A 144,179-nucleotide genomic window follows, 5' to 3' on the forward strand; every position below is an offset into this window, starting at 1 on the left:
ACTTTCTTATAGCCATTAAGCCAAAATTATTTTTTCAGCTCTACATATATACATCAAAACAAGGAATGGGTACTTCACCAGCTTATCTATTTATAGGCCAACAAATTTACTGGTGTTAGTATATATTAGAAGATTTTATATAGAAGGGAAATGCAAGGACAATATTGTTGTCCTCATGAAATAATACAAAAAAGAAGCACCACCCTGATCCACCCAGTTCTTTAAAATCCTGTAAACTCTGTGAAACCATATAGGAATGAACCTTTTCTCTCCCATACTTAAGCCTTATTCCAATCCAATGGACAACACAGAAAACAAAAACAGTTAACTGCTCATTGCAGCAGTCTAATGTGGGCAGAAGTAAGAAAACACCCATCATGAAATACTATTTCATTAGTCTTCTCCAACTGGGGATTTTCTAGAACGTGTTGGACTACATTTGCCACCAATAATATTAATTCTGTAGAACATAATGAAATAGCATGGAATTAGAGATCAAACCAAATTGTTAAAGTCAGTGACATTTTATTGCTTTTTGTCAACTTTCTGAAACATTACAAAAAATAGTTTTTGCAACAATCATTAAACAAATTATAAAGGCTGGATTTTTCACATCAATTATTAAATTATAAAGGCTGGATTTTTCACATTACATATTGGAGAAAATTTTGTAGGTATTATATAAAATAATAAAATATTGATTCTACATTTGGAACAGTGTTAACCTGCTTTGGATTTTATTATAAAAGGAAATGTTCTATTAGAAAACTGTCATAAAAATTGGAATAAAGTGTGGAATTACACCTCAAATCAAAGTACATATTTTTGTTCAGTTAGATGCTCTGAACAATGGAAGACACACTTACAAAAGAAAACATCGATAACAAAAGGGAAGATATTGAAGGATGCATTTCCTAATAAACTGCATTATAAAAACTTGGCTATTTAACCTGGCTATTAAATAAGTTAATCCAAGACTGGCAAATAGAGACAATATGTACTAAATATGAACACTTTTATTTTCACACCAATTGTAACCATTTTCCTATCATTGACAAATTTACTAAAAGTTACAAAGTTACAAAGTTAAAAAAAGACAAAAGAGTAAAATCACAAGACAATATTTTGTATAAAGAATACACGTGTATATTGACACACAACTATGTGCCTCTGTACATTCACTAAATTAAATGGCTATTCACAACATCTGTACTGTATTAGGTAGATGGCACCTAACATCAATCATTCTAAAAGCATTCAATTACTGACCAAAATTATCAAAAGCAAACAGACAGTATGTTGTGCTAATGATCAACAAACTCTGAACTGGTGACTTCAGACGCAATAAATTTACAAAACATATGAATAATACATATTTTTAACAATGCAGACCAGTGCATTTTTGTAATGTGTTACACCTATCCATATTACTTTATACTTCAAACTTAACTTTACAAAGGGCACATATTATAAGACTACTGTACATAGAGATAAATGTATTTGAAATAAAAGAGGAAAAAGAAAATTCTAGCACTCTATTGGATGCTAAGCGAACTGACACACTTTGCATACTAGCTTGCACATCTTTGTTGATTATTTTGATAATCGGGAACACCTCGCCATAAAAAGCAGTTTGCAGTCTGGAAAACTGCAAACAAAAGATAATGAAAACAGAGTTCTATGAGTTCCTACATAAATCAGAAGAACTCTGTTGAATTGTTTGTACACTAAAGGTAATACTAAAAATTGACAGAAGATGTCTTCATAATATTAAAGTTTAGACATCCTTCCTGTAAAACAATTTTAATATATATTTAAAAGTTCAGAAAAAGTAAATTTCCTGGGGTGGCTTAGCAGCTACTTATGCAGCCAGCTAGTTTACTCCCCAGGAGGCAACCAAGGCATCTAAAAAAAGTGCTCCGTTATTTATTCTATTAGTTTGTTGGAAATATACTGGCTTTAAATTAGGTTTCACCCCAAGGTGAGTCAGTGCACAGTAAGTTTAGTCATTTACACCTCTTAAGGCAATATTTATATCTATGTACAGTAAAAGTTATGTCCTTCACTGTTTTACTTTAACACTATCCTTTTTTCATTACAGAAAAGGAAATAATGTTTATAACAAAGTAAGTATATTACTTATACAGAAGTTAACAACTACAGTTTTCAGCATGTCATCAGGTCTTATCCATTATCATCAAAAAGGTTAAAATTTATAAGAATACATTAGAAACCAACAGTGGAACAATCATGTAAACTACATTGTGAGTCATGGTATTCCTGGCACTGGAAAGTTATTTATACATAATTAAAAAAATAAATATTGTGATTCTTAATAGCTTTTAGATCTTCATTTAAGTTACCAAAATTATTAACCCCTTGGCACTGAATAGTTGATATGAACTGTTCAGTATTGTGGAATTCCAGGCTTTGAAAACAAAGGGCTAAATTTCAAGAAAATCTGTTTGGGTTTTTGCAAATTACTATCCATGGCTCTGGAGATGGAAATGTGCAATAAAGGAAGACAAGCATGGACAACTCTATGAATGCTACAAACACAGACATGATTCTTTTTTGTCTTTACCAAAGAGAAACTTTGAAACAATGTTAAAATCATTAAACATATGTACAATAGTGATAGATAATCATGATTTTCCAAGAAAGCAAGCATGCATATTTCTTGAAGCTATGAAAATGTCTAGGAATGAAATTATAGCTACCCTGTTCCCATTATTTTATTGCAAAAGCTAAACAATACTGAAAAGCTAATTTGATAGTGCTTAGGCATAAGCGCTTCATCTTCATGGCATTGCCAATCCCCCTGCATGTTGAGTTTAAACCTTTCTTGAGTTCAGATTACACTTAGCAGCATTTTTAACACTGAAGGTCACTACGGAATAAATCTTTGTCTGTTACAAAGTTTGTTATCTGCATTGCTTGCCCTCAGTCATTTTGGGTCAAATGCACAGCTATTTTGGATATACCCAAAAATGTGCTTTTATGCTATGTGACTTTTTTTTGTTTTAGTCTTGTTCAGCGCCACCCAATAAACTAGATTTGAAGTACATACAATTTTAAAAGGCTTATGCTGTATACAGGGATTTGCTGTTCCGAATATTAAAATATCACACTAAGTCAGGTCAGGATCTGACAAACAGCAGAGACACGTTAGTCACATTTTTCATATTCCCAGTGAAATTGTGTGTGAGTGAGATATATAAATTCCTCTTCTAAAATCAAGCAAGGAGAGTCAAGTATTTATTAAACATAAAATTAAGTTACACGGTTTTCCTCACTTTTTTCAAATAGTGTCAGAAACTACACTTATGTACAAAGTCTTTGGAAGATGGCCTTGGATGTTCAAATCAACAACCTTCTTCTTCAGCAGCAACTGGTGAGGCAGTGTCCTACTAGGAATTTTTATCTGCTGCCAGTTAATTGAAGTGGGATGTGGCAGGGGAGAAAACACATTCTTAAGGGATACTGTTAGGGAAATAACTGTGTACTCAGCAGTTCACTAGGAATTCCTGTTAATAACATAGGCTCGTGCATACTGGTGATTTTTAGCCAGTTAGTAACTACCTGCTTCTATGGTGTTGATTGACTGAGTAACTACTGCATCCATCACCATTACATAATGGTCATAATTAAGGGCATATTTCTGCATACTGCATCACCTCATGATGGTGGTAGGTAATTCCTCTTAGCAAACTATTCCACCAGCTGCCTCTCTAAAGTCAAATGAGCTACTATGCAAAGTAGGCAAAGTAACTCAAAGTCCATGCCAGGAAAGAGATGCTGCCCAACCACACTTTAATCTTGAATTCTTGTTCACTTTAATGGAGAAGATATAAGAGATGTTTAATTCTGTCACTGAAATCAGTGGGGATTGTGAGTGAAATTACAGGGTTTAACATTGACTGGATCATGCTTTGGTACATCCAGCAATGTATACAACTGATTTCAGTAAAGTAAGGTAATATGGCAACTGGCTTATGAAATAATGGAATTCCCACTTTTACTTTGTCATTCAAATGTGAAAGCTTTTAAAACTATTGTACATTCTCTTTGTGATTACAAATGATCACAAACATAGTAATTTATAACTTAGTTACACCAATGGGAACCCACTTTATATTCTCATGCAGAAAATATTCATTGACATTCTGCCAATCTGATCACAATAAACTGAATTCAGACTTGCCCTTCCACAAATAGAAGGGCTCCTTTTGTTCATAAATTGAATTAGGATCCCACAGATTGGGATTTGAGATCCCACAGCTTGGCAAAGAGTATGGAGCAGTGATTATATCCAATACGCTTCTACAAACCCACTACTATTTTCCATGGTTTTGAGAGTCACTCAGCCCAGAATGTGGAATGGTGTGGACAAAAGTAAATGAGCAGTCTGAAATAAGTCTTTATATTGTAGAAATACAGCTGATATAACAATATTTGGATTTTTAATGGGTGCTTCTCAGCAGGAACATATTTTCCTTCACAAAATCCAATAAAACTATTTTGGAAGTTTAAAATTGTTGGTAACGTAAAATGGTTAACATTCCTACAAATTCATATAAGACAATGTATTGCACAATCCTAACACCCCAATGCTAAATATGTGGCAGGTCCAGATTTAATCATGCACAGAGTACATTCATTGAAGTCAATAGGACTTAGTGTCAACTACCTTAAGTCCTATTGATTGAAATAAGTCTACACTGAGAATGACAACATCTGGATTCAACCCAGTAGCTCTGATTCAGTGCTTTCTTGGTATAAACAGCAGATGTATGGTGCTCCTGCACAAGCAAGAATTCCCCAGTCACTTCTATAATGGGGATAATTTCTTCAACATCAGAAAAATCTTTATTTCAGGGTTCACATTAGTGCTACGGAGCATTAGATCATGATTTATTTCCTTGTAAAGTACCACTGCCTTGAATTATGTTTACTTAAAATAGATATCTACACTCTGTTGCCTTTGCAGGACATTTTAAGTAACCTTCAAACACAAACGTATTTAAAAACCACAGTTAAAACAGGTCAGATTTTCACTGAGTTATGAGTTTAACAGACTTCACCAATCTGGTACCCTCCAGTTATGTTGAACTACAATTCCAGACAACCCAGATTCAGCACAACTGACCAGAAAATACTGTGAGTCTAAGTCCATACATTTGGAGGGTATCTGGTTGTGGAGGGCTGCCCTAAACTACTTGCACGTGCAGCATCTGATATGAAAGCTATCTTATATGAAGGCATCACCTGCACAAAGCTTATGATCCTATACCCAAACCAATGGGCACTGATTTTAATGCCATACCTTCATTTTACTTTAAAAATGACACACCAAAGAATGAGGCATTGGTTCTAAAGACTGCCTACCTGTCAATTTATTTTCACTGATAATTATGTATGTGCAGGAAAGGGATCTCATACAGTAAAAGCTTTGTGAAGGACTTATTAAAAATAGAACTGTAATTACATTTTAAAACAGGGACACTAGTTCAGAGCCCAGATGTGTGTCCCAATCCATACCCTTGTGTTATTAGAGATTTCATTAATTTCAGTGAAGACAATATAATCTGCTCACAAAATAAGTAATGAGAAGGAAGCCCTATCTTTGGTTATGGGTTTCCATAACTTCTAAAACATTGAATTAGGAATTAAAACTCCTTGTCTAGCATGATGTAGACATGAGACTGAAGTATTCTTTTAAAGTTACAGTGTTTAATAATTCTATACTAATTTATGACTTAAAAACCCCCCAGAAATGTGATTTAAATTCCCCCCCAAAACAGCAACATGAAGTGGATAAGGGCTGAAATACAGTCATCTGTGAAATGGCATGTTTGAGATTTGTTCTGAGAAGACTGACATACATAACATTTTGCAAAAACCCAAACAACAATTACCTGAAAACAGGGTGCACATACACACCACAATAAATTAGTTTTAAAAAGTGATATACCAGAAAGTTCTACATATTGCAGAACAATAATTTACAATTAAAGGTATTTTGACATGTACTGATAACTAAAATACAATTTTCCTATTAAAAATGAAATGCACATTCCACTAAAATAAATATTTCCAGAGTGATTTACCACTTCTTTCCTGTCTTAAAGTCTTGTTGCTGTACATACCGTATCCAGAGCTCAAATTTCATAAAGTACCATAAAGAAGTTTGGAAGTCACCCTTTTACAGTATATCCTATAAAATGATATATATCCTTGTTCACTTCTATAATGAGGTTTCAGCATCTACATACTTTGTTTCAGATGTATTTTCAATGTCTATTTTCACATTCTCTTCTTTTTCAGAGCTGTTAAGAACAATTCAAGAAATTAGAAAAGCCAAATAATATACAGGACACTGTCAATTTTTATTTTGTCTGTAATATATTCCTTGTTATTTAATATAGTACACACACATGCACATAATCCTTTTTAAACACATATTTTATGAGGATTGAGCACATTAGTATTATTGAACCTGTAAGCAGTAACATGGATGCAAGATAGTTTTTCATTAAGCAGCATCCAAATCAAACATTTAGTCATTTCTGCAGCACCAAAAAAAAGCATACTATTTCAGTTTGTGGCTGCAATCCTTTCACCACTTAAATGAGCGTTAATACCAACTGAATTCAATTACTTCTGAGTGGATATGTTATAGGAGTGTAGCAATTTCTAAACAGACCAAGCAGCATAAATTTGTACTGGACTGAGATACAACACAAAACCATGATTTGCTCCAATATATGAAGCCAGGACAACCTATAAACTGATGTATTTCACATAGCACTGACAGGTCATACCTAGAGCCACCGCTTTATTTTAAGAGACTACAGCACCATGAAAATAAGCATGAATTTATGAAGCCGGGTCATGAACAGATGGGAAACAAGCAGACAAGCAACTCAAAACATGGTTTGCTTGTCATTTTTTTGGATGCTCTTAACTATGATATGGGTTTTTAACTGCAGTTAACACAAACCATGGCTTCATATTATGTCTAAACCCAGCAATAGTGTAGCCTCACAAAATACAACTATTTAGATCAAAGAGGTAAACATATTTCAAACTTCTAGAAATAAGCAAGATGCAAGAATGGGAATATAAACATTGCAGTTTTCTGTAATTTGGAATAGAGAGTTCCATAATGGGAAAGGAACGAATATGCTAAGCATTATGTTCTTTCCCCACTATGCCATTGCTTAGAAAAATCTCCTAAGAACTATCATATATCTTTAGAGGACAATAATTTACTAAACAGATGGTAGTTTGGTTGGAATCCAAATAGTAAATGTGATTACACTGTCAGATTTTGTTTTCCTTGAACAACTAGCCTTCATGCCATATAACAAACCATTTGGATACCCTCAAGTTTTCCAGGTAACATGGCACAGCTTCCTTGAGAAAACTTTAAAGCATCTCCATTGCCCTACCACAGCGACTCATAGCACTACTATGTTCTTGGAATATGGCTTCAGATTTATAAATCTGCCTATAATCCTATCTGCCTCTCTTATTAACAGTTTCACTTTTCCACTGTTAAAATAAACTCTTCATTGTGTATTCAAGGCATAAATTATTATCAGAGCAAATTATGTTCACAGCTCCACAGACACAAAGCAGAAGCAGAAAATGTGAGGAATTAGAGGCTACCTCAAGTTAGATCTTGCTACTTTGGCATTCTCTGTGCTCATGGAAAGAGCCTTCCACTGTGCAGTTTTGGCCATTTCGTCTGATATGTTTACAACAGAGGGATCAACACTAGACAACAAACACACCTCGATTAGTATTCCATGCTTTGCAATAGCATTAAATTATGTCACATGCTCTTCGCATCATTTGAGCCTTGGATTATCTATTTACACAGCCACTAGTGGTATGTTACATGAATTATAGCACTCTGTATCAATACATGTAATGTGAGGATTTCAGGAGCAAAGGGTATTTTAATATAGGACAAGCAGGCTTTGAATTTCAAAGTCAATCCAGTGTTAGTTCTGATAGTTTGTTTTGAGAACATATGATTTCCACATTTATGGTTTCAACTATTTCTCTTCAGAATGCATAAGACCAATATAATTGTGTGAGACTCTTAGATGCTTTTCTCTATCATAAATATTGTCTGACATATACCAGACTAATTTACACAATGGGCACATACACATGACACACTAAACCACCTTGTGAAATAAGCCACACAATGGCCAAGTTCACATATCACAAGTAATCCTGCTTATCGTGCATGGTTCCTTGCTTGGATGTGTCTGACAGATGATCAAGTACTTTCAACACTACTGTGGTTTTCAACACTACTGTGCTACTCAGTCATCCTGCTGTATCCCATCAGCCACTGCACCTGAAATTCAATTCCATGCTAGATGCCTGCAACAACCTCTACAGCTGCCACTCTTTCCAGTGGACTCTGTGGTAGCTGGATAAAGGGCTGTGGAAACCACGATGCCAGAATTGGATAATCAAAGAAACCATGGTGAAGTATAGAAACCAAAGAACATGGTTCTTTATCATGGTTTCTGAAAACCAAACATATTATGAAGAAATATCAAGGCAGGGTTTGGATGACATAACACAGCATCCTGTGCAAGAAACCACCATGGCATGGTAACCGGCCCAATGCAAGTTATTCATGGGACAATTCATGACTTGTCCAAGAGATGATCACGCTCACCATAGCTTGCTTTTTCCATGCTTTTCCCTCAGCCCTCCAAGCCAGTATCTCAATGTTCTTGATGAAACACCCCATCCTGTGCTCCAATTCTTATCCCTTTTTTTATGCAGTGCCATTTAAAAAGTCATTGAAGAAGGTATTGAATTTAATTTAAAACCACAGAGGGAGACTCCACAATACCAGACTAGGAAAAATTGGGAACACCTTTTGTACAAGTATGAGGTGTCTTAATAAAATAATGAAATGCCTTTTGTTAAGCAAATCTGAGTATATGGCTAACAATAACTTGCTTAAAGTAGAAGTTTCTTATGGTGCAATGTTTAAGACATGTAACTTACTCCCAGCAGGTTCTATGACTGACAGAGGGATTACTCTTCAATGAAATAGTTAAGGATTGCAGCCTTGGTATTCCAGATGAAACTGAGTTAAAAGCATTTAAAAATGTATATAAGTCAAGTTTAGTAGCACCTACAGGTATGGTCTTCCAGATATTTTGGCCTACAACTCCCATCAGCCCTCACTGTTGTCTATGCTAACTACTGGCTGATGAGGATTCCATGTCAAAAGATCTGGAGGCCTTAAGTTGCAACTCCTGAAGTAAAAGATGGAAAACTGGCAGCAGTCTAGCTATATATTTGTCCTATGATAAAGAAAAAATGGTAAGGGGAAAAGGCTATGTCTTTCAGGCTTAACAGTAGTTACCCTTTTATAGTACAGTTTCTGCAGAAGCATCCCACCTTGATTTTTTTGGCAATTTAGCTGAATCTGAAAACCCTCAGATCTCCATTGATTCTTCAAATAGGAACTGAATCACATGAATAAGTCTGGCATTTGATACTCAGGTATTATTTTGGGAATACTTTAAATAATGTTTCCAGTTTTGTTATCAAATATTCTCAACACAAAAAGGTTCAAGTTTTATGTATACAAACATTTGAGTTAAAAATTAATTGCTTTGTAGCTCTGAAAAACGCTAAGCATCTGATAGCTCTAAGCAGCTTGTATATACATGACTCAGTTAACTTATTATCTTCAATACTTTTCACATCATCAGCCATGCAGAGTAACAGACTAGGCAGAACTGACCAAAGAGGCTTCTTCACACTGAGAGGAGCAGGTTGAAACAGAGTCATCTGATCTGTTCAAAAGGTTCACATGAATGAGTAAAGTGTAATTTAATACAGAAACACACGGTTATATTATAAACATAAGGCAATCTCAGTTTCTTCTTTGTTTCTGCTTTTTCACGTAAATCCTGGATTTGGAGGTCAGTGTCCATTCAAAATTGTTAAAACATGTTAAACACAACAAAATCAAACTATGAACATTGGGATATATCACACCTGTATTTTAGAGCTTTCACAGGAATCTGTAACACATCGCCTCTTTCATATGGAAGGTGTACAGTTTCACTGTCCACTGTCTGAAACATTCGTTCAGCTTCCTGAAAGTTACACATTTTCCAATACATTTAGGACATGTTCAACAACAAAAACAAGGCATGTAAATGACGCCTTGTCAAAACCTTATTTTCAATGCACAGCAAAGTGACCATAACCCTATTTTCTCCATAGCTATCAATAATCCTGGGTCAGTCCTAGAGAAATCTTCCAAAGTACATTCTAAGTCATAGGTTTTAGCCCAAGATGCCTGTATGAAAATTGACTAACATGGCTCCTTTAGTGTGCAATTGATCCTGGATGCATTCATTAATCCAGAATACCATGGATTAAGTATGGTATTCCATTCATGTACAAGTGCTTTTATTGTCAGTGGTTGCCTCCACTTTCCTAAGACTTGAAGCATTTCAAAGCAGCACCTAAAGACTCTTAATGAGGATAATTTTATAGCTATCAGCATTTTAGCATTCGTAATGTTTTCTGTATGTCTCTTCTACTTAGTTATACCCAATCATATCTCATTCTGCATGTATTAACACAGAATCTAAAACTTTACTGAGCCTGGAAGTAACGTATTCATGAGAACTACAGAATGCATTAAATTTAGATTTAAATGTATCTATCTGGGCTGGTGGAAGTAGACTTCCCTATTCTACAAAGGCAAACCCTGCAGTCACCAGAAATTGCTAGAGAGAGAATGAGGAGACTCTGTTGACTAGGGTGCACTGTGGTGAGGGAGGGATCCTTGAAACTGATATGGAGAAATACTACTAGAACCCAGGGCCATTAATACTAGGACATGTGGTTATACCATGAAGCTGACTGGTGGGAGGTTTAGGACACACAGCATAAACCCGTGAAGTTGTGGTTCAGCGTGCGCGGCTTCAGTCTTTCGCGGGATTTTTCTCCGAGCAAGTCCAAGCTGATCTCCTTGCGAGTAAGCCAGCGCCTCGACGTGCAGCTGCTTACTCGCAAGGAGATCGTTTCCTCTGAGTTAGGACTTGCTTGGAGAAAATGATCTCTGTGCGCACCCCTGCCCCTGTCTCACCGCACATGCGCACCCACCCCCCAGCCCGGCCCAGGCCTCCCGCCTGCACCGCCTTGGTGGCTGGCACCCATCCCCGGCACCAAATTTGCAGTTTTTCACAATTCACGGGTGCTTTAGGAACGTAACCCCTGCGAATTTCAGAGGACTACTGTATACAAGGAAGTACTTCTTCACACAGCGCATATCTGAACTATGATATTCACTACCACGGGAAGTAGTGATTGCCACCTACTTGGATGGCTTTAACAGGGGACCAAACAAATTCATGGAGAAGGTTATCAACAGTTATTAGTCATGTTTGTTGTGTGCTACATTCATTATCAGAGGTGGAATGCCTGCATACACCACTTGCTGAGCAGCTTGGGCAGGCAGAACTCATCCTGTTTGTGGGAGCCTGTGGAAAGCTGATTTGCAACCATGTGAATGGCATACTGGACTAGATGGACCATTGGTCTGATCCAGCATAATTTTCCTTACATTCTTATGAGAAACAGATTAAAGCACTTTCCAGAAGTGTTTCCCTTTTGTTCATGTATCCAACCCTGTTTTCACTGTTTTCTCCCTAAATCACTGTTTCTAGTTGTTCTTTATGTTAATAATATTCAACTTACTTCCTTTGCTTTTTTCTTTTTGTCATCTTCCTTTTTCTTCTTACTTTCTGGCATAAGGTCATCAAGCCAACTGAGCTCCCGTTTGGTGAAACATAAATCCATGAGTTTGCGAATGAACACTAGAGCTAAAACCTTCAAAACAATTTTAAAAGTGCACAAATCACATACAGATCAGACTGCCAACAGAAATATAAAACTAATAGATTGAATTATACAAAGCAGAACTGTATGACTCTTTTAGGTAAATAAACCATTTGGCAGTGCAGCATGTTTTTAAATAACTTATAATGTTCAGAGACACTTGAACTTACCATCATAGGAAAAACAACAGCAGCGGGAGATGCTTTAATTACCCACAGAAGTACAAGACAAGTAAGTTGAACCACTGTAAATATATGAACTTTCCAGAGTGGCACATAACGCAGATAGATCAAATCAGGCTGATGCTTGGCAGGCATTCCAAACAATTTGATACGATCAAAAAACTAAATTGATAAGAAATAGGATCACTAAACACTTTTCAAAAGAAACATTTCAACTGAAGTTATTACAAAGCTAGGTTACTTTGCCAAAAAATACTTGTGTGGACCAAATATTAGTCAGACATTTAATCATTAATTAGACTTGTGAGAATGAATTACATTAGCTACAAAAATGAGAACTTATTAACTGCAACACATTATTATATCTCTCAAGCAAATATGTACGTGTATATGTGTTACAGTATATGAATATGTGTATACAGTGAATTCTTTCTCCTGAGTGAACCATTGCTCTAACCCAGAGAAAGGAGAGCTTCCTCCATACACATCCCTACGCTGCATTCCAGCAATGCAGGATTCTTTTCTCCTGCTGAGCTCAGCTCCTGATGTTTGAGGGACAGGGTGTGAAAAGGAAGCATCAGACATATATTTCTTTCCTTCACAGTATTCTATCAGTCTTCAGAGTTTGTCTTCTACAAGGTGCCCCATCTGATTTCTGTCAATTTCTCCCTTAGAGGCAGCTTTGTGAGGAGGCAAGAAAGGCAAACCATATCTATTTTTTCAATTATTCACCAAATAGTATATACTTAAACCAGAACTTGCCTGGATGCCTTTTAGTGAGGACGCTCCCATGTAAAGAAAGACACCATACAAAACTGGCATTGGAATAAACTGCAGAAAAAAAATCACCAAGTTTAAATTCAGAAATTAACAGATCAAAGATGTAGGTCAAGTGGAATTTTCACAAGTTGGAGTTCATCATCCAAAAAAATATGGATGATGTAAGCCATCCTGAGACATTATCATAAAGGACAGCATACAAATGTTTTAAATAAATAAATAAAAATGCAGAATTCAACAACAGTCATGGATTTTAGCGTTAGCCATGAAAATGTATCTTCAACAGAAAACTTTACCCCATCAGATCTTAAAAGTGAAGCATAAATTTCAACTAATGTTAAACTTAACATTTTTGCATGCAATGCATGTAAATTAAATATAACTGAGTTAATTACAGCTATCTTAATATTAAAATAATGAAGGTAACTAGGACAGGTTCTTTCACTATCCTTATACTTTTTGCCTAGCTAACTGTCCTACACACATATAGAAACATTAGTAGCTTAATTTACATGAAAGCCAATTTGGTAGGGAATGATTTGAAGTGGCTAAGCCCTTCCCACACCCCAGCCTAACCCAATCAGCTCCATTTTTTCTCTCCCATACAGCTTTCTTACCAAGGAAAACAGCAGGAGTTTGAGATATATGTATAATTTAATTAGGTCAATTGTCCAATTACAGTTTCCTTATTAACTACATCTCTGTCAATGACTTCTCTAGAAAAAGGTCTGTATCACAGAAGTTTCTGAACTCAAAGGAAAAATGCTAATCAAATTATGTATTAGTACAAATAATAAAACTATATCTTACCCCCTCCCCACAACATGCTGTGTAACATGACAACTAGCTAAGCAAACTGTTTCAAGCAAGAACTTTGATGTAGTAAGTATGGAAGCATTCTTCAAGTGCATTTGTCTCCCTCACTCTTTTGCTATAAGATGAAAGCCTTCCTGTCTATTATTTTTTTAGTAATTGGAGCTGAGCAGACTTTAAGTACATAGCCTTGCTGCTATCAGTTTGACATTAAATCATACTGATTTCAGCAGGACCTCAAAATAATTAGGGAACAGTTGTCTTGATTTAGATTTTAAATAAGCCTCATTTTCTAGCCCACTCAGGATAATATAACCAAGGCAGACCTGACAATATCCAGGCACATTAGAATCACTTCTTTTTAGTCACTCATGTTTCAAGTAATGACCTGTAACAAAGCAGGCTTTTTGCTGCCACTGAATGTGGTGTCAAATTCAGTGAGGGCCACAAAAAATGCCAGGGTACATGCAAATCATGTTACCTATCCCTGATGCACAGGAAGGAGTAGGTTATAATAGTTCTGTAATGGGGAAGGAATGACTTAGGAAAAAGATTTAGAAGCTAGAATAAGAATTGGTTTGTTTCTTGTGTAGGAAGCTACACAAGAAATAAACAACTCTGCTCTCACTCCAAAGCTCTTCATATGCGCCTAATCAGGACAGACTGGGCAGTATAAAAATCCATTAAATAAACTAGTGAAGAGCAGAAAACAGAGTAGAGCAAAACATAATGTATGAGTCACCACCCCTTTCTCCAACAAGCTGATGGGAGAGCCCTAATATAACATTCCATGTGATTAGAAGGTAAAGTTGTCATTCTCTTGACAGGTATCTTTACCCAATTTCAACAAATTCTAATTCATGCTGAATTCAGGGTCTGAAAATTTTCCCTCAAGGTCTAACCATGGTTTCCATGGCACATAAAGAAGGCTGCAACCCAGGAGTCCAGGAAATGAGATTAGTTGGCTGTATGACAGACTCGGAAGCACAAGGAATATATTGAGAAGGCAACAAGGACTTTCAAATACTGCAAGTTTCCATGAATGAACTATACATGTCTCAAAGGAGTCCAAAGCTGCACTGGAAATATATTACTCATACCCTTGAAGGTTCATGTTGGTAGATGTAGTTTTTAATGTATCCTACTTCTTGTTAGGCATGATTTTATAGCACTCTCATTATTACAAGAGCACGGCAACTCAGCTAGTATTAATGGGCTTGATTGGATTCCTTTCTGCCATGAAGTTCAAGTATGGCAGCTTGATTCATGTGAAATGAGTTCTGGTGAAATACCACTCTTGGGGAAGAATGAAAAACCTTCCCCCAGTTAAAAAAAAAATGCAATCCCGGGCACAATGACCTAAAACTCAGGTACTTCAAGCTTTCCATGTTCTTCCTGTAATTATAAGGATAGGTTAGCAATAACTTTTGAGTATTGAAGGGCTAAAATAAGGCTAACAGGAAAAGATAAGTAGAATGATAAATAGTCTCCTAGTCTATTATGTTTGGAGTGTTTCTCCTTATCTTAGAAGGATACTCACTGTTAACTAGCAATAGTGAACACATTTCATTTTGAAACAGAGCTTAGAGAGAAGAAAAATGCAGTTGCTGAAATATCTGGCCATAGCAATCATCTCTCTTTCCAGGCTCAAAAATGCAGAAACATATTAAGTCACAGTTTAGTAAATTAAGTCACAATTTTGGCCAAGTACTTTCACTACTTTTGGCTAAAGCTGAGATCAATTCATCTAAGCTCCACCCCTCCCTCAACAATTATTTATTAACTTGGTATGCTTATATAATATTAATTGAAACGTAATTAATGAATTGTAATGCTAATCTTGTTCTTACCTTTAATACAGAGGTCATAAACACTGACAACCCCATTAGAACAAAGATCATTAATCCTGTCACTCTCTGCTCACGAATTCCCAGAAACTTCGGCTGTTCTCCAGGAGCAGAACACTCAGATTCTACTTTTAAACTGTTGACATGACTTATAGAAAGAACAGTTGCAGCCACAAACCAAGGCAATCCCATGATAGAGCATATACCTAACATGATGCCAACCATGAGCAGATCAAGATGGTAGCCACAACCTTTCTGTGGAGTCAAACATAAACACATTTCATACTAAACTTGTATCATCCTCTCTCTCTCTCTTGCACACACACACTCAGGTAACAAACTTTTGAAATATCTGCAGAGACAACTGGAACACCTGTCCCTACCACATGTTTATAATGATCTAAGATTTTGTTTCGCAATTCAGCATTTGATAGAGTTATCTACAAAAAAGAAACGGGGCAGTGAGAACTTGTTTCTAAGTCTGATATGAGAACTATCCTGCAAAATCAAGAACACACTCTAGAGGATAAGGGTTTTTACCATATCTCAGTGGAAGGAATCCAACATTGGTCTCACCTCTTCCTTCCTCAGAGAGAACCAGGCCAAGGTTGGGAACATGAACATGGATAGGGAAAGGATAGAGGGTGTTTGGTGGGTGGGCAAGGGAGGAGACTGGTAAGCTACTCTGTGACCTCTTCAGCCTCCTTCCTCCCCAGTCCTGAATATTTTTGCTAGATGGGCCAAAATAAATCTAACAGGAGATCAGGATGGTTAGGCTAAAATCACTTTTGCTGCTTCCCTCACCCTGCATAGGATGAACATAACTCTCCAAGTTCTGAGTTTTATGATAATCACAACAGGGTGATGCCCTAGGTTGATTTTGCATTCCCATTGAGAAACTGCAAGCAAATGTTTACCTTGAGCTTATGCTCTTTCCTGTTTATGATAACTGCTGTAATTTGCTGGTCCATAAAAATAAGAATAGTACATAGTAATGCTGGAATTGCAGCTATCATAAGTGTCCACCAAGGATTAGGTCCTAGAGGATCTATAAGCCATCCCCGGTCACTTCGTGTGGGCTAAAACAAAACATACAAAGATGAACAGACATCAAAAAATCAAGTATCCTTTCCTTTTTTGTTAGATAAACAAAATTGCTGATTTTGGATGCATACTATTAGTCCAGACAACACAATAACTCCCATTCAAGATTTGGTTGAAGTTGGTCATTGAACCAAGGTTTGTTGCTGAAAAGTGGATTATCAAATTGTCTAAATCCAGGCATGACAGCATATCATTGTTAACCAAAAGCAACCCATAGTTAACAATCTAGCAACAAACCATGGGTTCTCTTCATGGGCTATGCATGGTTAACCAATAATGGTTATTTCAGACAACAATAACTCATATTAGAGTCCTGCTGGACGATTGGTTAGGTGGATTATAAATTGAACTATAAGTAAATTTCAATAACAAACTAAGGTTCAATGAGAAGCCACATTCAACACAAAGAGTTTACACTTCTCAAAAATTGCAAATTTTAAAATTAGTTAGATTAGCTTGGGACAATATGATGGTTCACATGACATGTAATTAATGAACAAGCTGTACCATTGTTACAGTATAATTTAAGATAAAAAGTAGTATTGTGGGAAATAGCAAGATGATGCGTACAAGAATTTTTGAATTACAGCTCCCATAAGCATCAGCCAGCATGACCAATAGGAATTGTAGTCCAAAATATCTGGAGGGTACCAGCTTGCCTCTCCCAACTGCCTTTCAATGTAAGACATCTCAAGCCCTTATAAAGTAGATAGCATAAGAAAATGAGGTTTACTAATAGTCCAATCGTGTGCATGTTTTTTTTGGAAGAAAATCCCACTTACAACAACAGGACATATTCCCCAGGTATATGTACGATTGCATTATAAGCAAGGAATGGGAGAAGGATTTTGCTGCATGAAAGCACACAGATGGGGTGGAATAGGCTAGAGAACACTGCCGTGCCCTACAGTACAGAACAATACTCAGTACAGTACAAAGTAAACACATATACTCGGAAGTGAGTTCATCCTGTGTTCAGTGCGACTTTCTACTCAAGTTACTTTGGTAAGAATCTAAAGACAAGAATACAAAAATGCAGAACAGATTGCTGTAGCAATTAACATTATCAATACACAAAAGCACAGTGGAAGGAAATCATAAATCACTCATGATCCTTGTTTGAGATGGAAACATACAGTCAAATCTGTCAATTACAATGACAGTACCCCTCACAGTATGGATCACACACTTCTAAAATGCTAGTATAATCATGCTGTATCTTCAAATTAAATAATATCCCAAGTCAGTAGTAAAAGGTTATCTTTTCACAGGTGCAACATTTGCTTACTTTAAAATTTTCAGGCACAAGGAGTTTAGGAGAAGGGACTCCAACAAGGTAATCAATGAGAACCATGATGACTATTGTCAAAAATACCGCAAAGTCACTTATTGTAGAGCGCACCTAAAAAGAGGAAAGCACTGTAAAACACTTTCCTTCTACAAATGAAAGATATTTGCAACAATGAGAGTTTATGTCCAATAGTTACTTATATTGAAGTAGTTCCAAGGGTTTAGTGAAATGTATACTAGCTCAGATCATTTATTTTATTAACTAATGACTTAATTTCACAAGTAGTTGGAAGTACAAATCATGCATCTTCAAACTTAAATTTGTTTTGGACAGTCTAACAACCAAGACAAACCTTACAAAAACTTTGACTCAATTCAAATACCAATTCACTGTCAAGAAGTAATATTAAATGATGTGAAACTTGCTCCCCAGTACTGCAAGTAGTAATACAGTGGTACCTCAGCTGATGAACACCTCAGTTCACGACCAATTGGGTCATAAACAAAAATTTTAGAAAAAAAATGCCTCAGGTCACGAACTCTGCATCAGGTGACGACTGTGTCTTCCCTGCACGGGTGCGATCACAGTTGTGCTTGGGGGGATGGGGATGGCTGCAATTGTGCTTGGTGGGGGGCGGGAAGATGGCTGCGATCTTTGTTGTTCTTTGTCACTTTGCTTCAAATTTTGTGATTCAAAAAAATGGTTGCAGAATGGATTAATCTTATTTACATTGAACCTGATGGGGAAATTTGACTTGGCTCACAATCAATGTGGGTCGCGACCAGAGTTGTGGAATGGATTAAGTTCATGGGTCAAGGTACCACTGTACATAATTAAATGCCACAATATATCTCAAGCAATCCTATTCCTTTCAGAATAACTGACTAACCACAAATATAAAACTATAAGTGTTGATCTTGTCAGTATTATATTTTTCGCTCTAGTATCTAAATTTAAAGTAATATCAGTCTTCCTTCTGCCAAATATTGAATATATAAAGCCCAGGAATAGATTAATGTGGTCACAATTACCTTAGTGGGAAAATAACGCTTGGTTTTGAACTGCTTGAGGAAGGACGAAAGGAAAAAAGTGGTAAAGAATAATATGACAGACCAAAAAAGAACATCTGGGAAATATGGACCATGGTGGCCACAGGCTGTTCCAACAAACACACCATGATAATCTTTACATTGCTGTAAAACAAGCCATTCACAAACACAAATTAGATGTTTCATTAAGAAATGTCCAAATCTACAATCAAACGTGTGTCTTAAGTGTGCAAAATAATTATTAGATGTAGGATAACAACATACAGACATGGTGTGAATACAAACAATTGACTTGGCACATATTAAGACTTTTTAACACTTTTTAAGTTACCAATATTAGTGCAAAAAGGGTATGAGGGCTTCCCTTCTATGTCATGTTTTTTAAATGCATGATACTAGTGAATGCTACCTATACCTACCAAGTCTAAATTAGTCTATATTCATCAAAGTTTTAAACAAATCTCAATTTGAAGCAAAAAAATGAAAAAAGTCACCACAGATCAACATTTCCAGCATATATACTCTACATATTCTTGAGTTACAGATCAAATTATGCACCTGTGTAAAAAAAAGGGGCTGCTTCTTTGGATTCAAGAGAATACCACACATGATGAAAATCTGTACAAGCAATTAAGGAATATGCTTCTCTCAAACATTTAAGTGATTTCATTTCCCTTTTTAACCCCTCCTGTATTTGTTTTCACTCACTCCTTCAGAATGATAAACAGAGCATGTAAGTAGAAAACTACTGAATTTTTTTAAAATCATCGCTTTTAAAGTATTAGTTAAGAAAAATATGATATAACACAAATTCTAAAGTCTGATTTCTAAAGCCTGTTTGAGAAATATCAAACCTTTTCCCCAAGAACTTCCAGGCAAGGTGAGATTGCAAGCAAGTATCAAGCTCCTGGAACTTTAGCACATTCCTTCTTTTCATGTATTTAATATACTCAAAATCAGATTGCCTTATTTCACTGTTATTTGGGAACATGGAAGTTCTACATTATCTTTCAAGACACTTACCTTAACTGTGAGATTAGCCCATGGTATAGTATCCACAGATTTGTTGTTTGTCATCCACAGATTCAGTGTTTCATTGCTGGGATTTTGAGGCTCTGCACATACACATCTGACAAGTTTAAGATTTTAGCACATCAGTCACTGTTTCATCTTGATAATATTACAACATTCATTCTGACATTTTTAAAGTATAAAAATTGCAAAAACAGGAAAGGAAATAATGTGAAAACTTCAGGAAATAATGTGAAAGCTTTAAGTATGAAATGCAATATAACTCAATAATTCATTCAAGATTCATTCTAAAGATTGTATATTTTGTTTCTTTTCATTATTCAACATAGTAAGCTGTAAAAGACAAGCAAAAAGCAACAAGAAGACCAACTATTGCTTTAAAAAGTAAAGCATGTGCATCCTTACTGATGGAAAACAACAATAAATAAATGGACAATGAACACTTCCTTGTTATCATATTCTACTGCATACAATTAAAGGCTGAAAATTAGCAAATGGCAGATGGCTGGGACAGATATGGCATAGATCAGTGGTAGGCAACCAGTGGCTCTTGGGTCAATTGCAGCCCCTGGCCTAACCTCAAGTCTTCTGTTTATAATCAGTTCAGTCCTCTGGCAGAGTGATCTGTCCCTTCCCTAGTTACTGTGGAAAGGAAGAGAAAAGGAGATAGAAAGAGAGGAGAGAGAGCAAAGGAGAAAGGGGTGACAGAAAGAGAAAAAGATGATGCAGCCACCTTTTGCTGTGGTCCTGCCCACCACCAACATGCATCCTTGGCAGATTTACCACAAGGAATGTGTCTATCATCAGAAAAAAGGCTGCCCACTACCAGTTTACTGTAGTACAGCACAATATTCTTGCAAAGTTTGAGAAAGTATTTGTGAATGGTTACACTGGAAGCTCACAGACACAAAAGAGAGGTTATGGCCCTCTCATATTTCACTAAGAAAGCCACACTTACGAATACTTTGTCAGCTCATCAAGGTTGTTGTGCATATTGAAAGCATAAATTTCTCCCAACTGAAAAAGCTTTTCCAGTGCTTCATATATAAATATTATGCAAATTAGAGCAGCAAACGCCTCCTCAGTAAATCGAGTGATGTAACACACAAGACTGCTTGCATCAGTTGCTACTAACAATATACACAAAAATGCTGTCCACAGACCAATGCTGGTTCTCAGGGAGAGATAAGAAAGCCCATAGTCCCTGTTTGAAAGAGAAATGTGTATTTAGTAAAACTGTTTAAATGAAACATAAGGTAGACAGTATATCAACTTTGTTCTGACTGCTGTGCTGTTGCTCATTTTTCCTTCATTTATAACATATTTTGATGGTTTTTCTGGATATAAAATAGGAGTGTGCAACCTAGGGACACGTTTTATGTTGGCTGCAGTGCCTTTGGCAGGCTCTATGGGAACCTTTCCCTGTCTAGGCAGCAAAAAGATAGCCCTTCCCTGCCCAAGCTAGAGGAAGATATAGAGTTTTGGAATGCACAGATCCATCCGGAGCCATACCTTCCAAAGCCCTCCGCCTCCTCTCTCTCTCTCTCTCTCTCTCTCTCTCTCTCTCTCTCTCTCTCTCTCTCTATTGTGGGAAAGGGATGGAAGGGTAAGTGGTGATGACCTCTCTTTTACTTGGTTGTGAAAGAAACAGTGTGATATGCTGATGATCTAGAGAAAGAGAATGTCAGGTGGTTCTGCCCTTATGGATTCCAAAATAGTCCATTGAAGGAAAAATGCCAAAAGAGGGGAAAGTTGTCCACTCCTGTTGTAAAAGTTTGAACTGCTAGACTCCTTCTATATTGCTATTACCAGAGTAGCTAAGTTCAAAGAAACTCAAAACATCCATTATAAAAAACAGAATAGCAAATATAAGTACAACAATAACAACAGCATCAGCAAATTTAACTTTAGCATAAAATGAAACCCAACACACTTCAAAGTATCTGAGAATACAAAAAGGTATTTGCATGGTACAAAGTACATTGCAGGGAACCATGCCTGACATTCAGTATGGAGGGCATTCCAGAGGCAGGGTACTGGAAACAGGAAGCTATTCTTACCTGTCATCACTTAGCTCATACCACAAATCAGAGGCACTTTGAGAAGAGCTTCTAAAGTCAACCTCAGTGTATTGGTAGCTAATGTGATCCCTCACATATTTAGCCTCCAGCATTTTAAGTTTTGCTCAAAAACAGCAATTTTGTATTCTGGACTGATTGTGCAGTTTTTGAATACTTCAAAAAAGCAGCCCCATACACAACACATTGCAGTAGACTAACCTGGAAATTGACAGCTATTGCCAGGTTCTCCTTTACTATACAGATGATTACTGGATTTTCAGCTAACATATGCATCTGAGAGACCTATGTATTTTCTTAACAGTAGGAAAACATTATTCTGCAATAGTGTAAAGTCTCTTTTATGTAAACTACTGCTCCAGAGTAGCTGAATGTCTCTATCAGCCTTATATAGTGACTTTTCTTCAAAGGACCTTTGGTGGGATATATTTGTCTGTGTAAACTATACTGAAAGTAGCTATCAGCAGGAAGTTTAGTATAATTACTTCAGATTGGATAAGGCTAGAAGGACTTTTCAAATTATATGGCTTTCAACTTAGGAGCAGAGCTGCTTCAGAGCTGGCTACCTCTGCTTTCTGAGATATACCTATGTTGTGGAACTCCCTTTCAACCCTGGACCTGTTTGTTTATTTTTAGCAGTAGGTCTAAATCATCCTTTTCTCCAAAGTTTTCCATCTGCTCCTTGCTGGTATTTTAGTATTTTATTCACTATTTCCATAGCAAGTATTGTTTTAATTGCTTTGTTATACTTTCTTAGTTAATTTTCTTTTGTCAGCCACTTTGTGGCCTTAGTGATATGACATAAAAATGTTAATCATTTAAAATCTTCACATCTGAAAACCTAGAGGTTAGCTATTTCGATACTATGCAGAACATAAAATCATGGTTTTTGGTAATATTCACGGATTTGAGTTGTACAATATCAATTTTTGCATGCATTACTATGTCTACATTGAATCCATTGGTGCCAACATAATGAGAAATAGTTCAGAACAAAGGAATAAAGATGTACTTACTTGCAGAATTTAAATAATATCTTTTCAAAAACTAGGACAGGTCCTGTGCTCCCCAATATTGTCAGAGGTTGCCCAGCAAACAGTGAATAGGCAATCCCAGTTAATGATGCTCCAAATAAAGACTCTATTGCACTCTGAAGGGAGGAAAAGATCCTGTGATTCACTGAATTCTAAAATGACATTTGTCATTGTATCTTACATTCATTAACCTGTAAACAGTGGCAGGAATTAGAATACTATCATTACTAGCTGTAATACAGTCTAAAACTGAAACTTAGCAATATCATAATCATAAGTCAGAATACTTCACTTAAAAGTAGTAAAGTTCTCCAAAAACCATGGAAACAAATTACTTAGTTGGAAAGCTAAAGAAAAAACAGTTGTAAACAATTGTAGGGCACAAACTAATAAGAGAGAAAAGAGCCTCCTTCTGTATAAAGAACGTTGCAACAAACCTGTACCCAGACTGAGTATGATGTGCTGTATTAAAACTGTTAAAAAAGCAAAATGTGACAAAACAGAAACTAACTAGACACAATGAAACAATGATGATTTGACATATAAAGGAAATTAAAATAAATGAACACAATAAATGGAACAGAAATCATCATCCCACCTGGTAATGCATTTTTAGTTACAATGTTTTGTACTTGTCCAACTATTTTCTTAATACCATTTTACTCTGTGATATAGCCCATCCACAGGAAATAGAACGACTTAAAATTATGCTGCTAGTTTCAAAGTATCAATATTAGTTTAAAAATGCATGGACAGACAATCCAAGATTTAATTTCCTCAATTCAATGCAAGGTTTTCAAGACATAAGGTAATTAGTGGACAAATACAATATAGGCTGATACAATGTGCACTAAATCTATCAATACTCAGGAAAACTAAGTACCAATAGGAGAGCTAAGTCAAAATAGAGCCATAATCAATGTAATTATCATGGTTTGCACATCATGGAGCATATAAGACCAAGCTAATTTTTCAGATGTTAACCATAAGCTAGACTGGTTTTCAATTATCAATGCATTAACCTTGGGTTCTCAAGGCAGGATGGCAAGGGCAGGAGTACTTGTGAGAAAGTAGTGTAAACACAAGTGTGTACCTTACAGGCCAGTTACTGTGCTTGAACACATGTGTACAGTAACTAATTTAATAAATTCACTGATGCCCACCAAGCAAGTGAAGGCAGCAAAGAATCCTAGACAGCTAGAAGAAAGAAGGCATTTTTCAATTTACACAGAGGAGGTACATATTTGTAAACCAGCTGCTTGACAATATGCTTTAAAAAGTATTTTAGCAGAAACAATATAGGCCTTTTCAGAATATTAAACCACATTACAAGGATGTCCTATATTACTGAAAGCCAAATCTCCACAAGCAGGCAGAGCAGTGGTTTGTTTTGCTGTAAATGCCATGTATAAAAGTATTCAAGTATTAAAAAAACTAAACAAGGTGGGGAAAACTGAGATATATTGTCGCTGTGTGGAGGAATAAACAATGCTGATATTTTCAGTTTGAGAATTTTAGACATTTGCACTTTACATATTTACATGTAAACACTCAGGTCTTTTTAAGTAGTTTCACAGATGCCTATTATATAATGATAGGTTAACCCCAAACAGTAATTTCCATATACGATGATTTCCCTTAATTTAAAACCCTTTTAGGTCAACTGTTCCAAAAGCCTACACATTCTAAATAATAATCAAAACATGATTACTAAAGGAGACAAGGTTCATGTACATGTTTCTCTTTAAGAAGTTAGATGTTTCTTATAGCACATAACAGTTAAACTGTTTGCCAATGTTTCAGATATTTGGGAACCAAAATATGTGTTACATACAAACATATATTTACATCTCAACAATTATTTCTAGAGAAAAGCAGCTCCAGAAGTGTAATCTACAATGGAGAAACGGTAGCAAAGAGGTGCTTCAAAATAAAGAAGATAAAAAGAGCTGTAAAGAACCCCAGACACATACATAAAACAGTTGCAATAATATTTACAGCTCCTAATACATTTCATAATTCTTTTCTTTGTCAAGGTCAATGATTTCTTCAAAAATCAATTGGAAGTTTTGAACTTCTAGCATTTAACTTATTGATGGGAAGATTTCCATCAGTGAGTTAGAAGCAAAGAGTTGTATCTTTGGAGGTTTTGAAAGTGTGCTTCATTTTTTCTCAGCTCAACACTCCCCTGCTGCATCCCCACCTCCAAAGAGAATAAAGCAAAAATAGCTTAGGGGAAGTTATTGACAAGGGACAAGCCAGGAAAAGATGGAGTACTCCTCATCACTTCTCTGCTCCAAATTATCTTTTCTTGAAACAGTTTTTCTCTAGCACATATTACATGCATATGTGTATGACATTTAATATAATTCAGCCCTGAGTCCTCCTTTCTGTAGTTTTCTTTCCAAAGCTTCTTTGGAAAGAAAAGCATATGGGTCTATTATCCTAACAAAGCAATCTTTGAATCATTACTCTTGTAGTCAATGTAGGCTACTCTGATGGTAGACCATATATTTTTCCCAACAGCCAGTTTAATCCCTTTGCAAATAAAGACAATGCAAACCATTTCTCAATTCATCAATGTATTCATCAAGACAGGATAATTTTTACCTGAACTGTGCATCTTCTCCTGTTCATATATACATGTTTTCCACATTTCCCACAACAGTTAATATAATATTTCTGGGGCACGTCTAATAAAATGTTGTGGCTAAAAGTCTTAAAATAAAGGTAGAAATAAAGGAGACAAATGAACACAGTCACTTGCCTCTGAAAATCTAAACGCCTGGCTACTACCATTCTTTGTACTCACTATTCTGCCTTCTGTAGCTTCTCCAAGGAGCCCTCCAAAAGTGATTACAGGAGACATACAGGCACAGTATAGGAAAAGAATCGAGGCCAGGCACTGCAGACTTAATGCATCCTTGAAGTCACTCAAGAAAAAAGGTGTTTTCCTTTTGATGTCAAGTATCAAACCACCAAAAAGCCTAAATAGGTGAGATGAAACTCGTCAAACTGTACACTAAAGGACTCCAGAATGTTTAAAACTATGGGATACACAAGACTGACAGTGCAGATTTTTAGCACAAATTAGCCTTATTTTATATACTCAAAGCCTACTGACAATACATGCTACAAATATACCAATATCATCCACTCATTTTCAGTACCTAGAGGAAACTCAGTTGATAAGCTAGTTTATATACCTTAATGGTAGCAGATATTGTACATAATGGGCTAGATTCTGAAAAAAGCCCAGAAAATATTCTACAAAAATCATCTATACCTCCTCGCAATTTTAATTAATATGCAAAGGGACAGCAAAATATTTTACATCTAAACTCTCTTGCAATTTCCTGCACATTTTACATTTTTATACCTCTACTAATATCATGTCTCTCTGAACATAAACACATTACCTAACAGTTGAATTTTCAGAAAAGTGTATGGATTTCTTAACTCATTGGCCACAGTTACAATGAATGTTAAACAGGTTCTTGGGGAATCCTGGTTTACTTTGAATGAATTGCATGGGAGCACATGTGGAACACTGACTCCTGATGTGTGATTCAGTGACTAACGTAAGCAGCTAAACAGTTCAGAAATTGTTTAGCATGTTGTCGGAACTGCATTTTGGTGTACAGTCCTGGCTTATCTAGAAGTAACAAACCAGGATTTCTGGTATGTTCATTTCTGTTTTACTTAGCTGCATGCATGAGCATACAGTTGGTTCATATTAAGCTTCCCATTCTATGTGAATGTGATTGCTTATATACTCTTGTATGGGCATACATAGAGCCAGGCCCATTTCCTATGCCAGGAAAAGGGTGACCTCTGACCTACAGATCATATGTGGTCCATGGAGGACCTGGCTCCTCCAGAGGGCCCTCCAAGAACTGTCTTCTTTAAGACCAGGAGACCACCAAAGGCATCATGAGAAGGAGACGGGAAAGTGAATTCCTTTATTATCATGGATAATTGGGAGAGTAACCAGATTAGCAGTTCACCAACCCTGGGTGGAAGGTGTATGGCAGGCAAAACTGCCCAGACAAGGGTGAAAGGAGGAAGATCATCCCACTGCCCCATGCCACACCTTGATGGCACCTGGCTGATGGATAGCTGGTAGAGCTCTCATGTGCTTCCCCCCACCACAAACTCAGAAGTACTTTCCCACCCTCACCCTATGTCATAGAAGACTCTATATTCCTCCCAGAAAAGAGACTAGGACAGTCTCAGAGAGCTGTTTAATGCCAAAGCTCTTATTCGTAGCCTGGAGCAGATGGATCACAGGAAAATGTTGAGTATCAATTTCAGTTCAAGGTGCTTCACATCTGTTTATCTAAACAGATTATTGTAACACACTCTATGTGGGGCTGCCCCTGAAAACAGTCCAGACACATCAATTGGTACAAAATAGAGCTGCCAGCTTGCTGATGGGGGCCGGCCATTATTATCATATAATGCTGGTCCTCTACCAGCTTCACTGGCTCCCAATTAAAGTCTGGGCCCAATTCAAGGTGCTGGTACTAACTTATAATGCCCTAAATGACTTGGGACCAGGATACCTGAAGGAACATCTCCTCCCCTATATACCCTCATGCCCTTTAGATCAACAGGGGAGGTATTGCTCTGGGAACCCTCTTTGAAGGCGGTAAGGAGGGTATCTATCCGGAGAAGGGCCTTCTCTGAAGTGGCACCCAGACTATGGAATGCGGTCCCCAGAGAGGCCCACCTGGCGTCAACTCTCTACTCTTTCCGGCGCCAGGTAAAGACCTTTTTTATTTGGCCACCATTTTAATAATTAATATCAATAATTTTAATAATAGTAGTAGTAATCTTACACAGTCGCATGTTCTTTTTCTCCTTTCTTTTTTCTTTAGTTATGAACTATTGTTCATGTTGTGTTATTATTGAATGTTTTAATTGCATTTTATATTACTATTTTTATCTTTTGTAAGCTGTCCTGAGGTTTGTTGAAAAGGACAGCATAGAAATGTTTAAATTAAATTAAAATTAAAAGATTTATATCCCATCTTTTGCTATGACACTACTAGATGCAGCTTACCGCTGTTACAAAGTAGTCTGGCCAGCTCGACAGCAGTTGGGTCTAAAAAGCTCAAGAGAGCCCCTTCCTTCTTAAAAGAATCCAAGAGGTGGTGGAGAACAAATACCTCACTGGTATTTGAGACCTCTCTCTAACTGACAAAGTGGCTAGCCTGAGAGAAAGAAGCTATGATTTAAGCCTAACCTTGTCACATATATAGTTGTTTTACATTTTAAAAAACCCCTACAGATATGGATTTTTACAAGTTTGTTTCTTTTGGGCTCTGGTGTATTTTCTGGTTATTAACACTTCTTTTCTATGTGTAAATCCATTTTGATGTATGAAAAAGCAAACCCCATTTGAAAATTTACTGAAACTGCAATTATGCCTCCTTACTGGAGACTTCCCTATGATCCTTCTTCACAACACCTTATCTCTGCCCATTCTTATCCTGTTCTGATTTATAAAATTTAAAAGTGTTCCAAGCTCAGACAGGGGTATGTAGTAAAACTGTAAGTGGTGGCAATAGCCTTACCTGAGGAGAAACTGGCATTATTTTACTCCTTTAACACTGGAGAGTCTCCAAAGTCAAAAGGAAGTAATAGGCATCACAACAATGATTTTAAAAAATACAACAATATCCAGAATACTGTAGTGTCAAAGTTATGTATTCTTCGTACTAACAAACTCAAACTTCTGCAAATAAACCTTTTCTGTTGTTTTCCTTCTGGCAGTTATGAAGCACTGAAGCCCCTCCCTTGCCAACCCCAGGGAAATGTATTCAGTCCCAGCTATGGATTCTGACACTGCATCAGACATTGCCCGCACAGTTCCAAGCAGCCTTTGTCAGAGGGTCAGAAACTTTATATATGACAACAATAATAATAATAATCTCAAGATGCCATATTCTGTACCCACTACCAACTTCTCCACTTGTATATTGGTTGCACTGAATCATGGAATACATATAGTCTTGCCTAATTTAAAAAGAGACTTCTATATAGCAGGACCAACTGTCAAGAGAAATCTCAAATGTTTAAGGAAACTGGAAATAAGCTGTAAGCATTTGTTAATGTTGGCATACCATATTTAAAAGATAATTGCAATAATTAACCTTATTAAAATATTCTAAGGAAGGAACCCAATTTAACCTCCAAAAATTAAATGCATGGATATCAGACCTATGTATATTTCTGTGCTTAAAAGATAGTCAGAACAAACAGGCTATATAAAATTAATCCTCAAGGAAAAAATATTGAGGAAAATTAACAATTTTATGAGAAGCCATCTAAACTTTTTAAATTCCTTCACTTGCCACAGGAATCCATTTTAATAATAGCATAAGGCTCTGTTAATTTCTGGTAAGCTATACAATCACCAGGAATAACAGTTGAAAAACATTTAAACAGGCCCAAAGAGGACTTTCTTTCAACTTCTAGGGCAGTGTTAAGATTGGGTGCTCACAGAACATCCACACTGATGAAGTCTCTCTGGTTTTCCATTATGGAATGTTTCGAATATCTAGCCCACTATAGACAACTTTTAGTTTTAAGCTATTCTTGTGGTCAATACAGGATGTAAATATTTTTAACACTATTTCAGTTTGAAAAGGTTTTCAGTTAAGGCATTATCACACACTTCATTTTCCCCAGAAGTGCACTGAAGGATACTGTTGTAGTATTAGGAGCCTGTAACAGGCCAGCAGGATAGGTAGAAGTTTTTATACATATAATTCTGCAAATTCCTAAAGTAACAACGATTTAGACTTTTACTTTAAGATTGCTAGAATTTAATTAAACAAATGTCACACACCTTCCAGTCCTCTGTAATTCAGGTCCAGCATGATGGCCTTCTTCTTTAAGAGGCTCTCCAGAAGAAGCAGCTCCATTTGGAAATTTAGGTATCTTCCTTTTCTCCTGCATCAAGAAAATGCATTTGAGACTTCAGACTGATTTTGCAATTCTCAGACTACAGGAACAAGTATTATTTTAAGCTCCTCCTCTCAGCTAGAAAGAATCATTCAGTCCGAACACATGATGCAGTTTACCTGAAAATTAGAAAGGAAATAATAGATAACAACCTTACATTAATTCAGCAATTAACACAGGGCTAAAAGAAAAAAAAATATTTGATATTCAAAAGCTTTAGATATCAATAACAGAAATCTCATTTTTAAGGATTTACTGGTCACATATTTTACAAAGAGGATAGTTTACAGGGAAAATACAAATGTTTAATGTGTTTTCAGTGAGCATTCTTCTGCATCAGAAAAACTTGGAATAAGTGTCTATATTGTTTACAGAATTCATTTAATCAAAGACAGCTAGACACTTGTAAATTTTTTACATACCCAATCTTAGACCATGGACTCAGAGTACATTTGAGAAACCTGACAGCATCTAGATAAAAGAAGTTTATTTGCTCACTTCAGGTGTATTTCTTCAAAGGCTGAATGTGATCCTAGTCCTCCAACATAAATCACCCTTTTCCAAAGGTAGGTATTTGAAGTATATGGCACAGGAGCTGCTAGGTTATGTTATATGCATTTATTAATATAATGCAATATAATATGTAAAGCACTACTGTCATGTTGATTTTTTCATCCTTTTCCTTATTAAGAGTTTGGGTTGTGACAAGGTGCCTTGACGGTTCATTTGAGCCAGAACAGCTATTAGTATAGGAAGTGACCACCTAAGGGTTTGGGTTCAGATTCGGGTTAGACTGGGGAGGGAGGGAGGGAGGAGTAAGCAAGCAAGAGTTTGACTCACTCCCCAGCTTCCAACACCACAATACATGCAAGAGACATTTTTTCCTCTGTAAATCCATGAGAAGAAAAGGGGGAGATGATGAATAGGGATTTGGCCCTATTCTTTAAGTACACTTTGGCTAGTGTACTTAAAACTATTCAACATACAATGGAATTTAATTTTTTTGAGAATCATTTCACATGTGACAGAATGCAATAATGTGAATTAGATCTCAATTTAAAGCTGCAGTTCTTTACTTTCTATTAGCTTAGTGAATAATTTAGGATTTTTTCTGCACATTATTCATAACTCTGGCATACCACACCATTAAACAGTTTCAATCATGGTTTTTCATGGCAAGAGGTATTACCTGAGATGGAACACTTTTTGGTGGCTCAATTCGTATAGAAGGATCCCACTCTCCTGGAGGCAGAACAGTCACCTGATCTAAAAATTCATCAATTCCAGACAGCAGATCATTTCGATCTTTGGCTTTATAAGCAACATCATGGAAAACCTTTAGAAAACATATGCACACATATATTTGTATTTGGTGTCTGGGCAAAACAGGAGACTTGCCTAAAAACTTACAAAAATATTACTAGTGTATTTTAAAGTCCAAATGAAGAATTAATTTACATAAATTTTACATAAATTCTGCATGCAAATAATATATATGTAGTCGTGTGTGTGCACATGTACTTATTATTCATACATGTACCTCTCCCACTGGGCATTTACACATCAAGTCTATGATACTGCTTTAAAAATTAATAGAAACTCATCAACATTTTTTCAGTGGGAAGATGAAAGGAAAATATGCTTTAATAGTTAAACATTTACAGAACTGGATGTACAAGAAAGTAGTGACACTAGAATACCACAAAGTCCCTGGAGAAGGTACTATTACTTTTAAAATAAGAGAGCCTACGTTTGAATGGAACATGTTCCTCATTAATCAACCCATGGATTTAAAGATGCCCTCAGGAAAAGGCTTCAGGAACAGGTTTCTTGAAGTCATGGTCTGTACTATTTTGGTCATTCAGAGAGCAATGATGTTTTCTTAAATTCTGTGCAACAACAGGTCCTGATTAAATATATCATCACACTTGTGCCAGCAAAACTGTGCTGCCACATTACATGACTGACAAACTCTTATTGCCTCATACTAGTTCTGACATACTGTGTCAGAAGATAGTCACTTGAGATTGTACTAATAATAAGAGGTGGTATTTGCTCATACTTCATTGTAAATACTTCACAATGAATGTCAACTCAAGTACTCCCCACAACTTCACTATTAGATTAAAGGTATGAAATGAAGTAGTTCCCAACTGCCTACCTTCTACATACAATTCATCTAAAAATGGTTGCCTTGCAGTTCTACAGAAGAGATGGTTTAAAGCCAGATCCTAGAAGGATTTGGAGAACTCATAACATACCACAAAACATAAAAATATTAACTGACTTATTGGGCCAGAATTTCAGTTTGACCAATAATGATGTCAAGGCTCAATATGCCACAGAGGGAGCAAATCTATGGTGCCAAGGCATTGTGTAGACAACCTTCAGAGCATTCAGATACTTAGTTCCGAGGCTGAGGAGGGAGCTCTGACTTCAAAGGTGGGATTCATGGCACCTCTCCCACCCCCTTGCAGATGGCACAGAAAGAGTTGCACCAATTGCTCTCTGAAGTTGTGAAAGTGACTCCAAATAGGGGGTAAAGGAGCTACAGAGGGGAAGAGACTGGAATGGCCAGGATATGATGTATCCTTATGCTGTTTCAACCTCCTTTCCTCCCCCCTTGAAAGTACCTCAGTTAGATGATAAAAACCCACAGTCCACCAAAAAGGGAGAGCAGAGAGATGAAGATAGCTGCTGCTGCTCTATACTGAATGCCCATAATCCTCCAGGTTCAGAGGCTTACAGGTATTGCAGCTGGATTTAGTAAGATTTAGTAACATTCTGTCTTCAGCTGTAGTACCACCATGAGTAGTACACAACTGTCAAGTTTCACAACTGGATGCTTTCTTTTAGCAGGTATTGCAGTGTTCCATCAGAAATACATAGTATGGTATGTATGCACATTTAGTAGGCATTTTAATAATTACTGCAGTTCTATAACTCCCCACAGCCAAAACACTCTACATGGTTAATTTACATCAATTAATTGGCCATGAGAAGTTCAACTTGAATTTAATTTCCATTCAGATTTTTAAGTGAATAGTTCCAATACTTTGGACAGATACTAGATTCCTAGTACTCACATCATCAGTCATAAGTGTTGCTATTGATCGTCCAATTTCATGATATTGAGGTGCTTTGCCTGCTGGACCCAGCAACACAAAAAGGAATCTATGGAAGAATGGAACAGGTTAATAAGAATCAAATGAGATGAGATTACACTGATGTATACTCAACTTAAGACCAATAAATACCAAAAATAAAATTGATGAATCAATGAAAACAAAGAGACATTTAGATAAGATACAGGCTAAGCAGGGAACCATCTTCAGTAATAACATACCTCTCAACTCCCAAAGGCAACTGTTTAATGAAATATTTGAAAAGTCTTTTTAAGTTAAGTACTCAGGCATACCGACTCAAATAATGTTACTTAATCACTACATACTATCATACTCATACCTTAATCAATTTTCACTTGAAACCAGCTTTCCAGTTAGGTTTTTGGCATAGACCACTGAAGGCATGTCACCAGCTATGAGAAGTATAAGTATAGAAACTGGAGAATTGCAACCTCACTTAATAGCAAGAAATTATATTTTCCTTTAATTTAGTTTAATGGAATAAAATGCACCCACAGTGAGTTAAAACCAATGTTACGCGAGCACCAAAACCTCTGAAGGGTCACTCAATCATTTTGCAGCAGATTTGGGGGAGGGTGCATCAGGGGAGGAATGCAGGAAGAAGAGAAATTCAACCTGCTGGCAGTGACTGTTCCACTGGTGGAAGCATATATATCAAGGAAGCAGCAGCAAAAACAGTATTTCTCATAGTTAAGAATTCCTGCCCCAGATGTCATAGATTCAAGAGTGTATTGTATATAAATGAAATTCCAGCATTACATACACGTGCTGCCTTACCGTGTAGGAACAGGAACCTCTGTGAGACCTGTGAGAAGCACTGCAGGAGAGAGCCTCACAAACGCAATAATTGGTCTCTCCAAAAAATCCACTTCTCCCACCAACACATTTGATGCCTCTGCACCTATGGGTATCTTCCTCATAAAGTTCATATCTACCTATTTGCAAAGGAATGATTAAAAATGCCATCTTAGTTTTCAGTTTGTTCAAAGCTTTTCTGAAACTGACATTTAACAGTGAGTGACTGTGCTGCAAGCAAAAGATTGTGCTACTACATGGGAAAGTGTGCCAATGCTTATTAACATTTTATTTCTCTCACATATCTATATACTTTACATATTTTAAACTAAAGTGCACAAGCATAGCTACTTTTAAAAGTTATTTCCTGGTAATTGATATAATTATAAATGCCTACAAATATAACTAACAAGTCAATGTAGTTATATACAGAGCTCATTTAATAAAGTCAACCTGAGGAAAAGCTAGCTCTGGAGTACCTAGTGATCTATACTCCATAAATTAACTATGTAAGCTGTGTATATAATTACAGAGGAACACCACCATATCGTACAGCACATGAACTACTGGATCACAGACAGAAACACAGATCACTGCAACTAAGACACCAGTTACACAGCTATCTAGAAAAGAACACTTACAGCTGGCCTCTTGAGTCCCACACCAAGTGTGCCACAACTACAGTGCCAGGAGGCAGAGTCCTGCCCAACAGGAAGCAAGGCAGGTGCAGAGAAGAATAGGCCAAGTAAAAACATTAAAACTGTGATAGAGGAGCAGGAACAGTGGCATCTGCCATGATTAACTATCACGAAAAACATTTGTTTACATAATTTTGTTTACATATTAGATGCAAGTTCACTAATATCTTTTAAAGTAAGAGTTACATTGTTCAACTAAATTACAAAGCAATAGGATGCAATCTTACACTCTGCAGGTTTAAATGCAAACCACAGGATGGTGGAATAATGCATGTAATGGTTCAACCAGCAATAAATACTGTACATTTCAATAGCATTTGTAGAAAACCATATTCCTATTACAAACCTCATTTGCAAGAAAACATTCATTACACTAAAAATTAGATTCTGCAAACTTGGAAAACGTACCAGGTTTGTACAGTAGGAAAAATCCCTACAGCTTTTTTCAATCATACTATTTTAAAAGCACCTTAACTGTTCTATAATGAAAAGCCAGGCTATGTAAGTTAGAGGCCATATTCGGGATCCTGCAGAAATGGTAAAATGGCTGTGCCAGTACTGAAACTGAGTCTCAATGACAACAGCACCATCAGAACTTACATACGTGAAATAAAGCCCATCATGCTCTATATAGGAGGGCTGCATATGAGGCAGCAATTGCCCCTGTCATCATGAGATCCAGACTCTTTGATAATACCATAGCATCACACACATTATGAAACAATTCTATCACGTACCAGAACAACACATTAGGCAACAGGAGTATATTTCTCCTACTGTCCAAAAAATGAAAACAAAAACACCACATTTGTGTTCAGTTCTGCCTACTGTATTTGAATACGGAATGTGACAGGACACGCTGAAAGGAAGTAAAAAGCCTTGCTACAAATATGGATCACCGGTGCACTACTTTTGGATCCAAGTCAATGGCTTCAATCAATGGTGCCTAAGCATGAGCAGAAAACATATATACTCGTGCACAGGTGGCTTCCAATTTCCACTAATTTCCTCCTTCAGTGACAGGCCTGTACCACACACACAAAGTTCAGTGTCATGTGGAGCTGCAGCAAAAATGAAGAGGTGGGAAAGCCCTGTTCTGGGAGGGGAACTCTTGCTTGCATGTTTTCAGATCCAGGACACTACGGTTTTCTTCAGAAATATACTGTATTTACTTGCGTCCCAAACAATTAAACTAGAATTGCCCACCTCCTCCTTTCTGCTCCTCCTCTGAATGCTTTTGAGCATATGAGACTTGTTTCATAATTTCTGCAGGAAGTACTGCACAAACACCAGCTGTTAATTGTATGGTTTAAAATATTTCTGAAATATGATTTTCATGCTTTTCATTTCTTTCAGGAGACATTACTGTTCAATTAGAATATGGAGCAACTACAAATGAGTAAAAAGCTAGATCACTTAGCAGATAAAAAATTTTGCCTTTAACATACAAATAATTATCTTATACCTCAGAACAAAAATTATCCTTAACATTCAAAACGCAGTTCTCTCCAAGTATCTTTTATTTACCTTGCTAAAATCAACAGTGCTGTTTTCTCTACTTCCTCCTGTTCCACTACTTTTAAGTTCTCCACTTTTCCCAGTATCCAAATTACCAGGTGCAGATTGTGGTGATGCTAAAAGTCCTAGAAAGAGAACATACATGCACATTCAAAATTAAGTCAGAAGACAAACTTAGTTACATAATGACAGTGGCAGCTTTCTAAAAGCGAATGTGAAAGTTAATAAACAAAAGGTGCATTAGTACCAAAAATGCCACACAAACAAGTTATTTTCTTCAGAAAAACAATGAATGCTGGTTAAAAGTTAAAATTAGATTTTGCCTAAATGATGGCCTTTTGCAAAATGCACCAGGAAAAAGTGTTACTTTTTAAAAGAGAACAAAGAATGTAAATCTAACCACCAATGCTTTGAGTGGATCGTGCATCAGAGGGATTTCATAATTTCTTTAAGTCTGAAAAACCACAGAATAAAACAAAAACATACTTTAGAATAGCTAGTAAAATATCTAGCTTGATACCTCAGGATTCCATTGATCACCCATTTGACACAGTTTTAAAGCAAAAAAAAAGTGTTTTCTAAAAAGTAGGGTATTAGGCATGATCCAAGAAATTCATTTATGCATGATAAAGCGAACCATGCGTAAACCAGTTTTCTCTGGAGTTGTTCTTGCAGTTTTACTCTTCCACACACTGCCAAAGCACTATTCTGTTTTAAAAAGCTTATTTCCACTTCAGTAATAACAACTGTTATAAACTTCAAGGAAAATTCTGCCTGTGAAAGCAATTCGGTACTTGCACATAAATGCAATAGATCTTTGAATTGCAGTTACAATTAATTATTTTAAGACATAATTGGCAATAGTAGTTTGTCTGTGTAGAAGAAACACGGTGAAGTGACATTTTCTCTGTGCAGAAGAAACATGGTGAAATGACCTTCAGACTCATGGTGGAATAAGTTGTTGAAATGAAGCTTCTCACAACCAACACTTTATCCAATGTACCATACAAGTTAGCAAAACCTAATGGAAGGTAGACTTGTTCACACAAGATACGAGTGATTCCTTTGCCATCTGTTAAATGTTTAAATATTCCTTAGGATAGGAAAATAGTGAATAAAAGTTTACTGTTGGTTGAACTTCAGGAGCAAGGTTATTTCATTGTTTATAAGATTGCCATCTTGCACAGCAGACCCAGTATTCTGTCATGCAACACCATATTAAACTTGCATTCTTTCTAAGCTCCATCCTTTAGAATGATCCCCGTGGTCCAAACATGACAAGGAGTTGCAGCTGATATGGAATATAAACACATATCCCATAAAACTTGACAAAGCTGTTTGTATAGAAACAAACAGTATTCAATCTGTTTTTCAAGGGAACATAAAATTAAATATAGTACAGAACATTTTCAACTATCAATTCCCATCTGATTGCATATGTGATTTTGAGATGCTCCCCCTTTGTGAATGAGCTACACCAGAAATTGAACAGGATGTATGTGCCCTAATGACTCTTTTAGTGACTTTCAGCACTATTATTTATTAGATTGGTCTGGAAGCCACCTGTTAGCATCACATTATTAGACTTAGAAAGCAAGAAGTTAACCAAAGTCATGCGTACCTTAGTTACATCACAAATGAACTACTATCATGCTGCACAGAAAAGTCAATTAGTGCAAAATGTGCAGCTAAGAATTTTGATCAGAGTCAGTAATCTGAATCACCTCATTCCATTCTTACATCACTTTCACTGTTTCACAGCCTGTTTCAAAGTGCTGGTTATTGACTCTACAGCCTTAATTGGTTTAGGATTAGGAAATATAAAGGCCCAGTAACCACATGAACCTTCTAACAAAGACTTGAAGGAGGGTCTTTTCTACATTCCACTACTGACCTGTATTCAACTAATGGATATACACTTTCTCCACAGTGCCCTCTGGATATTACAATCTGCTTCCCTAGGAGATTGCTTTGGACCTCTCCCATTGCCATTTTGTTACACCACAAAATTATCTTATTTTAATGTGTCCATGATATAGTTGACTGAAAATTTTGATCATTTTATCAGTTTTTATTTGGCTGGATCCCAGTTATAGTATTTGCACTTGGGTCTCATTGAAACCAATGTAAAATGTTAGCTATTAAGTTCCATTGAAACCATGTGGAATTGATCACGACTAACTTGGTCTGGAACATTTTAAATTTGTTTTGTTACGTACTGAAAAAGTATTGAAAATCTTATTTATAAACAAAGGAAATTCATTTTTAGCTTAATTTATATTCTTTTAATTTGCAATTATATTCCATATGTAGTTTGTTTGTTTTTTATCAAGAGGCATCAAATTCCAGGATTGGTAACTTCCTCTTTGGAACTGAAGCATTTTGTATTGGTGCTGGTAAACCCAGTATGCCCAAACAGACATGCTCTAGATAGGGAGAAATTCCCAATAGCATCTACTTCTTTTGCTTACAAGCAAGCTAAATATTTAGACTGCAATTCAACTAGAGTAATAATTCATAAAGCAAATGTAACAAGGACAAACAATGCCTAACAGAGCTTTGGCTATGGGCAGTATAAAAATGTAATAATAATAATAATAATAATAATAATAATAATAACAACAACAACAACAACAACAACAACAACAACAACAGTCCACACACAATCACACTACTAAAAAGAGATTTCATTTTGGATCATTTTACTTTAGCATTCTCTTAGTTACTTTATGCCAAGTCATGTTCGCTTACATTATTTTGATCTAATTTTAGCTTTGTTACCAGTAGATACCACTAAGCAATCATCGATTTCTAAGAGTCCTCTACTTCCTCTCATATCCAACTGCATTCTGGAGAAGACAGAATGTATGCAGTCTAACTTTACAAAGCTACAGAATATGATATTGATTTTTTTAAATGTCAGCATGCGGTGAACCTTTTTTTTTTTTTTTTTTTTTTGCTTTAAAGGACAGATCCTTCCCATGAGTAGCTCCTGGGATAGCATTTAAAGCAATCAAACCATATGCAGGAACTGAGTATGTGTTTGTTTTCAATTAAACTGACTCATTACCTGAAGAAGAAATGGGCAACATAAAGAAATGGATGTTTCTGTTAGCAGTTTGACTTTTTATTTTGGCCTAAAATAAAATTTAGCCTATATTCTCCCCACATTCGAAAGCAGTTTTAGGCAGTTGAAAGCAGAGAATATATGCAGGTCTATGTGTCAGAGACAAGGACAGAACTTTTACTGTAACAAATCTCAAGTAAGAATACCTATTTTTGATTGCTCTGTAAGAAGGTAACTTTATTCAAGAAGTGCCACTTTTTAACACCATAAGCTTTGCCGAATTCCTTTTGGAGTTAAACAAACCATAGAAATGACTAGAAAAGGTATATAACATTTCATTCCTGAAAAGTTGCAAGGAGTGTAACATAGGTATTACCCATGTTTGAAAAAGAAACAAAAATAAAAATTAGAAATTTATAATAGGTGGATTTGTACATCATGCTAAGCCACTCGTACAAAAACACTACACCACACAAATGCACACTGAAACATCACACTACATCCAGTCAGGCTTGTGAAGACTTCTCGTATCAAGTCCTTCAGCTGACTCTCAACAGACTCTGCAGCAGAATTCCACTTGTCTCCTTTCATGTCCCTCTCCATACTCTATCGCTACTCTGTTTTGTCTCCCAGGTATGCTTTGGGGGGGGGGGGGGGCGAGGGACCTTAAAATATGGAGTTGAGGTCTTTCTATTATTATTTTTGTAGGTTCATCAAACAACTCATAGCACACAGTTTATTTGCACGGGCCACTTAATGTTACATTTGAACCTGCCCATTGAGTGACAGAGATATTACACTCTAAGTACTTGGCATTATATATTTGGAGTAGTATCAGGCACCTACACTTATGCAGTTCAGAGTTTAAGAATGCAATCCTGTGCTAGCTCTACTGGCTGGAACATGCTGGGATTTGTAGGCCATTTTTCATAAACTTTCATAGGATTGTACCTTAAGTTATATTAAATTAGTCTATTTTCTATGCAAGCATTATTGTTTGCAAGGATAGCAATTCTCATGGCTTCTCAAATCACAGCACCAAACACCTATATAGAAATGTTTTCCTATTTGCTGAAAGACACACTTCCAGTAAAGGTTCACATCGGTAATGGCTGTACCTTTCTTCTACAAATGATTGAAAGCTCAGTTTAAATGAAAGCAGCTTCCCCCCTGGCTTGTCACACTCCAGATGTGTTGGATGACAATTCCCACTATTCCCAGCAACCATGGTCATTGTTCATGCTGCCTGGAGATTATGGGAATGATAGAACAAAATATCTAAAGTGCGTCTTGCTGGGAAAGGCTAGTGTCAAGTTCCTTAAATTGTAGTACTCAATGCAGATCAAGAAAACAGAGCAACGAAAGAAAAAATGAAGTAGAATCAAACATTCCCACATAATTTTAAGGCAGGGATGCAGTAGTCTAATACAGTAGGACCCTTGTAGCCACAGGGGGTAGGTTTCAAACCCCACAGCAGATGCCTGAAACCGCAGGTAGTAGCAAACACTATATACCTATATACATACCTAGAAAACAAATAAATAAATATGATAGTTTAATTACATTATGCACATTGAGACATTAATAACAATAACTAATAGTAAAATAGAACTATAATAATAAAGGTTATATGAATGTGCTCCCTCCCTCTTTCTCTCTCTCTCACACACACACGAATATTTATTGTACTGTACTCACCATCAACTGAGATGGCTACTAAGTGACTAATGGCTGAGTAGCATATACAGCATTGATACACTAGATAAAGGGATGATTAACATCCTGTACAAGATTTCATCACATTACTCAAAATGGTGCACAATTTAAATTATGAATGTTATTGTGTTTCTGGAATTTTCTATTAAATTCTTTTGGACCACAGTCCACTAAGTGAAACCTTACTGTATATGGCTTCTAGAACATCTTCACTGCATCACACTTAATGCAACACTATAACAAAATACTGCTTGTGAGAAGAGAAGCCATTCATACCCCAGCATCTATGGACATGAAGCAGAAATAAACTAAAAATTAATTTTTGCTTCATGGCTTCCCTGGCCTCTACATTTTTAATTAAATTATTGTTTTCCGTGGTTCCACAATGTACTCCTTTGTTACTATGGGAAGGAGGAAGTAACACATGGTAAAACAGCTTATAAAATTAAAATCAATAACCTAACTCAATTATATGTGTGCCACAACCAATATGATCAAATTGTAAGCTCCCTGACACAGACTGGCTTCACACACAACGACAACGCAGAGTATGGGTTGTTGTTGAATTTTGGGTTGTTATGTGTGAGACCTGTAGTATTGCTTAATTATGGGATACCCACATATGACCCAAAAGTTCACAAGAAGCAGCAATACAACAAGCTATGGGTTGTCTTCTTGGGCATACTCTTGGCTAGCATGATATGTGAACCAGGCCAAGTTCCTATCCCTACTCTGGCACTGGCAACTGTCACAACTCCTGTGCAATAAACCGTAGACTACCTAGCATAGAACAACCATGCAAAAAGGTTAACAGGTAAAAATGTAATATGCCAGAACTATCAGGTACTCCATCCACGAAACAAATCTGTCCCCATAGCAGAAGTTGCCTCAGCAACCCTTACTTTAAACAGCACCGTTTAAAATAGCAGCAAATATTTATTTCCCATTTAATACACACAAATGCCCAATTGGCTGTTGCAAAAGCCTCTCTTTCTAATAATTGAAGAACAGGCTATTGCAACATTGAAACTAGCATTTATATCAACTAAATGAAGAACTGGTTATGACTGTAAAGAAGTGAAGTTCAAATTCAAAGCAAAATTGAACTGAAATTTTCAGACCATGCTCTTTAAAGTGCCTGACATCCTCTGGTGCTAAAAGTTTGCCTCAGCTAGTAGAAATTAGAAGGTTTAAACAGAAGGAAAAGGCCACCATTTGGTATCTTAGTTTCAAGTTTATAATTTATAACTTAATTTCCCACCCCAATATTTCTTTTTTTCAAGGCAGAAGCTCTTGCTGAATAAATTTATTTTGGTTTTGAAACAAAAGAGAGTATGAAAAAGTACTCAAATATTTCATTGCTTTCAATGTGTTAATTTGTGTTAATACTTGTGTAAATTCTTGCATCCAATTCAAAATACTAGATGAAGTTCTCCAAGAAAATATCACACAAGAGAAATGAAGCATGCAAACAAGTAACACATTGATATACAGCTCATGAGTGCTCAAGCTGTGCAATAAGAACTTCGCAGTGGAAGTGATTCAGTTGCAAAAAGCATCACACATGGATAATTTGAGTTCAAATAGTTGCCTGATGTTACGTCATTATTATCCTCTGTTGTCTTCTCCTCGCTTTCCTGAGCTTCTAAATCCTCCTCAGGTGGATGAATTACTACTTTAGGGATCTCATCACTAGAAGGAGACACTAGAAGTTCAGCAGCCTGAAGCTCAGTTGGCTGTACATTTGAGGTTGCCTTGTGACTGCACCCAGGAGTGGAGGGTGGAGTGCTTTGTGGGGTAGGTAAAGGGGTTGCGCTCCTTGAGACTGCTGGAGATCCAGGAAGAAGGTAATTGAGAAGAAGGGACAAGCGATTCTCTCCTCTTAGGGAAATATTTGAGGCAGAGAGACCTGCTCGTAAAGAGTGGCGGGAGGCTGAAAGGCCTTCCCCTGAGATAAAACAAATAAAGTGATGAAAATATTCAGCTGAAATAAAAGTTACATATTTTATACTACAAAAGTCTTAAAAGGCAGATCAAACCTCATTCATAGGTGAGATAAGCAAAACATAAGGGTTAAGCAGAACTTTAGATGTTAAAAAAGTCAGCATTTGTTTAGATAACTCTACCAGATAATGGAGAACAAAAATTATACTTCTGATAACTAGTTAAGATTCAGAAAAGACAGAACAAAACATCAGAAACTATGTTTGTGAAATTGAAATTTATACATTTTAAATAGACAGTAAAAATTTCAAGCATCTTTCTTAGAGCATGATTCAGAAAAAATCTGTAAGTGTAGTACCTGACATACAACATACAAAATTACATGGGAGACAGATTGACAGCTGGTCAATCACAATTTTGATCTAGAATGTCAATGGTACTGGAACACTTATTTTCCCAAAACAGGTGTCAGAGTTCTAAACAGAAGTTCCCATAGAATGTTACAGAGGGAGATGCTCTGATCAGGGCCTTGAAAGGCACTGTTCTATTATTGGCTCCTAATAATATGGAACCGGAGAGCTACCCAGCTATGAGTAAGCATCCTGGATCCTTAATTAAGCTGCAATCAAAACTCAGAAACTTAAGGTATACATACCTGAACAGCCAACAAAGGTGGGACAAATGGGATTAAAAGCACAGAATAAAGAAATATAAAAGTGAGACAGACATTTAATTACCTGAAATTATTTAAACAGTGATGCTAGTCTGAGTATCAGGAACTACTTCTGATACTATAGACTAGGAGCCCCTAACCAGTGGGCACATGCAAGAATCTGAGAAAAAGTTGTGAGCACCACTACAAAATACCCAATCAGTGTATTGCTGCTTCGATGTCTACCTATTGCATCTCTGGATTTATTCAGTAAAAACATTTGTCTTGTGTTTATTTGACACAACATCTCTTTAATAATGGATTGTCTATTGCTGGCAGGATGATACAGTTAATGGTTATTTATTTATTTATTTATTTATTTATTTATTTATTTATTTATTTATTTTATTATTCTATCTATCTATCTATCTACCTATTTATTGGGGGAAGGGTCCTGTCCAGTAGTCGCTTCTTTTGAGGTGCAGTTTATTATACTGATACTTAGAACAGTCTTTAAAGTCACTGATGTACACACTCTTAAATTATTTACCTGCTTCACATAAATTAACAAATAGAAAGGGGACTAGATCCTCCACACCCTTTCAACAGCTTAAAGGCTGATATAACTTCTTTGGAAGGATAACCACTTACCTCTTACAATGCAATGGACTGAGGATCATATAATGCTTTGAGTATATGAAATGGTAGGTGTATAGATACCCCCTTCAAATGGTTATGTGTTTATACATTTCGTCTGCTTTTGTTGCAACTGATGTATGTATTTCATACAAATCCATGTACCCATATTTTAAAAAGTGGAAATAATAGACAAATTTGGATGCCCACAGACAGCATATTGGGGGACCCTAACAGTTTCTGTAGTTTCCAGTATTCAGGAAACTCACTCCCTCCTGCCACCATCTGTGTAAGAAAATTCAGTAAATAAAGAATATACTATTCAGATATTCCACAATGATGCTATACCTCCACTATGTCAAAGCATGCATGTGCACATGTATATACATAGCATACCAAAACTACTGAAACCATCCAGCTCTTTTAATAGAAGGCAGTGTGGTTTTCCTCATCACATTATCACTTATTCATTTCTTCTAAAGCAAAAATAATGGATATGTTTTTGTTACTAAATCTGATGACAAAAGGAAGATCCAGGAAATAGAGAAGACACGTAATCAAGTACAACAGCATATCCATAGTTCTGCTTTCATATGCATCTTTGCATAAAGGCAATAGGATGACAACATTATGAAGTAATTCAGATCACACTTAACTGTGTAAGTACAGCTATTAACACTTGCATTTCAAAAGGCATAAACAGCACAATTCTCTATATTATCAGGAAGGAATTTTGAACTTGTTTTCTTTATGTTTGCTGACTTTTCTCACATCTCTGCATTATGTTGTTAAAATTAAAATTAATTGGATGCTACAACTTATCTCACCATTTCTTTCAAGCAAGAGAGGGTCAGAATGTTTCTTGCCTATATCTGCAAAGGATCGGACAAGAGGAATCCGATTACTGAATTTTTTCTCATTCTGGTGATGGTGTCTCTTCAGAAGAGCTTCTCTAACTTGCTCTCTCATAGATTCATCCAGGTGTCCAGAAGCTATCATGTTATCCAATACCATATCTATAAGGGAAAAAAGGAAAGTTAAACAGTATAGTGACCTCTAATTTATATAGAGCATTTACTAACAACTTCAAAAGTTAGTTTTAAGATAAATTCTATCCTGAAGCCATCTTCAAGACTCACCTTTACTAAATTGTGACACTAGAAAACTAGTTTTGGCTAAACAATAAATGTATGACATAAAAATTGACTTTCTTAGATCTGGGGTAAGAAAGCTAGGAAGGCCTTGGCAGTTATAGGTGGCGTATAAATACATGTATGTATGTATGTATGTATGTATGTATAAATAAAGCTGTGACCCTCAGCCTAGTCTCATGCAACCCTCAGTCAGCTGACCCCCTGGACACTGCGAGCTGTTGCTTTACAAATGACATCTCTCAGAATCCTTCCTCTTCTGTTTCATGTGTGAATACATGATAAAAAGAGTGCAAGAGAGAGGAAAGGAATACTGTGACAAAGAGCAATCTGCATTCTTCAAACTCTACCCATCCTGGTAGGATCTGACTCTCACATCACTAGCAGTGGCTCCTGATTGACATTTTCAATGGGGACATGCAAGGAACATGAGTCCCCATGCCTGCCATTCACCATAAACTCTGGCATAGTTCTAAAATTATTATCTTAACTGAATAACACTTTTGGCAGTATAGTGCCTGAGTGTCCGTAGAAGACTATGAGTATAAAACTTATGTAGTTGTTTTGGCATTAAAGACCTGACAGCACTTTTAAACTGGTGCAGACACAGAAGGATCAACTGTGCTAAGGATCAACCCTAACCTCAGTGCTGCACCAATCTTTTCATCTATACCAGTGAAAGCATTAACAATCAGTACCCACCCAGATTTTGTTTTAAGATTTGATTAAATGATATTATGCTGAATAAGATCCAAATTTTAATATTATAGATTGCAGGAGACAGAGAGATAAACTGGTGCAGACACAGAAGGATCAACTGTGCTAAGGATCAACCCTAACCTCAGTGCTGCACCAATCTTTTCATCTATACCAGTGAAAGCATTAACAATCAGTACCCACCCAGATTTTGTTTTAAGATTTGATTAAATGATATTATGCTGAATAAGATCCAAATTTTAATATTATAGATTGCAGGAGACAGAGAGATAGTGCAGCCAGAATGTATAGCAAGTACACTTTTTGGCATATCCAGCTTCTAGCAATGGAACTCACAAGTCAGCAGAACTTTGCACCAAGTCTGCAGAATGAAAGCTTAACTGATAGGGAACACAACTTCAGTACAAACAGAAACATTGCTACTTTTCTCCCTTCACCATGTGCATTTTGCAGAAAGAACAATGAAACAATGCATTATTTGTGTGATTTTAAGCAAAGTATTTGTCAGCATTTTTAAAAATCCTTAAATGCAACTGTTCTAACCTGCTATTTCATCCAGTGTATTTGCTCTCATATCCAACATGACTGTCCCATTTAAAATACAGCTCCTCAGTTCAAAAAGACTGTGCAGAGACAGCGTAGCCACATAAGGTTTGCTCCATCGCTCACCACCATCTTCAACATCTTCTTCAAATTTCAGCCATCTGAAACAAATGTGTACATCAACACACACATCGAGAAAAGCCTTGAAAATATGTCAGCTTGCAATCTAGTTATGTGCCATCAAGCTATCTCCAACTTAGGACAAACTATGAATGAATGCCCTCCAGAAAGTCCTCTCCTGGACAGCCCTGCTCAGCTCTCTAAATTCAAGGCCATGGCTTCCTTTGTAAAGTCAATCCATTTTATTTTTGGTCTTCCTCTTCTTGTGCTGCTTTTGACTCTTCCTAGCATGATTGTCTTGAGTCACTTCTTATTACATAGAAACACAGAAACAGGGAGAGTCAGAAGGGGACTCCCAGGCCATCTAGTCTGACCCCCGGCTCCAGCCGACTCCACTCACGACATGCCCTCCATGTGCCTATCTTTGAACACCCTCACCGATGGGGCCTCAATGACCTCACATGGAAGCCCATTCCATACCCTCAGGGTCCTAACTGTCAGGAAGTGCTTCATGTTCTCTCATTGCTAACCCACCTTTTCTTCTTTTTCCAATACCTTGTACCGTTTTAAGGATTTGATTTTTAAAAAGACTTATCAGCAATCCTCTATTTGTTTACTCAGAAATAAGACCCACTGGGTTGAATAGGGGTAATAGGACTGCATTCTCAATTTTGTCAACTAGCCCACCAACTGACACTGATACATACGTGAGAATTGCTACTTATTTTAAAGAGCATTATTAGTAGCCATAGAGCTAAAAGAAGCATGCTTAAGGGAAGTAAGCTATAGGAATACTTCAGTATATTTCTACAGAAAACTGATTGGCCATCCAAGTTACATTAAGGCAAGTCTCTTCCTGCTGGATGATAGGGAAATGGAACTATCCATGAGTTACCTGGCAGTTTCTTTCCATTCATATTCTTCTCCTTCTCTAAAGCAAAGTTCATCCATTTCAGTGAACAGATCATGGGGAATGTGTTCTTCATCATCATCCTCGGTACCCAGAATAAACTGCACCCTCTGAGATGGTGTGTCTTCATGAAAATAAGATTTAAGAAAGTCATTTGTTAAACACTTCAAACTTTTAGCCATTCTGCTAACCATAACATTGCAAATAATGAGGCAGTGGATGAGAAGGAAGATCCAAAATGATTATTAGCATAACAACTCCAGCTTCCTCTAAAAATCTGTAGTCTTATTATTTAGAATACTAGCTTAGCATAGCCCAGTGGCTGTTTGGCAACATTATATGTGTGTGCATAAAGGGAACTAGACCATGGGATTCAAATGCGTAAGGTGAGTTCACCCCACTCACAGGATTTGTTCTCCATCTGCTTATAGGACAGATCCTATAAGCAGAGCCTATTCGTCCAAGTAGACATTGGCCTAGTATTTACTTCACAATGGTTATGTGCACAGTAGCAAAGACACATGAGACAAAAGTTCACTCTTACACATGTCTAACTTATGTAATATGTAAATAAGTATGTAAACAAGTCATTGGAATACTGTGAACTGGTTTATAGCAATACCAGACCATGATTTGCTCACACTTTCCCACTTCCCTTGCATATTCCAATTCAATTAATGGTTTCTTTTTTAACACAAACCATAGTTTGCTATTACAGTTATATAATAGAGAAGAAATTACTATACATTGTAGACATACAACCAACTGATATTCATGGGCCTCAAAACCTGTCACTTCACTGAAATATGCCCATAGAACTCTACCACATTTGTAAACTATACTTATTTTAAAAAGAAAATAAGCATAGTTATATACTTTATATATAGTTTATTTACATGTGCTAAATAAGAGTACAAGAAGAAACAAAAACTGAATTTTTGAACTAAGTTCACTTAATGTAATATTATGTAAGTGTATTAGGAAAAATTCTTACCGTAGGATGGAGATTCTCGCCCATCTTCTCTATCCGTTTCCTTTTCTTTTCTTCGTCTGTGATGTTTATGACCACGGTGTTTATGACGTCGTCGGCCCTGCTTTCCAAAGGGGACATGCACACCAATATAGACAGCTCTGTGACCTTAACCAAAAGCAAAACAAAACAAAACAAAAAGTTATGCAACACATTAGGCATAGAAAAGTAATCCTCTTAATAAACAAAAATCCAGACAGAGTGTTATTACTGATTTGCAATCTGTGTAAGAATGCTTGCCACACTATACAATACTTAACCGTCCAAAGGAAAATAAGTATTAAGAGGTAAAATCACCCCTAATATATACTATGCGAAGAATGTTGAAGCAATGCTCTGGTCACAAGAATTTCCAGTGAAGTGCTGATTTGACACAAATGGCATAATCTGGCACAGACCATAAATCTACATGACTTGAAAAATAGAAAATCTAGACATTTTTCAAGAATTTGGCATTCATCTTCTAAAGGAACTACCACTGAGCAAATGCATTTACTAATTTCCAAGAGATAAAGTTTCAGTCATAGCCAAACAGTCTGTGCTACAAATAAATTCCAATTTAACTGATAACCTACTGAGAAACCAAAATGGGAAGTTATAACAAGGAGACCAGTATCTCATTCTGTTTCCTAGCTGTCCATAAAGGTTTACAACTAAAGAGGCAATGTTTCCAACACCTGAGAAATTCCATTTTCAAACATTAGAAACAGCTGACTAATGTGTGATCTCCTTTCCACCAATACTGCCATGTTTTCAATTCTGTTGAGAAAAAAAAGGTAAGCATTGTATTTCTGAATGCAACTGAAACACTGAATAATTACACTGTATGGATAAAACTTAATATGGCATGGAGTAGCAGGCCTTTCACCTCTAACACTGTTGAACAGGTGATACAAAGAAATAGAGCATGGGTGTCATGCCATTCTCTTTGCTCAAAACTGCATTCTACAAGCTATTTTTCTTTACTGGGGGGAAAAAGCAAGCTGTCATGGGAGTTTTTGAGCTGCAATAAAATAAGAAGTGCTAAATAGCCTCTCCTCTTATTCTGACTGGCAGCCTGAAACACCTAATGTGACTTTCAGCAAAATGCAGATAAAGGTACCACAGAATTCCATTCAATGCGAATGGGGACCTGTGGCTGTCCAGATGTTGTTGGAATCCTACTGGCATCAGGCCAACCAGCATGCCCAGTGGTCAATGACAGGAACTGTAGTACATCACAAGGTCCACAGGTTCCTAACTTAATGTCTAGTTTGGGCCTTAATTAACCTGACAAAGAATGGACTACAACTAATATCCTACATAATTAAACTCATATTGCCTGAGAGCAAAATTCCCAATTCAGCATCCCCTTGACATTCCTGGCAGGACTTCCAGCAAGCCTCATATCCAAGTGATAAAAAAATTATGCCTTAGCTAGAATATCTCCTGAGGCTAAGGAAAATCTTGATCCCAGCTGCAGTTGGCCAGCAGCTGGATATCAAACCTGCCATCTAAGTAAATATTTTAACACCAAAAAGCAAACATGACCACACCTGCAGTTGAAAGAAAAAGATAACCACAAGTGAAAAAACAAAATACTTAGGCTCATACTACCCAAACACTATGTTTGTGTAGACAATAGAACTACTTGGGAGAAAGCCTGCTAGAATGGCATTCGGGTTGCATTTGGATGATCCTATCTTGCCCTAATAAGCTGAGATACGAACTAAACATATGGAACTAAACAAATGTCAGCACCTTCAGTTCCTTTGTAACGTAGCTTAATGTAGTGCATCTGAAACAGAAACTTTGTAACCAGCTTTGCAAAAACCAGTATCTTATACCAACTTCCAAACCTGATAACCAGTGCTTTTTTTGTTTAAAAAAAAAAAGGTGCCAGAACTCCCATCTTGGGGTCACACTTTTACACTAAAAAAAGTTTAGTGTAAAGCCAGTCACTCTACACATACATAAACATAATGGTCGCCGCAGGCGGTAAGCACTCATTCAATATCAGCACAGACACAAAAGCAGCCCGCAGGCACTATGTTAATGATGTTTGCTGCTGATCTGCTATACCAGACCGGTGATTCAAAATCACTTCATAAAATCCATTGGAAAAAAAGGTGCCGGAACACCATTCCGGTGCGTTCTATGACAAAAAAAGCCCTGCTGATAACCATAGTTTGTGATTCAGACAATATGAGAAATAGGCTAAAGGCTTGCTCATAACCAAACACATTCTGTTTGTACACATGAGACAGTACATATGATACCAGTATGCATGCATAAAAGTAATAAAGTCTTTCTGTGAAATTTTATGGCCACTGTTCATATGCATGAAATCCTAAATTATTAACTCTTAGTACAAAGGATGAAACTGAATTATTAAATGACCTTCAAAAAATTCACTTGCATACCACCTGTAACATACTGATTCCAAGCAAAGCTTGTTAGAGAATTATCTTAAACCAATATTCTACAGCATTAATAGAATGCAGGATACTAACTTTAGTACATACAGCTCCAGAGACAGTTGTTTGATTTAATCAGACATGACTATATCCAAGCTTAGTTGACAAAATCCACAAATGGCATTTAGTCGTTAAGGTCATTAGTAGTGTCATTTTAAAATTTCTTTAAAAGATGCTCAGTACTTAATCTATTCACTTTACTATTCCTCAAATAACACACCATAGCAATGTTGTCATATAGTAACTATCAAAAACATACAAAATGCACTGAGTAATTATTTGCACAGCACTGGAACACTTAAATAAGCAATTTAGCTATTTGTTCGTTTAATCCAATTATTGTACTATCATTACTATTCTTCAGTTTTAACAAACATATGCAGTACATAATATATATTACAAGCTATGGTAGCATATTACAAATAGAGAAAAATGGAAACACGTTTTTTCTGTCAGGAACAAAAATGCAGACAGAAATGAGTGCCACAGTCATAAGATGACAGTTTAAAGTATCATATACCAGAGATAAAAGAACTATTAAAAAAAACAAACACAACTTTAGTTAACCAAGGAAAATTTAAGTGTACAGTAAAGGTTTCTCCCTCTTTACTGCTAAATGTGCCAAGGAAGCATGCCATAAAATGAATGGTATAGGCCAGGCGTCGGCAACCTTAAAGAGCCATTTGGACCCGTTTCCCACAGAAAAGAAAACACCGGGAGCCACAAAACCCCTTTGACATCTAAAATGAACATAACACTGTATATATCGTTTTTTACCTTTATGCCATATATAAAAAAACTATAGTGTTTTTTTTATACATCCGGATATTATATATCTCCATCTGGATATTTTTCAGCAAAGGCTGTGTGTTTATTCTGGAAATGTCTTGTAACATTTGACTTTTTGCTGTTTGCCAATTTCTCACCACATATTAAGCATACTGGTAAACCAGTCTCGTCAGCACTGAAAGCAAATGAATCTGCCCATGTACCATTAAATGTTCTGTTTTCTTCTGAAACTTTTCTTTTCTTGGATTTATCAATGCTTGGTCTACTGGGGGTTGAAAAGCTCAATAAATCGTGTGCCGGCAGGTGTTGCACATTGGCGGTTGTGACACATATTTTGAGTGACAGGGAGCCACAGCAGAGGGATGAAAGAGCCACATGCAGCTCTGGAGCCGCGGGTTGCTGACCCCTGGTATAGGCTTCTCTTTGAAGTATGTATTTGGAGCCAAGTTTTGTTACTTAAGCAAGTATATACATGAGTGTAGACAACTTTCCCATGATGTGTACTCTCTTAAGTGGTCATCAGTCTAACCACATTGCTTCTTTTTCCACAACCAGCTACAATAATTTGGAATGGGCAAGGACAATGCACAGCTGCTTTATCTGCAAAAGCTCATTAATAATCTATTTTTAGGAATCAGCTATCATTCCATAAGACTAGCTGTAGGGGATTTTTTTAGGGCCTTGGCTACAGGGTGCCTCCAATGTTCTATCCTCACAGCTCTTTCACATATTCATTGTAAGACCATCCCAAGACTATGGAGTCACACTGGTCCACTCCTTCAAGTGTCATCCTCATTGGAAAATTGATTACCACCTGCAAGCTCCCTACAGCATCTCATTTTCTGATATGAGTCTGTAGCAATGGAGCATGCCTCTTCTACACTCCAATCAGCCACAATAGAGACGCTGGAACCCCATAATACTCGTCTTTCTAGAACAAAGCTCTTGTAATGATGTGGGGGACCCTAAAAGCTCTATTTTCTGAAGGTGCCTGAAACAAATAGCTAATCATGATTTTCTTGTGCTCTGCTTATCCATTTACTACTTTCTTCCAGAAATTGATTTTCCAAGTATCTCAGGTGCAGGTCTTTGCAACTGCCCAACCACACCAACTTTTAACCCCTGCCATGCATCCTATCTGTCCCAAATATGTTCTAAATTTTTTGAAAGTGTGGAAGACATAAAAAGGATTACAAGAAAACAGGAGCCAGTGAGGTGTTATAATTAGAATACTGGACGGTGATTCAGGAGATCTGGATTCTAACCTGTCTCACAGGATTATTGTTATAAGGAAAAAATGGAGTGAGGTGAGATATAAATGTAATGCAATAATAAACCAAATGTTTCTAACATATTCAAAGTACAACACAGCTGCAAGGAAGATCCCTGTGTCCCTTTCCAGCAGTGAACTGGTCAAGAGTGCTGGCTCCCAGAAGGTGTTGAGAACTCTAAACCAAAATTTTGGTGTTTGTCTCTGCAGCTAAAAAGCTAGAAAGGGATTATCCTTGTCTACATGCTTTCTTTTGAGATGCAATATGATTTCAAGCACAAAACCATGCATCTTTGAAGTACATGGGATCACAAATTAGGGAATGGTCACTAAAACCAGTCAAAATGTTTGGCCTTGCCCATGCAATGTGCTTAAAAACATAGGTGGAAACTTGAGAGATTACTCTTCAAGTATCCTAGGAGCAACTATGCCACACCAGGTAACAAAACAACTAAGTCATTAGGATTTGAACTTGATCACTTTTTTATATTTGCAAAATTAACATCACTTATAATACAAAAAGTACATACTTTCTAGCTCTTCTTTCTCAAAGTTTGTGTTGATTGTAGAGCTGACTTTGCCTGTATCCACAACAGCTTCTTCATCATGGCCCTAAGGAGAAAAAAAAACTTTTAAGTTTCCATATAAACTATTCCTCCTAGATGCCAAGGTTCCTCTTCGGACATAACACTGGTAGCCAGCAGCAAATTATGGGTAAATTGTTTCATCAACTGCAGGGATGCATGCTGCAGCTGAGCTACATGCAAGCCACTTCCTGTTTCAATTAATTACTTCTGAATGCTGCATTCATGGGTTGTTCCTATGATGTCTGAACAGGTCACTTGGATCATTCTTGAGGTCAACAACGTCAAGTTGATCCATGTTTTGCTTTAGGGTTATTTTCAGGTTTTTTAATGCAGGTGTCACAGAAACTATTCTTGAAAGTGGCAGTAACAAGTTATAATTAATAATAAGGGTTGTCAATGGAAAGAGGAAGTGGCTTGCATGCAACATGTAACTCCACAATTCAAGGCTTACTTAAGGCATGATTTGCCACTGGCTGCAACCATATATACAAACAGAGCCACTAAGACTCTGAATTTTCTGATATGAACAGTTTAGTATAGAATGCTCCCCTATCTTCTAACTATACCTTCAGTGCTTTTTGTCACATGTGTAATTTAATTTAGGATAGTAGAAGTTTCCCTGACTCAAAGCTAATTACATCTTATTCTTTCCATAATGGACCAAATATAGTGCTTACATACATAAGATGGTCAAGGAAAGTAACAGCTATTATCTTTTCCATTAGCTACTGCTACTAGAAACTAAAACTAAGCACCTGAAATATGTTCACATAAGGGATAGATACAGATGTTAAGTTCTCTAGCTTGTTCTTAAGGTAAGAAGCTGCACAAGTTTAACTCATGATTCTGATCTTAAGAGTGCCACAAACAGGGTGTAAGAATAAAAACGGCACCTGATTTCTGAGATGTATGCAATAAATTATTTATTAAATTTATACAAAAACTCCAGTGAAAGCTCAAGTGAAAGGCACAGCTGCACACACATACACAATGCAGAAAGGCAGATGTATATTTTATTATATGAACAAATATGCACATTTGTCAATATTAAGTCTTAAAAACTAAAAACCTATCAGACCTTCCAATCTTCTCACCCTTACCATGTCACTAGTAACAATGTAGTTAGAATAGTTTGTGTAATCAGACTACACAGACATCTTTACTTGAATTCCTGTTCAAGAAAATCTAGAAAAAAATAAAATCTGGCTTCTCATGCTATCCAGCAAAGAAATCAGCTTTTTATATTCATATGGTTAGGCAAACCTCAGATTACATTATTATTTCCCTCTCCAGAAAAATCACATTATTTAATACAGGCCTAGTTTTGTCCACACTATCCAAAGGGAAACGAGAGTTTCAAGCCCCATTTCCAACAGCTTGTCAAGCTCAACTTAATAACATCTAGCTAAAGTTTGTCAAGCCACTGAGTCAAGAGTTACTGAGTATCCTGCATAAAAGAAAAATGAAAATCAGTGATACAAATCAAACATTTAAAAATTTCAGTGACTTTGGACCAGTCACTTACTCTCAGCCTAACATACCAGACAGGTTTGTTGTTGTGAGGATAAAACGGGCTAGAAGACTATGTAAGCTGTCTTGGGCTCCTCACAAGGGGAAAAAGGAGGGATATGAATATAATGCAATAATAATACTGGAAGTCAACTGAAAAATTCGAGTGCAAAATTTCTTGAAAATTGACATTACTGGAAATGTAAGAAAGGATCAAGTAAAATGAATGTCACCTCTTGGTTCTTTCAGAACCCATCTTCTCCAGTGAAGCTGTAGGCATAACCCCTTAGCTAAGTATAACTAAGTCTAATTTAGTTTTCCCATTTAACACTGCCCCCTTCCTTTCAATATGCTTGCCCTTGCATCACATTTTAAACCACAATATTCTCAGAAAAGGGGGTTATTCTTATACTTTGTAGAATGCTGTGCACTAAATGATGGATTCTGTTCCGTTTATTTATTTGCACTGCTACATTGTAGGATGCAAACAGCATTTTTGCCATAGAATGGAATCCAGTCTTATCTACAATGGATAAGATTGTTTTCCAGTAGTACAGTCAGTACTAGAGTGCATCTTGCAATTAGTACAACAAAGTGACTAAACCCTTTTTAGTAAACAACTGAACGACATGAAGAGACTATTTGAAAGATAGATGCAAAATTATCTGCACAGGCACTGGGTTATATCCGGGATTGGAGCAGAAATGAATGGGTCATATGTTAGACAAACCCCAGGTACTTCAAAAAGGTATAACCTGACAAATACAAATAATATTGCATTTTAACTTCATTCTAACTAAAATAATTTTATCTTTTAATCTGATTAATATTAAAGTTATTAATTTCATAAATTTATTACAAAGTTAGTTTATACTGTTTAAAATATTGCCTTGTTATTACTAAAGTTTAAGAGCCTCACTTTTGTTATGTGGTGTGTGTTTGTTTGTTTGTGTGCTTATTTATAGTCTTACTTTCCACCAAATTGACCTCAGGGCCCTCTAAGCAGATTACAAACAGCTGAAACATTTCCTAACAATAACAGTAAAAGCAAGCAGATTAAAATACAAAACCAGAGACAATATTTCTGTTCTGAAAGGTGTCTTAGAAATATTTTAAATAACTAATTTAGGAATAACCAATAGAGTCATGATCTAGTTACCTTTCCTACATTTGGACTATCAAATATTTATGAAATATATATGAGTCCCCTACAGCTACATTGCTCCTCTCTTCATGTGAGTAAACTAGCCAGAAAACAGTCAAAAATGTACTGGAGAAAATGGTGGGAGTCCCACCTTTACACAGCATTGGGGAAGGGGGTGGAGCTCCTGCCAAATATGTGTGATGCACAGAGACCACAAAGAAGAACTAGAGTTAATCATAGCTTATGTCTTAATAGGAAACCATGGTTAATGGCTTCTAAACAAGCCAAAATCTGAAGCCATGGTTTAATGTTGGCTTCTACATACTAATGTTTGAAAAACATTAACCAGTTTCCTAGTTCAGACACATCAAAATTATGGTTAACTGTGGCTTCCTAGCTTGCTTGCTTGCTTACACAAATAAGAAGCTAGAATATGGGAGCAAATTGGCTACATGTTGATATACAAAGCTTGCAAACTGAGATTTGGCTATTTAAATGCAGCCATAGAGTTCTCAGGCAGTGTCCCATCAAGAAACACTGCCTGTAGTACCTAGGTCGAAGGGTGTAGGAGTGATCATGGAGGCCTAGGAGCCCCCCAACCTTTCATTTATTTATTATAAAAAGGGTTAAATTTGGAACAAATGGTCAATTTACAGAAGAAAAAATGTTGACTTCTGGTGAGTTGTTTTGTGTTCAGGAGTTGAAACCTCCTGGTCAAATTACTTGACCTTTAGCATCATTTTGCTTTACAGTGACATGGGTTCGATCCACTGATACAGCTGCAAAAAAATTTCTGTTGGTTCCACCCACCTACCCGCCTTATTCCCTGCCTCACCAGTTCCAATGGAATCATTTGACAATTTCTCTTAAAATGACTGTAGTTAGTGCTATTGCTTTGAAGCAGTATTACCTTGAAAAACAGCTAATACAATGGACAAATAAGATCCACTTAATGTGCTTTGATCAAACAGTGAACTGTGATTACAATTGGTAGGGTAAGTGGAATACCAACAAAAAGGCACACACAAAATGGAATACCAACAAAAAGACAACTACACAAAATGGAACCAAAGTTGAAACAGCACTAAAATGCTAACATTTTCATATAAGCCTGGTGCACATAACATGACAACACATGATGGGGAGAAAGCCATGGTTGATTGTGTTGTTCAAACCCAGCCCAGTTTATCCATGGTGGTTTCCCTCTCCCCTGCCAAAAAAAAGTCCACTCTGAGAACCTATGGGCTGTCCCAGAGTTCGTATTGTTAAAAATGGGCTGTTGGATTATCTGAAACTGGAAGATCACTATCAACATGGCTAAAGTCCAGCAGTAAGAAACACACTTGGGAAGAGTAAGAGAAAACCCCTTGCAACTCTAGTTCCCACCAGTCACCATCAGTTTCAACCATCCCACAAGGGCCAAACAGCAACAGCCTTCTCCAATGTGCTGCTTGGGCATTTTGAAAAGGCTGTCAGTAGCTGTCAAAATGGGGATTGTGAAAGTCAGTCATCAAACCAGCTTTTACAATATCTGGAAAAAGTTTGAAATGCAAAAAAAAAAAAAAAAACACAAAACAAACCCAAAAACAAAAAACCATGGGGAGATGAAAACAGCTCTCATCATGGCAGTGAGTGAGAAACAACTCGGTTGTGCTGTGGTGTACTCTAGGCTACATCCTAGAGGACCAAGGGAAAGGAGAGGGGAAGTGAACAACTCACAGTGAGTCCAATTATCTGTTAGAAACATTGTGTCCACAGAAAAACCAAGCCACCATGGTCTATTATGAATCTGCCCATTAACTAAAAATGTTATGGCAAATAAAGCCTACATAAACACATTTTAGACTGGATCCATAAACATACTATAACTTTAGCATGAAAGACAGATATCTTTATCAGCAGTATGGTTCCACATTTGTGCAATTTTTAATGTTATTATCTTTCACTTAATTTTCATCATTTCTTTATTACTATGGACTTAATTATTGCAGTGTCTTCTATTACAAAAACAATAAAGATATCCCACTATGATACGCACAGCAGAAATCAACAAGGTTTTGGAAGGCATGGTTTATACAGGCATTTACTCACTCTTGATTGACATGTATGAAACAGTGGTGCTTTGCCAACGTGCGCACAGAGAAGTGGCCTTCAAACTTCTATCATATTGGAAAGCAGTATGGCTATAAAGATTAGATTACAGAAAGGCATGCATGTCCTTGTAAAACCTCCTGTTACATTAACCTTGCAACCGTTGCTCTCTTATGTGCTTAAATTGTTCGATCTCTTTCTTCCCAGGATTTGCTATTGTTTTGCAGAAATTTGACATGAACAATATAGTAAAAAACTAGGTCTGATATACGGAGCAATTTTCCAGTTAAACTATAATCCAAACTCTAAACTATGGTCTATACTTCATAACATAACATCCCTGTTGCTAAAAGCGGAACTTTAATACACTGGTTTCCAATACTCCGTGTGTGTGCATGTGTGTGTGTAAAACTGGCTCAACACACTGCTGATCTTGCATCTTTCTAGGACACATCAAGGAAGCCACCTTCTGTTCTGCCTCATCCCATTATAAATGTCTGAGAAGTATGCAAGCAAAAGCAAACCAAGATTACATGAGCCTTCTCAGCTTTTTCAGTACTGTTGTATAAAAATAGTTTGACTCATCAGAAGGCCAAGTAACAAGAGCTTGGCAGTTTATACAAGCCTTCATCATGTTATTCATTACTGGCACTACTACTACTTTAGCCACACAAAATAATTAGGCAATATATTTTACTAGAATTTCAGCCTCCAGTCCAACTTGTTGAAAATAGGCACTATGATTGGTAATATTATGGCCATGACAAAAAGGTTATAGCTGCTACACTGGGTAAAATTACTAAATTATCACAAAGGCAATGTTTGTAGTAATCTAGTTCATAATACATTTTAGATGCAGTCTTTGACACTGAAAGAGGTTGAGGATCTTCCAGTTAATCCAGTCCTTTCATTGCTGCTGGCATGCCTGTATGAGGATTAAACATGGGGACTGTTTTCTTAGAATGTACCAAAGTCCATCTAATTCAATTCAACTTCCAATTAAGTCAGCTCTGGGCACTCGCAAGAAGAGCTTTCTCTTATTTGTCATTTGCAGTATTCAGGGGTTATATTGCCTTACTGCATGAAAATGCTATTTATCAATTATGGCCAATAACCCTTAATAGACATACACTTCATGAATTTGTCTAATACTTTTAAGTCATGGACGGCTAGGGCATGCTGGTAGTTCTGGGATTTTTTTCCTATCTAAACATGCATAGGCTATTTACCAGTCATCCCCACATCTTGCAAAAGTAAATGCCATAATTATTCAAAATGTTAAGAAGTCCTCAGCCGACTACCACTAAGCTTCACTGTGGGACATTGAGTTCCAGAATTATGGGAGGAAAAAAGTTTCTCGATTTCCAACATGTTATTGACTTACTCAGGGTAATGCCCAAACACCCTTCCTTCATTTCCTTAAAGGAAAGCAGTTTGAGCATATTAAAGTTCTGTCACTGATGTTTCAGTGACCTCTTCACACCTCTAAAAGTGCTCTCCTCAGCAGTTACAGCCAGTTCAGCTGATGTCAGACTATACTGCGCCAATGCAACTAGGTCAGTCATTTCAGCCAGCACTCCCACTTCACATAATCTGTCTTGCTTGTAAGCCTTTAGTATTACACGTGCCCCACCATCCTCCCCTAGGACTGTCACAAAGGGTTCACTATTAAAGAAAAAATAGCTAAGTCAAAATCTTGACTAGTGTCTCTTATAACACTAACAGGTGAGAACTGAAGTTTAAGCCAATGGGGTTGACCATTTCTATAGATTCTAATGCAACTATATCAATTGCACTGGTTTTTCCTGTGTGAACAATAGCCACCGTTTTAATACTTAAGAAAGTGTGTGCTCCATCTTTCCAAAGCTTTTGCATTGCTTGCGGCTCCTTAGAGCACAAAATAGTCCTATGAAAGAAATACAGTAGCATAAAAATGGATACAAAGTGTGCAGATTTTAAAAAATCAGACACAGGATGTGTAGCATAGAAATTCACCAAACAAGACAACATATCAGGAGTAAGTTTCAACCAATTGATGAAAAAAGACTGAACAAATAAACCTGACTGGTTAAGATATTTCCCAACTGTCACAATGCCACTGAGAAGAGACTTTCTCATGGCTTGACTGATCAAATCTCAACCATAGGTGAGGGCATCTCCAAGAGATCTGAGGGAGCAGGTAGGATGGTGATATCATTCACTGTGTAATGATCATTAGAAATCTAGTTTGGTAGAGATGGCTATACAGTGGTACCTTGACTCATGAACTCAGTCCGTTCCAGGACTCTGCTCGTGATGCAAATTGGTTGTGAACCAAGTTAAATTTCCTCATAAGGTTCAATGTAAATAAAGTTAATCGGTTCTGTAACCATTTTTTTTTTAATCAGAAAAATGCAAAGCAAAGTGACTAAGAACAAGAAAGACTGCGGCCATCTCCCCCTCCCCACCCTGAGCGCAAGCACGGCCATCTCCCCGCCACCCCCAGCACGACTGAGATTGCGCCTGTCATCCCTGCATGCGCCTGTCATCCCAGTGCACTCGGGGGAGCGGGGGAGAGACGGGCACGACAACAGGCGCACTGGGGGAGGGAGAGATGGGTGCGAACAGGGCGCACAGGGGGAGGGAGAGACGGGTGCGAATGGGGTATGCTGAGGAAGGGAGAGACGAGCGTGATCTCGGTCATCTCTCCCCCACCCCCAGCACGATCGCGGCCATCTCCCCACTCAGGAGGGGGGAAATGGCCACGATCGTGCTGGTGGGGCGGGGGGAGATGGCCGAGATTGTGCCCATCTTTCCTGCAGAAGTGCGCCCATGATCACGTACGTCTTCCTTGCACAAGCGCAACTGTGATCGTGGCCATCTCCCCACTTGGGGGCGGGGGGAGATTGCTGTGATCTTGGTCACCACCCAATGCGGAGTTCACGACCCACATCAAAATTTTCATGAATTTTTTGTTCGTGACCCAATTTGGTTGTGAACCAAGGCATTTGTGAGCCGAGGTACCACTGTACTATAACAAAATTTGTTTCACCTTCAAGATTTTAAAATTCTGATTGATGCATAAGATGCTTCTGCATTATGGAACACTGGGATAAGATATATTTTAAATCTCTTATCATGCTACCCCTCCCAAAATAAAGACTGCATTAATGTTTTTTGGGGCCTTTAAAATAATGATTCAGCTATGTACCTGTGCACACTGATCCATAAACGGATAACCTCCAGATTAGACCAATATAGTAATTCTACACAGGCTATCAATTAAGACTGTTCAATTAGGCTGAAATACAGTTGTGAGGGTATTCACTGGGGCAGGCATTATACTGGTGCTTTGCTAACTGTACTTATCCATTTCCAGGATCAATTCAGAGTACTCATTTTCATGTTAAATGCTTTTCACATCTGCCTATCTCCACATCTATCCCATTATTAAAGAAGTGGTGGGTAGCTTGTGCACAAGGCCCTTCTTGTTGGTAACTCCATGTCTGAAGAATTCTCTTCTCAAAAAGGCTTACCCCGTGCCTACTTTGATGCCAGTTTGGCAGTAGCTGTTTTATTTCTCAGACTTCTGACTGACTTGCTTTACCTTTGCTGAATCCTTTTATGCTACCTTTTAAAATTGCACTATTTAAATATTTGTTTTCAATTGTTTTTATTCTATTTTATAAGATACAAATACTAAAATCATATAATAAAGAAAAAAATAATACACAAAATAAAATTTAAAAAACAGACATCACCCTTAGTACATTCCTCCACTGGGACTATGGCTGCCTAGTTTTTTTTTTTTTTCCCCTGTTCTTTCTCAGATACTCCCTTCCATCTAAAATTGCTAAACATCCTTTGGGGTTTTATTACCCTTCCCTTCTATTAATACATGTTTAATAAACACACCCCATATATAGTTAAAATCATTCCTTACCAATCCTTTTTTCACCTTTATCTCAAACATCAACTTGCAATTAACCAATTATTCCAAACTTCTTTATACCAAAATTAATTGAAGATCCCATTTCTTCTTCCAGTTCTTCACTATTAACAATTTTGCTGCAGACACCAAATTTATTAATTCTTTACTATTCCATTTCCATTTCTTTTTACAAAATATTAGTAACTATGTTATTTCAGGATCCACTTCAATTTTTATGTTCAGTATCTTACTAATCTCCATAAAAACATTATCCAAAATGTCTTCATATGCCTACCACATATGGAAATAGATATCCATATTTCATCCAGGTCTCCAACATAAATTAGAATATTTATTATCCATATTAAATAATTTAACCAACATCATAATCCATTTCCATACCGAATTCATAAAAATTATCCTTAATTCTAATTCACATACTTTTTAATATTCCCTTATCCTATATTTTTTCCCAATCATCCTTGTCTATATCCTTCCCTAAATTTATTTATTTATTTATTTAGAAGGCTTCTGTGCCACCCCATTCACCAAAGCCTCAGGGCGGTTCACAATAATGAATAAATAAGAACAGTATAAAACAATATAATATGAGTCGCCCTGGCCCGAAAAATAAAATAAATAAATAATATTAACAATTAAAATAGCGTTTGAATAAAAAGGTCTTCGCCTGGCGCTGAAAAACAAAAACCAGGACCCAAGCTGTTAAGGGCTTTATAGGTCATAACCAGCACCTTGAATTGAGCCCGGACTTCGATGGGAAGCCAGTGAAGCTGATAGAGGACTGGGGTTATATTTTGCACCATCTGAAGTATCCAGACTGTCTTCAAGGGCAGCCCCACATAGAGCGTGTTACAGAAATCCAACCGGGACGTAACCAATGCATGTGTCACTGTCGCTAGGCAATTGTCCTCCAGGTAGGGACGCAGCTGATGGATTAACAGAAGCTGAAGGAAAGTGCTCCTCGCCACCGCAGTCACTTGAGCTTCCAAGGACAGCTCTGGGTCGAGGAGCACTTCCAAGCTGTGGACCCTGTCCTTTAGAGGGAGTGCAACCCCATCCAGGACAAGGTCCAAGTCACCTACCCAGGAGCTTGATACACCCACCAACAGGACATCCGTCTTGTCTGGATTAAGTTTCAGTTTATTGGCCCTCATCCAGCCCATTACCTCGGCCAGGTACCAGTTCTGTACAGCTACTGCCTCACCTGGATTGGTTGAAAAAGAGAGGTAGAGCTGGGTGTCATCAGCATACTAATGATTCCGCAGCCCAAACCTCCTGATGACCTCTCCCAGAGGTTTCATGTAGATATTAAATAGCAAGGGGGACAAAATGGACCCCTGCGGTACTCCATGGCGTAACAGTCATGGCGCAGAGCCAAAGTCCCCTAGCACCACCTTCTGGAATCGGCCGTCGAGGTAGGAGCGGAACCACTGCCAAGCAGTAATGCCATTATCCTTTCCTTATCATCAATTTTTTCCATCCAATCTTTTACCCGGAATATTTTTCTTTTAATACCTTTCTTAAACTATCCCTCAAACTTTCTGGAAATCCTCTAATATCTGTAACTGGAGTTACTGGTGAAATAGTTGTCATAAATTCTTCCCTATACTTCTCCCAAATTTGTAGCAATTTTTTTTAAAAAGGAATTTTCTATCCTTTTTAAAATCTTCTTATCATCTTGTTTAAAAAGAATGTTTAGAAAAGATCCCTCAATCTCCTGCCCACATTATCTCATCTAGCTGCAAAATAATATTTGGTATACATCTTAATTGATTGGCTTCATAATTTAATATTTGGAATGCCTAATCCTCCCTCTTTTTGTGGTTCATACCCAATTGTTTTTATTCTAAATGATTTTTGTAAGCTGCCTGGACAATCAAAGAATGGGGTATAAATCTCTAGAATAAAGTATCAAGAAACCTTTGATAATCTTCACAAACATAAAACCACAGTAGTAGTTTGCATTTATATTTAAATCATGTTTAAATATACTTAAATACAGTGCCAATTACAGTTTATAGTGATTTACTGTAAATTATACATAGTGGGATTATATATAGTAATATATATAATAAATATTATATTTATTATTTAAAAATAATAAATATATTATTTATTATTTATTATCTTCAGAAAATGAAGAGGAACTAAAGAGTCTCTTGATGCGGGTGAAGGAGGAGAGTGCAAAAGTTGGCTTGAAACTCAACATTAAGAATACTAAGATCATGGCATCCAGTCCTCTCACTTTCTGGCAAATAGATGGGGAAGAAATGGAGGTAATGACAGATTTTATTTTCCTGGGCTCCAAGATGACCACAGATGGGGACTGCAGTCGAGAAATTAAAAGGCGCTTGCTCCTGGGGAGGAAAGCTATGGCAATTCTAGACAGCATACTAAAAAGCAGAGACATCATCGTGCCAACAAAAGTGCGTATAGTCAAGGCTACGGTTTTCCCAGTTGCAATGTATGGTTGTGAAAGCTGGACCATAAGGAAGGCTGAGCGCCAAAGGATTGAGGCCTTTGAATTGTGGTGCTGGAGGAGACTCCTGCGAGTTCCTTGGACCGCAAGGCGATCAAACCGGTCAGTCCTAGAAGAGATCAACCCTGACTGCTCTTTAGAAGGCCAGATACTGAAGATGAAACGCAAATACTTTGGCCACCTAATAAGAAGGAAGGACTCCCTGGAGAAGAGCCTAATGCTGGGAACAATAGATGGCAAAAGAAGAAGGGGACGGCAGAGAATGAGGTGGTTGGATGGAGTCACTGAAGAAGTTGGTGTGAGCTTAAGTGGACTCTGGGGGATGGTGGAGGACAGGAAGTCCTGGAGGAATGTTGTCCATGGGGTTGCGATGGGTCAGACATGACTTCGTGAATAACAACAACAACAATATAGTAATATAATAGTGATATAGTAATTTAGTTTATAATTTGCAATTGTAGCTCTGCCTCCATAGCTATACATTGTCCTAGCATGTCAAGTCACCTTTGCTAAGCTGGAGAGGTATGGGCTTACATCTGGATGGGTGACCACATGTGGAAGTACAGCAGGGCATTGGGCTCAGTGGGCCTTACAGGCCCCTTCCAACTCTACTTCTGTTCTGTTCTATTCCATTTCTACAGTAAAAATGCAAAAACAATACAAAGAACAGTAAAATACAGTAGAATATAAGGAATCAAGTACAAGCCAGAGAATGTTAGAGTGAACAAATTGTTAGGTTACCAGTACAAGAACCACAGTGTCTATCCTATCCTATCCTATCCTATCCTATCCTATCCTATCCTGGAATAGACACAGTTGATGCATCAAGTGATGTTGGCAATGGGCACGACTGAAATCACCTGGGTCATCAGTGACAAATGTGTATCCAGAAACATTTCATATTGCTCTATCAGGGAGCAGTACAGCCCATCCAAGACAGGAAAGTTCCTGTACCTAGGCGTCACCAACCCACAGGGTCTCCCTTACTAGGATTCACTTCATTCCTTGGCTCATACCCAGTCCTTAACTCCATCCAGGCATTGGTCCATCAAAATGTGTATGGTCTCTTTTGACTCAGACATTACAAAGAAATAAGAGTTAGGTATCATCGGGATCCTAATGACACCCTGTCCTCTATTTCCTAATGATAATTCACAAGAGTTTCATAGAGATATTTGAAGGGACAAAACAGTGCCCTGTAGCACAATACAATTAAACTGACAGCAAAGGAACTGACCCCATGAGTAACATCCAAGCCCAACATCCATTTGCTATTCATTTTAATCTTAACTGGAAACAGAAAGTCTCCTGATCCAGAAATTTCCTAGCTGAGTTCCTCCCCCATATTGAACTTTGCATCAGCTAATAATGCTCCAGACCAGTCCTCTCATCTGATTTTCCTATTCTTACCCCATTTCTCACACTTTGACAAACTTAACAAGCAGCAGGGGAGCAAATGGAGAAGAGAGGAAAAACCAGGCATTCAAGGATGACTCTAAACAGTAGCTGAAGTGATTCCTGCAGACAGACATGAACTCTGGGAACTGTAGGGTTTCTATTAGTGTTTGCCTTAGTAAATGCCTTCCTCTCAGCTTAATAGTGAAAAATGCAGTTTTCTTCTCTTTGCTGTGAAGAAGTCTTAAATTTTGACTCTTGGAAGTGCTGCACTTTATTCTTCCTGTCTCAATTACCAAAACAAAACAAAACAAAAAAACCCAAAGCAAAATAAAATAAAAACCCAACCTACAATTTCTAGAGTCACCAGGAAGATTCAAGCAAACTTAGAAATTTTCAGAAACATAAAGAAAGCCTTTAGATCTTGCTAGTGTTCTAAGCTCCCTGCCCACTCCCCTGGTAACTGCAAGTTTAGCAAATGTAGGGGAAAGGGGAACCTAGCAAAATGATAAGGCTGCTGACAGTGGGCAAATCTGTACAACATGGCAACTCACCCTGAAAATACAATGCACAGTGAAAGTTTTTCAGAGAACAATCTCAAGTACACCCAATAATCAGGTTTCCTGTGGGTTGTCCTCTCCTTCTTTCCCCCTTTGTTCTCCAGCAGATATTCCAGAGTTTCCCCCCCGTCCATCCTTGCTCTGAATGCAACCTTCTATCATTCAGTTTTGTTAATTTGCTGGAGCCTTGTACCAGTGCCAGCCACTCTACTGGAACCCAAGCAAACACCTTGAAGTGACCATCACTGGCACCTTACTCTAAAAAAAACCCCAACACAAAATGCACAGTTTCATTCTCCATGCTCGAGTCTTTCACAGATGTATACTTATCTTGCCAATGTGAGCTTTTTTGTGAGAAATCACATATGAATATGTCACAGCTTTATGTTTTCCCTATCTAAATGTAATGCCGAAATTGGCTAGAAAAGAACCCTTTCTTTCAATAGCTGTCAAAAGAAAGTGCTTGCAAGAAGGGCATGAGATGCGGATCTCCCCTTCCCAGAATACCTAGAGGTTCAGGGAAGTGTGGAAAATGTGGTGAGAGAATAGTTGTGTCAGTACTAAAAAAACCTAGATCATACTTGAAAGCGGCAGATAAGCTTGTTATCCCATTTCAAAGGGAAAAGCCCCTTCATGGACATTGCCAATCCAGCAGACACTTAATGGGACACTGACCAGGTAAGGCAAGGCTCTACATTTTGTGCAGCCACAGGCACATACCTGGTTTAAAAAAACAAAGGTGACATTGCACACATTTATGTTGCCCCTCCCCAAAAGGTAAGGAGCCAGTGACTGCTGTTCCAAAGTGCTACTTCAGCATTGGTTGGAATGGTTGTCACTGGCAGACCCACTGGCAAGATCATAATGGGCTGTAAGGAAACATTGCCACTCTTTCTGAGCCACTTGTTCACAGCTTCCCACAACACATGATGTTATCAGTTTTCTTGGTTTAAAACACGTGTCAACCCATCATGACTTCAACTACCCCAGAAGAAGCCATGGGATGTTAGCATGGCATGTTACCTCAAAACAAACCACTATGCAGGAAGCTGTCCAAATTCAGACAATATAACAACCCACCACGACTAGTTATCTACAAAGAATTGTTGCATCATGCAAACTCAGTCATTATAAGTGCAACTTTGGAAAAGCTATCAAACAAAATAAGCCTTTTCTCCAAAAAGGCCCAGAAAGATCTATCTCATCCTCAACCAGGATGGACAGGTTTCATTCATCTCTATTACACATGTTGCAATATTAACATTTTGCACAAAAGTGAAACTATATGATGCTTTCCAGTTGCAATGTAAAATTTAAACTTTAATGGAGTGCAGACCATGAAGAAGAGTCATTTGAACAAAAACTTGACTGCCAATATACTATTTATTTATTTATTTGTTTATTTAAAACTTTTATATGCCGTCACCACATGTCTCTGGTTCTACCTGCTTGCCACAAACTTTAACTAGTACAACACTACTCAGCCATCCAAATGGCCAGCAGAACTTCATCTTAAGGGCAAAACTACATGTGACAGAAATATGTAAACACATCTCAGTCTAAGATATTTTCTCCCAAAATTGTATCTGGGGAGGAAAAACCTGAAATGTGGTCATGGCACAGGTGGAGGAGGCTTTGAAAGTTTTCCTACTTGCTATTTCCCCCAGTGAAAAAGTTCTTTCTGCACACCAATTGCTATTTGGCATGGTTAGAAAACCTAACTGTACACATATATATTTTCCCACTGGAGAATAATGACAGCTTCAGAGAGTTATTTTTATCAGGAAAATGGTACAAGGGAAGAAATTAAGGGAACCCTCCTTCAGTGCATTCAAGTCATTCTGCCTTTAGATGCTGGTAACCTCTGGGCTCCTGCCTTCAAGTAATGATAATTTGTAGAATGTCTTTCATTGCAACAGGAATTTGAATCTCCTCAGGCACCAAAACAAACACAAAACAAACTGATAGCACAGTCAAAGAAAGAATGAACACAAGATCCACAAAGAATGAATAGAACACTGTAATTTTTGAAAGTATACAAAATTCAGTCACATTAATGTAAGCCACCAAGTCTCTTAAGTAAAGCTAAACACCTTTTTTAAAATTTTGTAAATTATTTTTTTGATCAAAGCATGGCCATTTGATTTTAATACTTACATATTTTCAATGTTTTTCTAATATTATCATGAATACCCTACCTTTTAATGAAACTATACTATCAGCTGTAAGACTGTTTGCCCAAAAGGAATATAATATAAAAATATATCTCAGGTTATATTGCTTTTTCCATGTAAGAGGAACACTAAAATGATCTTACTTACATTAAAAAGTAAAAGCTAACATTGCACGCAAGTCAAATCATCCAGATTTAAGTTTACACTTGACAGGAAGTTCACTAAGGTAAAGATTATGGTATTAAGTACTGTTGCTAAACCATAGATATTTTACAGAATTGTAGTTCTAAAACCTAGAAACAGTTTACCATGGTTTAGTGTAAAAGGCAAAAACAGTGCAAATATATACACGCACAGAAGAAAATCATTACCTGAGATTAAGTTATAAATGTTCGTGTGATAAAAAATGTATTTAGCATCAATACCTTATCTACCTTTCTCAAACTAATACCTATTTTCTTTACATACAGCAAAACAAATAAAAAAGCTACATAGTTTATTTTAATGCCAGGAAGGGTGCAGATTAGCCTTAAATCAGATTAAATCAGTATCCAAATTAGTAACAGCTATCTAGACCATAGCAAGATAAAGTCCATTAGAAAGCAACAACATAGAAAGGTGGGGAAGGAAGATGAGGTTTATTCCTTGCATACCCATTCAAACTTCACAAGTATCAAATTTAAAGAAATTTCTACCAGTAGATTTGTTCCATGGGGTTCAAATTAAATTGTTCTCCATACTGAACTATAACAGCAGTTTCACAAAGAATGCCCCCAGCATTGAAATACAAAAGACCTATCAAAGAAACTTAAATGACACCAAGTTTGAAAAGTTTAATATAAACTTAGCAAAAATGCAACATGATAGCAGAAGAAAGGATGGGATGGGATATGATGGAGATATATTTGGCTAAGATCTAGTGCCATTTCATAAGATGTCATGTTTTATTTATTTTAGCCGTCTCCCTACAAAGGAGATGATACTTAATGTGTACTATTAAGAATTTTTGATTCAAACTTTTCAATGGCAGCACTCTTTCTACAGCTAAGGACGTCTACGAAGAGTTTATGAAGAATATGCAACTGAATTTCTATTTGTATGTCAATTTTATTGCTACTTGAACACCAATATTACAAAAGCATGCAAAAGTTTTGCCAGTGATTCTTTGAATAGCCTGCTGTCTTAGGATATCATACAATGAAAAAGCAATAGTGCACACCTACAGTTCTGGTTCTGTTTACTAGTTCTGTTCCAGCAGTTTCAAAAGATAAACATTTGTTTGAAAGAAAGTATTTACATACAGGAAGCAGTTCCCTGTCTAGATGCGGTCCTTCCATGCCGATGCTGAAGAAAGGGAAAGTGTCCTTGTGGAGACTGCAGCACAATGAACCTCAAGTTATCAGACTGAACATTACCACTTTAAAACATTAAACCTAACACAGATGAACATAGAGATAAACCTTTCTGTTGCAGCCAATTATCTTGCAAGGATACTTAATCTTCTAAGCAAGTAACTACAACCAACACAGAATCACAGAAGAATCAAGGAACATGGCATGCCTTCAATTCCCACTGAGGGAGCACCAAAAAAGGAGCTGAACTATGTGGTTTGTGACTTAACATTTAGCTACAGCAGTAACTAAAAACAGCCCGCCAGCTGAAATGTTCTGTTAAGACCCAACCTTTTGTCATCACGAATTGAATGACTTTAACTCAAATTCCCAAACTGAAAATAAAGTCTGAAACATTGTGGGGTTTAAACAGTCTTAAAAACAAATATGCTGATGTACATTAGCCCAGGAAAAGTTCTCAAGGAAAAGAGGTAGGAGAAGACAGAGCTCAATCCCCATGGTAAAACAAAAGCAAAGAGTAGTCTTTATATTTTGTTTCTTAGAGAAGACAGACTTAAGTAAGAACTTCAGAACTGTCTGTTCTCAAGTTTGAGCAGATAATTCCATTTTCCTTCTTTTGCAAGTGAAAGGGGTTTAAGCAAACATTTTTTCTGGACCAAGCTCAAGTCTTCTGGTTTTTGCATATTCCTAAGTCTTGAATTATACTAATCAAAAATAGGAATGTTTACTTAACCATTCTCCTAAAGTACATTCCAACAAACCCATTCAAGTTACTAGTTCACAGTTCTTTGGTTGATGCTGTTTTTAATAGCCTGCTTAAACACTCCTGTCTGTGCTACTCAATTGTGAAAGATAAATTCTTGCTTAACTCAGGTACCCAGACTAGTTGCTGTTACAAGCCTAATATGCTCCCAATCATGTATTTGCAACAAAAAGTGAGTTCCCATATCTTTTATTTATCCCTCTTAAATTCTTTCTCCTGACAATAAACGTAATGTAATTATCCCAGCTGATAATGTACAGCTCTATTTCTCATTTTCACTAGGGCTGGCAAATTAGTTTCTAAGCCTCTTTTTGAGGTGTGTGGTGCATAAGAATGATAAAAAACTGAACCCTAATACAGAGAGAAAGAATTGTTGAAGACTTGCAAATCATGAGGTGTACAACGATTACGATCAATCTACTCCCTAAGATATGGATTCACAGCTTGAAAAGCTACCAGATTTGCTATTACTTCTATAAGCCTAGGGCAACTCTGGATTTAAGCATTTCCTTGTTAGCACATATAGGAAGCACATATAGGCAAGGTAGCTGGCTGAAAGACAGAGTACACGCCACTGCTGCTCACTTTTATGCCTAGCATAGCAAATAAGCGGGCTGCGGGAGAAAAAAGCCTCTTCTCCTGCACCCAACAGAGAAATGCCACGAGCTTTTAACAAGGAGTACAGAGTTTCCCATGCCTCCGCTGCCAGCCCACAACAGTTTTGTACTTGCTTATTTGGCCTAGATGGTAGCTGAGGCCAGAGCTCATTTCACCAGCTTAGGCTGCTGAGCCACCTGCACCATGTACTCAATAAATAACGTCTTACCACTGTCACTCATATTCTGCCACTGTCCAGATTAAACAAACTTGAATGTAGTCTATGCAGATCTGCCTTTGAGAAGCATTTGGAAACAAGTCTGGAATGCAAAGACCAATTCTCACTACACAGAACACATTACTCTAGTATTCTATTGTATCTGTTTGATAGATTCTGGACCCAATTCAAAATGATGATACTGAAATTTAAAACTTAAGAAATCTGATGCTAGGGTACAGTACAAACTGTCTTCTTCCATATGATCAAGCCAGTGCCATTCAGGTCATTCATGTTCCCCTGCCATTTCTGATGGAAGTGGGTTAAGTATACAGGGCCTTCTCAGTAAGAATTCCTAGACTGTGGTTCTCCTTCCTGAGGGACCCTTGGCTCCCTCATCAATGAATTTTTGTAGCAAATTAAGACTTATTGTAGGACTTTAGGGAATGTGGACAGACAGCTGCTCTTACTTTTTTTAAAACTAATTTTAACATTTTTGTTGTACCTTCTATTTTGTTATTATGCTTATTCCTAATTTTAATGCAGCTACCTTGTGGTTCATTAAATAGAGAATGGGTACATAAGTATTTTAAAATTCAAATGTTTAGTATTTTATATTATTACAATACCACTGTAGTACTGCAATAGTTATATCCTTTTGACAAATTCTCTGCTATTTTAACTTTGACAGAAGTTCTCCTGAGGGTGACTGGGGTGTGAATGCAAGTAGCTGCAGATGGACAGCCATGTCTTAGAGATTCTTTAACTTAAGTCCTGCATTGAGTAAGGAGTTGGACCCAATGGCCTTATTGCCCCCTTTCAACTTAACTGTTCCTATGATTCTAAGAGAACCATACATTTAATCATTGCTTTCAAATGGCTTAACATAAACTTCCAATGACAAAAACAAGAAGTTTTTACCTGTACTATCAAACTGCTACAAAGTTAAAACAAGAAAGAAACAACAATATCAAAGACATAAAAACATTCGTATCTCTGTCTCCTTAAATCAAATTCCTTCCATGGAATGCAACACTTTATAAACATAACCTTTAAAAGCAGCATCAAAAGAGATAACTGTTTAATGTTCATGTCTTTTCAGAGCCATTTTCAAATATGCATATCTGCAAACCTCACATACATCCAATTCAGAGACTCAAGTTTGGAAACTAAATTCTTCTGTGTTCTGTATATTCAATACTGAAGCTCTGAACATTCTTAAAATATAAAATAGCATGACCTTTCTATGAGCCACTTGGCACATTCTATAGAAATGGCAATAGAAAAAGCATGAGTTATGCTTCCTTTCCCGATTCTATGTCTTATATGAAGAGAGCATATGTATACATCACTCCTAGGATGATGCTTTTCCCCCAAATGGGACGTAACACAGGACTTTCCATATGGGGGAAATTATTAATCTCTCTACTAGAAATATGTGTACCTCCTGCTTTAATACAACCCAAAAGCAGGAAGATGTTGCCATGAATCTTCACTTATGCAGAGACACAACTTGCATGTAGACCAATGAGAGCCTATGGGGACCTTTAACCAGAAGAACAGTGGGCATACAATGGATTTATGCACTCTATTCTTATAAATGGGGAATAACTGCTTTTAAAATTAGGGAATTAGCGCAAACAGTATTAAAATTCAAAAGCAAAAACTTTTTTTAAATTGTTCTTCTACAAATGTGTGTGTTCTGAGAAGAGGAAAATGAACCAGTACACTAGCTCTAATAAGCCTTACTGGGAAAAGGAAAGAGAGAAAGATTAAGGACATCAGCATTTGCCAAATAAGGAGAGGAAGGTAGCACTATGGAAAAGTAAGAGCAGCAGATAGGAATGCTATACAACTAACTGAAATGAATGGTCTGGTGACAAAGGTGAACTTAGGGGCAAAAAAAGGTCAAAAAAGCAGGTGTAGCTATAATTGTTGTTATATGCTTACAAGTCATCTCTGACTTATGGTGACCCTTTGAATGAAAGCCCTCCAAAATGTCCTGTGCATGACATCCTGGCTTAGATGTCCTAAATTCGAGGCCTATAGAAATTTATGGAAGCAATCCATCTCTTATTTGGTCTTCCTTTTCTTCTTCAGTCTTCGATTTTCCCTAGCATGATTGCCTTCTCCAGGGAGTCTTGCCATCTCAGGATGTGTCCAAAGTATGACAACCTCTATTTTGTAATTTTGATACCAGGAAAGGTTCTGGCTTGAGTAGCTCTAATTACCTCACTTTAGAGGAAGGAAAATGCAGATGCTTCACTTCTGAACTGGTTGCAAAAAGTTATAAAAATCTTCTGGATGCAAGCTATCCTTGTGTTTCTCATTTTTAGATACACATTCAGAATACATCAATAGCCTCAAGCTGCTCTGGCTTTGTCAATAATACGTTGTATCACATTGTTCAAACAGTCAAAAAGCAGGCTTGGACGGGCTTCCATGGAAACACCAAAGAGGAGCTAAGCCATTGTTAGGGACCCTGGAGCCACCAGTTTAGTTAAAAAATAGATTTAAGTGGCAAGTCCTGCCAATGGCACTTCTCCTTAATATTTTCAGTAAGCCCAATAGATTGTGTGCTTTCAGCTCAAGACTTTCTGGAAGGCATTTCACCATACTTTAAATTCACTTCTTGACCACCTTTCTTGGATTCAAATCTAAGAACTAATCTGGAAATTGCAGAGTGCAGGACAAGCTGTATCCCTGCACATATGGAACCTGGCTTTGAAACTACATGGGCACTTTACTAGAGTTACAAGGTATACAGATCTCTCTGAACAAACAATTGTACAGTGGTTCAATATGAAATAACAAGGGGAACTCTCTGGCACTGGAGTATGAATGAGTTACTAGGAATGGGTTATAAGGGACAAAGAAAGCCACTTGGTCTCAAGTAATTCTCAGCTGAGACAGCCCAGCCTGACAGAAGTCCATGAAGGACAAATTAACATTAACAGCTCTAAACCAGTTATATCATTTGGGAACAAAAAGAAAAAAGAGCTTGATGAATTAGGGGCTGTACTAAGTTAATACAAATGGAACTTTTTTTTAGTAAGTGACTCTAAGACTCAAAAAGGTTCTTTGCCCCTTAATTTATACCCAGCCAGCTAAAGAGAACAGTGTAGTAAAGTATTCAAAACAAAAGGTACTATTGAGGGTACTTGAACTTTCTCACTTGTCCAGAAGCTGGAGACATCCAGGACTGGATTGTCCCCACCAAGGCATTCAAAGTTACTCACATGGGTTAGTTAACTGAGTAGGGTCATGGCATACATTATCCAGTCACAGAGAGCAACCATTCTGACTGAAAAGTAAGTACATCTATTCTACGGTTCCTACACCTCCCTGGCAATTCCAGAGCATTAACAACATTCTTGGTGGTTTTTCAGGTTAAGTATTCTGAAACAAAAATGAATCCTTGAGTCATGATAATGCCAATGAAGTCCATAGCATACAACACATTTCTCTGAGAGCCAGTGTAGGTAACTGTGTCCTCTGTAACACAAATAAATGTAATTTGGCATTTTGTAGCCACTACTTTGCATTTTCAAAGGGAGATGTAAATATAACTGATGCACCTGTCATAACTATATTTAATTCCAGACTACCTACTTCAAATATAGAATATCTGAACTACCAAAGAAAAGTACAATAAAGGATCAAGACCACACAGTTTAGCAAACAAAAAATTATGCAAATTATCTAAGTTCCACCCCCACAAAAGTAAGATCTCTGTAAGTCTATACCCAGGAGTATATCTACTGTAGTTTTAGTTGCTGTGTATTATAGCTCAAGTTGAATGGAGCTTTAGAAGCTCCTAAAATATACAAAAGTCCTACATATACATATGAGATATAGATATATAGATACATATAGAGAACACACACACACACACACACACATATATATTGGACAACAGCTTCCACAATTTCCAACTACTGATCATTATGCCTGTGGCTAATGAGCATTAAATTCCACAATATTTGGAGAGCCCCAGGCTGAGAAAGGCTGTGTTGAGGCAGTGCTTAATAGGGTCAGACAGCTACAATCATGTAACATTGGAAGGGAGTATACGGAGAAGTGGTGTCCAGTTTTATTGCAAAGCACATGGCCCTTTATTTGAAACTCTTTTTCTTATTCTAAGATCTGGCAAATTATTTATGAATTTAGAGCATTTAAATACATCCAGTGCTATGTAATCAATATTTAATAGTAAAAAAAAGTCTCCTTAACTGTTTGATGGCCATTATGAGGAAGGTTCAGAAGAGGACAAGGATGGTCTAGGGACTGGAAGCAAAGCACTATGAAGAAAGATTGCGAGAACTGGGCATGTTTAGCCTTCAGAAGAGAAGACTGAGGTTAGATATGATAGCACTCTTCAAGTACTTGAAAGGTTGACCCAAAGAGGAAGACCAAGATCTCTTCTCCAGCTAGATATCAGGATAAATTTCCTGTTAGAGCAGTGTGACAAAGGAACCAATTACCAAGGGAGATTGTGGACTCTTCCACACTACAGGCATTCAAGATGTGACTAGACAGCCACCTGAGAGGGATGGTTTAACTTGGTGTCCTGTGCTGAGTGGGGGGGGGGGGGGTTGAACCCAATAGGCTTCTGTGCACTGAGCAGTGGGGTTGAACCGAATGGGCTTCTGACCCCTTCCTGTTTTACTATTCTAAGATGCTATGACCAAAACCTGACTACCACACAAGCAAAAGAATCCAGTGGCTGAAATATGTTAATTTTCCATTTCTACCTTTGGGGCATACCATTGATTTGTAAATGGTTTTTTTTTTTTTATTTTATACCAGCTGAATTTATTCTGAAGTCCCTGGAACTACAAAGCAAGTGATGTGTTACCATAAATGTTCAACTCAAAGTATGCCATTGTCTTCCTTAAGACATTTAAATATAGTCAAGAGTAATTAGAAATTGTATATCATAATCTGATTTTAAGTGTCTATTTTTCACTCCACTAAGAAGCTTACAGTTTCCAAAATGTAGCTTAAGTAGCTTCCATTAAGATTATTAATTTAAACGAATACAAGCTGCAGTGTGACTTGTAGACAGTTGATGAAGATATACTGAATGCATAAAGCCTTGGGAGAGAGTGAAACAAACAGATTTTGTTTTCACAGAACTAGGTCATCAGTAGAAACATGATTTTGGCATTGCAAGCATGGCCCTCCTTTCAGCACTTTGACAGCACATATTGTACTAAACTGCTACTAGCCAGAGGTAGGCATAGAATCGTTTTAGCACAGGACTGTGTCGCTTTAACTTGATAGCATTTCTCTGAAGCACTATTGATAACATGTTCTGAACTTTCTTCTGAAATCGTAGTATATATGCTCAAATCTGAGATCTAATCTGAATATCATGTAACTCGTCAAATTAACTAAAAGCATGCACTAGAAATCATAATATAGCAAATCTAAGAGCAAATTGCAGTTTCTCATCCATCTGTCAGCTAATTTCCCCTGACTTGGCAACATGTTATCACCAGACCAAAGGATAAATTGTTTCACTGAGAAGGTAGCCACAGATACCAAGAAAATAATTATGAACTACCAAAGGCAGCAGCCTCCACACATTGTTTGACTTCAGCAAGCAGGAGGTAGTTACTGTTGCCAGATTGTTCAGACCACTTGTAGAAACAAGCCTCTCCCTTCCTTTCAGTTAGAAGAGAGAGGGAATGCAAACACATACACTATCTACGTATTAGGCAGGTTCAGATGACACTTTTAACCCCTTGGGAATTTTAGCCATGCACTGTGATTAAAATGCTCCTGTCTCCAACACTCAATCAAGCAAGGCAGGGGCTGTAGCTTTCATGATTTTCTAAAGTCAAGACTTGGCCATGCTAAATAGCTCACCCTCAATGTGTCCGCAAGTGTGTGTGTGTGTGGGGGGGGATTTTTCAGCTATTCCCAAGCACTGTTTTGGCACTTTGGGAAAAGGCACCTTTCTGGCACTACTGCCAGGGGAATCTCTGATTATTTAGCTTGATCTAGGCTTGTATTTGTTGTCCAGGTTCAGATGACACAAGTCAGAGAGATGGATTATTAAACCCTACAAAGAAGCCATGACTAACCTCAGGAAGTACATTGCATTCAGACAGTGCAATAAGCAACTCTGACTTTTAACGTATGGTGGTTTATTGTATTGTATTGTATTGTACAAACCCATTCACCCTCATTCCAATCTCTATTGCTTTTCATTTGCCACCATTTTTATTGTTGGATGCTCAAAAGTGAACAACGGACAACACATTGTTGGCCCCTGAAGACTATGCAACTATTTGCAATATTATTGTCATTGTTACTATTCTTATCAGCAAATGTTCACAAGTGCGCAGACACATTCTTATGGCTGTCAAATATGTGTAGTATTAGCTGGTCAACTCTTTGTATGCTTCAGCTGTCAAAGGGAGGAGGAAGTGGTACAGGTAGCATACATGGAGGCTGACAAGATGAGAATCCATATAAGATAAAGTAGGCATAGTTACCAAGAACAAGTTGCCATGTTGTTACTTAAAATGTATCAGTAATTTGAGGGAAAGGTTGCAGAGCAAAGTGCATCAAAAATGGAGGCAATAAGCTGTAATATTTCTTTGGTAATATAATTCCCACAATTAAGTGTTGAACTGACTTTTCTCAGTATCCTCCATCTTTATAATACTTTCCTGACTCTCCAGCTACTCCAGAAAGGGGAGATATTAATTCCTTTCTCATTTTCCAGCACTTTTTCAAATAACTATGGCTACTGTGGTTCCCTGACATTTCTAAATAAATGCAGAAGTAAATGAAGAAGAAAAAATGCAGCCCCACACTAATTGCCCCATTACTGCAGGAGTGCATTTTGTCCCATATTCTGCCTGTTGCAAGCCACATTTCCTCCCTCTGACAATCACCAGTCTTGAGCTGTTCTTAGCAAAACTCTTTGCTGGATCTACATGTAAATCATCCAGCTATGTCTCCGAGCATACACAGAGCAGTTAGTGGACCACAGTTTAGCAGTCACTTCCTAAAACTCCCCTTATGAGTGCACTTGTGTTCCCAACCTCGTGGAGGAATGCTGTGAAAGTCCATGCACCTCCATTCTCCACACTTCAGCTGTGCTTCTCACTTCTGCTGCCACTTAGCTACAGGACCCACAGCTCAGGAATGAGCAGGCACACCCCATTCAAAGTCTCTCCACCCTCAGTGGCCCCTCCCATTGGCTATATCTCCCTCCCATTCCCACTGCCTGGCAACACCTCCTCCATGCCCTGCCTAGCTCTAATCTCATCCACTTCCATGCTCTCGTTGGATCCCAAAACCCTGAACACCCCTGCTGCGCAAACCCAACAAAATATTCAGTATCTTCGTTTGCTGAATCAGCAGAAGTGGTACAACTAGTGTCCTGCAGGAACACTTGCCAAAGCTTGCTCATCACACTTGCTCACAGCACTGCCCTGTACTTACTTTGGAACAGATTTACTCTCCATTTACTTCTCAGTCATTAAATTGTCATATATTTCCAGTCTAAAAAATGTGGAACTATTCTTAACAATTATTTTCAAAACCCTTACAAACAGCAATGACGGATGGAAAAATGGAGCACCAGGAGCAGCAGTATTTGCACCACCTCCACAAGCCCCCTCATACACATACAGTGCAGGAGTGCTTTCTTTTACCACTTCTGTCCCCCTTTACTGGTGCTTTTCAATTAACAACTCAGAAATTGGTCCTTGGCAGCTATGAACAAATTAACTTATATTGGCCTCACCTTGTCAATTTCCTTGTATCTATGTTGCCTATTCCTCCTTGGAGCTTCCTGACAGCCAAAGCATACAAGGAAATTGAGCAGACAAGACTATCCATATCAGACAAGTGCACATTTGCAAAAAACTGATGTTGATGATATTGTAAAATTTCAAACTCTTTTGCCCATTTTTTTGCAACCAAAAAACCAGTGACTCCAAAGTGTCATTTGGGCATCAGTGAAAGGATAGTCACTAGTGCCAGCATGGGCAAGATCATGAAAAAGAGGGGTTTTACTGCTCATGCAGTCACTTGCTAACTACCGTATTTTTCACTCTATAAGACGCACTTTTTTCCCCCTCAAAAGGGGAAATGTCTGTGCGTCTTATAGAGCGAATGTGCGTGTGCCCGACACCCGGGACGCTGCCGGCTGCCTGCACCACGTGGCACCACCTGGCCGGCACACGCTTGGCACGCCCTGCTCTGCCCCCCCCCCCAGTTGCAGGTGAGAGCTGTGCCGCTCGGGGGGAGGCATGTGGAGGAGGAGCCATGGCCTTTAACCCGCCAGCCGCACAGAGAGCACGGAGAGATGGACTGCTCACCCCCACCGCCCGGGAAGACCTGCCACTGCCGCGCTGCCCGGAAGACCATCGCTGGCACACTGCTGGCCGCCTGCACCACATGGCACCACCTGGCCGGCACGCGCTTGGCGCGCCCTGCTCTGCCTCCACCCCTCTCGCGCAGGTGAGAGCTGTGCCGCTCAGAGGGAGGCTTGCGGAGGAGGAGCCACAGCCTTTAACCTGCTGGCCCCACGGAGAGCACGGAGAGACGGACTGCTCACCCCCACCGCCTGGGAAGACCTGCCGCTGCCACTGCCTCCACCACTGCGCCGCCCGGAAGACCATCGCTGGCACGCTGCTGGCTGCCTGCACCACGTGGCACCACCTGGCCAGCACGCGCTCGGCGCACCCTGCTCCACCCCCCCCCACTGCAGGTGAGAGCTGTGCCACTCAGGGGGAGAGGTGCGGAGGAGGAGGAGCCGCGGCCTTTAACCTGCCGGCCGCACGGAGAGACGGACTGCTCACCCCCACCGCCCGGGAAGACCTGCTGCCGCGCCACCCAGAAGACCACTACTGGTACGCTGTCGGCCCCACGTGGCACCACCTGGCCGGCACGCGCTCAGCGCACCCTGCTCCGCCCCCCTCCTCTGGCGCAGGTGAGAGCTGTTAATCACAGGTTGGTGTGTGTTTTCAAATGGCAACCCGTCTTTTAATGAAGCCCATGGGGAAGTGATGGGGAATCTGCCTGTGATTATCAGGAAGCTTTCCATGGATCAGTTATGTTAGTCGATCAGACACATTTTTTTAGGATCAGTGGATATTTGAAAGGCATTACCTTCGTGTATGAAGTTTATTCTTCAAAGGCTATTTAGTCCGCTGCGTTTGATTTACCGTACAATATCTCATTTTTTGTCAGAAGTTTTTTTTCTATTATTTACTAGTAGGCAGCATGGACATTACTGGCTTTTTTTGATTTGTTATTGAATTGTCTGCAGCAGCTCTTGTATAACTGGTGTAAATTGTGGATTCCTTCAATAAGTCCACTACTAAGAAAGTGATGTCAGTGATTGTGAGCAGCAGAGCTTCATAAATTCTGACTCTAGTGATGATGAGTTCTATGGGTTCAACAAAAACTAGACGAGTACTCGAACTTTAAATTCTCTCTTTTGTTAATGACAGTGATGATAGTTCTTAATGCCACTGCTGACTGTTCACTTTACAAGGTTGAAATATGGTATTACTGTATTGTTATAGTTTATTAAATAGTTTAATAAACCATTTGATTCAGAATATTTTTTTCTTGTTTTCCTCCTCTAAAAACTAGGTGCGTCTTATGGTCAGGTGCGTCTTATAGAGCGAAAAATACGGCAATCTCTAAAACCCACAGTGAATTTTCTTCCCTGCATTTGGACTCACCACAGCATAGAAAAAAATATAAACAAACAGAACAAGCTATGGGTTGCCAGGATGTCTTCTTCCTAAAATATAAGCCACCCTGAGGGAAATAGTCTGAATTCAGATGGAACAACTCACTGAGGCTAGCTGCCTCCTATGAGTTGCTGTGTCATTCAAATTAGATTAGTATGTCCTATTTCTAGTATGGACTATTGCATATAGTGCACAACCCTTTGTTAAGCATTCTATTGATTCCCATTCATTAGACCTTTACTTAGGTGTAATTAATAAAACTAATAATCCTTTGCGACAAAGAATATACTTTAGTTTTTGCTTTATTTAACATTAAGGTCCAAAGAGAAACCAAACTTACATCTAGATGCACCAGGAATAAGACAGCAATGATTAGAAATCTCTATGTAAACGCTTTTAAAAAGCCTATTATATATTGCTGCTCACATTCCAGTTCATGTTAAAATGTCTTACTTTCAGAAATTGAACATAACATAGCTCATGGCTTATTGCAACACTGATTCTGTCGTTAGCATAAATATTCTTCAGTCTCTACAGAAATCAAAAAACTTTTTACGTTTTCACTGTGTGGTTCATGCACACTACCTGTGAACTCTTCATGAAAATATATCACAACACCCACCCAAAAATGTTTACATCTGAAATAAAAATAGATATATCTATTTACAAGTTCAGCTTCCTGCTACAGAAATACCAGCCTCAGAATGAGCAAATATGCAGTTCAATCCTGCAAGTCTATTCAGAAGTAAAACTCATTAAACTCAATGTGAAGTTAATAGAATGCTGTCTAAAATATTATCAAGGTAGTTGTTCTTTGACTTCTGCATCTTCCAAGTATGTTCGGGGAACAGGATTTCTCTAATTGAGAGATAACAGTGCCCTCTGCTGCCCATGCAGCAGTATTGCCTATGTGTTCTTGGGGAAAAAAAGTTGAACAGATAGACAAAAATGTATCTTCTGACTGAAGAGGTACTGCTAAACTAAGTTTCATTCTGAACTGAGTTACTGTTGTATCAATACAGAAACTGTGTATACTGTGAATTCAAATGATAAATAAATAAATACTAAAAGACCTGAACTAAGATTGCCAGTTTTAATTTTTTAAAAAGGACATGCACAGGAAGGGGACAACCCTTCAAGAGTACACAAGTCAAACATGGCAGAGGTAGAAGAGAACAATGTTTTCTGTTTTCTTTAAGGAAATGTTTAAAAGTACAATTTAGAAACAATTTTCTTAAGTTGTTTAGCAGAACTGTTTGGCTATTTGTTCCTTGTCTGGATTTCCTAGGCATACCAATTTGTTCTAACTGCATCTCATGCAAGATCTTAAAATTTACCTATAGACTTCTGTGTTGCTTTATGTGCTTGTTTGACACCACTTACAGAAATGACACCAAAAGCCCCTGCAAGCAAATAATTCTGTAGCCACAAGGGACTTCTTGGGACTCTGAAATTCTTTAGGTTTTTTTTTTAAACACACATTTTTAGAAAGACAACAGGAAGCAGTTGTACCAGCCTCTCTCAAAAAAAAAAACAAAAACACCCAGAACATCAGGGCTACAATTGAGAGGACTTTTCTTAATCTGGGTAAGTCCCTCATCAGAGCTTTGCTGGATAAAGCCTTATGCAGGTGTATTCTACATATTTACATTAAACTTGTTATGGTCAATGGTACATAAGTTAGTCATGAAATAAATGAAACATCATGAAATAGCTTGTAACTTTATTCACTTAAGTATAGTCCCATATTATAAAATCTATGTAAGTTTTATCATTATTTTCAGTGGAATATGAGCAAGCCACATGCATGCTTATTTTTCTCACTTTACAGCTTCATGCTATTTTCAAAACTGCAGACTGTCTATGACTGTGTGCACAATCAGGCTACCTAAAACTCACTCAAGAAACAAAATAAAACTATAACTAGGGCCAGAAATGGTGAAATCTAGCTAATCTAAATGCTTCCCCCCCAAAGGTTCCTTGAGCCCTCAGCTCATTTTTTTCAAACTGTATAGTTTAGAAACAGATCATATCAAGTAATTTTATAACTGGAGATAATGTGACTATAGTTTAACTGATTATTCAAAGATGCATAAAGAAAAGGAAAAGGGAGAAGACAGCAACTGAAAGAATGTCAAACTAGAGTGCTTGGCTCCTGTGAGACTTTAATAGTGCTAGTTTAAAAAAGAATAATGAAGTACCTACGCATAATTTAGCAGTAACTAAAGTACTATGATTAATGAAGGACAATGATATTAGGTGACACATTTGTGTATGTCTATAGCATGCTTCCCTAGGTACAAGCTATTTTGAGTTAGACTTTTTCTGGCAGAGGACTACTGAGGAATCCTATGCACAGTCCCACTGCTAGCTGCCAAAATGAAACACAAGGCATTATATATACATGGTTAAGTCAGAGCAAAAGCAAATAAAAATATTTATTGTACAATGCACTTTCAATGCTAAAAAACACCTAAACTATACTCATAGTTTGAATTAACGAGAACTGCATAGCACTGCACAAATACATACTGCTCCTTGCCTCTACAGAATAGCCTGCTGCTGCTTATTACATTTCTACCCAAGCTACTATGTTATGAAAACACAAGGATAGTACAATACAACCAAAATTTTGAATCATTGAGTTGTCTGCTTTGTCAGACCAAAGTGAAATGTACCTTTAAGAAGTTCTAAAAATGAGTCTGTATAACTCCATCTCTCCACATTAACAGAATAATGCAGAATCAGTGAATGTGTGCTTCTAGTCCATTAAATGCTAAGATCCCATTTAAATGGAAATTCCCTGGTGTCTCTCAATGGGTGGCTCTGCCCCCTTGCTCTCTCTCATCTCTAACAGAACAGGAAATAGGTAAGCACAGGGAAACATAAGGGGAATTCTTGTCCTTTTACTGATATGTTCATCTCTTTCTTCTTCCCATTTACTTCAAATAACAACAGGAATGGTGAGCAGAGGAAAGATGAGAGGGAAAATAGCGCTGGCCTTGCCAAAAGGCCACAAGGGAGAGCTCTTTTACACCCAGTGGCCATCTGAATGCACATGACTGGAAAAGGATGGGAGAAGGGCATTACTAAATTATTAAATCTGGTTGAACAGGCTCCAGGGTTTAAATTAAGATTGATTATTTGGCCCCCAATAGTTATATTAGAAACTGCATGCCAGGCCAGCTTCAGCTGTTACAATGAGTCCTTTTTCCCCTGAGGCACTCAAGAACTGACATATGTGTAACCTGAAGTATGATTTTGCTTAGCTTCCTTGCATACAAACATATATTTAGGTATGTCTAAGGCAATCTTACACTGAGGCCTGTTACTTCATCACAGAAATTACCCCCCCCCGCCCCCCAGTTAGGGATTGTTCAAAGTGAGCATTAAGTAAAATAAAGTGCCCTGGAAAAGTTAACCTGTGGTAAAGCAACACATTCCAAATATGTGACAGAAAAAGTTCTGCAGTCGTCCAACAAACCCTAGTAAAATATACATACAAACATAAGAGAGTAAGAACTGTTAATATTTTCCATGATTATAATACCATCCTCAGTCCTCTCCTCAAGTGTAGTATGATGAAGAGGTATTACTGCAAAGGATACAGCAATGTCTTCAAGGAAAATTTAACAACTCTGTTTTGACAGCACTCTATCCTCAAAAGATTAATGGACCTCATCTCTTCAAGAAGCTGGATCCACTGTCTCTTTCACTAATCTGTAAGAATTCGGAACATGCAAATTATTCTGACAAAGAATTTAAGATCTATGTGATAGATCACTCAGCTCAGTGCATGAAAGTGAGCACGTGAAAGTGGATGAAGACAAGAAGGATCTACATCAGGGGTGGGCAATTGATTTTCCTATGGGGCCACATGAGAAACTTTTGACAGTTGTTAAGGGCCGGAACAATACACTTACAGCTCTGCTCAATATATATCTCTATAAAAACAGTAAATGAAACATTACAATGATACAATGAAAATGTGGAGCACAGAACAACACTATTCAATGAATATTCACAAAAACATTAACATTTACATTACATGAAAAGCAATAAATTCAATTCAATTTAGCAGATCCTTCAAAATAAAAGCAGTGTAGTTGTATTGCTTGCATCTATATTACAACGATATATATTTGCATTGACTTTTAATTAGCCAGTGACCTCATGCGGGCCAGTCAGGGTCAGCCATCGGGCCAGATGTGGCCCGCGGGCCATACAATGCCCAGGTCTGATCTACATCATAGGTCCTCAAACTATGGCCCGCGGGCCGGATCTGGCCCGCCATGCCCATTTATCTGGCCGGCCAGAGGTTTTGGACCCACCACGTCTGCGCCTGCCGCCACCCACCTCGCCCCATGCACAGGGAGGCAGCGGCTTGCTTGCGCAGAGATCATTTTGGACTCGCTTGGAGAAAATGATCTCCAAGCGAGCAAGCGGCTGCCTCGCGCGCCCACTGCTGCATCACTGCACGTGCCTGCCTCTCACCTCCCCTCGCCACGTGTGCCCACCCCTGCCTCTCCTCGCCTCCCCTAGCTGCGTGTGCCCTGCCTGCGCACCCCGCCAGCACCACCTTTCCAGCCCGCGCCCGGCACCAGCACCTTTCAACTAGCCCCCTGCTGAAAAAGTTTGAAGACCCCTGATCTACATAATCTAACCAACCTTCAAAACCATCACAGAATGAGCATATCCTATACATCACTAACACTCAACTAGTCTATATCAAACAATGAGTCCTAGCTAAATATTATTTTGGAGACACTCTCATGGGTTGCATTCCAATAGTGGATGTGGCTGAAGGCAAAAGACACAGGGTTATATTTTATCTTAACACAAAATAATAATTATTCTTAAAGTACCTAAAATCACCCCCCACTATGCCTCAGGCTCTGAACACCTGTCCTTAGTCTAACTACCATACAGGAAGGAAAGAGAGGAGAGGCTGTGGACCAGATACAAAGGCTCAGCAGGCCATAATTCTCCCATCTTGTTTCACATACTTAAGCATTACAGAAACATAGGGACTGATCCACCACAGTCCTCTGAAATTAGACTCTGGAAGGTATTACACATTTGCTCATCACTTCCTAAGCTCCTATAAGACTCAACCGCTCAGATGTCATCCCTCCAGTGCTGCTTCGGGTGGCACCACTGTGGAAAGGAAGAGAAGTTTAAACAAACCCTTGACTGGAAGCAAAAAAGTTAGGAGCACTGCCCTTAGGGTGGACACAGCTGCAACTGACAAAAGAAATAGGGCTACCAGAGTTCACAGCCCCTTACCTGGTATAGATTAAGCTTTTCTGGGGCACACTCCTGCTGCCAACAAGACTGTGCTTTTCTAAATAAGACTTCCACATCATTTGTGCTGAAGTAGACAGCTGAAGTAGACAAATGTTGCAGGGGTATCAAAATCTAAACCCAACACAACCCGAGCATCCCAAAGAACCTTAGTTTTCATGTTAAAAATTGAAAAAATAAAAACTCTTAAAAACACTGTCTTGGCTTATAGAATGCCACATCAAGCATCCAGAAAGGGGTTCTTCCACATACAAAAACTACAATAACAGGAAAGAGCTTTTTTATACAAGGCTGTTAACCGCTGTATCTTTTAGCTTTGTAGCAGAATAACAGAGTGCTATGCAGTGCTTTCCTACTACATAGCCTCTAGGTGATACTGTGCAATAGTGGACAAGAACAAATTTTCTTTCACTTTCAAAAATACTCCATTTTTCCCACTCTAACTTTCCCAAGAAAGTTCTCTCTCAAAAAAAAAAAAAAAAAAAGGATCACAACAATGTCTATGGAACTCTTAAACAACTATGCATAAGAAATTATGAGCACACAATTAACGTCTCATGTAGAAAAGCTTTAATGTCAATATGTAATTGATCTTTTCCATCTACCATTCCAACAGCCAAATCACAAACTTAATTTATCCATACAAGAATCTTTCCCAGTTTCTCTGAGCCAAAAATGAATATATTACTATCTTCTAATTATAGACTATACCAACTAATTTGTTGTACAGTGTGGCATATTGTATCAAGTTAAATCCAGCACTTAACTTGTTTATTAGAATATCAGAAGATAAGAAAAGCCATACTGGATCAGACCAAAGGTCCATAAAGTCCAATATTCCATACACACGATGGCAAACCAGCTCCCATAGGATTTTCAAGCAGGATGAGTGCAAGATCTCCACCTGCCCAAGTTCTTCAGTATCTGGTACATGTAGGCATGGCACCTCTGGTAAAGGAGGTGGTCCATAGCCAGCTAGCCTAGTAGCCACTCCTAGCCTCCTCCTTCATGACCAATCCCCTTTTAAAGCCATCCAGATTGGTGGCCATCACCATTTCCTGTGGTACCAATTCCATAGTTTAACTGTATACTATGTGAAGAAATACATCCTTTTACATGTCCTAAACCTCTCACCAATCCGCTTCATGGAATGACCCCAGTTCAAGTATGAAGGAAAAGATGTCTCTCCCTCCACACCATGGAATATTTTAAACATCTCTATCATGTCTCCCTTTACTCATCATTTTTCTAAGCTGCTCATTACCAGTTGTTATAACCACTCCTCATAGGGGAATGGCTCCAGCTCTCTGATAACTTTTGTTGCCCTTCTCTGTACTTTTTTGAACTCAGTAATGCCCTTTTTCTGGTAAGGTGAGCAGAACTGAACAAAATATTCCAACTGTAGTCACACTGAAGCCACACTGAAGTCACAAGGGGAGTAATATCTTGGCAGTTCTATTTTCTATTCTATTCCTAATGATGCCTAGCATGGAGTTTGTCTTCTTCACAGCAGCTGCATACTGGGCTGACATTTTCATTGAGCTCTCCAGCACTACCCCAAGATTGCTTTCTTGCTCAGTTCTGATTCCATCAGCGTATACTTGAAGTTGGGATTTTTTGCCCCAACATGCAATACTCTGCACCTGCTTATATTGAACTGCATTTGCCATTTTGATGCCCATTCTCCCAGCTTGGAGAGGTCCCTTTGGAGTTCCTCACACTCCATTTTGGTTTCAACCACACTAGACAATTTAGTGTCATCAGCAAACTTGGCCACTTCACTACTTACTTGCATTTCCAGATCATTTTTGAATAGCTGGAAAAACATTGGTAATATAGAAAGCTGTGGGACCCAAATTGTTACATATCTTCATTGAGAGAAGTGGCCATTCAATCCCACCTCTTCTTTAACCAGTTAGTGATCTGTAAGAGGACTCCATCCCTTTTATTCCATGAATGCTTATTTTGTTCAGGTATCTCTGGGTGAAGGACTTTGTCAAAAGCTTTTTGGAAGTCCAAGTAAGCAATGTGTACTGAACTGCCCCCTCTATGTGCTTATTGACCCTCTCAAAGAACTCCAGTAGGTTAGTGAGACAAGACTTCCCCTTGAAGAAGCCATACAGATATTTTTTTCCCCCAAGCAGGACTTGTCCCTTTGTGTGCTTACTGATTCTATCTTTAATAGTGTTTTCAAGCAGTCTACTCAGAACAGTTGTGGCATGAAGATCCCTTTTAAAAAATTGGTGTTACACTGGCCATTCTCCAGTCCTGTGGTACAATGGCTGATTTTAGGAACTTTGGGAATGTTTTGATAAGAAAGTCAGCAATTTCATGTTTGAGATCTTTGATAACTCTAGGATGAATACCATCTGGATCAGGCAGCTTGCTGACTTTCAGTGTATCAATAATGTCGAGAATTTCATCTTTTGTCACTACTATCTACTTTAATCCCTCAGAACTCCCTTTCAGAATACATAAACTCAGGGACAGGTATCTGAACTTCATCCTCTGCTGTTATGACTGATGAAAAGAATTCATTTCACTTCTCTGCAATCTTCTCAACCCCCCTTTAATCCTATTATCATCCAATGGTCCAACTGATACCTTAGCTGCTTTCTTTTTATATTTTAAAGAGTTCTTTATTGTTAGCCTTCATGTTCTTAGTGATGTGCTCCTCAAACTGTTTCTTTACTTCTCTGATTGTCTGCTTGCATCTCCCTTGAGCAAGCTTGTGGTTCCATCTGTTCTTTTAATTGGGGCAAGACTTCCATGTCTTGAAGGAAGCTTTTTTCTCCCAAATAGCCTTCTTGACACAATGTATTAACCATGCAAGTGATTTCCTGGGCTTTGTGCTACCTTTTCTGACTTGTGGTATGTATAATATCTGTACCTCTATTATATTGTTTCTGAGTAATCTCCAAGCACTTTTAAGTGAATTAAACTTCTCAATTCCCCTCTTCAGCTTCTGCACTAGTTCCCTAATTGTTGAGAAGTTTCCTCTTTTGAAGTCAAATGCAACTGTGTTCCACCTTTTTGGCAGTCTTCCACCTAACTGTATATTAAATTACATGGTGTGAATACAGATCACTCCTCAGAAAGCAGGAAAAACGAAGAAGAAAGGCTAGTTTAGTGGAATATTTACTTGCTTATAATCCTTTGCTGTCAGAAAAGTTTTCTGACCCCTGGCACCTGTCTACACTTCACTTTAAACTACATTTAACTGCCATAGTAGTCCCATAGAACCTTGGTGATGACCCAAAGATTAGCATTACAACAAACTCATAGAAACCATCAACAAAAAGCTCATTAACTCATCTAAAAAGGAAAGGAAAAAACAAGCTACTTTTTCTAATTCGAGCATTTAAAAAGGTACACGTCTGCCTCTTTCATTCCTAGCCTTGAAAGGAAGCAAAATGAATCACTGTTGCATTATCCTTCTCTCTCCACCTCCATAAACACCGGCAAGGAAAAGGGCCTAGAAATAGCATGCCACTTCCTTGAGCTCTCTCTGCAAAGGACTGCAAAATCTGAGGACAAAAGAGGCTAGCCACGCGCTTGTACCCAGGGAGTCAAAAGAAAGAAAAGAGGAAAAAGAGAGGACTCGTACCCCGCGCCAGTGCACCTACTCAGATTCACCTACTCAGTTCTGCTCTGCGCACAGAGCACATGTCCGTGCTCCTCTGGAGAGAAAAGCCAGAGTTGAGCTTACCGCCTACCCGCGATCCCCTTTACCCTGTCTGACACCTCCCAATGTGTACTAGAGTCTGATGCAGGCAGACAGAGAGACAGAGAGAGAGAGAGAGAGAGAGAGAGAGGGAAGCAGCGAGGCTTGGAACAAAGAGCCCCAGCTTCCTTTCTGGCCTGCCCTTACCCTGTCAAGAGCCCTGCCTGAACAAAAGCAGTGAGCTGCTACAGAGAGCGAGCTGGAGAGGGGAGAAGAGCACACCGCTAAAACACCCCTCCCTCCAACACACGCGCACGCACGCACGCTAAGTGAGCAACCGGGGGGATCGCGAAGATGCTGACGAGAAATATTCAGTCGAGGCAATTAAGGGGAGCAATTAAAGCGAGTCACAGCCAACTACCTTGGCCCGACCCCCCTCCCCTCGCCGCCGCCGCCGCCGCCACACGCGCGCTCCATCCGCGGTGACAGCGGCTTTGATCGGTTCTGGCTGAGTGCAGGCGCGGGAGGGGCACCCTCGGAGAAGGGGCCGGTGAGGCGCGCGGCTCGAAGGAAGCGGGGTGCGGGGAAGCGGCGAGCCTTCCCCAAACCTCTCGCTCGCTCTCGGGACTGACACCTGTGTGTGTGGGAGACGGCGAGAAAGGACCAGAAGACCGAGCGCCTATCTTTGTGTCGCCTCCTCAGGCATTAAGTGCCCGCCACCGACGGCGGCGCCGCTGCTTCCTCCCACAGAGAAAGAGAGAGGAGCCCACTGGGCTCCGCCCCTACAAAGAGGGGCAGCGACCTTAAAACCCCAGCTGAGGGGAAAGAGGGGTGCCTCCCCCTCGTCGCCCCAACTTTCGTCCCGGCCGCCGCCGCCGCCCCTCGCTTAATTACCGTTGTGAGTAGCGGTCTCATCTGCTCCCCTGCCCGCTCCTCCTCCATGCTGCGCCGAGGGGCGGACAGGGCTTGGAAGGGAACGGGGTTCGCGGCTGCGCCGGGACTGCCGGGCTACGGTAGCGCAAGGCGGGGGAGGGAAGAGAGAGAAAGCGCCGCTGCTCCTGTCGGCGGCGGCGACGGCGGCGGCAACGAGGCTTCCCCTTGGCCGGCCGCTTTTGCTCTTGCCGGAGCTCGAACCGGCTCGGGCCTGGCCACGCCCCTCCGCTGTCCGATTGGCAGCGTTCCTGACCAATCGGCTGGAGAATGCGGCTCCTCCTCTCGGCTGGGTGAACGGCGCGGAGAAAGGCGAGGCTGGGTTTTCTTGGCTCCTCCGAGGCGGGCGGGAAGAGGGGATTTTAGGAGGGCGCCACGGATCACAAGGCGACCTTCTTTCCAACTCAAGGGGAACCCTTTCAGGCTTCACGAAGCCCCGCCCAGCCACCCCGTCTGCACGCTCCGTCCTCCTAAGAAGTAAAAGTCCCGTTGAAAGAACTTTTACTTCTGGGTACACGCGCTTAAATTGAGTCACGGCAGAGGAAATAAGCTGAACGGTGAGAAAGAAAGCAGGCGGGGCGGGGGGGCGGCGGTTTACAAGCGGAAAGTGACGAAGATGTCTGGAAACAACCCCCTTTCAATTCTGTGAACGAGGCAAAGCGGTTTCACAATAAAGGCCTCGTCTGGAAGCACCAAAATCCTCTTAAAGGAGGACAAGTAGGAATGCCTTTGGATTGCTAGCGTAGGAGCCCTTTGGAAGCGTCGTCCCCCAGTGTGCTTCCAGACGAAGCACTGACTCGCTGTGCAGCTTTTCGGACTTTTTCTTCATAGCAGAACTTACCAGGGTAAGGGAAAAAAAACCCACAGAAAACAGGGTTACGAGAGGAAAAAGACAATGAGACTACATATCCCATGCCTGAGACAGGGTGGTGGTACAGTAAAGGCAATCTACCTGCAAATAAGTGGAGTGGCATTCTGGTTATACGAAGGTTGGGTTCATTCGCACATTCCTTTTTGGGCAGAAATAAACACACTGTGTGTGGCCCTGGATAAACCAGCGCACATTCCATTTATTACCTTGAAAATGGAAATAAAATGGACAGCAAAAAAGCAAAAACCACATGCAGCATTTTCCCTGTTTCATTGAGGTACACTGATCAGTGCTATAAGGAAACAGCTGCCTTTAAACACCTCCACTGTGTTTAAAGGTGAAATAATTGATGGATGTATATAGCACAATCCTATATATAAATATACTCAGAAGTAAGTGTGCCTGAGTTTAATAACTAGCATTTTGGAGCTGACAGCTTATGTAGGGTTGTAGTCTTCAACAGGAATGGATGGGTGATGAGCTGGACTCTTGACGGTGGCAATGGAAGAAACCTATAGGAATACTTTAGCCTATCCATTCCTCAGAGGCCCCAAAGCAGCATCGAGGAAGGTCATTGAGTGGAGGAGGTTTAAGCCTCCCCCTCCTTTAGCAACCCTGGCAAGGCTGGAATCACTTGGAAGGGTTTTACTTTAACTTTCCCATCATCATCAATCCCATTCCTCCTATATACATGCTTTATGGGTATGGCTGTGTGCCATTCTCTATGTGACACCATGTACCATGTGCAGCATTCAGGGTTAAAACGTTTTCCCGGCCTTCACTAAAGGAATGAATTGGCCACTCCTACATCCAAACCACATGCTTTTAGACTTAACACCTAGCTTCCCTCTCATGGTTCCTTCTAGCCCTAACTTCTCATCCCTTACATTTTCAAAATGTATTTTCTCCTTAGTTTTTAAAAATGTATTTGCAGTGCTCTTTACCCTGATCTTCATTTTTTTAAAAATGTTCCGAAAGTGGCTTACAAAGGTTAATAAAGAAACGCTTCCTGCCCTCAGGCTAACAATCTAAAGGATACAATACAAATGCAAGGGAGATTCATTCAGGAGTGGGGGAGCAAAATTTAGGCACTAATGGTTTCAAAGTTCTTATTAAAGCTGTTCCTTCAGGCAGAGAAGGGTGAAATAAGCTCCTTGTAATTATTCCTTCTTTGGCCAATGTATGGGCAAAGCTGTGTCTCCTCTTTGCCATTATGTTTTTCCTGGGACTGTAGGGGTTACAACCCCCCAGTGGCCTTTGGCTCTCTGGCCAATGGATAAGGCCAGAGTCTGCAGTCCCAGGAACCTATCATTGGAGTCAATTGTTGCCTCTGGCAGGGAAGTGTGAAGTGAATTATACTTGAATCATATACTTGAATTATGCAAGAGGGAGGGTACTGATAGCCAAGTCATGTGGAGATAAATAATTATCAAATGAAACTGCTATGTGTCAGTCAATATTCATCAGGTAGTAATGTGCTTGATCAGCTAAATAGGTGAACAGAGATTTCTGTCTAGTCTTCTAAGTCAAAACCAAACATTTTAAGTAGATACAATAAGTTTTTGCTGCAGGTTTATATATTTATATATGCATTATGTAAGCATTAGATTACCAATTCTATTATGTAAATGTACATTAAGTAAAAACATACTGCATTGTTTCATAAGTTCAAGATGTCACAGAAATGATATTGCACAAAATAAAACTAATATTTTCCTTTCCCAAGAAGGTCTGTTTTAGGAGATCTTGATTGTTCCACACAGACTCTTTCCACTGTGCCAGACAGTGACATCACAATCATCTGTTGCACAGCCAGCTTGCAAATGAGTTTGGACAGCCTTTTGCTTGAGACCAGGTTCTTAAATAAGTATATTCCTATATGCTGAATGTTTAAAATGCTTACAGAATTAGTGCTTCCACTATGAAGCCATCAGTCCTCTTAGCTTTCCTTTAGAACCATAACTTTGCTGCAGTCCATTGGGAGCTATCTTGCTGGTGTAGTTAGCATGTTACTGTTCTTTATCTATGGAACATAGGACACTGATGTGCTCAATAGGTCCTTTAATTTTCCCACTGGATTTCCCCATAAGTTGATCACTAATTTGTTTCCACAATGCATAGTTCTAAACAGTTACCCTTTTATTTCCAAAACAACCTTGTGTGATAAAGAAGGGGGTATGACCTCAGATGGGATCTCCTTTACCTTCAGCTCTACCCACCACTGAAATAAAATCCTCAGAGCTTGTCCAAATTAGAATTGAGACTGAAAGAATTCTGCACCTCTGTCATGCACAGAACTTCACTTTTAGAGCTTCCTAAACCCTATGAGAGTGGAAGAATGAAGGCAGGCAAGCTGAATTCTTTTAAGGTCTGGTGTTATCCACAAATAAATAGTGTAGGAAGTACAGCAAACACACAGTATTAAAATAATATTGCACAGCTATTTCAGTGGTATTAACAGCAGAGAATGAAACAAAACACAGGCTTATATTTTGGCAGTGCTCAATAGCTGCATCCTTTTGAGAGGGTGTAATAATTCAGATACATTTTGTGATACAAAGTTCTTTAATATGTAAGAATGCACTTCTTCTGAACCATCTACCTGTTACAAGGCCAACAGAAATAGATTCCCCATGTCCTTTTGATGATTAAAAGGCTAATATTACAATATTGGAAAGATTAACAGCCACTCACAATAACACAATAGGTGGAGGAACAGACAAAACTTTTGACTGTTTTTAGGCACAATTTACAAAAGGACAAATACATGTGTATTTGGGCTGCCTTTGTTTAAGTTTATGTATAAGTATCTCTAATAGTAGTAGTATGCCTTGCTATTTATACAACAGAAAGGGCTATTTAGTATATATATATATATTCTTTGTAATAAATCTACTTACGTTTCAGTGTCAGAAAATTGTTTCCCCCCTTTTGTCTTTTGTTCCACCCCCCCCCCCCACCTTTGGCTTTGATTTCAAAACATACAATATCAGTAAATAACAGAACAGTCCTGAGATGCCAAAGCTACACAGGAACTACCACTATGCATGTCTGTAGTGCCCACTGAGATCATATTCTTTGACAAAACAAGTGATGCTGCAGTTGGGTCCAGGCTTGATTTTAAGGACTGGGGGAAGAAATGACAATGAGGTACATAATACTGCAATAGGCAGCAAATGCCTTAGCAGGTAGCATTTTATTTATATACATTTATGTTAATTTTCAATATACAAAAAAATGTATTGCATTATAGACAGCTTGTTAGTAAACAAATAGGCTACTAAAACTGTTGAAGCATCATTTTATGCAAGCCAAGGAATCCCCAGTTACGGTAAAGACATACATTAGCATTTACCACCATCGTTGTTCATATTGATTCTAATAGGATAAACTCATGCAAAGAAGGTCAAGCTGCATGCCATGCAGTTCATTTGCAAGAATTAGTTCAAAGGCTTAAATTGGACAATGGTTCACAACAGCTGAGCCTCAAATTTTATTTTCAATTTTTTATCCCAGGACATATAACATAGCATTTTACCTTCACTGGGATCTCTTACTAAAAAGGGCAATATCTCTGCTCCAGCAGACAACTTTTCACTGTTCTCTTAGATCCAATTCTCACATGCATTTTTGACAGTGTATAATCATAATAAAATACCTTTCTGTGTTGTTTTTACATGTTGAATTTATCTTCAGAATATACCAAATATTTTGAATCTAATAGCTACCATCCATTAATAATTTGATATAGGGAATTGTTTGGCCTAATTAAAATGATAATAGTAATAATAGTACAGGTCATAATAGTAATAATAAATGAATTAAAAATGTAAAATTGAAAATGACTTCATGGTGCCTTAATTCTTCCAAAAGTGTATGCACTTGGGAGTAAGGCCCCCTGAACACAGTGGGGCTTATAATGATGTGTAAAATTGCACCAATGATGTGAGAATTAGGTTTTATTCTTGGATACACTGAAACAGAACAGAAAGTTGTATACATATCCTACAACAATCAAAGTAGCAGGAGGACTAAGTTGCTCACCTCTGTCCTTTGGGATGGTTTTCATCTGAGGGGAGGGGATTTTTCTCTTCAAAATAGGATTCCTTAAACTCAGTGCAGATAATAGTTTGAATGTGTCCAGTATAGTTCCATTGCTAAATCAAGCAGGTGTAGGGATAGCCAGTGGCTAAATGGGAGTCTACCTAGAAATACTGTGGAAGATATTTAACACTTGGTGCCATGTCAGGCTACAAATGTAACCAATAAACACTATAAGCCAGAGTGGATTGTCAGTTTATCTATGCTGTAAGCCGTCCAGAGACGCAAGTAATTGGACGGCATACAAATTTTATAAATAAACAAACTAGCTTGGCGTTTGGGAGCTGAAAACGAAAGAAAACTTCATTGTTGAATCAGACTGGAGATTCACCCATGAGGGTGAAATATTTCTAAGTGGGACCTTGGAATTTCCCATAAATCATAACTATTGTCCTCGGTTTCCACAGAGAAGTGTGATCATGTGCAGGATGTCTTTTCCTCTCCATTAAGGAATCACAGCTAAACTTCTTAATCAGGATTACAAGGCAAAACATTCAGGTGTGGTTCCCAAGTGTAATCTGACAAACTGGAACAGATGATTTCAGAAAAGTTATACTCATGGCAGATGCCCATTAACAGCAGTAAGGACTCTGTCCTCTTCGAATTCCCATAAGCTCCCATATTCAGAGGCTTTTGGACAAGCAAAGCAGGAAGAGCAGCATCCTCCTCCCCATCCTCCACCTCTGCCTTTTTGCTAAATGGGAATTTTCACCCATTTGGTTGGAGCATCATGGAGAGAAAGCGATGAACCGAAGCAGCTTCTATACACGTATCCTGGTCTCTCCTGTAACCCTAACCCTCTCCTCCTCAGACTTTACTTTTTAATTCACTTTTCCAACCTCAAGAGGAGTCAGTGTGCTTCTTTCCATGCTGACTGTGATGGGGATGGGGTCAGAGCTCTGAGGCCAGAGTGCAGTCTCTGACCATGGATCAGGGGATCTGAAAAGTCCTATGGTCCCCCAAATGCTGACTAGGGATAACAGAAAATGTTCATTCATCTTCAGCCCTGCAGCTTTCTCAGAAACTCAGTAGAATGGTATAGTTTGATTTGAATCCAATCAGGTAGCGTTGGGAAAGACAGCTATAATGTTTGAAATCCCTAAGAGTCACTCAGTATAAAACATACTGAGCAACATAAGCTACTGTTCTAACTTGATATAAGCTAACTTCCTTTGTTTCCAATTCACATATATTTTTAAACAAGCATGCACACTAAGCAGTTGCTATAAGAAATATTTGTAACTTTGGTGTCATCAAAATCAATATGCCCATTGCACTAGAGTAATTGTAGCTTAGAGAAGCAATTATGAAATGAAGAATTTTCTGTATACTCGTATCTAAACAGGATACCCAAGCAATATTACTTACAATGGAACTTACTCTCAGGCAATTAAGCACAGAATTGCAACCTTAACATAAGTGAAATGTTTGTTAAAATCAGAAAAATTAAAATCGGGTTTTTTAAAGCATATATTTGTAACCACCCTGTTGAGAAACTACATGTGGTTTGAAAGGTCACAGTGTTAACTATTTTGTGGTTCAATCTGTCACAGGAAAGCTGAAGCTTAGGGTTAGATGCTTAGAAAATCAAAAGAAAACGTACCCAAAAGTGCCAGTATACTAGAAAGGCTACTCCTTTGCCTGAGGCCAGTTCATAAGGAGGAGATTTGAGACATTCTCAGCAAGTGCAAAAATACCAGAATGAAAAACCTGTTTGTAAAGTAAACCAAGGCCATGCCTGTTGTACATGAAATTACATGCCTCCTAGATTTTTTTCAAGCTTTTACTCCATTCTCCACTCTTCACTTTCTACAGAACCTGCAAATGCAGTTTCTTACTCAGGTTTAAGTTTTAAGTGTTCTATGTATGCATTCATACATTATATTTAAAGATAAGCAAATTTTGTCTATTCATGTTATGAGAGAAGTAGTCCCAAACATCTGAAGGAACTCTCCAAGATAGAGGCTAGGTTTTGCTATCTAGTAATTATTAAAAAGTGGCATCTTTAATGAGTAGTATGTATTCTCCAACAGAGTCAGACATGAATTACTGGCACCATAAACATCCTAGAGAGGGATGGTCAAAGTCCTTATGCAAATCTAACTTGTACCAAAGAATTGCCCTGAAGGGGGATACACTCTGACTTTTGTCTAGGTAAATGGAAGTTACTGGCTTGTGTATATACTTTCTGACAGGAAGGTGTGCCTGCCCACATCAGATACTGCTGAGGTTAAAAATTGGTATCTTAATTTGTTTACTTACCTCTTCCCTTCCTATTCCTCTTTGCTTTTGTTTCATGTCTATTTGACTGCTACTCTACAGGCAAGGTCTGACTTATTTTTAATCTCTAAAATATTTAGACATTCTGTTGTTGTTACGTGCTGTCAAATCATCTCCAACTTATGGCACCCCTATTAATGTGTGTCCTCCAGAATGTTCTGCCCTTGACAGCCCTGCTCAGCTCTTGTAAACTCAAGGCTGTGGCTTCCTTTATGGAATCGATCTATCTCATTGCTGGTCTTGCTCTTCAACTTTCCCTGACATTGACTTCCCCACTGAGTATTGCATCTGAAGTATGACAGCCTCAGTTTTGTCATTTTTGTTTCCAGAGCAAGTTCTGCTTGATTTGATCTAGGACCCATTTGTTCATTTTCTATTGGTCCAGGTTTGGAATGCATCAATTTTCTTCCTGTCAGCTTTCTTCACTGCCCAGCTTTCACACCTATACATAGTGACTAGGAATACAATAGTATAGATGATCTTGGTCTTTCTTGCCAGTGAAACAGCCTTACACTTGATGATCTCGTTCTCTCATTATTGCCCCTCCTAGTCTCAGTCCTCTTCTGATTTCGTGACTGCAATCTCCATGTAATTGATGAATGAGCCAAGGTATGCAAAATCTCTCACAAAGTCAATGTCTTCCTTCTTGGCATTAAAGCTGTGTAATTCTTCTGTAGTCATTATTTTTTGTTTTCTTAATGTTCAGCTGCAGTCCTGCTTCTGCATTTTCTTTCACTTTCATCAGGAGTTGTTTTAATTCATTGCTGCTTTCTACCAGTAAGATGGTATCACCTGTGTATCTTAAATTATTGATGTATCTTCTACCAATTTTCACTCCTTTCTTTGATCCTAATCCATCTTTCCTAATCATATGCTCTGTGAACAGTTTGAACAGATAGGGAGTCAAAATACACCCCTGTCTGACACCTTTGCCTATAGGAAATCATTCTGTCTTAGCATTAGTTTCTTGTCCGTGATACAAGTTACAAGTTACACAGCAAGACAATCAAGTGCTGAGGCACACCCATTTCTTTCAGAACCATCCCTAGTTTTTCATGATCCACGCAGTCACAGGTTTTTCTGTAGTCTGCAAAGCACAGAGTGATCTGAAATTTTTGATGCACTCTAGTAGTCAGTGTATATTTGCAATATGATCCTAACTTCCTCTTTGGTTTTGGATTCCAGCTTGAATGTCAGGCATTTCTAATGCCATACAGAGTAGACTTCATTGTTGCAATAACCTTGAGTATATATCAAACATTTCCAATCTGTGGGTCATTGGTTGGTCGGTAGGTCTGTCTGTCTTTCTTTTATCCATTCAGTCCCTAAACTTGGAGGTGTGAGCATCCTCAAGCAGCCTTTGTATCCTCCTGACCTTTGCCCTTCTAGCTAAGGTGTGTTGAAGGGGAGGGGAGGAGGCTGGGAAGCCCTGGAAAAGCCCTCATTCTGGCCTCTCTAGTCTCCTCCAATTCTCCCCCACTGAAGATCCCCTTCTCCCTGAGGAGAAGTTCCCAACCTCAGAGAGCAGCTGGTGTGGTTCCACACAACCTCCTAAGGTTAAGAGGAGTCAGAGCTCTAATTTCCCCCTCCAAAGTTGTAGCACTGCCTTTGAAGTCAGACTGGTGAATCCAAAATATTCCATGGCCCCTCAGAAGCTGTCTAGGGACCACAAGATTGTTTACTCAAGCACATGATCATGCAGTATACTTAGCTGAGGAGATAAACAGTCCTATAAACTGAATACAGTTGGCAAACTAGATTTGGGTTTATTTGAAGATAAAATTGAGTAGCATGGGTGTCAGCTTTCCAAGCATTCTAAGATCCTTTTGTACTAGTTCTTAGTTAAACTGATTCTCAGTACTGGATAAAATAGCTTTTAATTAAGCTGTAACCATATCGCTTTATTGGGCAATTAGTGTGAGCAATAGAAAGATCTCTACTTTAAAAGGTTTTACCTGGGTAACTAATGCTCTATGTAGTTTAGCTAGTTCAAATGCAAATGCAAGTAAGATTTTCCAGGTCAGTGGGCATTGTTAATCATCTGCAGTGCTTCCCACTATTCACAATACAGTAAAATTGCTATTCATTCTCACAACAGCCTTGTGAGGGAGTTTACTGTGATTCTTATTTCTCAATTATGTGCTGGTTTAGCAACTCAAGCTCCCAGTGAGCAGGGTAAAGTAATCCCATAGTATGGATGCTGTCTTTGTCGCTGCAGGCTTATACATGTCTTTCATGTATCAGTTGTGCCCAGCATTGTTCAGTAAGATTAGTGTGACATGCAGTAGCAGGATATTTGTATCCCAGGTTTTATTTTTTTAATTGAGTGATTATTTTCATTTATTGAGACGTCCAGCTATTTGCTGGTAGGCCTGTTCAAGGTGATACAACTATATTATTGTACAATATAATTGTGATTCAAACATAAGGCAAAGCAGGTCTCAAAACAGATGTGCAATGATTTGATTTTACGATTATGGGTAAGTTCACACTGAGAGCCTTTGGGTGGACATCATAATTTATTATGGGCCTTTCTGTCAAATTGGTTCCAGTATGCCAGTAGAGATGGCAGGAACAGGGTCCAAATGATGAGAAGTAAGCCTTGAGGTATGCAGGAAAATAGTGGTGGAGGAGGAGGAGCTTTGCATCTCCCCAGGCATAGGAAAACCAAAAGAAAAAAGAACTTTAAACATCCATAGGCTGAGCAATCATAGACCAACAACAGCAGTTGAGGGGACTATGCAAGCACAATGCTAGCTTCTTTCATGAACATTCAACTCTTTCAACCCAAAACCCCTAACCTGTATGAAACATGATACTTTCTATCATACTGGACTACCTCTGGATTCAAGCAAGGGCTGGCAAAGTGCCATCTGAAAACACCTAATATCAGTGACTTGGGCCAGCTGTGGTAGGCAGCAGCTGTAAGTTACCCGTCTATTTACATTTCCCACAATGCTCTGAGGCTTTCTGGGAAATTTTAAATAGTGGGCAGCTTGCAAGCTGCCTGCCATTAGGTAAAAAGTAAACATGAACAAAATGTGGCTGTGTGAGATCCAATCCACATCAATTTGCCAGCTTCTGATCCTTTTTTGGGGGGTGGGGGGTGGGGCGGAATTACAACAGAATATACACACAGAGAGATGTGTGTATATCTGTAGCAATGAATACATATGAAATGCATATATATACAAATACAACTTTTGAGCTATATGTCCAAATAAGTATCCATATATAAGTGGTGACTCAATCCATTGCATTATAAAAGGTGAGTATCCCTCCAATGTTATAATATCAGTCTTTCAGTTCTCAAAAGGGTGCATTGACAATGTGTTGATTTTTAGGAAGCACACAGATATTTAAAAGAATACATGCAAATTTTAAAGACTGTTCCAGTATTTAATTTATCAATATAATAACCTCCTTCCGAGAAGAAGCTGAATAATGTTTTCTGACCAGTTTGCCAATTTTAGAAAAGTTGAACAAGAAACATTCTGAGAAAATCTAAAAGTACACATTGGCATTTATGAACATGGGCAGAGGGCTAAATGACAGTATTGGGATTGCAAGAGAAAAATGTCAGTTCATGTGTAAGAAACAAACAAAAAAGATGGCAAGAAAGTCTGAAGAAAGAGCTAAGCAAACGAGAACACTGAGAAAATGATAGTTTTGCAGAGTTATAATTAGAGAAACTTCCACTAACCATCCAAAACTGCTTTAGATTTTTGTGAGAAGGAAGATGGTTATTCATCAAAGATTAGAATTCAATTTTTCCTCTGAGACTGAGGAGAAAATATGAATATATAGTGGCAGAGTGATTTAGGCAAAGCTCTATAGGCAAGATAGAGCAATGTAAAATCACACAAGCAATGTAAAATAAAAATAGATGCAATGTTTCTGAAAAATAAGATACAAATAAAGTGCACATTAAATGAAAAAGAAAGTGAAGAAGATATACCTAGGACACAATCCTATGCATAGTTAGACACAAAATCCCCACAACTCCCTATCAGGGCATGATAGGAGTTATAGGACTTCTGCATCTAAACTTTTATAGGATTGTACCTTTAATGACTGAAACTATGGTGCCAAAGAGACAGAAAGGACAAATAATATGTTAAAACTTGGCACAATAAATGGAGGCTAGCTGATCAAATATAGGTAGCTAAAGGCCAAACTATAGGTGGTGCAAGAAACCTGATCACAGATCTCCAGTCCAGCCATTTGTCTTAAGAGCAGCCACAGAGGAAGGACTGGGAGTGTTCAACCCTTCTCCCGTGCACCTTTTCCCTGATAAACTACAACATATAGTTCCAAAGCTGTTCTTATCTCTGCCAGAGGTGGGGAAGATAGGGAATAGAGAGGGACCATGGAGATGCATGCTATCCAGTGAAGATAACAGGTTGGATTAAGACACTCCCCCCAGTGAATCAGTCTTTCATCCTCCCAGAGGTTGTTGCTTTTCAATTTTACAAAAAATATAGAGGGATCTAATAATAGATCTCCCACATCATATGCAGTGGTCTGGAGATACGCATTGCAGAATGATGAAAAAGCTGTAGCAAAAGGAGAAGAAAAGAGGGTGTCCGAAGCGTATATATATGTCTAGATTTTAGCAAAGAACAGGGCAGAGGAAGCACAGCAAAAATAAATCAGCTTTATTACTGAATAGAGAATGACAAGATAATGCAAAAGAGGCAAGTGCTAATTGACAGACACAGAAAAATGGGGAACTGCATCAGATCAGGTAAGATCATTGTTCCGTCTAGCTCAGAAATGGATGGCTGTGGCTTTCCAGAGTTTCAGAGAGGCTCTTTCCCGGCTAAGTATGGAGACAACAAGAATTAAGCCTGGGACCTTGAGCATGAAATGCATTGCTCTACTGCGAAGCTATGTGCAACAGAAAACCATAGAGGATATTCAAAGTTCAGCTGAGAAGGCACACCTTCACATGTGAAAACCGCCAAGAAGCAGGAGGACTTCAGAGTGTAAAGCACATCATAATCTAATATGGATGCAAATATGCCAATGTTGCTCTGTCAAATATTTCAGGTACAGAAAAAGTATTGATCATTATGTAACAAGTAGACACTGTTACATAATGATAACATTAAAGGCAGTGGTCCCAGACTTGGTCAACTGAATGTAGTTCCCATTAAAATCCATCCATATCAGAGCAATATCTTTATTAGGACAGAGAGCTTTGGCTATTGAGAACTATAGAAAGTAAATAAATAACATTTAAAGTTCATGCAAACTTTTTGATTATCCAGAACTCTTCATCAGGTAAGAAAGGAAACGGGCAGGGTGGATAATGGAAAAGTACTGTTTATCATGGAGTCTGTATTTGCTTGCAGTCCTAGCCCATTCTCAACTTGCTATTGATAAGATCTTGCATGATTGAGATCTGGAGATCTCAAAATCTTGCACATTTTTTGTGATCTTTTGTTTTACCTAATAAGGAATTATACACATTTTAGAGGTTTTGTTATGGTTAGCACTTTGGAGGATTGTTTGGTTTGGGTTTTGAACATTAAGATGGAAAGTGAGACCAGTCTGCAGTAATACAAATTAGGCTGTACCAGGAACAGAGATGGTTTCAGGTTGGACCCGAAAACCACCTAAGGGTTGCTGGGAAGAAGAAAGCAGACAAATAGTGGTGAAATGCCCTGTCCTACACAACTATTAAACTTGCAGGAGTTCTATGCTGTTTTTTCACCTGGCCACCTTAGGAGTGCCTCCCATTGGAGACAGTGTTACACATGCTTGCTACTGCATTCATTAAAAATAAAAATAAAATCTTGCGCACAGAAAACTCAATGTGAGGGGAAAGTATTCTAGCCTAGTTTTCTTCCTAAATGTCAGTTTTCTTTGTGCAGCAGTCAGCAGGGCAGGGGGGTCGTTTTAGAGAATGGACTTAGTGGGGAGATGCGGATTACCTTAGTGGGGAGATGGGACTCATGTGTAACTTTGCTATTTCAAAATATGCTATGCTGCATTTGAGGGTCTTCTTGCTCATTAGTTGAAACAATCCAGATTCATCCGTGCAAACTAGATCTGATTACTGGCTAGCTTTATATGGGGGGAACAGGCAGGGGACACCCTATGTAGGGCGGCTGGTCATGCCCTCACCGTGAGCCCACCATGCATTGCTGCTGGTCTCTACATATACATGACAGAATGCGCAAAGCTTAGTGGTGGGACCAGCAGGTGCGATCTCTTGGAGGACAGGACTTCAGTGGCTATTACAGTGATAGCTGTATGAGACTTCAGCTACAAAAGGACTGTAATGCTAACTACAAAACAGCAAAAAGGGGGGAAAGAAACTGCCTTCACACAAGGCAGTCTCTGTTGGCTTCCTGGAAGCATTTGGTTGGTCACGGAGAGAAACAGGATGTTGGACTTGCTGGATCTTTGGCATATGATACAGCTGGTCTCTTAATATGTTCTTGTCTGCTTCCCCATCCCCTCATCACCCCTCATCACCACCACTACCTCCATGCATTGTGTGAAAAGGTCTAGAATAACTTTCCCCCAACATGATCCTGTGTAGACACTTTGGATTACAACTTCCAGCATTCTTGACCATCAGCCATGGAGGCTGGGGCTGATGGAAGTTGAAGCCCCAAACATCTTGACCATTCCAAGTTGAAGATTTGGCCACTTGCATTATCATCTGCCATGAGTTGGTGTTCTGTTATTTGAAACTGATGTGGCCATTTCCGAACCTTGTTGATGGTTGTTAAGCCAATGCAAAGAATTTTTGTTTCAGTAGCTACCCCACCCACTGTTAACCCACACATCATGCCTAATCTTATGGAATCCACTTAACATACTTCTTTTGAATTGGAGGAAATGGCTTCTAGCTCCAGCTTCATACAGAAAAGAAAGAGGAAAGGAAGGCAAGAGTTTTTGTTTAAAAAAAGGAAGTAGAAAACAAACTGATACTGGGTAAAGAGGCATATAAGCATTTAATCTCACACAAGGAAAGCAATTTAATTTGTAAAAGTGGAAAGGTGTGGTGGTAATTGTTGCATTCTACATGACACATGCAAAGAACAGGAAGCCATTCATTTGTAAGGGTTTTGTAGTCCTAATTTGATGTACACCTTTCACATGAGAAAAGGGAAATGCCACTCCTGAATTTCCATGTCATTCCCACATGGGAGGTCTTAAATAAAACAAGGTATCTGTTCCCAATTTAAAATGTTAGATCTACACTGAATAGTAGGAAAACAAAATACACTATAACTAGATATATTGGATTGGATTCAGGCCTTTAGCTAATCTTACACTAGAACTATTGAGATCAATGGGATTCATTTAGTTTACTTCATTCAGTGGATCCAACTTGGCATACTCCTGTTGAAAACATTTCCATCAAATAAAGCTGGATTTCACATATGCAGAGAAATTTAGGAAGGTTTCCTCAGAAACAAGACCTACTGTGTTTAGCTGAATTTACTTCCAGGTAGGTGCGCACAGAATTACATAAATTGGCCAGAAACTATTCAGAGTGGAAGATACCTATTTAACAAAAATAATAAAAATAGTTTGTGTGTGTGTGGGTGCATGCTATGGTACCTAACAGCCACTGATTTATTTGGAAGTCAATGCTTCTGTAGTCAATGGGTTCGATCCAGACTTGAAATAATGTATTTTTGTTGTTAGTCGCAAAGTCATGTCCAACCCATTGTGACCCCATGGACAACATTCCTCCAGGACTTCCTGTCCTCCATCATCCCCCAAAGTCTACTTAAGTTCACACCGACTGCTTCAGTGACTCCATCTAGCCACCTCATTCTCTGCCGTCCCCTTCTTCTTTTGCCATCTATTGTTCCCAGCATTAGGCTTTTCTCCAGGGAGTCCTTCCTTCTCATTAGGTGGCCAAAGTATTTGAGTTTCATCTTCAGTATCTGGCCTTCTAAAGAGCAGTCAGGGTTGATCTCCTCTAGGACTGACTGGTTTGATCACCTTGCAGTCCAAGGGACTTGCAGGAGTCTTCTCTAGCACCACAATTCAAAGACCTCAATTCTACGGCGCTCAGCCTTCCTTATGGTCCAACTTTCACAGCCATACATTGCAACTGGGAAAACCATAGCCTTGACTATACGCACTCTTGTTGGCAGGGTGATATCTCTGCTTTTTAGTATGCTGTCTAGATTTGTCATAGCTTTCTTTCCAAGGAGCAAGCATCTTTTAATTTCTTGACTGCAGTCCCCGTCTGCAGTGATCTTGGAACTCAGGAAAAAAAAATCTGTCACTACCTCCATTTCTTCCCCATCTATTTGCCTGAAAGTGAGAGGACTGGATGCCATGATCTTAGTTTTCTTAATGTTGAGTTTCAAGCCAACTTTTGCACTCTCCTCCTTTACCCTCATCAAAAGGCTCTTTAGTTCCTCTTCACTTTCTGCCACTGGAGTGGTATCATCTACATATCTGAGGTTGTTGATATTTCTCCGGGCAGTCTTAATTCCAACATGTAATTCATCTAGCCCTGCCTTTCTCATGATGTGCTCTGCATATAAGTTAAATAGGCAGGGTGACAGTATACAGCCTTGCCGAACTCCTTTTTCAATTTTGAACCAATGAGTGGTTCCGTGACCAGTTCTCACTGTTGCTTCTTGACCCGCATATAGGTTTCTCAAGAGACAAATAAGATGGTCAGGTACTCCCATCTCTTTAAGAACTTGCCACAATTTGTTGTGATCCACACAATCAAAGGCTTTAGCATAGTCAATGAAGCAGAAGTAGATGTTTTTCTGGAACTCCCTAGCTTCTCCATGATCCAGCATATGTTGGCAATTTGATCTCTAGTTCCTCTCCCTCTTCGAAATCCTGCCTGTACTTCTGGTAGTTCTTGGTCCACATACTGCTGGAGCCTATCTTGTAGGATTTCGATCATAACTTTGCTAGCATGTGAAATTAGTGCAATGATGCGGTAGTTTGAACATTCTTTGGCATTGTCCTTCTTTGGGATCGGAATGTAAACTGACCTTTTCCAATCCTGTGGCCACTGTTGAGTTTTCCAAATTTGCTGGCATATTGAGTGTAGCACTTTTACTGAATTGTCTTTTAAGATTTTGAATAGCTCAGCTGGAATACTGTCACCTCCACTAGCTTTATTGTTGCTCAGACTTCCTAAGGCCCATTTGACTTCACATTCCAGGATGTCTGGCTTGAGGTCAGTGACCACTCCATCGTGGTTATCAGGGACGTTAAGCTCTTTCTTGTATAGTTCTTCTGTGTAATCTTAAGATAATCACAACTAAGTCTCACTGATTCCATTGGGTCTATTCACTATTATGTGAGAACGAGCAACTGTGCTTCCAGACAGTTCCTAGTGTTACTAATCAAAAAATATTGTGTAGCTACCTCTCCCTAATTGATTCTGTGTAGTGTGGGGCAAGGGGGAGATGGAAGGAAAGAGGGGTGGGGAACACGAGAAGCTTACAAATGGAAAATGTTGTCATCTGTTGTCTGTATAAGATTCCACGCCTGAGGCAGGCTACTTCACTGAGTGAGTAGGTCCAAGATAGACATGGCAGCTGTTGGGGAAATCCAAATAAATCTTTACAGAGAAAGGTTGCATATATGGGCCTTTGTGATATACAGTCAAACCTGCAGTGTCCCTGCTCCTCTTGCCCAGAAAGAACCAGAATTCCAAGCCAGGCTCCTTTTTCCTGAAGAGTTATTAGTCATATGCTCCTTTAAGAGACTGGGACTCTCCGCTTGCCTGAGACGGCTGCTACATTTAGTTGCAAAGTTAATCCTCTGCAGAATGCAGCTCCCAAGGAAAGCTGCTTGATGTTCATTCTTCTGCTAGCAGTGGCAAACTGCTAGACTGGTTTTTCTAGCAGTATCACAATCACTTTTACATGTTCAAACTCAAACTCAAGATCTGTAATGATTCATGTACCTTACTGGTTGTCATGTCAACATTCTGTAATCACCAATATTTGTTGTACAATTGTCTTGTGTCCCCTCTCCAGATATCTCACATCGTTTTGTGTATGAATACCTTATGTGTCCATTATTTTCTAATTATCTGCCCTGTTCCTGTGTACATGACTAGAAGCCTAAAAGTACTCCGTATATGTTCTAGAAACTTGTAGTTGGTGGGCATACCTCTACCCAACAGCGCTGTTTGTGGTTTGTCTTTACAGAGGGGTTTCCTGGGTGTTATCACCAATAAAACTGCTGAGGTTCGTAACATAAACATCTCCCTGTGGATCCAAGCATACATTCTTTCAGGTTGCCAATCTGGGACTTCCTGACAGAGCTAGTATAGGTCAGTGGACTGCAAGCTGGTTTTAATATGAGATAATCAGGTATACCTTCCAGCCTCTACCAGGAAGCTACTCCATGGGAAAATAAATAGTGGAATGGCATGAATATACAAGAGGAAAGTGCACTTTCTTTGCTTCATCAATTAAATGCTGCATCTTCTGTGCTCTAAAAAAAGAAAGAAAGAAACTTGCCAGAAGTAGTGGTCAGATACAGAAGTGAAACTGAAGGGTCACAACATTTTCTAAATCTGTAAACAACTTTGAGAAGGGAATGATGACTGTGTGATAAATGTGTTAGGCAGAAAGACCTTTAAAATGGAAAAGCCATGAGAACTCTTGTGGCATCTTATATAAACCAGATCATGTCTCCGTGCTTCACTAACTCTCTTCCACTGATCTCCCACCTCTTTTCAGAGTATGATAGGAAATATCTAGCTGGAATGTAAGGGCCTCTAATATGTTTGCAGCTTTTAGTCTGAAACAGTAGCAGCACTAGCTCCTTATAGGGATGTAAGTCTTGAGGTGCTCAAAGACACTGTGTGAGCCGCAGTGTGGTGCAATACGTAGTTTCATCAGAATGCACTCCTCATAGCAAGGTGGGCTGATAAGACAGTGTCAAAGGAAATGAATGGGGAGCTTAAAATGCAAAGAGAATGACAAATGGAGTGTGGAAGATGGATCCGGAAATTAATCCCTGCACCCACCCATGTTTATGTTATGAGTTGAGTAATCTGCACACGCACTCGCGGTCTAGGTCTCTCTTTCACACACACAGAGTAAGATTGCAAGTGCGGAACCTACCAAGAAAAGATCTCTCTGTAGCTCTTTGTGTAGGTCAGTGCCAAAAGTATGAATGAAGAAATCATGGATTCACGTGAACAGAAATTGGCCCTTGTAAGAAAGCTTTCAGCATTGATAGCTCTGATTTCTGATGTTAACTCAGAATCAGCAATGAGTAGCTGTCATATTGCTTTACACGCTGCTTGCCAGACCTGAAGTGAGGAGAGTGTGGTGGGAGAGACAGCCGAGGCAGCTTATTGTGGCATTTCCTAACAAGGCCTTGTACAAAAGGATGAGCTGGGAGCTCAGCATGCTGCATCATTCCTCAAATGGTCCTCTAATGTAGCCAACCCCAACCTGGCACCCTCCAGATGTTTTGAACTTTGATTCCCATCAACCCCAACTGGTATGGTCAATGGTCAGGAATTATGGGAGTTGTTACCCAAAATATCTGAAGGCACTAGGTTGGGAAAGCCCTAATATAATTAGCTGTTCAACAGTACCAACTCTGTGTATCTACACTCAATGATGCCTTCAAGTCGTTTACTCAGAACTTCAAAATAACACAGTATGTAAACCCCCCACATATTTATGTATATACGTAAATATACAGTACGTAAAAACTCCACAATATTTATGTATACACATAATGTATATGTATACATTATGTATACATACATATTTATGTATATACATAATTATTGTGATAGGAATGCTAAGCAGTTTCCTGAAAGTGAGTCTTTTTGGCCTGAGTGGAATCTGCAACCAAATCTAAGAGTTCAAGACTGGGGCTAATTGTCCTTGTCTCCAATTTCATTCCTAGGAGTTGTAAAGAAGCATCATTTAATCTTCTCCCTAGAATACAAGTTCTCACAAATTTTTTGGAGAAAATGAGGCAACCAGTTAATTCCAGTCATGTATTTGTGGAAATGTGGCTTGTTTGGATTACTTTTTGTCCAAATCCCAAACACTGGAAAGTAGCAGAGGCATGTACACATTTAATCTGGATGCACAGACTTGCCTGTGAGTTAAAATCAGTCTAAGCATTCCGCCTTCTGAAAATTACACCCTTGGGCTCTATTCAAAAGCACTTGATAAGAATGAACTTAGTTTAATCATGCTTTGCCCTAAAATAGTCAGAACATTTATTGTAGAAGGAAACACCATGCCAAGCTACAGTGTGAGGGGCAAAAGCTTTTGTTTTCACAAGAAACAAAGCTGTCCAAAGCTTTAAATTCCACTTCACGATAGAAAATATTTTCTCTCAGTCAAGCTCCCCGCCAGTGTAATAGAAATAACTTGCTGCTTAGGAATGAGTGAGTGCATCTCTTCAAACAGCCTGTTGGAGAATGGCTTGAATCAACTTGAAAGGCTTTGACACAAAGACTTCTTATTCCAGTGGCAAGAGGAAAAAGTAGGGGTTTTAACATAGTTTATTCAATAGGCAAAATTAAGTCACCTTCTTGAGCTCCACATGGAATATAAATCCACTATTTATTTTAAGTCTGGGCAGTGTCAGGTTCATGGCACGGCAGAGAAGCTGAGCAATGGTGGCTTTTGCACACAGCTTATGTCTGGGTTCAAACAATATGCTACCATTCAAGAGCTGTGTATGTGTTGTTGTTGAACCATAGGTTGTTGGAATGTGGGTTATTGTGTTCTCTGAACCCAGCTGAAATAACAAACTATAGCAAATCTATAGTTCACAACCCAAAACACATAAACCACACTGAACCCTTGAGTGTGGATTATTGTGTTCTCTGTACCAACTCATTATCTGGCCACTGGAAAGTAAGGCAAGATCCAGTAGCACCCCTAGCTGTGAACCAAGTTCTTCTGAGGATGTTTCTTATAGCTGTTCAAACATACTCTTCCTACTGACCAACATCACTTCTGTCTTGTCTGTGTTAGGTCTTTGTTAACCCGTAATCCGCCTATCACCCATGTCTGCAGGTGCCAGTTTAGGTCTTCCATTGCATCCTTGGAATCTGATGAAAATATAGTAGGATGAAGAAGGGAAACTTCACCTCATGCTCCCAGCCCAGACTGGGACCTCTCCCCATCCCCAAGCCCTGCTCCAATAGGAGGAGAGGCATCCTCATATTGTCTCCAATCAGAGATAACAAAGGGGCTCTACTTTGCACTGCAAATCCTCTATCAGAGAAAATATCAGCAATAACTTTTTAGTATTAAGATGACATATAAACACTTTAAATAAATAAAATAACTAAAAATAATATGGGCATTTCCCCATATCATTGGCAGGCAACTCCTCCAAGCCCTGGCTAATTTTCTTTTGGTGGTGCAGGATATAAACTGCATGGAAAGGAGGAGTCCGATTTGGCCACGGAAAGCAATGTCTAGAGCTCCATGATTCTCTTTGCAGAAAGAACAAAATATATTTAAATGGACATGGGAGGAGGTTTGAAGTGGGGCCCCATCACCTTGATGCTACCCAGCCTATCAGCTTGGTCCCTGTGGGGGTGGGGGTGATCTGGCCCCTGGAGCAAAAGTGGTTGTAGTAAGATCTTTGCAGGGCAAAGCAGTCTGCAGAACTGACTGATTCTGCCCCCTTCTCTCATTTCCATGGCAGTTTTGCAAGCTAGGAGAGGACAATGCTTTGGAACGGTAATGTTCCTACAATTGCATCTGCTGTTCTCTTCATTGAATGATTGTATTTAGACATTTAACTCCTGTCTTTCAGTAAAACAACTCATGGCTAACAGAAGTAATTAGAGCAATACATGTAAAACAAGCTCAAATGGCAGTAGCAGAAGGCCAATAATAAAACCATCTGTGACTAATTCTATCAACAGATTGGTGATTTTGATGAAGCCTGGGTGTTATTACTTATCTTGAAATACTAATTCCCGGAGATCTATCTCAAATATTAAACTTAATTTGAATGATGTGATGAACAAGATTGTTAGGTTTTGGATAGATGGGCATCTTTAAACTGAGTATGTGGGGTATAGTAAATACACTCAAGATGAATGCTACACTTCAGTTTATGTTATAGACGCATACATTGTTAAGAAACCAAGATTGCACTAATGCTGGGGGTGTACAATCCAAAGTACATTTCCATTTATTCAGACATGCAGCATGCAGATAGCATATAGAAATGCATGCAGCACATAGATAGCCCCCAAAGGGATTACAAAAATGGATTCTGCACAGGATGCTTTTATCAGCTATTTTGGAGGAAGCTGGTGGGGGATCAGGTGGGCAGTTTGCTAGGGACACATGAGAATGGAAACAAAAGGATTGAATGGATTAAAACAAGGACAAAAAAAGTTCCAGGACAGGCAAACATTAGCATATCTAAGGGTATACCTGCACAGCAAGGCTTGCAACATCATTTCCTGATAAGATTAGGATATCACCCTAACAAAAGCTTAGGGTGTTCTTCCTGTGTCAAGCTTTCAGCAGGCATATTATGGCAGAGCTTTTGCTCAGTTTGTCCTGACAACATGCATATGCATATTTTCCAGTATCTATACTTGACAAATATTTTCAGAAAATTAGTACTTTGTTACATAGCATAGTGGGGTCCTCTCCACCATGATTATCTTTGAAAGAATTGCAACATCCAGTTAAAGATATATTTGGTTCTCTGGACCTTGCTCCATAATCATACTTATCTCTTGACTTTGCACTGCATGTCAGGAATCTACTTTTCTGATTCCTCTCGCTACATGGCTAGCATTAGGTATACAAGAATAGATAGGATTCCTCCTCCTGAATCTATGATTAGGCATATATAGCATATAATGTTACGTCCATTACACTTTGATGCATATTCTAATACTTAAGTGATTTAATAGAGCAATTCAGATTTAAGAACTGGTAAAACAATGTTCTGTGTTGGCCATGGCCAGATAAAGCAATTGTTATTTTGGCTCAACCAATGGCTTCTTGCTGTTCTCTATGCTGTTTTGGACCTAGCCACAGAACCACTAATCCCAGTGCCACTATGGGGCAATAGGGTCAAAGTCCAACTCTGATTCCAGTTTGGAAGAAGTTAACTGGGCAACCAGTGCAGTGGTGGGGAGCGCAATGCCTAAAAGTCTGGCTCTACCAGGCCACCATTCTCATTATGGGCACAACTCCTTTTTGGCCAAAACTGCGAGAAAAGCTGCGAGTCAGACCTCTGCTTGCTTGAATAATCTCTTGTGGATACTGAGCAGCAGGACTAAGCAGGGGAGGGAGCTGTGGGGCTGTCACCCAGGCTGAGATGCACACGGACAGGCCAGATTTCCCAGCCAGGATAGATCACCAGAAATGGGACCTCAGCCGCACCTTCTCCATATTTAAGCTAGTGTGAAGCTTTGAAGCTTTTGCTAGGGGCACCATTCATGTTTGTAACAGCTTCTCACTTGGACTTTCCCTGAATTTTGGCCTGCCATGTATTGGGTATTTTGCATTGGATTACCCAGAATGCCTTTTTGTCTGGACTTATGTCTGCCTTGAAACACCTACAGTCAAGATCCTGATGTAGAATCTATTGATCTGTGTGTGAAGTTTAGCTTTGAGACTTACATTATCCTCCTGGACTATGTTTGTAAACATTAGGCTCCTGTCTCTTTGGATCTTATAGCAGAAGCAGAGCAAATATTAATAAGCCTTTATGGGGGGAGGGTATGTCACCTTTCTTTGCCCAGAATGCATCCTTATTTAAATTCATTATGATTCTTAGATCCTTGTCTGCTGGAATCCATGCTATGAAATCCATGTTTTAAACTAGTCTGTGGGACTTGCTAATACTACATAGATACTAGCCTTTGAACTGTTTCTTAAACTAAGGAACAAGCTGATAGTAAGTATCTTTGATATCTGATTTATGTAAAGTTATAACGATTCAGTTTTTACTGTGGGGTCTAAGATGTTATTCTTTTATCTCCTGTACTCTGTTCTGCTACAATAAAAGACAACCTTTGTCTCGTTGTGTTAGCTTGCCAGTGAAAAGCAGAAAGATGGGTCATGATATCCTGTGTGCCAGCTATACCTGAACGACAATATTTGCAGAAGCAGTACTTGTTAATGTTTAGGTTTGGCCCTGACACTCTTACGGCTTCAGAATCTACCTTATCTTTTGAAGTACTTACTGAGGTTGGTTGGACAAATCCTTGTTATTGGTGAATAAACACAATACACAAGGCTCTTTGTGTATGGTATCATACCACTTTTATCTCTATACTTTTCATCTCTATGGATCTTAGGTAGCATCTTATTCAGCAAACATATCTGTTTTGTGTTTTCTGGGCAGTACAATATCTCATTAAGTTTTGCCTAAAACAGCTAATTGCTGTCAGCACAGTGCAGCTAGTGCTGCTTTTAAATCAGTGTTTATTGGTAATGTCCGGTATAATGCTTCCCTATGGGAAGAAGTTATTATAAAGTTAAGTGTTGTACTGGAACAGTGTTTAATATTTGCTGATATACAGACGCTTTTAAATTGTTTCCCTGCTTCATGGAAATTAATGGTCAATGTAAATACATTCTCTGTGCCCTCTTGACAGCTAGAAGACTGATATTACAACATTTGAGGGTAAATGCTCACCTCCTAAAATGTCATTTTCTGCTATTTGAATACACTGTGTACAGATACCACTTTCAAAGAGGTATGTATTTGGATAATGGTTTGCTGATGTTGATGCTTATGTGTAACTACTAAAAATTGTATTTTCATATAACTGCATGTAATATGAATTCATTGATATGGAAATATGCACAGCTAAGTAGGTGCAGCAGGGCCCCCATATTTTCAGGGGAGAGCTTCCAAGCTCCCCAGCAGCTACCTGAAACCAGATACATTTTGGAGCCAGGGATGCAGGACCCATGCTAAAGTGGAAAGATGTGGATATCTCTAGGGGAAAATATGAATATCTGTAGAGTCTTCGTGCCCACTGAGAAACAAAACAGGTGAGCGAATACAAATACAATACAAAGGGCATGGCACTCCCCAACAAAGTGTGTATTTCTCTAAAAAAATATTCATGGTTTTTCTCTAGAGATATTTGAAGTTTTTCCACTTTTGTAGGGGTCCTGTGTCCCTAACCCCTGCAAATATGGAGGACCAATGTTCAACCTTGGTTAAGTGAACCTGTGGTAACAGTTACTGAGATCCTGCTGTATATAGTTTTTCTCTTTTTCTTTTTATATAATTTTTGGGGATTTGAAACAGCACAACAGAATGAATTAAAAAACAGCAAACCATCTGCAAAAAAACCCCCAATAACTGGGTACATAAAAACAAATAAAATGGTGGCAAGTGAATGATCTGGAGAGAACATTTCCAAATTTGTGGTCCAGTACTAAGAAGACCCTGTCTCTGACTTCCATCCCCGTAACCTCTGAAGATGATGAACCTGATGGAGCTCTTATGGTGAGATGGGCAATCAGACAGCATGCCCCCATTTTTTTAAACCAGAAAAAGGATTATTCTGTTCATGTTACAGAGTACTAAATAACCTAAATTTAGGGTGCAATCGTATGCATGTTTAGATAGCCATGCTTGCTGGGGAATGCCGGGAGTTGTAAAACTTTTTTTTCTGTCTAAACATGCATAAGATCATGTCCTTGACTTGTTTTGAAGCTAAATTTCACTGGCACAGAACTCTGTAGCCACTGTGGCATGCTATACAGGTCAGACTTAGCTGCTGAAGAAGCTATATATGGCCCGTTTAACACTCCATGGAGTTACTGCATCCAGAGAGTACACCCCATAGAGGGTCTGGGTGGCTCCTGGATGCTCCAGAGTTGTCTATTTCTGATCTGAAAGAACAAGCAAGTTCATAAGCATGCAGACAGTTCATTATATTATTGATCCTAAGACACGTAGAGCATTATACATCAAAAATAGCAATTTGAATTGAATCTGAAAAACCTTTTTCCTCCTAGTGGGCAGTACTTCCAATGGCAGAACCAGGAGAAAAATACTGTTGGAAAGACAGAGAAATGCAGGTCAGGGGGATGGCAAGTTTTGCTACTGCCTCCTACCCACTTTATAGCTATTTATTCTACCCTGCATTTTACAGAAACTTGGGAAAACCCACGTTCTAACACCCCTGCATGTCACCCATCAGGTCCAGCTAGTCCCTGAGGTAGCATATCAATACCACATTTATCAATGTGAATTCAATGGCCAAACAATCTCAGCCTTGAAAACCTGGCAATTAAACCATAGATTGAACAAATGAGATAAAAAGGAGGGGACAGAAAATCAGTCCAAAGTTTCTTGAGATATTGCTAGATATCACTCTCTATATAATATCAGTCTATACTAACAAGATAATGATAATTAACCTGTTGGTAAACCGAGTTAGAAGGAGAATGTTGCAATATGGTCACATAATAACTATTTTTGCATTATGTCCCCTTTATTTCTCCTTTAAGTTACAGTTTTAGACTTAGAGTTTGTTGGGCAAGGTCTTTATGGTTGGGCAGGCTCATCCTGGAGCACATGGTGCAATCTTAGTTAAGTCTACTCAAAGTAACTTTCACTGAATTCAGTGGGACTTACTCCCAGGTAAACGATACAGGATTCAAGCCTTGGGGTCTGAAAGGCTATGATCAGCATTCCGGATTTTGCTTGGAAAAAAAAAATCTGGCAGCCAATGTAGCTTTCTAAGGACCAGTGCTTGCCTGAACCAAAATTCATAAAAATGTATAGAAATTATTTTGGGGACATTTTATTACCCCAAATGAAATATCCCAAATCAACAGTATGTTGTCAAGAGAAGAGCATTTCAGAGGCCTCACTGAAATTCTCTTTAAACCAAAACTGGACAGGCAGCCCTTTAAACAGAGGGTTGTTTAGACTGTAGTAGTCAGATGGTATAGAAAAACTTTAAATACATACATACCGTGTTTCCCCAAAAATAAGACCTATCCCAAAAATAAGACCTAGTACTATTTTTGGTACTTGCTAAAATATAAGACCTACCCCAAAAATAAGACCTAGCTGTGTTTATTCCCCGGGCCAGTGGGGAACATAAAGAGCCTTTTAAAACTATTTTTAACTTAACTTAATGCACTGTGTGGAGGAAACTTGCTTATGCAGCTCTGCTTCCTCCACTCCCTGCGCAGGGAGCAGAGCTGCATAAGCCGATGCTTCCTCTATAGCGCCAGCTCCCGTCACAGGCAGGCTCCTGTCACAGGCGGAGTAATACGAAATGTACATGTATTCATGCTGTTGTACATGAATAAGTGTGGATTGTTGTACACATTAAAAAATAAAATAAAAAATAAGACCTACCCCGAAAATAAGACCTAGTGTGTTTTTGTGAGCCAAAAAAAAAAATATAAGACAGTGTCTTATTTTTGGGGAAACACGGTACATGGCCACCCCATTTCCTCCTTAAGCTAGCACATTAGAGGAAATTGTTTGCCACCAGAATGGGAGTAAGGCTCAACTGGCAGTTTAGTCAGCCTCTGTGGGTGGGTTGCTGGCCAGGGAAGGAAGCATCTTGCCCTTTGCCCCAGGAAGCAAGGTGCCTTGGGTTGGCCCTGCACCTCTGAATTCACCTAAGGAGAGAAATTGAAATGATCTACAGAAACTGTCGGGAAGAAATTACTACAGAAAATGTTGTCAAAGGAACCGTTAACACCAAGGCGGCCCAGGAAAACAAGCATTTGATAATAACAAGCCACAACATCTGAGGAAGGCATGGGCTGTAGTAGAAAAGAGCAGGTGTGGAAAGCCCCAAGGCCATCTGTTCAGGACTGAATGTTCTGGCAAAGGGGCCATGTAGAATGGCCCCATATCATGGGCATGTAGCACTCCCAGTGCTCTCCTAATCCAGGGGCCAGGTCCGTATCTCCTTCATATCAACAATGGTGAGACATCTGGCACTCTTAGACTGCTGAGTGTACTCGTTGTAAGGACCATTTTATAAACCACCCTTCACCAGTTTTGATTGCAGGGCGGTTTATAAACTTAAACTTGAGTGGTTTTAAGATGCCTTCCTGGACCTGGTGCTCTCCAGATGTTTTGAACTACAACTTCCCAGCATCCCTGCCCACTGGCCATGCCAACTGATAGAAGCTGAAATCCAAAATGTGCAGTAGACATCAGATTGGGGAAAACTGCTAAACCTTAAAGGAGTTATCCATCCTATCCCTACAAGGCTGCCAGTGATAGCTAGCTCCAGTGCTCAGACTCAGTTCAATATGCATGAGTCTTCAGAAGGGGTGAGCAGTGGCCTAAAACTTCTAAAACCGGGGCAGTGGCCACAACTGAGGAGCAGGTGCTCCAGATTCAGAAGGATCTGGACAGTCTAGGGAAGTGGGCAGGAGAAAACAGGATGGTGTTCAATGCGGATAAGTGCAAGGTCTTGCACTTGGGGCATAGGAATGGGTGTCATAAGTACAGGTTAGGGGACAAGTGGCTGGAGAGCAGCACTTGTGAAAGGGACCTCGGGGTACTTGTTGACTGCAGGCTAAACATGAGTCAGCAGTGTGATGTGCTGGTCAAAAAGGCGAACATCACCCTTGGTTGCATAGCCAGAAGTGTGGCTTCTAGATCGAGAGAGGTATTACCACCACTCTATATAACTCTGGTGCACCCGCAACTGGAGTATTGTGTTCAGTTTTGGGCCCCTCGTTACAGGAAGTATATAGCCAGGTTAGAGTCAGTGCAGCACAGGACCACAAGGTTGGTGGCCGGTTTGCAGGGGAAGCCGTATGAGGCAAGACTGAGGGAACTGAGTCTCTTCAGCCTGGAGGAGACTCAAAGGGGATCTGTTGGTGACCTACAGGTATGTGAGGGGGTGTCACATGGAGGTGGGTAGACCTGTTCTCCCCTGCAGAGGAGGGCAGAATGTGCTTCAACGGAGCCAAGCTCTAGGAACCAAGGTACAACTTGAATGCCAGGAGGTACTTCCTGACAGTTAGGACCCCAAGGGTATGCAATGGGCTTCCATGGGAGGTGGTTGAGACCCCATCAGTGAGGGTGTTCAAGGATAGGCTAGACATGCACATGGTTGGCATGTTGTGAGCGGAGCTGGCTGGAGCCGGGGTCAGACTAGATGGCCCGGGAGACCCCTTCTGACTCGCTCTGTTTCTATGTTTCAAGTATTAGAAAGTTATTTTTAAAAGGCAGGATGTGTCAATGATTAATATTTCACTATGTCCATTTACTGAGAAGCCAGTTTCACTGATATCAGGACTCCCCCTAACCTGCCCCACGGAAGCCTCTATGGAATTGCAGCCTAAAACAATTATTGCTAACTCTCTTAAATGGCTACTCAAAAATAAGTCCCATTGAGTTCAATGGGGGTTATTCTCAGCTAAGGGACTGGAAGACCAGAGCCTTAAAATAGACCCATTAGTCAGTTACAAAGTGTTCTAGGAGGCGTGTGTTCTCAAATCTAAAGCAACTCAGGAACGAGATACTAATCTTGCTAGGCTTTCCTGAGCTTGTTGTACCTTTAATGGAATCAAATGCTTTGACCTCTGTGATATCCTGCCTTACATTGGCTAATTGCTCTGATATAAAGATCGGGAAAGCCATTTAATGGCACAAGTAAAAGATAGTGACCGAAGAGATTTTTTTAAAATGTCTATAGTGATTTAGTACAGCATGTTTCCATTAGTAAGTATGTACTGGTGCCACACATAGACTGTCTCCCATTGAATAGTGAAGGGAGAAATCTTCAGACCTCTTCATTCTAGCATAAACTCCAATAGAACCACAGGATAAGATGGGTGAAGGCTACAGCAGACACTGTTCAAGAAGACAGTGTCTTGTGCAAAGCATGAAAGAAAACTAATTGGTCCCTGCTGCCTAAAAGGTATGGGGCCATAAACACTTAGCTTTCAGATCACAGACAGATGAAGCAGCGTCAGATCCACTGTTTTGTTTACATTTGCATTCAGAATTAGCTCTGATTATTTCCATTTTACTTATCTGCCTGCAGTTCCAAACAGAGTTGGGTCAATATTTCAGAGTGTACACACAGCGATTCTGTGGTCTGTACCAGAGCACCAGTTGTATAGATGCCAGCTTGGGAGCCGAGGGCGCAGACAGAAGTGTCTCATGCAGAATGGCAAGGGAGAATTTAACTCTAGCAAATGTCTTAAAATCCAGAAATAAAACAGTTTCTCCTGTTAAGCTCTCTTCTTTCCCTAGCATTAGCCCTAACAGAGAAATGTAGATTGCAAAATAGGGAAGAGGCAGGATGACTGTCAGGTCTGCTGCTGTTGACCAGCTGGTGGCTGATCCTGAAAACAGGAAAGAAGGGCAGGACGGAGGAGACAAAAACTGCTTCTTTTCCGATTGAGCAATAAGCTGCTCCTGCTGAAAAGTCTGGCCAACACCAGCTGTTTTACAGTGGTAGGCAAAAGACATTTGTCTGGTTAAGGGTACAATCCAATGCATGTGCAGACAGAAGTTATACAAGTCCTATGTGGCTGATGGGGAATGCTAAGAGTTCAAGGGCTTCGTTCAGTCTAAACATGCAAAGGATCACATCCTAATATAATGGGCCAGACTACTGCTCAAACAAAATAAAAGTAATCTGTTGTCATTTTTTGAAGCACTCAAGTTGGACATGGTTCTACCCCTCATTTTGTGTTCACAACAACCCCCAAGGAGAGGCTGGGTGAAATGTGTCCCAAGTTGCATGTGATCTTGATGTCTCAGTGGCCATTTGAATCTGGTCTCTTCAGTCTGAGACCAGCACTCTAGCCCAGGCTTTCTTGTGTTTGTGTGGATGCAGTGAGCCCCAGTTTTGGAGTTCTTTTGTGTGACCATGTGCCAGGGGTGGGTGACCTCGGGCCTGAGATCTCAATCTACCCTTCTACATCTGCCCTGATGGCTATACCACTTTCTTTGTTCCCACTTTGTTTCTCTGAAAACATCAATCATTTGTTTTCCTGTCTTGAAGCAGTTTTCCTCTGACACTTAAACTAATACGTTGGAAGGCTGATCGGGGGTGGTGGTGGTAGATTTGCTTCTAACCGTCTCTGAAATAAGGCCCTTGCAAGCATCTCCAAAATGGCAATCAGCCCTTGGGCCTAAAAAGGTTCCCCACCCTGGCCATATAGTCTGCATTCACAGATAACCAAATCTTGTGAAATATACAAACTGTTCAAATTGCCAGACTGTGATTTAAGGGAAAGGGCTTCCTAGAAATTTCCATGGCACTTCTAAGCACAATTGCAATGTTTTTCTATCAGCAGCCATCTCAGTGCTGGGACATGGAAAGCAGTGCCCAGGCAGCAGAACCAAGTTGTTTCATCAAAACGTCTTGCAATGGCAATGTGGGAGTGAGAGGAAGTGGAGGGATTCAGGCTATATTTACACTGTTTTAGTTAATTCTTAGCTCACCACCACCCCATTACAGTCATACACTCCCACATATGTGCTGACCGTTCTCTGGACCTTGCAGTGAGGCACTGCTGAAAGCCATTCATATCTTTCCCCTGGGCTTTGAGTCAACTTGTAAAAGGCCATGTAAGGTTGTTCAGACCTAATAAAGGAAGAACAAAGTGCTGAAAATAGAGGAGGTGGCTTTTCTGTCTTGAAATTCCTCTCTCTGGCTTGGTTTTGGTTTTTACAAGGCTTCCCCGTTTGTGTGTGTATTTGCTCGAAGTCCTTGCTTAGCTTTGCTAAGGGAATGAGATGTGATTGCATTGGAACCCTTGAATGCTCACCGCTCATTCTTGGGTCATCTCCAGAAGAATGCTTCATGGGCAACCTGCCTGGTTCTTCATGAAGAGCCCCACTGTGCTCCAAAGAGTCATGCCTCATCAGCAGCATTTCCATCAAATCTCCAGGGTACGCAGAGGAGGGAGGGGAAGTCTCTCTTGGGCAAGAATTGTTCCACAGAATTGTTATTATCCCTTTCAAAATAATTTCGCAACACTTGCAAAAGATTGCCTAAATCTCCAGGTCTGGCTGCTTTTCAGGCATTTTCCAGTGTAACACACATTTCCAGTGCAACACATTGATAACACAGTAATATTCAAGACCTGATCCAAACATGATCTAATTTCAATTTTCAATTTCATTCTAATTTTGAATAACAAAGCCACTAAAAGTTTTTTTCTTTATAGTCTGTTTGCCCAAATATAATCACAGATCAATAATCATTGCTCCTCACCCCCTGCTTTCCTTTCAAAATGGTGTTGTATAATTAAAGGTCTTTAAAGCATTTCCCCACCCCCTGCAAAAGAACTAAAACTAAGAAAAACCTTTCTTCTCAAAGTGGGCTCTACAATACTAGTATAATACCATATTTTAACATGTTATGTTGTGCTGTGGAAATAGATGTTTGGATATGCAAACATTCAGGGCATATGTATTCAACAAATGAATGATGGTTTTGAATCAGTTTATCTGCTGTGGGCCTTCTCTCACTCTCATCTCAAAGTATTATTGTTGATTAAGGCTGCAGTTAGAGACTGATAGGAGACACAGATAGACAATCTACATTGGATATACTAAACTTTGATAGAAAGAACACCTGACTGGCTGGGAAATGAGCAGTCCTTTCACTTTGGAAACTCACCTATTGTACAGGAAAGTTAATTAAGATCAGAAAGTGATATAAAGCATGTGTGGGTGGGAAGATGATTTCTCTTTGTGGAAGATCAAAGGGCTTTCTGTCCACTAAATAATTAGCAATAACAACAAAAAGTGATTTTTCCCCTCTAAAAAATTTGTGCATGAGAAATGAAGAAAGCTTGAGGTAAGGGAAAGTGGATGTTTTGTGTGAAAGGCTAATGAAGCAAGCTGTCTGAGAGAATAGACAAGCTAAATGGAGCTTTCAATCTGCCACTTCACCAAGGCTTCTGCTTCCAGATTCTTTGCAGGATTAAGATTTGATCCTTTATGTTTCCTTCCTCGTCTTCTTTCTTTCTTTGCTTTTCAATGTGTCCCATTGTGCAACCACTAGGTGGCAATGTAGTGTAGTGAAATTGCAAAAATACATGAGCTTCTCTTCCAGTTTATTCTGCCATTTCCAAATAATACTGTACTGCACTTTCCTCAATCTAAATGTAACCATATAAATGCTTGGGAAGAGAAGCCCTGGAGGATGACAGTAACATGTACAGGACCTGCAAACTACCATGCACAAGGAACTGTGAGTGCATAACAAATGCCTCCTATATAGGAATCCAAATACATGACAGTTTAAGTATGGCATAAGCTGAACACTACAGCTATCCATTCACATGTCCAATTCCATTAAGTGAAATTCCCTTATCTGAGTCTCTGATTTCAACTGGACTTAAGTATACATTTAAAAAAATCACAACCTCTATGAACACAGAACAATTTCTCAGCTTTCTACACCAGGTTTTTTTTTTTCAATCCAACAGACAAATTTAATTTTAAAGAAGCATCCAAGGGCTGCAGTCAATGGGTGGGGCTGCAGTCAATGGGGATCGGACCAAATATAATTGCATGTTGTAGCTTAAAATTCCTCCTGCTAGCAACTAAATGCCTTAAGGCACAATCTTATGCAAGTTTAGACAGCTGGCTGGAGCATATTAGGAATTGCAGGCCTCATTTCTCTCTAAACTGCACTATGATTGTATCTTTAGAAGCATGTTAACAATTTTGAATAGGAGAAAAGCTGGAGAACCAATAAATAATTAGTGTAATCAAGAGAAAGGGGTAGAGTTAGAGGAAGGAACCTGGCCAAGTTCAAGACAACAGGTATCATTAAGGATATCTGGATGGTATCAGAAGTTGTGGACCCATCTAGCAGGTAGGAACACTTCAATAATGGGCCAGATTTTCTGGCAAGTTCAGGAGTGTACTATGCACAGATATCCTGAGGGTTCATTTCATAGGTGGTACTTACTGGGAGCAATTCCTTTTACTGTAGCCATCGGAGAAACACATACACTGTGGCTCTTGTGTCTTGATGAAGTTCCTGGCAGCTTTCCATTTTGCTTTCTCTGGAATCAGCATGGATTCTTGAGCCAAGATAACGCCAATAAGATACATAGTGAACAATGCCTCTGTCAGCCAGCCAGCATATCTGAAGCTCTTCTGTAACAAAACTCACCCAAATGGCAGGGGATTGCTGACTGGACATGGCTGGTCCTTCTCCTTTGCAACTAATGTAAGTGCAAACTTAATTTCAACAATGATTATTTAGATCCAGAGGGAAGACTTTTCTTTTTATTTAGTACCGCATTCTATTATTACCAATGTGTGGAGAAACAACTCTACAGGGAAAAAATATCTACATGTAATCACTTTGTGTTGAAATGAGGATAATACTATTCTTCGGAAAGTTATCTAGGGAAAAGAGCAATATAAACCTGCAAGATGAAAACAGAGTAAAACAGCATCTGGGACCGTAACTAACCTTGGCCACATCAGCTCTCATTATATTCCTCTGATGTTTAAAGAAAGTCTCATAGTTGCCCATTTCCACTGAAATGAAAACTTTGGTGTGTCATCACAGGTTCAAGATGGTGTCGGTTGAATGTCATATGATATTCTTCATGGCTGAAAAGAGTGTAAGTCTACAAGCCCATCTGTAAAATGAAAACCAGTTTCATCTAGAACTTCATATAGAACTAGGCGTCTTGATATTTTTCATAGTAAAAATAATGACATGTGTAAGAAATTAACAGATGTAACATCAAAGCAATGTTGTTCAAAAAGTACTAAAAATATCCAGACAATTTGGCTATATAGTAAAGTCTGTATTGGATGATGTAACTCATGAGGGCAGCCACAAGAATTTTTGCATTCATGTTTTATCACTTGCTCCCCACTTTGGGATCATTCTGTAATGAAAAATGGGTAGGAAATTTCTTAAATAAGTATATATAATTTGACAACAACTTTGTACTCGTGATGAAATAGCATGACCACTAAGTGGCTTGGTTAGAACCCACATGATTTTTGTGCCTGGGGAAATATATTTCTGCATGTGATACTTTGCTTCCAGTTTACCATTTAGTCCTTAAAGACAACTAAACTATCCCAGGGTAAGCTTTCTCATGATGGGGTAATATGCACATTGGCACTGTCTGGACAAGTAGAAAGGGTGATTTAAGTCTAGATGTGTAATAAGATTTGTGGTAAAGTGAATCTTTGGACAGGTTCTGTATCACCCAAAGGCCACTGAAAATAATTTGGCAACAGCTCAGCAGCTGTTGAATTGAATATTTATTGTATGATGGAAACAAATATTCCACACGGACTCATCCAGTCTCTGAAAGACGATTTGGTTTAATTTTATAACACAAAGGCACATATAAGTAACCTTCTACCAGGATTTATTTGAATTTCCCTATACTAATCATACAATGTAAGGTGCGTATTTATCAAAAGTAAGTCTGTCCTTGACACACAAAGTGGTATTTCATTCCTTTCTATAGCATGGCTTTCATTTCATATCATAAATGCAATAAAAAGTTTTGATGACTAAGGCGTGCTTATCTCTTGCTGTAGCATTCCCAATTTCCTCCTGTAACCACCTATTGTGCATGGAAGAACACTGGCTTGTAAACAAAGCTGAGCCAAGGCAAAATGTGATCTCAAAAGAATTATGGTTCTGCTTTCTCCACATCACCCTTCCCCAACTTGATGCAATCCAACACGTCTGGGGGGCAGCTTCCATCATTCCAACCAGGATGGAAGCTGTAGTCCAACCTATCTGGAGGCAACAGCTTGGTGAAGGTGTACACTTAAAGGCATGCTTCAGACCAGTTTCAGCAGCTAAAATTTTATGCAGCATTGTTTCAGTGCTACAGAAGAGCATGGTGGAGAAGAGGCGAAAGGGTTGTTGACAAAGCCCTGATGAATAAACCTTTGAAACCTTTGTTCAAATCTTGCAGTAGGAATAAATATATTGACTTGGGGGGGGGGGATCCATGAAGCTGCAGGATATTGATACAATTTTATTGGTTTTTCCAGCCCTATAAGTGACTTTTCATACTCTCAGTCAAGATACTCTTCTGAGCTCTCTTACTGGTGTGGGACTTGGAGGGCAGACCCAGAAAAAGGTACCTCCGAGTTCCATCTTCTTTCCTATACCTTTGAACATGTGCATGGAATTGGAATTGGAAGAGGCCTGTAAGGCCATCAAATCAAACCAAACATCCTTCACTTTCATGTGTGGTCACCCATCCCACAGCAGGCCCATGCCTTTCCAGCTTAGCAACAGTATTGTGACATGTTAGCTCAATGAAAAGCTATGCCAGCTGGGACAAGTCAAATGGAGATTCAGATTGAGGTGCTTTTTCCATTTCTTTTCCATGTGTCAGTCCCAGGAAGGTGGTGGGTACCTTCAATGAATGGAGGTTGCTTTGGGATAGATGAAAATAACCCGAAGCCACCAGACAAACCTAAAGTACTGCTAGTTGGAAAGACGGCTGATATGGATGGAGGTTTGCAACCAGTTTTGCACTGGATGTGACCCAGTCCAAAAGCCAGTTAAACTATGGAGAGCCCCCTCGGCATGGTTCAATTCATTCTTGTCATTTTCTCTAAAAAGACAATTAAAGCTTTTCTAGGTGAGACTTGTGTACTAGTCATTCCATACTCACAGTTGCTTATGGACCCTTTAAATGAAATCATGACCCTCTAGTTTTGCTTCTGTTTTAAAAAGTACTTTGGACGATTTTTTAAGAGCAAGGAAAGTGCAGTATTATTTTTGAAAATTAAAGGAAATGCTTTTTGCACTTGTGCATTTGTACTATTCTACTAGACCACAGGGCCACCTAGGGACTATGTAGCAGAACAGCATAAAAAACTCCATATCATGTAGAATCTTAGTTTTGTGCTGAAATCCAAAGTAGATACAGACAACTCAATAGCCTGTATAGGAAACCCCAAATGTAACGGCGTTTGTTTTCAGCTTGCTGCTCTTTGCATTTGTAGGAGGTTTAAACACCTATGGGACCCCTGGTTGAATATACCTGCTCTCTTGGTATCATTGGGGTGGGTGGTGTTGACAGAGATACCGTGGGAATGCCCCTGTTAGGTTAGCTCTTTCTTTCATTCATCCCAGTTTTCCAGCTCTAGCAACCGACATCATAACCCCAGGCCTAAATTTGGGTATGGCTTTTATGGGCTGGTCTTGGCCCTGAGACTAGCTAAGCAAGGCCAAGGGCTGCTACAAATTTAAAGGGATTTCCAAGAAAGCCAGTTATCAGTGATCAAAACCATGTAATACCCCATGTGATTTTTATCAGAGCAAAAACATTCATTCTTTATTTTAAATCCATCCTTCATTTTTAATGACCAGGCATGGAAAAATAGGGCAGACTCCTGGTAACTCTGATGTTAAAGGCAAGCCCAAAAGACAAATCGCTACTCAATGACTTCTGGGAGGGCACAGTTGTGCTCCAGGGTGTGATTTGATAAGCTATTGATATTCATGGGAACTTCCTATGCCAGTGCAAAATGTCATCCCAGCCAAGCAGGCGAGAGTCTAATGATGACACTGTAACCAGTGCAGAGTAAAAGTCCCTGACCTTTGCACCATTTCCTATAGTGCAAATGCCACCATGTTTATTAGGATATTTACGTCCCACTTTATGGACATAAACTATCTCCCATGTAAACATAGTGGCCTTCGCAGAGCAAGATTGTACTGAAGTAATGGGAGACTTGAAAGTTCAGGCAGCGTTATTATACCCTGGTCAATAAATACATTGATGATGTTCGTCTATTTTTAAAAATGCTTTGGGGATGAGCTTTCTAGCAATTTGCTACTGATCACCTCCTATTGTTTATGCTTGTTTATTGTGTTTGTGCTTATGCCTTGTTCTAAAGTGGTTCACAATATGCTTTAACAGGGCCAACCTAGTTAGGTGTGCATGGAATTGAAACCAGGAATATATAAAACCACCAAAGCAAGCAAAAATCCGGGTTTTTGAAAATAAATCTATATTTAGGTCTAAATCAGGTTTTAAGGTCTGTCTCAAGGCTAGAAAAACATTTTTATGTGGGACTGAAATCAGTGAAAGTCCACATCTTAAAGTAATCACAACAAGACACTGTACAATTTTTGAATGAGCTGGCTTACATTGACTATAACAGGTAGTGGTAGGGGCAAGACTGGAGGAGAGGAAGTTCCTGATTCCAGATCGGAATGTTTGCTCACCTGGCCACAGGGTCTCTGGCTGAGCTGTATCTCACCTTCTGCTACAGGATCCTGCATAATATGCATAATGTGTTCCTGTATTGTATACTGCTTTGATAAATCCCTTTAAGTAATATATAAATGCATGTAATAATAATTACTGTCATTATTAGGGAGTGTTAGACAGTGACTATTCCCTCTGGGCCACTCACTCTTAGCCTGACCTACCTCACATGATTGTTGTGAGGATAACCTAGAGAGAGAGAGAGAGAGAGAGAGGGAGAGGGAGAGGGAGAGAGAGAGAGAGAGAATCATGTAAGTTGCCTTGGGTTTCTTGAAGGAAAAGGGGTGGGATATAAATATAATAAATAAAGCCACCATTCCTTGAGGAGACTTCCTCATGTCCTCTGGATGTGTTGGACTACAATTCCTAGAATTCCTTAGCCAAGGCTGTCTGGATAGCATAGGAAATCCCATCAGCAAGCATGCCAGAATTGCATCCCCATCCCACTCATATTCTCACCCCATTTTGACTGGCAGAACTATAGCAGTGGCGTGTTCCACCAGTGTGCCTGCTGGGTGCTTTTTTTCTTTTTTCGCTGGCTGGATACTCTTTTTGCTTGGCTTCTGCTGAATCTTAGAGCCCATCAGCCACGCATCTGGAGTACAGAACTGCCTCCTGTATTAGTTGCACTGAGGTGCCACTGAAATCCATGGGTTAGGTTAGTAATGACTTAAGTCCTACTGATTTTGGTAGGAGCCAAAAAAAGTCTGGATTCCATCTTACGTATATGCTGGTTCGTGGCACGGACTAAAAAATAAGGGTATGGTACAAACAACTCCACGGAGCTTTAGGAATCATGCTGCTTCTTCACTCTCTTTGGAAAACTCTCCTATCATATGCTTCTTCTCAAGCTGAGACAATCTAACCTTTTCTTTGAAGTACTTTTCAACAATCTGACGTACTTGCACTTTGTAACACTTCTAATGCAGTAGCTGTCCAAGATGCCTGAAACCCCTGGAAGGTTTATGAGACAGACCTGCCCTCTGCTGGCACTAACAAGGGACTTGAAATAGGAGAGCATTCTGAAGGACTCTTTCTGTTACTAAAAATACCTTTTTCCTCTTAAGAAACTGTTGAAATGAGATATAAATGACACAGAAGATACAAACCCTCATTGATCTGGTAAGTCTGAGAGGAGCCAAATGTTCCAGTCAGTAGATGTTTCCCATAAAGCCTTTGGCTCATCTCTAAATCCTAAATGCATTTGACAGCCAAAAGCCCTATCAAAGATAGTTGGATCTACTTCTGAGCAAACATTCACAGGACAACATGGCTTACTTCATTTATCTGCAACAAAGCTTAAGTGTACCCATGTTTGCTTATATTTATCCTGGTGGAACCACAAGCTGCCCTGTGCATCAGTCACTTGACTAAGCATATGGTAAAGATTTGCAAGAATAGCCTAGCAACGCAGGGCTTGGTGAGTTTAGCTCTCCATCAGCTGTGAAACAGAGGCATGAGATTGGCAGGGGGGGGGGGGGGGGGCAGTCTGAGTATGACAGCAAGACTGTAGGATCAACATGCACCCCTTGGAAAGCCAGACTTTTAAAATCTACAATTCATTATACAGGGAAGTACATGAGGAACACACTGAATTTGATTAACAATCAGTTCAGGGCCCAAGACATTTTGTAGCCAGAAGCAGAGAGCAAATGGCACCTCACCCACATACCCAAGTCAAAGCACATCATTTCCAGAGCCAGCCAAGTAATTTTGGAAAAGAAGGTGGAAAATCCCATAAGCACACCTCCCAATACCATAAAAACCATTACAATAAAATAACCGACAATCTGATGCCCTTTCATGACCGCAAATCTGTTGTCCAAAATGAATGCCTCACCCTGCCTTATGCAACTGAGCTTCAGTTCATGCCATGTGTGTGTCAGGCTCATTAAGGTGCAGAGATGCATGTGTGTAAAGTAACTCAGTCCAGAGGATGGTAAGCCCTTTGCACTGAATATTCATAACTGTGTTGGCTACTGATGTAGTCGTACAAAAATATGAAGCGTAGATGCCTTTTCATTATTACTGGTAGGAGCTTTCCATCTAGAAGCATCTATTTAGGTTCCTTAAGCAAACATGCCATTGCTTCTTTCTGTGTCCCTCTTTGCTGTAGTCAGAGAAGATATAACCCATTCCTGCAGAAACACTGCTTCCAATGTCTTCTCCACCCAGTGGCCAAAAATAAATAACCACCACCAAGGTGTCGTTCTTCTTTTCACTGTATGTTTCCCATTTTACAGAAAGTCTTGTTCAGATTCTGTTTCCACCCCTGGTTGGTATGTTTTTCCTTAATATCTGCTCAATATGATGTAGTCTTACAAATAAACCTTCATCAGATTTGCATGTTGGCATCACAATAATCATGTATTAGTGTCACAATGAAAGAAAGATGGGATATCACTGCAATTACAGTAAAAGCAATGTAACCTAGACCTCTCACATCAGTCACATTCCAAGAATATGGCAGTGACAGTGCACAATAAAGCCCTTCTTTGGGAGCACCTGCAGAGAATGCCTTGCTGTAGCTGTTCTCAAGGGATGTGAGATTTATTGTTTCTAAAAATCCCATCCGCCTTCACTTCTCCTTTCCACTAGATGGCAGCACAGCACTACAGCTAGAGAGAGCACTCAGCATGGGCATCAAAAATTCCTGTAAAATATTCTTCCATCTGCAGTGTTAGCTGGATGGGTGTAATCCTGGGCATAGAACTGAACTGTCACACACCTCTGTAAATCAAGAAGTCAGTCGATTCAGAGCTGGGACAGCAAGGCTGCTAAGTCCTGTTGTTCTTTCTTTCTCCCAGTTGTTCCAGAATTCTCTGTTCTTCGTGGAGGTTTATTTAGTTATTCACATATTTATATGACGCCTCTAACTGCCACAGACCTCCCTAGGTAGCTTACAAGTTACAGCATATTAAAACAGTTAAAACAAATCAATACAATAACAACAATATTTAAAAGGCCACCAGCATTCATAAGGGCTAAGTATTTTTTTAAGGCATGCCTTCTTGCTTATGCTCATAGTGCTAAATGATGGTTAACTGTTATGTATTTAACAGAGCTGCTGTTTGCTCTGCATGGCTTGTCAACAACCCCAACAATCCATCCTTCCCAGGTTCACATGCAATTAGAAGCCACAGTACAATCTCACCATGTCCCAGATATGAGACTAATGAGAAGCTCTACAGAGAAATTAATGCACAGTGGCCTCTCATTATGTGAAAACCAGGCTATTGGATCGGGGCCATGGAAAACTAAATGTCCTGGGCACACTGGAAGAAATAATGTTTGAGTATGTTCACGAGCACCTGGTCCAGTTAAGGATAAGGCCCACCAAGCCTTTTCTTTTTCTAGTGAGCCTCTTATTGCCAGTTTGCCTTGGTCCTTTGTAAGGGTTCATTGTCTTGATTGTGGGAGAATAACTAGAAGGCAAATCTGGCAAGTGGTGGCAAATGCTTCATAGCTCTAATTTGGAAAGATCTGGCTTTTGATGTGAGGGGTGACATGGAATTTCAGGCTAGGAAGGCAGGCAGATTTACTTTCTGAATCCTTATAGTTCCAACTGTTTTATTACTACTATACTTGGGTCAAGAGTGGTTCTCAGACAGGGATTTTAATTGTCAACCTCGAAACTCTGAGCTTGGCGGTCCCATATCTAATGATGTGTAATAGAGGAATTGGAACATCCAGTGACAGACCATGAATTCCTAGACAATATAATTAAACACTGTTTTTTACAAGACTGGCAAGTGTACCTTACCAATGGTGATCTCAGGAGCACTGAGGTAAGAGGAAGTTTTGTGCTAATGCGAATATTATGCTGGGTTTTCCTCCTCCCATTCAGGCCAAGGGCCTGAGAGAGGAGGAACATTATCAATGTTGGGAGCAAGTTGCTTGATTCAAGTCCCCAGGTCTGACTTAACTCAAGATTTCTGCTGTTTTTAGCACCAAGTCACTTCAGGGTTTACCACCTGCATCCAACAGGATAGGGAAGAGCGGGTTGCAATAGGCGGAAGGAAAGGCTTCAGCTCTTTTTGGCATGAGAAAGGTGGTGGGAGGGAGGGACAAGGGGCAGGAGGGGGAGACTTGAGAGGCTTAGCTCCAAAATGTCCTGCAATGACTTGTGACGCAACTTCGACTTGAATACATCACTGGAGATTACACTATATAAGTCTTCTCATTTCGTCTTCCCAACAAAATAGCTAACTTGCCCATGTGAGCTTGATCCTGTGTCTTAGTGCCCAGAAATATGAAACAAACAGAAAGCAAAATGAAAAAAAGGAAATCAAAATATGAGCCGAGCATACTCGGTAGGCACAGAATCTGTTGGGGCAAGGAATAAAAAAATGGTGTGACAGTAGAATGGAAAAGACATGGCTAACTGGAACCCTGGACAGAAACATGCCACACTGTAATTTTTAATTGCATGGCTTTCTCTGTCTGAAATGGCGCCAAGGCAGCCTGCCAAAAAATAAGGAGCAATAGAAGGCCAGACTAATACAATTCCATCTGAACAGCACAAAACCCAATGACATGAATGTTTTTTTCCCCTAAGTCTTTCGAAGCAAAACAAACCTTGCTTGCCAGCTCTTCAAGTTTCCAAGTGATCCACAGAAAAAACTAAACAATGCCAGTTAAGTCGATTTAACCCAGACTCTCCTTGCTAACCTCTGGTGCATGACAGGTACATTTGTAAAGCCAAAGGGCATAACACTAAAATATTGTAATCCCATGCGACATACAAAGGCAGTGTCTGATTCGCTTCTATCGTCCAAAGATGCTTGTAGCCGTGTGTTACCTAAATCTAAGGTGTTAATGTACTAGCCTGGCTTCAGAAATCTCAGGAGTTGTTAACCCCAGGCAAAAGATATGTATCTTTTAGGACTGCTGCTCTTTAATGTAACATATAAAACATCTTTTTATGCTAGAAGAAATGGACAGTACCTTTTAGGCTATAGCTAAGGCAAACACCTGATTCCCTAGTGAATCAGCTTGTGGAATTGCTAAGAAAATTGAAGATGACCAGCCCTGGGGAAGGGGAGAATTATTAGAAGAATCCTTTGTCCAATTCATCTTCATGGCTAGACTGTCGAGGCTGACCAATGCTATTCACCTTGTCTTCATATGCTATTCATACTTGTCTCCCAAGTATGCAATGCATGTACAATGTGTATTCTCGATTACAACTCCCAGCATTCCTGACCATTGACCCTGTTGGCTGGTGCTGATGGACGCTAACATCTAGAACATCTGCAGGGCACCAGGTTGGAGAAGCCTGCTTTATGGAGGAGCTGGAGCACCTCCAGACATTAAGAACATAAGTCATACTGGATCAGACTAAAGTCCATACAGTCCAGCAATCTGCATACGCAGTGGCAAACCAATTGCCCACAGGATCATTCAAGTGGGACAGGTGCAACACCTTCACCTGCCCAAGCTCTGGTAAAGGAGGTAGCACATAGCCAGCAAACCTAGTAGCCATGGAATCTGCCCAACCCCTTTTAAAAGCCATCCAGATTGGCAGCCACCTCCATTTCCCTTGGCAGTTAGTTCCATAGCTGAACTATACACTTTGTGAAGGAGTACTTCCTCTTGCATGAAAGTGATCAAGGAAAGGGTTTGGACAGACATTGGCTCCATGTTCCAATATTATGAGAGAGAAATGTCTCCTCCATTTTCTTCTCTCTACATGTAATTTAAAGCTCCTCCATCAGGTGTCTCTTTACTCGCCTTTTTTGCTAAGCTGAACATAATATTGGACTATCTGGACATGATGGCCAATGGTCAGTGAGGCTGGACCTGTAATCCAACAATACTGGGAGGGCCTCAAATCCCTCATGCCTGGTTGGGTTTGGAGTTAGGATTAGTGAGACTGCACTGAAGCCTTCTATTCATGCTTTGGACCAATGTGGTGTAGTGATTAATGCAGCCTTCCCCAATCTGGCACCTCCTAAATGTGTTGGAGCGCAATGTCCATCAGATCCACCCAGCATGGACAGTAATCAGAGATGACGGAGTTATAGCCAAAAACATTTGGAGTTACTCAGATCGAAGAGGAGAGTATTGAACAACAACTGGGGAGATCATGGTTTCACATCCCCACTGAGCCATGAAGTTCACGGATAACCTTGAGACAGTCACTTGCTCTTCACCTCATCAGCTCACAGGGTTGTAGTGAGGATAAAGTGGAACTCTGCATTCTGTCTTGAGTTCTTTGGTAACTCCAAGACACAGTCTCTATCCAAAGGCAGTTGTACTAGATTGAGCTTTGATATAACATTTAGCCATGAGTACCTGCTTTAAAAAAAGAGGAAAAGTTTTACCAAACATTTATAATGGGTTTTTTTCTTCTTCTGCTCATCCTATTTTAGAGAACTATTTACTTCTACAGCTCTTGTCTCAGTATGTAGAGTTGTTGTTTTTTTAAAGCATTTTTTAATCTCTCAGGTTTCTTCTTAGGACTGGTCTTACTGATTTTATTAGCAAGTTTAGGATGTTGTCTCAGTGATTATGAATAGGAGATCACTTGATATGATAATCCTGCAGAAGGAAGCTTTATTAATTATGGCAAAAATAAGGCACACATGCATACACTTTTTAAAATCTATTTAACTGAGATTGCATTACACAAGAATTGTTTTTCTTTCAGTTATATATTGCATTGTCAAAAAACGATGAATATATTGTACTGTCATAGCTCCAGAGATAAGATAGAACTTTGTAAGGAAGGATTTGAGACCAAAATATTTTCCCTTTGAGCAGGCAGTGTTTTCAGCTGTTGAATGTATGCTGGACCTATATTAATGATATATACATTTGATGGAAAGGAGCCAGGAATATTAATGTGAGTACATGTGTGTCTTGAATGGGTCCTTTCTAAGGATGTGAGCAAACATTTTGAGATGCAATATGACAATATTGGTATGAAGATTAGGGATATTTGATTATGGAAACAGTACATTTAAGAATTACTCTATAGGAAACCTGTGAATAGGAAAATATAAGATTTGCTGGTCTGATTGTTGCCTTTGAAAAGTGTTTGGAAACTAGTCCAGAAAGCTGCACTAAAGACTATGAATTGTCTATTGCAGCAGCTGCACTGGCAATCAGTGCATTTATAAGCATGATTTAAAGCTTTGCTTATAAACCTGTAAAACCCTATACTGAAATGAGGCTATTCGAGGACCATTTTCTCCCATATGAGTTTGCCCTTGGTTTCAATAATTTTGAGAGATGCCCTTTCTGTCTCCCACCATCAACAGAGACAATTTGGCAGGGACATGAGTAAAGGCTTTCTCAGCAGCTCCACCCAGGCTCTGAAGTCCTTGGCAAGAGAAGCCAGCCTGGCTCCATCTATATGGCTCTTCCACTGGCAAATAAAGGCCTTTTTTTCCAGACAGAGTTGTGGCTTTTAAGCTAGTGTGCTGGACTACATCTTAACAGGTGGGTGCTGCTTGTTTCTTGGTAGTGATGTTTTTAACCAATCTGCTTCTATGTTGTGATTTTGTAATTTATCTGGTATTTTATTCTGGTTAGCTACCTTGAGCAGTGTTTGCAGGGGAAAGGCTGCATATAAAATAAACAAACAAGTACATAATGGCACAATCCTATGGGTTCCCAAAGTGGCCTGGGAAGCTACAGGGTTCTTTGGAGTCCCAGCCCTAAAGTCCTGTGATCTCAGAACCAGGATCCCCTGTCCACCCCACTTGCAGCCAGCACAGAAAGAACCATACCAGCAGTCCCACCCCCCTCCCAACTTGCAAAGTGTCTCCATGGGGAGAAAAAGGGGCATGCTATGGGACAGGAAGTAACTAAGCAGGGACTCCGGACTTCCACCAGTTCCTATTGGCACCCTAGCCTTCTTCTCTTCCTGTCCCTGGTACCTAATCTAGAGGGTTGAAAACAGTCCAGATAAAAGTCAGGCTACATGCCCTGTTCAGGGCATAGCATGCATATAAACCTGTGAGTTAGGAGGTTTCCATGCATCCAGGACATGGGTGATAGAATTACACTCCAGCTAATCCATTTCATATGAGACTCAAGGTACCAGGTGGGCAGTTCCCATGAGACTGACAGAACCACTCAGCCAGCCTAGTGATAGGTTATTCTTGAGACATTGCATTTTCCGGAGCACCTCTGTAGACTGCATACAGCAGCATCCAGAGCATGGGCAGCTCTGGCACCTAGGACTCAGACAACTAGCTACAGCCAAAGTCCAATCCCAAACAAATCCAAATCTTTATCCAACAGTCCAAGGTCAGTAGAAGAGCAAGGCAAGTCCAGTCTAAGTGAAAAGCAAGCTGGGGTCAAGAAACCAAGGAAGCAATGCAAACAGAAACGGTACCTGAGTGCTAGAACAGGAACAAAGGAGGAACCAGGAAACCAGACAAGGCCCAGAAGTTCCGTTCACAGCAAGCAAGGGGCAGTACAGCAAGTCAGGAGACCTTCATTACTGTAGTAGCTTCTTGAGGGAAGAGCCAGTTCTTATATAGCTCTTCCCCCCCCCCTCCGCCCCCCAAGGACTTCCAGGTGGTGCTCATGAGGGCTCTGGCAGCTGCAGTAGATTGGGGCAGTGATCCTTCAACTACCAGGGCTGCTATGCTAGTGCTTGGTCAGCAGAGGGAGCCCTGAAGCTGCCTCAGGTGCTGACACTTGGCCATTGCTTGTGCTGCTCATGGAGCCCTGGGGTTTCCTCAGAAAGACATTGTGCTGGCTTCGGCGGCTGGCACTGCACCAGAGGTTGCTCGTGGTAGTACTTGCATGTTGGTTGGCTATTGCCTGGGGTCTCTGGCGTAGTGCCCATGGACCCACAGACACCTCTCTTGGAGCTCAGTGGGCTCCTTGCTATCCTGAGTTTTGTTCTGTTTTTTTTGTTTTGTTTTTAATCATTAAAAAAAAAAGATATAACAATTGCATGGGGGATCAGATCAGTGTAAAATGATGGGTTGGCCTCCAGCACCACCTTTCCTTCTAAGGATGCCTCTGAGATCCTGCAGTATCTTTCAAAAATGAGAATGCTGGGTGCCAGCATCCCAACATGCCCTCCAACCAAGAAGAAAAGATGAGAGTAACCTGGGGGGGGGGCAGGGAGTATCCTGGGAGGCTATGAGTTTGGGGAGCAAGGAGGGCGCTTTGTCTGTGCCTTGATTGTCCTAGGCACATTTATTTATTTATTTATTTATTTATTTATTTAAAATGTTTGTATCCCATCCCATACATAAAAACCTTAGGATGGTCCAACAACAAAGCCACAGCATCCTATCTATATTAAAAACCCAACTAAAATAAAAATTAGATCTTAAAATAATGGGAAAATAAAAAGGTTTTGGCCTAGTGCCGAAAAGAATAAAGCTTACCATGTGCAAACTGATGAACAGAAACATTTGCATGGACCCAGAAAAATGCAGACACAGGAAAATTCTTCATGGCAGAGATCTAGTTTTGTTGACGGCATTGTGGGAGATTGTGGCTGACTCAAGACTCACACTTTCTTGCCTAAGTATCAAATAATGCCCCTGCCCTAAGTTAGGTTGCACAGGGCCCTAGGCTGGTCAAGTCTGACCCTCACAAGATCTCTTTCCCTTGCCGGCCTTAAAAATGCAACAATAACAACAACTAACTGACAGAAAAACATAAGACAAGTCATGCTAGATCAGGCCAAAAGTCCACCTAATGCAGAATTCTGCTCACACTTCCACTAGCCAGCTATTCCTAGGAAATCCACAAGCGGGACATGGTAGAGCAGCACTCTCCTACCCAAGTTCCCCAGCAGCTGAAGGGCATCAGCATGCTGCTTCTGATGCTGTGACTAGCACATGGGTGTCAATGCTAGTGGCTATCAATAGCCTTCTCCTCCAGGAATATGTCCAATCTTCTTTTAAAGCTATCCAAACTACTTTTAAAGCCATCACTACATCCTGTGCAAGTGAATTCCATTGTTTAACTATGTGCTGCGTGAAGAAGCCCCTCCCTTTATTTGTCCTGTGTCACCACCAATTAGCTTCATGGGATGAGCTGGGTTCTAGTATTACGGGGGGAGGAGAAGAAAAGTGTCCACCTTCTCCGCACCACAACAAATCGCTGCCCTTTTGCAACCCCTGAAGTCTGCCCTTGAAGCAGTTCCCTCACACTTCCAAACAGGCTGCTACTGACCTGGTCTGGCCTATAAAAATAAGTGAGCCATATGTGCAGCCTGGCATTGTTCCCTGTTCTGGTAGGCTAGAACTGGTGGAAAATACAGAGGGGGACTTCTAGACCCTAGAACGGGCTATGTCTTGGCTTGATGGGTTACCATCTGCTTTATGTGGACAGAGCTCTCAGGGCTGTGGAGAGTTGCCAGAAGAAAGCCAGACCTTGTCCCACTTCGTTTCCTCTCTCGTGGTCATTGCCTTTCCTGCCACGGTCTCTTCAGAGGATCTCTCCCACCCAGATTAGGATTTAATTGTATTCCTGGTGAGTCCCCTTCTGCTTGCACTCACTCTTTCAGATGAATGTTTCATCAATATGATTAGGATCACCTCTTCAGTCTAGTTTATTCACACAATCCGTTGTGACAGCTCCGAGCATAATACTCCCTCAAGGAACTATTCGATACCATCTCTATCACTTTATTCAAATCATCGTTTGCATTCTGCACCGGCAGTGTAATGTTCTTCTCCCCTGGATTATATTTCGTGAAATCCAGCAAGCACTAAAATCCTTCCCATAAGGGATTAGATTAATATTTATATGAGCCAACATCATAATGTTATTAACATATGGGGATATTCTGCCAGAAAAGCATAAGCACAGAAGACTGTGTATGGTCATATTTTTTTTTTTTTTTTTTGGAGGGGGAGGAACAACTTTGAAGACTGAAGTGCAAAAGAAGAAAAAAGAGAAAAAGGAAAAAGAAAACTAAAATGTGGCAATATGCAGGGCAGGTCTCACACTCTGACAAATTGCTTTCCTGTACCCCAGAACTAGACAGATTTACTGCAAGGGGAAACAAGAAAGTGGTGACTTTGCAGAAAGTCACCAGTATTACTTTTCCAGTTTGAAATCAAACCCTCTGAAGTCAGGGTGATTCTAAATGATGGAAGTATAGAGAAGAGAGAAAGCATTTAGTTGGAGTTATCATAATAGATGTCTCTGCACACATAGCAACTCCCGTCCCTTTATTATGACAGCTGTTCTGTATTCTGCAGTACCATTGGAACAGAATTTGCTTGTCCTTTGCTGCAAGCATTTCAAGGTGCAGGCCATCATTTCTGCCAACTGGCTGCCTGCATCACTAGGGTGAACTTTATCCAGACTTTGGCTTGTTTCATGTTGGGTGGCAGAGAGAGAGAGAGAGAGAGGAAGTGGTACAGGAGCGGAAGGCAGATGGGCGTAAAGAGAAGACAAACTCTTCAATGCAGCAAACGACAGTGCCCAGTCTGGTTTTTCCCACGGACCACTGACTTTTCATAGACTGTTCCATTGACCTATATCTGAAACAGTTCAGGCCCAACAATACTTAGAGAACTACCCACTCTTCATTCACTAAGGACATCTGGTAGGGTCCTCTTATATGTCACGCCACCTTTGGAGGTAGCTAAGAGGGTCTTTTCTGAGCCACAAAATGTGGAACTCCCAGCCCCAAGATGTTTTGCTGGTTTCACCTCATCTGGACTACTTTAATCGGTGTGTTCATCTCTGTGTTGTGGGGGTGGGGGGTGGGGTCAACACTTTTTCAGCTTGACTGCCAAATTCAATTTTGGAGACCTTCCCAGGTGCCACATTCTAGTGGTAAGTGGGCCAAGTGGGTTGGGCCAAAATACTAGTATATTTCAGCTGAAAGCTCTTACTGAATAACCAAACACAGGATTTTGTCCAAGGGGAGGCTAGGCATTCCTGATCTCCTGCTTAAAGAATCAATCTGTCTCCAGTTCTTATGCTTTGATCTAGTGCTGCCCTGTTTTAATATCTGGGATTAATGCATTTTTCTTCTGGTGGCTCTCATTGGTTTACATTGGTTTTTATGAATGTAGAGACATAACTCCCAGTATTCCCTAGCCAATCAAAGGTAGTACTTCTTTCCAAACAAAGGTTTATCACCTGAATGAGGGGTTGGTCTGTGTTACCTCTGTAACATTGAAGCCATTTTCGTGCCTGATTTTCAATCCATTTCAATCTCCATAAAGCTTTGATATAAACCATACTCCAAGTTCATTTGTCTTCTTCCCTTTTTCATAAGGAGTCTCTGTGTCCTTCCAGATGAGGACATAGCCTGGAAATTTTCACCTATGGATGAACAATGAGAAATGCGTTCTCTTTCAGACTGGTCTATCTCATTGGATTGTTGAACTTCTCCTTGGAGGAAGGACAGAATTCAACATTTGATAAATATATATCACATACCCCAAATATTATAAAACTGGATTTTGATTGCAATGCAATCCTGTATTCCCTTCTCTAAGAGTAAATTTTATTGAAGCTAGTGGGGCTTTCTTTGGAGTGGGCACCTATGATTGCAAAGCAATGTACCAGAAGGACTTCTGAAGAACATCTTGCCCTGAGAGGATGGGAGAAGAAACATATGCATCATGGCAGGATGCTGTTATTTAGCTCAAACAGATTTGAGTTGACTCAAAAGAAGTGCAGAATAAAAAGGAAAGGGGGAACAAGCCAGTCCATACAGACAACAAAATTTAAGACTTCTCTGCCTGAAGCTTTTAACCCACTTCTGCTTCTAGATTCTTTGCAGGATTAAGATTTGCTCCTTTATAAGCATTGTTTTCTGGTCCCAATTCTTTCTCTGCCTTTCTATATGTGCTATTACAATTCCAATGAACTGGCACTGCCAAAATACACAAGTGGTTAATTCCAGTTCTTTCCACTATTTCCAGAAAATGCCACAATTTTCTTGATCTAAATAAAAAGTTGTGGAAATGGTTGGAAAGCACAGGAGAAGCCTCAAAGGATCATGGAAAACATCTACAAACTACGGTGGGGAGTGCACAAGGAATATTTCGTGTAGAGAAGCCCACAGTAAAAACCTGAGTTCAAAAGACAGATTCCCATCCATCTGGGCAAAGGTATCAACCCCCCCCGCCCCGCAAATCCCCTTCCCTTCCAATTCTTTCCTCCTGCCTTCTGTCTTTTCAGATTGGGTGCCTGAGGGCAGGAGCTGACTGGATGTTGATTCCTGTAAGCCAAGCTGGGCGTCTTTGACTAAGGAAGGAACGAAATGCTTGGAAACGATAAATGCAAAACCGTTCTCTATGCACACAAAACTAGCAGACAGAGGCAAAGGCTGAACTCCTTGGTCTGCGCCAGCTTTCCTAAACCGAGCATTCTACCTGGGAGCAAGTGTAGCACAGAAGGGGAACTGCTGGCATGCAGTCCTGAGCCAGCTTCTGAAGAGCCTGCATTTGGTTTTAAAGCTTTCTCAGAGGGACCTGCCGTAGAGAAATCCCTACTGTTATCTCTGATGGCAAGCATGTGAGCAGTGGAGGACTTGGCCATTCTGGAGCGTGGCGACTGGTCTTCCCAAAGCCAGTGGAGTCCATTCACTCAGGGTATGTGCCCCACGGTGGGCCTGGTGTGCCCCATGCAGAGCTGGTGACTTGGCAGGTGTCTGCTCCTCCCGGCACTGGCCACGTCCGTTTGTGCATCACACACACCCCTATGGGGATGACGCATAGTCCCACCTCATGCGAAGCCAAGGGCTTGGCTGGCACCAGGAGAAGCAGCTGCTCTTCCCAGAACCAGAAGATTTTCTCGGGCAAAAAAGGTAAAAGCTGCAATGATGTAAATTTCACTGACTCTGTAGTTGCTCAGCTCACCCCAGAGTCTTTTTGTGTGAACACAAGTCATAAAAGAAGAAAACTTCCAAGAAATAATAGCCTCAGTGTGGCTCAAATATTGCTATCCCCATGTCTGTCTTTGTTGTGTCCATGATTCTATAGGTTACTATTATCTCCAATGTATAATTAAGATGTTACTGATATGTTCTGTAGTTCTTACGTGGTGAAAAAGAGACTGCTAAATTGCTCCTACTTACCAGCTTATTTGCCTGCCATCCAGACTATTTGCATACCAGTGACCTACTGTGGGGGGAGGAGGTTTCGAAGAGGAGGAGGAGGAGGAGGAGAAGAGCTGATGGGTTGCTTTGCTTGCTGTGCCCACCTTTGGCCACTAGATGGAGCTTTGAGGCTCTGGGAATATCCCGCACTCAGGTGCCAGTACTTCACGGCTGAAACGAAAGGTGCTGGAGTTCACACCTACTTAAAACCACAGCCTTTGACCTGGAAAGTATTTTTCTCCACACCACTGAAGCCCAGAGGCTGACTCAATTATTTGGTACTGCATTTCACCCCCCCCCCCATTTTCCGGAGCTATGACATGGCCTTCAAAACAGGTTCTGGGGCTAAGTCCCCGCAAGCCCCAGCACAACTGCAGTTCAAGCACACAGTGGTTGTTGTCCCTTTACCACTCTGGTCACTGGATAAGAGTTTTGCCCTCATCTTGTACTCACTGGCTTGACAGGGAAGAAAAACTGTTTCCAAGGCTGCCAAAATGAGGCAGCCAGTTCTACCTGACCCTACAAATTGGTACAGAGAATTTTGGAAAACCTGTTGTCCAGGTATGCCACTAGCGCTGCCTTCTGAGTTTGGAGGGGCCTTGAGCAAGGCAGCCCCTGTGAGCATCCCTCCACTGAGTCTACCTTCTCACCACTGCTGTCACCCACAGCCACTTTCCCATCATTGCTGCCAGCAAGCAAATAGGCCGTGGCATAAATTCCTCCTCCTTTGTACCATCCCTGTTGTCTGGGCCAAAGTGGGAGGAGGGCAAACAAGCAAGCTGCATCAGAGAAGTACGGGGAACACTTGGCAGCAGGAAAGTAGTTCTCAGGCTGGTGTGTTTCCCCAGGGCAGGTGCCCAGTATGCTGTCTCTGGAATCCCCAGCTTCTTGCACTGGTAGTGAGAGAGAAGCCCCTACAAGATGTCCAGTGCCCAAAAATTTTCAAGTAGAGGGGACCTACAGTGGCTCTCTGAGTTGGTGCCCAAGGTGGCACCATTTCTC

At 39.4% G+C, this 144,179-nt stretch overlaps 1 protein-coding gene across 12 annotated transcripts; it reads right to left on the reverse strand.

Annotated features, from left to right (window-relative positions):
- Positions 1-508: 508 nt before the first annotated feature.
- SLC4A7 (solute carrier family 4 member 7) lies at positions 509-91,893 on the reverse strand. 12 transcript variants are annotated; one of them, XM_044449351.1, is made up of 27 exons: positions 91,640-91,893; positions 53,778-53,859; positions 48,697-48,840; positions 47,688-47,826; positions 46,673-46,833; positions 45,089-45,277; positions 42,621-42,977; positions 36,256-36,371; positions 34,672-34,731; positions 34,013-34,170; positions 33,176-33,263; positions 31,279-31,425; positions 29,974-30,077; positions 25,930-26,104; positions 23,100-23,233; positions 20,964-21,209; positions 19,997-20,102; positions 18,956-19,117; positions 17,922-18,035; positions 16,447-16,608; positions 15,533-15,784; positions 12,852-12,920; positions 12,078-12,251; positions 11,767-11,898; positions 10,051-10,151; positions 7,675-7,782; positions 509-6,329 (listed from the first exon to the last, which is right to left on the reverse strand). In XM_044449351.1, exons 1-27 carry the CDS (start codon positions 91,685-91,687, stop codon positions 6,248-6,250), a joined length of 3,810 nt encoding a protein of 1,269 aa, XP_044305286.1. In that variant the 5' UTR covers positions 91,688-91,893; the 3' UTR covers positions 509-6,247. The 12 variants fall into 12 exon arrangements, 11 of the variants coding, with proteins under 11 accessions (XP_044305286.1, XP_044305288.1, XP_044305287.1 ...); XM_044449353.1 differs by having other exon boundaries at positions 45,128-45,277; positions 91,640-91,892; XM_044449352.1 differs by lacking the exon at positions 91,640-91,893 and adding an exon at positions 70,419-70,683.
- Between the last annotated feature and the right edge of the window lie 52,286 nt (positions 91,894-144,179).

The sequence above is a fragment of the Varanus komodoensis genome, unplaced genomic scaffold, assembly GCF_004798865.1.
Source record: "Varanus komodoensis strain SLA01 unplaced genomic scaffold, ASM479886v1 scaffold58, whole genome shotgun sequence".
Classification (NCBI taxonomy): Eukaryota; Metazoa; Chordata; class Lepidosauria; order Squamata; family Varanidae; genus Varanus; species Varanus komodoensis.

Bases quoted from the DNA above. Each gene is read 5' to 3' on its own strand.
- SLC4A7 (XM_044449351.1), bottom strand. From the start codon at position 91,687: ATGGAGGAGGAGCGGGCAGGGGAGCAGATGAGACCGCTACTCACAACG. The intron at 45,278-46,672 runs GTTAGAACAGTT...TTTCCCTTATAG, and splicing joins TACACTGGATGAAATAGCAG to ATATGGTATTGGATAACATG. The intron at 26,105-29,973 runs GTGTGTGACATT...TCACCTATTTAG, and splicing joins GAATTACAGAGGACTGGAAG to GCTTTTTGGTGGTTTGATAC.